The following is a 144,179-nucleotide window of genomic DNA, read 5'->3' as shown; positions in this document are numbered from 1 at the left end:
GTCCCTATCTCTATAGAGGGCATCGTGCAGCTGATGTACAGGTCTTCATTGGTGGAACCAGTACGCTCCATCAGAGTGATGCAGTTAGAGCTGCCCACATTCTGCGCAGCATCCTTTGGATCAAGAAGGAGGAAAAAAGAAAAGACTCAAAAAAGTGTTCAGCTAAGGATTACAAACTAAAGAAAAGCTGATTTGGTGTAAAACAACCTTACCTGACCACAGGCAATGTAGATAGCTGTAACAATGTTTGCAGCATGCGCATTGTAGCCACCTATGCTACCAGCCATAGCAGAACCCACCAGATTTTTGTTTATATTCACTTCAACAATATCTTCCGTAGTTGTCTTCAGTACCTAGAGGAAGTGATACACCACTCCTTCAGCTGGAGTAGAAATACCCTGTTTCATGTTAATGAAAGAAGTTTCCTCCCCTAACCCGCTGTTTGCTCCCAAATAGAATTTGACTCTACCGTAGATACCTGCTTTGTTCAAAACAAGCCCTTCCAAACGCGGAGCATATTATTCAATTAATAATGGAGAAGTCAGTTTGGACTTGCATACTTCTCTAAGAAAAGTTCATCAGCTACCTTCTCTTGTTCTCAGTTCTCATTGGAACAAGCCAATTTTGGAGCATTATCCCATTAATTTACCCTAACATTATAGCAACTTTTCTTCCAAGTTGTTCCAGTTAGTAAACCCACTCCATGTTTGCTCTGCATAAGAATATAGAACTCAACTGAAGAGTTTAAACAAAAAAAATACTGATACACTGGACAATAAACACGGTATGCAGTAATAATGGACCTGTATACCACATTCGTTTGAAAGATTCAGATAAAACATTTGCAACAGTTCCATATTGAAGTGATCAAAGAAGGCAAACAAAATTATACTGCAAACAAATTTAGAGTATACCCAGCATAAAAGGAATAGCAACTGATGACAAATATGCCAAAAGTGTATAACATTGATGAAAATACAAAGCAAAATGAAAAGATAAAAGTAGACAACACATATTTGAATGCTTTGTCCAACTCTGTTCCCATCATAAAAATAAATCATCAAAAAAAGGAGGCAGTTTTTCACGGGAAGTGTAGCTGCAGTGGGGAGTTCCACTGGTGTATCTGTGCTAGAAGTTTTATGTAAATTCACAAGAGGGACTGAACAACTTACTGAGCAAAATCAAAATGGAAAACAAAACAAAAATGCCCCACACAATACATAATTCAAATCCTTAACAAGTTGGCAAAAGACTATTCTGAGTAAGACATAAGCTGCTCCCTGGATACTGACATTAACCCATGCTGGAAACAGGGTAACAGGCAATGGATTTGGTTTCACACAGAGTCCATTGGCCTTCTAGGCCACCTGGGCACACTGCTAGCTGATATGCAGCTAATTTTCCATCAGTACACCAAGGTCCCTTTCCATCAGGCAGCTTTCCAGCCACTTCTCCCCACGGCTGGGGTTGTTGTGACCAAAATGCAGGACCTGACACTTGGTCCTACTGAATCTCATACAGTTAACCTGGCCCATTGATGCAGTCTATCCAGGTCCCTCTGTATTGTCCTCCCCTCAGGAGGATCAACACTCCCTCCCAGCTTGGTGTCATCTGCAAACTTACTGAGGGTGCACTCCTTCCCTTTACCAAGATCATTAATAAAGGTTTCAAATAGAAGCAGCCCCAGTATTGAGCCCTGGGGAACAACCTTGTGACTGGCCGCCAACTGGATTTAACTCCACTGACCACAACTCTCTGGGCGCACCCAGCCAGTGTTTCACCCCATGGAGCATACGCCCATACAAACCATGGGCAGCCAGCTTCTCCATGAGGATGCAGAACAGAAGGTGATCTTAAGACAGATCTCATGATTTAGTTTATGTTTGCCAGCTAGGACTGGCACTATTTATAAAGGTTACCCTTCATCAGCTAGGCAAATTCCAAAGCTAAGGCAGCTTTGGAATTAAGTGAAACCTCCTAATTATCAGTTTTCCCTGTAGCAAGGGGCATCTAGACTTTGAAGAGAAAGCCAAATTTGTGCAAGAGACAATAAATAAATGAAAATGATCAAAATTACTGATTTCACTCTGAAAGCTATCAAGTTTTGGCATAATCTTTCAAAGGAAAAAAGTAAAAAAAGTAAAAATGTCTTCAAGTAAACATTCCTCATTAAATATATAGCATATTATCTTAGAAAAGAATAATACATATACTGGAAAAGTGGTAAATGGTACAGCAGTAGCATGAAAATATTTGTAGGAATCATTACTACCTGGAGCAAAGCTAACAGTATTTATGATTTAACTATGTAAAACACATACATTTTCATGAACAAATTACAATAATTTGTATACAATAATAAAGCAGACACTTACTTCTTTAACAACCTTGGCTGGAATGACTGCTTCACAGACAACAGACTTCCCTCTTCCCTCTATCCAATTTATAGCAGCAGGCTTTTTGTCTGTACAGTAGTTACCACTGATAGCTATAACCTGGAGATCAGGAAACTCCTCATTCAACCTTGCCAGTGCTTTTTCAGTACCCTGTTAAAACAAAAGCAGATACAATTAACGGCTGATGTATTAGTTATGGTTGCCAAACAAGCTAATAAAGGACAGCACAACAGTAAGATTGGATTAAGCCTCATCAGGTCACTAATTACAGCTGAAGAAACAAAATTCCCAGGAAGAATCTTACGCAGGCACAAATGATAGCATGATCACTATCCGTTCTGCAGCATACTAGGAACTATATGGAAATACTTAATAAACAGCACTGAGTCCTGCCAGTGCATACGAATTCTCTGGATTGATTCCAGAGAACATTTACTATACTAAAGATTCAACATAAACTAAATCATATAATCAAATGAAGTGACAGATGTGCAGGGAATTCATTTTGGATGCAGGAAGAAAGTGTTTCTCTACATTAGGAAATCAGAGTTAACGTCTGCTACACTTAGTACTAAGTCTGGAAAGAGCACTTGATACAGCAACAGCAGTCAATATCGAAACCTATCTAAAAGAACACAAGACATCTTATGTGTAATGTCCTTGTTTCAGGTGGACAGAGTTGATTTTCTTCACAGTGTCTGATGTGACACTTTGTTTTGGCTTTAGGGAAAAAAAAGTTGGTAACACACTGATTTTTTTGTTATTGCTGAGCAGTGCTGCACAGAGCTAAGGTTGTTTCAGTTTTACAGCTTCTTGCACTGTCCTGCCAGTGACAAGCTTGGGAGCACAGGAGCTCAGAGGGGACAGAATCAGGACAGCTGACATACACTGGCCAAAAGGATATTCCATAACATATGATGTCATGTGAAAAAACTACAAAACAGAAGGGAGTTGGACAGAGGGGTGGGAAGACAGTTTTGCTGCTCAGGGCCTGACATAAATCAGCTGTTATGGTGAGCCACTGTGCTGTACATCACTTGTTTTGCAAATATGCATACATTTTCATAATCACTATTATTTCTCCCTTTTCTGTCTTAGTAAATTAGTTTCTGTCTCTATCTGTGAGTTCTTTTTGCTCCCAATTCTCTCCTCCTTCCATGGGGAGGAGGGGAGTGAGCAAATGGCTGTGTGGTGTTTATCTGCCTGCTGAATTAAACCACAAAGCATGTCCACAGATCTCCTACACTCACATGTGAAAAACAGCAAAATTAAAAAATTATGCTGCCCTTCTGCTACACACCAGATTCATCATCCTTTATTTACAAATACGATAAACATAGTAACACATCATTACTGGATGAAATCTTTGGTCCAACACAACAGAGAAAGCAGCTTAAATTCTGTATTATCTAGAATACCTTACTAAAAGAGAAAATAAAAACTGAAGTTACTCTAATTTTTTTTCTTTCATCGTTCTCACTCTCTTCTTGCTCAGGTTCACTGAGTTCAATCAGTGCTCTTATTTTGTAGCACTGCCAACAGCGCAGCATCTTGTCTTTCTCTGTTGCCACATGTCAGCTAGTTACATATTACTAAAATATAATTTTTGTTATTATTTTTTAAAAGAAATACATATTTACTAAGAAGATTTATAGGGACTGAGCCTTACTTTTGAAATCATATTCATTCCCATTGCATCCCCTGTTTTGGACTGGAAACGAATGTAAAGGTTCCGACCAGCCAAGCTGATGAGAAGTTTTTGTAGGCGGGCAAATCTGCAAAATAATATAATGACCACTTAAAAACAGTTTAATCCTTGAGGATTTTTATCAGCAAAATGATAGTAAATCATAGCACAGTGCAGTTAACAGCACTATCTGCAATCTGTACTCCTACTCCACTGGTGCAGTAAAGTGCCTTCCGCTACCATGCATACAGTACTCTCAAATACTTTGAAGTGTTCTGCTCCTGAAGTGTTTACTGTCTTTTTATGTTATTTACTCCTCAACTTAACCAAGTAAAATTAGAGAGTACAAACATCTGACTGTCAAGTACAAACTGACAGCACAGCCTCTGGAAACGTTTAAGACAGTTTTTGCAGGAAGACAAAACATCTTCCTTTCCGACAGTGATGCAAGCTTCACAAATCAGAACTCTATTCACACAGCGTAAGGACCAGAAAATCTGGGAAACATGGCACTTAAAGAGCAGCACGAGCTGATTCTCACCAATATAAGCATATCCTTGTGGACAACTGTAAGATCAGTAAGAAACAAAATCTAAATCCTCCTAAAATAAGCAAGTAATCATTAGTCTTTGAAGAAACTCCTGGGCATGAAATAAACTTAATATAGTTTCATATTTTTAAACACTTGTTTTCCAGCTTTAGTTTATGCTGTATTCTCTGGAATCTGTATATTAACAAGAGTCCCAAACAGGCCAGATTCCAAATTTTAAACTACTTATACTACAGTGCTGCTAAGAATACAAGTGAGCTTTAATGTTTACTTTAAAATGCTTAAACAAGAATAACTAATGCATTAAGTAACAGGTTATGATACATAGATACTTGCTGCTATTATTCAATTGTTTACTGCTTATCACTGTAAAACGTATGTCACTAGCCTTGCCTTATAGCCACTTCTTTTCTTACATTCATTCATGGGACAGCCAAAATGAAAATGCAATTTCTTGCACTGCAGCATGCAGATATTAGGAGCTGTCCACTGAAGTCTTATATTAGGAAACAAGGCCACAAACCCATTGTACTAACCTACTTGTGCTGTCAAAAGCTTCTTTCACTATTTTAAAGCCTTCAGGGCTTTCAAGCCAAGCTTTCACTTCTGCAGCCCGACAAGCAGAGGGCAGCCTTACAACAGGTCCTCGAGTCATCCCATCTGCCAGAATGCGGCTCCTTGCACCTCCACCAAGCTAAAAATGAAAGCAGAAAGGAAACAAAGTAAGATTGCTGAAAATGAATTTTAATTTTTAGCAAGTCAAAAATATGCCTCGTATCGTCCCCCAACACATTTTATGTTATAGTAAGTCTTCAAGCTTGTCATGCAGTACTTACACATATTGCTCTACATCCTCTATTTGTGCTTGCCACAAGACATCCTTCCGTTGTTGCCATTGGAACCTGAAACTCTTTGTTATCCAGATATAGTGGTCCTGCTACGCCTACAGGAATAGGCATATATCCAATCACATTTTCACAGCAAGCTCCTAAAACCTTGCAAAAATAATACACAGGGACGTAAATAATTTTCCATGTAGAGTGGCATGGCAGCATTGTGTGTGATTACAACACGGTGTCTTAGCTAACAAGCTACAACCCTACCAATAAAGTAAATAATAAAGTAAATAAGTAAATAAAGTAAACACAGATAGCTATATAGCTACAGATATCAGTGGCTGAATCAAGTATTTCAAAGATCTATCTTACCAGGACTTAAATGCTGCTACAATTTTAAATGCTGTTAAATTAATTTAAAATGAACTTCCACTGTAGCTTAAGTTCCAGGTAGTATTTCACTCAGCTGAACTCATGCTCAGTGTTGCTATAGTTATGCATTTTTGAAATAAAGCAACTGCATTTCTTGGAAATATTTTTAGGGTAAGCTACAAAACTAACATACCTCTCTGGACTGAAAAACCAAGGAAAAACCAAGGAAACATTTGCACATACATGTATTTTTAAAACATTTGTTTTGACCGAGCTCACTGCTGTCTCACATACATCACTTTGAGCATATGTTTCATAGATTTTGAAAATGGTTTTACAGCAAGTTTTTGTTTCTCTGCCTTTTACTCACCAAAGAATAATTGTAATTCCTGTAAGGAAGATATTGCAAAGATGAGGGTTCAGGGAGTTTCTGAGATAACATTTGTCTGCGAATGGACACTCCTCGCTCCTGAGTTTCCATCAGGGTTTCCAGTTTGTATGCAGGAATGTGCTTTGCATTAACTAAGCTGATCACTTCAGCGTCTGTAAGGAATTTTGCTCCCTTCTGTGAATGTAGAAAGATAGGAAAATATAGTTTCTGCTAGCGAAAATACTTTTAAATGCCTCCGAATGAAAGAGGGTAACTTTACTTCGACAACATCATATCCCATCTAAAGGAACAAACTGTATATCCTAGCCTAATGTAAAGGTTTTTACTCAGGCAACAAGGCACCAAGTTAAGCAAAGGAAGAAGCTTAAAGCACTCAATATATAATGAATAACAAAGCTGCCTCTTCCCTCCTAGTTCCATCTTAGGGATAGAGAGAATCATAATAGAAAACTTCTTGTTTACAGCTTCAAAACATGTACACATATCTGGTTTTCTCATCTCCATTAAGGAAAAAAAAAGGAATGGAAATTGCAGCAGAAGTGACTTCTGAAAGGGTTTTGGTTTTTTCCTTCCCCCTGCTAGTTATTAACGCCATAGAATTAGTTGACATTATAATAATCATTAGGATTATTTAAAAGCTAGAAAATAAACTCAATCTTAAATCAGATTATGTCACAAATGCTAAAAAACAACAACAACAACAAACAGAAAAGAAAGGAAAACTAACTTATTTTTCCATACCTCCGTACTCCCAAGTATCTGAACACATTCCTCAATAGAACGTGGTTCTTTAGGTAACTCAATTTCCTCCTCTTTTTTACTAAGAGCTGACGTAGTTTCTGCAGGGTTACAGCTGCCAACTACAAATGTAGCTTTGGCTGAGGACTCTGCTAACACAGGCTTTATGACTTCAGCTGCATAAAGACAAGTGAAATGAACTCTGGTTTACAAAAATCTTAAGATTAATTTTCTAATACAGATTTCACTATTTGTTGCAAACGTTCAGCAACAGATTTGAGACTAAGATGCTAAAATTTACCATTTCCATCTTTAGCAACAAAAGCTTCTTCTACTGTATTAGTCTTCTGACTGTTTTTCAAAAGTCCAGACTGCTTCCTGCAGCAATTCTCAGAGACCTTTTTCTGAACCATCACAGGAGATGTTATGGGATTCTTCAATGAAAGTGTCGATTCGGTCTCTGCTTGTTCAAAGAAAATATATTTCACAGCAAGCAGAAGGGCTAAGCCAAGAGTGATTACTTGTTCAATATCCATACTGGCCATTCTAAAAAAGACAGAAATCAAGAAGTAAATGTAAAGATGTGATATATGTAATTTGTGTGTTAATAACTTCTGATATCTGTTTCCTTAAGAAAGTGTAGTAGTATAATCACCATTTGTATACTTCATCAAACACCAGTCAAAACACATTTTCTAACAAGGTACAAGTATGCCAGTTTAGAGTAGAGGTTACTCATTAATTCTTTGTATTACTTATACTGTAAGCACTTCCAGATTTCATTCGCTGTTTACTATATCTTAAATAGTTTAAAATATGTTAAATGCCTGTAAAGTTAGTCACTATTCAACTGCTACTTCAAATTCATTTAACACCTACCTCCTTATGGTAAGGTAGGAAGAGTCAAACAATTATCATCCTTTGTAAACAATAAAAACTATGATGGAAGTCTGGGAGGCAAAAATCTCTTGTATGATACAGTTCTAAGCTCTCACAATACAGAACCACAGCTGCTCAGTCTTCAGATGAACTGAAGAAAAAGTAGTAGCAATTTGGATCTCTATTTGCACTTGGGTGTGAATAGTCAGAAGCTCTGCCTAAATATAATTATTCCAGTGCAGCCAGAAAACACACTTCCCAGAGTTCTCTGAAAAGTTAGTGGAAAGAAATGGTGTTAGGATGCATCCAGTACAGCTGGAATGAGATTGGAGGAATAGTGTAATATTAAAGTATTTCTTGAAGTGTCATCTCCAGTTCCATGAAATTCTTCTATGGATTGCACTCTAAGAACCGACACCTTGACAGCACTGGTGAATACAACCTATTCAGCGAAATACACATCTTTTCTGTGAAGTGACCTACCGAGAAAGGTAGAACTGCCACAGTGAAACATTAGGTTCAATTCTCTTCGGTGCATTCTCATCCAATCCCACTGCATTTTCTACTGTACCATTTTGAGAAGCTGGTTCCGCTATCCAGCGACTGTGTGCATGAACAAGAACCAAGCCCAGTGACTGCATTACAAACACACAGCAAAAAAAAAAAATTATTTCTTTCAAATGTAATTTGTCATCTAATCTGCTAAGATTAAGCATTTTGTTTTCTCAACAGTCTAAAGGCAAAGGAGTTTCCCGATCCCTCATCTGTATCATTTACTGGCCTATCATTATACTCAGAGTTTTGAGCCTGCCCTGCACATCCTTCCTCTTGCTCAAGTAATAAGAAGAGAAAGCTGAACAAACATACACATGAAAAAGCTGTTTTATACAGAAATGGCACATGCAGAGACAGGGTAAACAAGGGATGCTATTAAAAATGACCAAAGTAAGATAGAGTAGTGCCGATACAACGCAAAAGTTTCATTCATTCAACAAGGATATCTTACTGATTGCATAATGACAGATTAAAAACAAAATAAAAAAGCTACAAACCATAATCATTTTCACCCTCTGTGTTACAGGGTTTGGTTTATTTTCTTCTTCTTCCAGAACACGAGCAAAATGACTCAGCTGCCATATAGGACGTCCTTCACGACTCTCTCGAGAAAGCTGCAGAAATTAATTTTAAATAAATAAATAAGCAAGCTCCCAATTAGTAAACACTTGAAAAATCAAGTATTCATGCGGTATTTTCATTTGATTTTTTAAAAAAAAATAAATAAATAAAGGAAAGTAATTAATACCGGAAAGTCTAAGCAGTTGACCAAAAGTAAAGTGCACAGTGGGGAGAAACCCCAGACATACATTAATTTAAACAACTTTCTTTTGTTTTGCAGTGCTTTAGAACTCAAACTGTTGAGCTCGATTCATTTACAGTGGCAATAACAAGATACTGTCCGCCAACTGAGCTACAGCAACTTTTTCTATTCCCTTTTATTCACTTCAAAAGGAAGACAAACATGCTGGCATATACCTGAGTGAAGAAACAGCCTACAAGAAGTGTAAGGTCTGAACACCTAGTTTGATGTTGTCTTTCAGTGGGTCTTACCTCTAATACCAAGGACACACAAGCTGGAAAGAAGGTCATGAAGACAAAGTAGTTGGCAAGAACAGACATGCAACCAAAGCAGCACATAATTTCAAGTTGTCGCACTCCTACATTAAAAAAAAAAAATTAACATTTGAATATGCAGTAGGCTTTAACACTTGAGGAAGTGTTGCAGAAGTATGAAGGAAATATTTACCATAGATTACAGAAATAGATGAATGAAAAAAAAGCCCTATCATTTTGTACCAGCTTATTCTAAGCACACTATGTAGTTAAGGTATTTATACAAAATTTTTTAAGTGTAAACCTAAGTAACTACAGTTTACTAAGCTTTTGAAACTATACAACAAAAGTTTGAAACTCCTCCCTTTATCTTAGCAAAGCTACTATTATGTATTGAAATCCCTTGTAAAAGGTGACCAATTAAGGGTTCAGGAAATATATGCCGCACCTGCACTTTCACAGCCATGCTATGCAGAAAAAGCCAATTATGTTACGTCACAAATGCATTACAGAACTCCCTTAGTACAGATAAATAAGCTAGCAGTATAAATCATTCAAAAGTGGAAAAAAAAAAGCAAAAAAAAAAAGCAGAACCACAAGCTACAACAAAATGAGTTTTTTTCCCCTCTATGTAAACAGAAAAATAATTTATTAACACACTTCTCTCTCCTTCCCCAAAATGTCCAAATAAATGGATGAAGTTATTCCACTTCCAACACCAATTATTTGAAACACTTAATATCTCATCAGCTTTCAATTTTTTTTTTTTTTTTAAACTGCTAAGGTTTAGATCTTTAGATTTCACTGCTCACCTGACATAGTACCAACACCAATCACAAGACATTCCACAAGTGCATCTAGGGTAAATGTGGGACCTAAAATAGCCATTCCACGTGAAATATTTTCTCTCACTTCATCCTAAAAGGAAAAAGATTCTGAATGTTACAACAAAGACAAAAACTGAAGAAGGGGAATATACATAATATGATTAGTAAATCAAGTATTATAGTGATAAGGCTTTATAAAGCAGGCATTAAGCAATTCAAGAATGTGTTCAAATATATTTTTCTTCATCTCACATATACTGTTATGCTTTGACAGTCTTTACACAGCAGAAATACTTTATTTCTAAATACTCCGTACGTGGTTTATTGCTGTTCCTACAACTCTGGTGGGCAGTCTTTAAGAAGCTGTGCTAAAAACATTTTTATGAAGAACTTTCTTGAAAATTAATGAAGGTTATACTTGCAATTACATAACAATCTGCAAACACTATAATATTGCATATATATGATGTAAAACATATTATATTATTATACTATATTACTTAATATACTATATTGCATAATATGGTATATTACCTGTATTTTGTATGTGCATATATAAGGCATAGTGATACAGTTTATTATACTATATTGCATAATACATGTGTTACATACATAATGTATGTATTGTGCAAGATAGTATAATAAATTGTATTACTATGCTTTATACCCACACACAAAATATGCCATAATTATTACATTCAATTACTATGCACAGTATTTTGTTCACTTAAAATAGCTTTTGGTGAAATTTATTTGTTTTAGAACATTAAGAAGTAGCCATTTCAATACACACTGGGCAAAACACTTTGTTAATTCTCCGTGGTGTGAATAGCAGATATTGCATGGGACATCTTGAGGTCATCTGGTCCAACTCCCCTGGCTCAAGACACTTGGTACAGGTCACCCAGAACCATGTCTGGGCAGCTTTTGAGAATCTCCCTGGAGATATTTAAAGCTATACCAAAAACATACCCATGCCACATTTGCTCTAATAAGATTTTGCTTTTTTCTGCATTAGCATTTTAACCTTAGGCATCTGTTTATACACTATCCCTGAGCCATACAAACTACTTTTCTTTTTCTTTAAATCAATAATTGTTCTGTGGAAGACATTGGTCCAGGACCTCTAGCCTCAAATTTAAGTAATGCTGTTAAAGTTCTGGTCCCATATTCAAGCATAAAATTAACTTAGCTCAAATGATTGTCACACATTAATTGTACAGCATTATTATTCACTTGTAATACCACAGGATATAGAATCTGGACTGCATCTGATCCTTTTTCCGTATCACTAATATTACGTTCACCTGTATGTCTCTCCATGAGGACTGTTCATCTATGAACATTAAATTCAAAAGCTCAATTGCAATAATAATAATACTGACCTGTGAATTGGAACTTAGCGCAAATTTGGCTAGCGCACTTGCTCTTGAAAGATCAATCAGAAGGAGAAAGAACGGCAAAGCTTCACTGGGGAAAAAACAAACAAATGGAAGCACATTGAAGATAAAGTGCAAGATTTGTTGTATATGAAAAAAATAAAAATAAAAAAAAATATCAAGCAACAAATCATATTTGCTACTTACTTTAAACCTGTCAGTTCTTTATCCAAGAAGTGAATCACGACTGTACTAAAAACAAAACTTGAGAAGATTGTGAAGAGACCAGCAATACCTTTAAAAAGAAAAAAAAAGGGGATATATATATTTTATATATACGTTGAGAGTGATGAGAACGAAACCAAAATGAACAAAAAAAGCCCTATACCTCTAGATTAATCTTCATGCAAATAATGGACTGCATTAATAGCAGCTGAGGTACAGACTGATGTGGATGCTGTTTCTATAAAAATAGTGAAATCTAAAATTTCTACAGTGCTCAAAGCAAGGCTTTAAGAAATAAATGATAAACCTTCTCTTTTATTATCTTAAAAAAAAAAAAAAAACCCCACACCACTAAAACCAGCACTAACTTTCAGTTTCACATAAAACATTTATTTCAAGAACTACAATCCCAATATTTATATAATCTGACACAAACCTTCCTAAAAATTACACTAGTAGACAGCAGAATAAATATTCTGCTGATCCAAGTGACCCTATTCTGTATGTAAATCCATTCTTACAGACTTAGTATGTAAATGCTAACATTCTAACATCAATTACCAATTTATAGAAACAACAATAACAACACACTAAAATGCATACATAACATGCAAAACCAGATACAGTACCTAAAATGTATTTTGACCCGAGTTGCCTTAGGTTCTGAAACTGGAAATATATATAAAGGATTGCTATGCAGCGTGTGATTGTCAGGATTATGATGTCGCTGCTCAGAACATCCTGTATGGAACACAAAGGGGTTTATTTAGATTTTACACATGGAGACTTGACATTAAGTTTTAATAACGAGGACAAAAAACAAAAAGTCTATTTTGAATCTCCAAGGAGACCCCACAGCCTCTGGGCAGCCAGTGCCCGTGCTCTATCATCCGCACAGCATAGAAGTACTGTCTGGGGTTCAGAGGGAACCTCCTGTGTTCCAGTTTGTGACCAGCTTGGCACTGAGCACCACTGAGCAGAGCCTTGGCTTCATCCTCTCTTCACCCTCCGCTCAGATATTTATACACACTGATGAGATCCCCCAGTGCCTTTTTTTCTCCAGGCTGAACAGACCCAGCTTCCTCAACCTTGCTAGGAAAAGTGCTCAATATTTAATGAAAACATTTGGTAGCACACCACTGCATACACTTGCTTACAGCTTCCCTATAGAGCATGGGAAAGAAGGCAATAAAGAAGTTTCTGCATATTTATTTTCCCTCTAACATTATAACCTGACCTTATTCTACTGACTACTCCGAATTTACTGATTAACAATAAATACTAGCATGAATTTAAATCCTTACTTCTTCAAGTTTTGGGCACTCATAATTCCAGCCACAGATCTTATCATTCCCAGTGAACATCTTCATTGACATCATACAGATGGTAAGGGTCACTGTTCCCACAATGACTTCCCATGGATGAGAAGCCACGAAGAGGCCATGCATTCGAAAGAGCCTGGACAACATGTTCAGGACTGTTTTTCTACAGTTAGCAAATCTGCAACAAAAGAATATTTCACATGAGCAGGTTAGAAGTTCAGGAAAAAAGCATAAAGCTGTACAAATTCCACAAAACAAAGTCCATTCTGTTTCAAGCAAAAAAAGCAAAGTAACAGATGAATACAGAAACTCATCTTCACCCTCCAATTTTCCATTTAAAGACATTTATTTCTAGTTTTCTGAAAATTCATACGATCTGCTCCTGCCTTGTCAATCTGCTTTTTTTTTCCCCCTTTAATAAAACACACATCTCGCTTCTCTCCTCCAACCATCTTACTACAACCCTCCCAATCTCTAAGTTAACGATGACATCTCAGAATCTTCTGCTGTTGTGCAATTTTGACACTGCTCTGTCTCCAGCTTCCTGCCTTCATCATCACATGCAAGCACTCAGTGAATCCTGTTACTTCTTTCTATTCATTGTTCCTACAAAAACATTGATTTTAACTGCATAAATCAGCAGCAAACCATTGCTGGTAATTCTCAATCTCAAGAGCAGATATTTCAACATTATCTCCCTCTGATTTTATGTTCTCCACTTTCTTCAGTGATTTAATTCCATTTGAAACAGTTCTTTCTTCACCTCAAACACACAAATCCTTTTTGATTACAGTACTCTGCAGTTCTCTGTACCCATAAGCAATTCCCAGGTTGAACTGAAACATTTCATCATCCCCTTTGCTTTGAATGAATAACAAACATTGCTCACAGCTCCCTTTCACATAATGAGAACACGGATGCTCCATCAGTTAGAAAATCTGCATCTTTGTTTGCTCTGCGCTGTTCCTTTAGACCCTGAATCCATCAGGGATGTTTACTCATGTTTTATAGCACAGAAACAAAATGCCACAAAATGGTCTCTTAAATACATTAATATGTTGCTTTTTTCCTTGCATAAAATCAATGGCTTCTAAAACCTTATGAAGAATGTTAACTATGTAACTATATCCAGAGTCCCAAAGATACTTAAATGGTAGTTTGACTTGTGTTTCAAAATACTGATCTATGGAAAGTCTGTACAAACCTAGAACAGTGGATATTTCCATAGAAGATTGAGAGCTCTACACATTATCACACTGAAATGGATAAAAATCCCTTTATGTTGCCTCAAAAATGACAATTTATGCAGCAGACTTCCAGCAAGGCAGTATTTCTCCCCACTGCTTCGTTTGAATGGACGCCATAAAGATAGCTGCCATTCAAGACAGAAAATAAAAAAAACGGACAAATCTATCTGCTCAGTGCTCCTGAAGATGCCAGAATCATCCCGCCTGTCAGACTGCTTTCCTGCCTGCACAGTCATGTAATCATCAACGGCACTACTGTTGATTTTCTTCACCCTTCCATGCCAAAGGTGTGGCAGGATTTTTCTGACTGATGGAGCCAACTGGGGAATTTCATTAAGAGGACTGATTTTCTTACAAACATATTATTTCATTTCCTTTGAAAGGAAGGAGAAAAGGTGAAGACGAACCCTGAAATAAAGAAAGGTTAATTTTTTTGTAATTCAGTCAACATCACCCATTTTTGTTCCTTGTCAAATATCATGTACATCATTTTATAAATTTATGTTCTTGCAAAACCATTCTATAGTGGTACTATGATTTCTTAGCAGCAGGACGGAAAGCATCTTTTAGTTGGAAAAAAATGGAATAAGACAGTCATAGCAATATCTTACTTCCAAAGACTGGAACAAAACCAAAACCAGAAGAGCCTCAGCAATATCCTACTGAAATACTAGTCTGTTTGAATTCCACAGGAAAATAAAAGATATTACTTATCACACAACTACAGAGTACTTCAAACCTTAAAATAATAAATACAACTCCTAATGATTTCAATATCAGAATTTACAAAAACAAGTAGCAAATTGTTAACAGGCCTAGGAAAACCCCAAAGAAAAACAAATATATATGTATTTCTTCAAATGTTATTTATCATTCTTGAAAGCAGAACTAGTAGGACTCCTGCCCCAGTAAGCACAAAATGGCCTCATAAAAATCAAGCAGGGGAAGACATATTTACAATTAGCCAGAACATTTCTTTTAATCAGCTAATGTTTCACAACTAATGAATTACTGCTGAGAAATACAGGATGCCACCCTGCTGGTCCTGGGCTTTATTGAGTGGCAGCAGCTCCTCACCTGAAGGCTCCTTACAGCCTGCATGAATACTTTACCAATGCCAATTACATTTTTTTTCTTTTCTTTTTTTCCCTTTTGCTGACATTTCTACACTGATTCTGCATTACTGACTGCTGTAAAAAATCGTCAGCGCATACGATCAGATCGTGTTCTTCCGCCTGGCTGAAACATTTTTATTCCCATGCTTTCAGTTGAAATGAGAAAGACATAAATCTGTATTCAAAGCTGAAGTTTGTCATTACTGTTATTTTGTTAGATTTCGAATGGATGGCTCAAAGGGACATCATGTAAATACTATTATCTATGCCTTCTGTTGTCCAATCAGAGGATGCAGAGAGACCATTCCGGAAATCGAAACGAAACGTGGGGGGGAAAAAAAAAAAAGGAAGGAAAGGAAGGAAAGGAAGGAAAGGAAGGAAAGGAAGGAAAGGAAGGAAAGGAAGGAAAGGAAGGAAAGGAAGGAAAGGAAGGAAAGGAATGAAAGGAAGGAAAGGAAGGAAAGGAAGGAAAGGAAGGAAAGGAAGGAAAGGAAGGAAAGGAAGGAAAGGAAGGAAAGGAAGGAAAGGAAGGAAAGGAAGGAAAGGAAGGAAAGGAAGGAAAGGAAGGAAAGGAAGGAAAGGAAGGAAAGGAAGGAAAGGAAGGAAAGGAAGGAAAGGAAGGAAAGGAAGGAAAGGAAGGAAAGGAAGGAAAGGAAGGAAAGGAAGGAAAGGAAGGAAAGGAAGGAAAAAGCCAACCACCTCCCGAAATCGATCAGCTGCGGCCCCGTAAAGCCTCAGCCACAGCTTAACAGCATCCCGGAGCGCCGCTCCCAGCACCACCCCGCGGAAGCCGTGTGCCGGCCGAGGCAGCCGCCCGCTCCGCAACACTCCCGCACTACAGCGCGGCGCCGCTCCCTGCTCCAGGCTGACTCAGCACCGCCGGGCGCTACGCAGCCGCGGGCGGCCCGACTCCGGGCAGGGCCTGCTCTGCCTCCCAGGCCACGGTTCCCACGCGGGGCCCTCGGCCAGGCTGTCAGCGGCCGCCGCCCGCCGGTCAGCTCGCGCCTCCCGGCCGCTACGGGCCCCTCGCCATCCGAACGTCGGGCTGCCCGCACCGTACCGTGCCGCACCGCACTCCGCGGCCCGCCCGCCCTGCCCCGCTCACCGCCCGGCCGCGAGAGAGCTCCTTCCTGCTTCCCTCCCGCCGCGCTGCGAACTGAAGCGGCCGCTCCTCCCCGGGCAAGGACACCCGGGGCACGACGCGCCGGCCACCGCCATCGCCCGATCGCGCAGCCAATGACGGCGCGCCGGCACGCCCGGCCCGCGGCGCGTCACCCTCTGCATCGCCAGGGCAACCGCCCTGCGAACGCCGTACAGCGCGGAGCTCGATCAGGAGCGGGGAACACGCCATCTCGCCATGGGCCGCCCGCCAATAGGACAGCGTGCTGTCCTCTTCGCGTCCTCTGATTGGACAGCGGGATGAGACCTATTTACATACGCCGATCGAGCGAGTGGTCCGCCCCGCCCCCGCAGGGCCCTGAGGCCGGAACCGGGCGCCGCTTCGTCGTTCTCACGGCGGGCACAGCTGCCACAGCTGCCGCGGGCCCTCGGGTCTGCAGCGCTCACCGCTTACCGGTCCCGCGCAGCTGCGGCCCAGCCCCTGGGACCAGCGCGTTAGAAACAGCGCGGTGATCCGCTGCGCTCCCGTCTGTGGAGAACGGCAATGCCCCTCAGTGTTCGGAACGTGGGGCGCGCGTTTGTGCCTGCCCCTGCTGCCATTAGCTATGGGGGCTCAGTTTGTCAGACCTATGGGTCCCGTTTGCCACCTCGCTCCCATCGTCCTGGCTCTGCTCCCGCGTGGCCAGGCCTGAGCGATTCTAGCTCTATGTGTAAGGGCAGGTCGTGGACTGCAAGGTTTTGCTGCAGACAAGTCTCGCACTAGATTTCCCGAAGCTTGCATGCAGCATTCTGTTTAGAAATAGCTTTGTGTGGTACTCTGCTATAAAAGCATTACTGTAATCCCGAAAAAGAATGCGCTGACGAAGGGTTGCTTGAGGACTACACCCAAAGCAGGTGTTATCAGCGAGGAAATCATTGTTGCCAGCTCAGTCCTCTAACATGTAAATACACCGTTTGTTGCCATCCTCCCTTTGATGTACGTAAATCCCGGTGACTGCTGTGTAACCGCTCCCCCGCTGGCTTTCCTCAGAACGCACGGTTTCCTCAGTATCTCACCTTTGTTACCTGGAAAGTAAAACATTGCCACAGTGCTTCCTGCAGTAATTTGGCAATGTGAGCTGCAATTGCAATAATTGCGAGTGGATATGACTAAGTCAAAACAAAGCAGCAATTTGTACCTACTTCAAATAATTATATATAATTGATGCCTAATTTAAGATGACCATTAAATCTGCCTCTGTTTCCTACACTTTTTCTGGAGTAGTGCTAGTTGGTTGTTGGTTTTTCATGTGTGTCTGTTTGTTTTTACTACTCTGTGACTCTAATATATCACAACATTTCAAAATTAACCAAAATGCTAATTTTATTATCAAGCCCACTGGGAGTAGGAGTCCAGTACTCTAGTTTGGAAATCACAGTCTCTGTGCACAGGTAGCACAGGGCTTCCTGCCGTGAGCTCTCTCTGACCAGCCTCGCACTGGCAGCACTATGGATCAGCCACATCCCCATTCCTGCACAGGTGGGTGTCATGCTGAATGTAGTTTGACTTTGCCTGCCTCTCACAAGGGCTTCCCCTGGATGGATTCACAAACATTTAAAAAGAATAGATGAGTTACTGTAGTGATAGATGTAACAGGCTCCAGGCTGTCATGAATAAATTCACAAGCTGCAGTAGCGCTAATGCACGATGGTAGCTGTAGCAAGATGCAGACGCCTGAGCGTTCTTCACCCAGCGGGTGGCACAGTGCTTACCAAAGAGGTGTCCTTGTCTTGGTGGAGGAGGAACACAGCTTCACATCTCTTACCTTCCTGTTCTCCTTCAGGCTATTTTTCTTTCTCTTCCCCACTTCGCTCCTCCACTGCCTTACACCTTAAGCCCTATGTTTTCCTCCCTGGGGTGAGGTTTAACTTCATTTGAGCGTAGAGTCAAATACTACAGTCACGTATCCTTAGCACGTTCTCCTTAGAGCTCATGAGCATATTGAAGGGTGTTAAATTTAATTTCAATTTCATGGCTAAAGAAGTAAAACATCTCAGTCTGAGGCCTTTAAGACTCAGTTCTGACATGATGCTTGTTCGCACAACCTTTAGCCTATACATGTCCATGTGGCCCAGCCCCGCCTATCCTGCAGCTGCTCCCAGTCCTTGCAGAGCCCGACACCACCATGGCAGCAGCTCTGCCCCATAAGCAGCCTGGCCTCTTAATGCTCACTCAATGCTCACAGTGTGATCAGCACTGTCTCACTGAAATTGGGACACAGGGAGAGCTCAGTGCAGTGCTAACTCAAGTTGTGGCAAAAAAAAATAATAGTAATAAAAAAATTGCATGCGTTGTGGTACCTTGGCTAAACACCGTCCTTCAAATAGGGAAAAATATGCAGCCATGCTTTCCATTTTGATAAAGATTTATCAATTTATGCTTACAATTCCATTTTCAGTTTATATGAATACATTACCTGAGAGTTTTTAAATGGAATGTATAGAGTTGCAGTCAGATATTCAACCTCCCAAAAATTGATCACATCTCTTTACCAGCCTTTTATAAGCACTCCCTTGGCAAATTGAGAAATATTCCTTCACAATCATGTCACATTCGTGGCATTGCTTTTTTTTTTTTTTTTTTTGGCAGCACTTACATTTGTGAACAACTGATTTTAAGGATGAAGCATAGGAAAAATAAAATTTCATCAGAAGTCTCTGATGAGCACCTTGAAAACTCATGGAGAACTGCAGTGACTTGCCATTAAACCAGCCTGATACATCAGTATCACAGGAACAAGGTTTAACATCCCACTAGTTCTCTGTTTTAGTTGCTCTCTCTCTCTCTCTCTCTCTCTTTTTTTTTTTTTTTTTTTTTTTGTTTCAATAAAAGATATTAAAAATTAAAATAAGCTCTGTTGCTTATAACACAATGACAACATCATATATTTCAAAATGCCTGCTTCAGAAGTAATGCCTCCTGTTTCATGATGTTGGTGGTACGGCAGCAGAGGTTGAACCTTCCTGCCAATATTCCGTTACATGTTGTTGTGTGACAGCTGGCAGCAGAGGAGCAGTCTGACAAAACGATATCTGACATGGAAGTGCGCATGAAGCAGTGGTATAGAATTGAATTCCTCCATGCAGAAAAATTGGCACCTTGTGATATTCACTAATGCTTGCTGAACCAAACAGTAGTTGTGAGCACACCGAGGCAGTGAGTGGTTGCGTTTTGGCAGTGGCAACAGCAACTTCCGCTGGTTCTGATTTTTATGAGCATGACATGCATATTCTTGTTCATTGCTGATGAACATGAATCATTAATGGTGGTGACTGTAGAAAAAGAACGTTCTGTAGTTGAGAATTTGATCTATCGAACAGTGTTCTTTGTATCTATTCAAGTTTCCGTGGAAATAAATAGAAGGCATTACTTTTGGAGTGACCTACATAATTCAATTTGTATGTATTCTGTGCTACCCTGGCAAACCAAAGGGTTGGACACCCATGCCTTAGCTCAAACAGAACCATCCTGTGCCACAAGGCTTCCTTGTTCAGCTGCTTTTCATGCTGACCTCACAAGGTTTACAGAAGAAGTAACCAGGCACCAGTGTTTTTAATACCTAATGTAAAAAAAACATGTTGTCCAACTCATGACTACAGTCACTCAATTCAAGATCCAAGTTGTGTTTGCATGAAGTCACACATGGACCTATCTGAACAATGCCTGCTGGTAGCAGTATACCCTTGTGAACTAAATCCATGAGACAGGAAGATCCCCAAATGATCACACTCTGTCATCTCATTTTTCTACTGTTTCACTGGCCGTAGTAGGGACAGCGAACCATGTTCCAGATCTAAATATCTTGTTTCAGAGCCACTGAAAGATTAGGAGCCAAACTACAGCAGCCTTTTTGTTCCTCAGACTCCTCTTAGCCAGTCACTACATTGGAAGCCACATTTCCCTGAGATCCCAGTCTACATAAATAGGGTCAGACTGCTGTACCTGGCCTGGCTGTTGGAATGGCCTCAGTTCTGTTATTAATAATTTGTTAGCTTCAGCTGGGACAGAGTTTTTTTTTCTCCTCAACAGCTGGTATGATACTGTGTTTTGGTTTTACAAGAAAGACAACGTGGATAAATACACCAATGTTTCTAGTTGTTGCTGAGAAGAGTTGTGAAGAGCCTGTTGCTCTGTTGCTAAGCAGAGTTGTACAAAGCCAAGGCAGTTTCAGTTTCTCAGCTCCTATCAGCAAAGGGCTGGGGGAAGAGAGGAGGGGCAAGAAGCTGGGAGGGGCAGAATCAGGACAGCTGACTTAATCTGGCCAAAGGGATATTCCATACCATACGACAAAATGTAGAAGGACTTTTGAAAGGAATTGGAATTCTTTCTCTCCCTTTTCCACTTCTTAGGGGCTAACTGGGCATCATTCGATAGGTGGTGAGCAATTGCTTGTGCATTACTTGTTATATACATTCACACATATGTATTTGTCATAATTACTATACTTCTCCTTTTCTCTGTCTTAGTTTTATCTCAACTCATAAGTTCTACTTGGTGTACTTTGTGCCTGTTTTTTTTTTTTTTCTACACCAGTGTGAAGGGGGAAGAGTGAGCAAACAACTACATGGTGCTTAGCCACCTGCCAGGTGAAACCACAATATAATTCTAACACATTCTCATGCTATTCATTCCATTCACACCATTTTCCTTTCTTATGTGAATTATTTAAGAGGTGAGCAGTATCAGAAAAATTAGTTATGTGTGTACATCAATAACCTAGAGCTCCAATCAGCTGTTGGAATTCATTTTTGATAGGTGGTTTCTGTGCATGTTCTGTTCCTTCTGGGGTATCTGAAGCAATTTCTAGTCTTGAGGTTATTAATTTTTCTTATACACCATCCATAATATGTTTGACTTCTGCTGAATTGTTTCCTTCTATCAGTATATCATTGATGCATGCATAGATGGTAACTTGTGGTGGCTACAGGTTTCTGCTAAAATCTTCACCAAGGCATCAGTGGGAAATGGTATAGAAATTTGTATACCTCTAGGCAGCCTGTTGAAAATGTACAGTATTCCTTTCAAAGTAAAGGCAAGTTTGGCTGTGTGGTGTTCCCAAAGTGGAAACACAAAAAGCACATCCTTTTCATTCACTGGAACAGGCTGCCCAGGGAGGTGGTGGAGTCTCCTTCTCTGGAGATGTTCAAGACCTGCCTGGATGCCTGCCTGTGCGACCTGCTGTAGGGAACCTGTTTTGGCAGAGGGGTTGGACTCGATGATCTCTGGAGGTCCCTTCCAACCCCTACAATTCTGTGATTCTGTGATTCTGTGATTCATTAAGGGATGTCATCCATGTGTGAGATGTTTCCCAAATTTGAGTTTTTAATTCTGCAGTATTTTGCACACTTAGGGCATTAGATTGCTTATAATCAAACATAAGCCACCACCGTCTGTTCAGCTTTTTCACCAGACAGTTGAGTTATGCAGGGAAAACGAGTGATAATGTTTCCTTTTCCCAAGTCCCTGTAGATATCTGTAAACGTGGCCACTGGCAAGGGGCTCTGAATCACAACAGCAATTTTTGATGGAGCAGGGGCACAGACATATCTAACATCTATAGCATTAGGCTCATTCTCTCCCCCATGAACAGCAAAACTCCAGACTGAATCAAGAGTTTCCCCGTTCTGACACACTACAGGGCAAATCCTAAAACATTAGGTCAGTGCAATCTTCCCAGGAGCCACAGAGTGATTTTTGCTGTGAGGCATTCCTTTATGACCAGACCAATCCTTGTAAATCTGACTTTACAGAGACAAGGCCTCATGTTCAAGAAAATTTGTAAAAATTCTTCTTGGTCCTCTTGGTATAGAAATAATAGGTTCAATTTTGATAAACAGTTATACATGTATGAGTCACGGGGTAAGATCAAAATCCAAATTTTCCACTGTTTCATGGATGTTATCACCAGATGTTCCCATTGTGTATTGGAGTTGGCAGAATGCGTTAATCTGTGGAACTGTTTAGCCAAGACTGAGAATGCAGTCTGGCTTAGTAAAATATTTAATTTTTCCTTCTTTCAGCTGACACTAACAGCATTTTAAGTTCCCTAAGTTCTGTTTTTAGACTCACAGATTCATAGAATGGCTTGGGTTGCCATAAGGTTAAGGGATTAGGCCATGGGCAGGGTTGTCAGCCATCACATCAAGCTGATGTGGGCTCCATCCAACATGGCCTTGAAAACTTCTGGGGGGGGGGGACCCACAATTTCTCTGGGCAAGCTGTTCCAGCGCCCTCTGAGAGAAAAGTTTCCTCCAAACATCTAACCTAAATCTCCCGTCTTATAGTTTAAAACTGTTCCCCCATTTCCTATCACTATTAGACCATGTAAAACGTCAGTCCTCATGCTTGTAAGCTCCCTTCAATACTGGGAGGCTGCGATGTGGTCGCCAAAGAGCCTTTTCTTCTCCAAGCTGAGCAATCCCAACTCCCTCAACCTCTCTTCATAGAAGCCCTGCTCCAACAGCTTCACATCCTTCCTGTGCTGGAGGCTCAAGACTTGGAACAGTTCTCCAGGTAGAGCCTCACGAATCAGAGTAGAAGACAATCACTTCCCTCTCCCTGCCAGCCATCCCTCTTTTTAGGTTCTGGTTTTCAATCATGAGAGTATCTAATTGTGTCTCCAGTTTCTCTCAGTTTCCCTCTTTCAACAATTAATAGTGTTGTATGAAAACACCACACTGAGAGGCAATCCTGAGGCAGTGTTGAGATATTCTTCTGATGCTACTAAAGGTGGTCAGAGGGCTACGTATGATAGTGCACCTACAAATTCTGTGTAAATATATTCAACATTGAGACTGTCAGGAATTTTTTTTTTCTCAAGAAGGCTCGCCCAGTTATTTTTATAGCAAAAAGAGACATAGGAGGGTCTTTAGCTTTCTTTGTTCAAATAAATAATCTACTAGGGGCACTTCCCCACTGGGTCTTTCAACCTACCAGAGGTATTTCCCAGCCATATTGTCCCTTCTCCTTTCCTCTGACTAAAGTGCCTGGAGATTACAGTCTTTCCAGTCCACCTAATACATGTTCCCCCATGTATGTGAGCTACCCTCTGTATTACACATCATATGTATAATTAGCTCTAACTATATGCTGCCCAAGGTGGAGAACTTAATATTAATTAGCCTATTAACCCCATGCAGTAAGTCCAGAGTTCACATGCTCAAGTTGTCAGTTGACCTTTGTAAGTGAAGCCTTATTTGGTGAGTTTACAGCCATCGTACAGAGAGGAATTTGCAAGCCTCTGCTCAACTTGTCTGCGAGGACTCATTGTTTGCAAGCTTCTTCTGTCTCAAGACTGGTAATATTATTTTGTGTTTCAAACACACTCCTAGTCTTGATGCCATAAGCAAATCATCATGCTCAGGAAAGAAGGTTCAGTTAGCTCCTTATAGGCAGCCACAGAAGCAGAGAAATGAGGGCAAAGAATTTTGGGCGGACACACAGCTGAGGGCGCTAGAGAAGAGTGCATGTGGCAGAAGCCCGATGCCCGCCACGGCAGGTAGGCCAATGCTAGTCTTACTGAAAGACCATGGGGAGCAAAAGCGCTTTACGAAGGGCGAGCCGCTCCTCCTGCGCCTCTTCAACCGGACTAACGGCTTCTGTCTTAACGTTCCCGCTCATTTCTCCTCCTCAGCGCACACAAAATGGCCACCGCCGCTGTGGAGGAACGGATCACGGCGGGGCTTTGGCGGGAAAGCACGGGAAAGGGAGAAGGACGCGAGCGGGAAGGAGAGAAGGGGCAGGACAAGTGAGGAGCAGGGGAGGGGCAGGACCAGTGAGGATTGAGGGGCGGGGGCAGTAGAGGAGACGAAAGGAGAGGAGGGGAAGTGGGACGGTAGCGTAATGTCGGATCGGTGTGGTTTTGTTGTCTGCGATGAGAGCGGCGCGTGGGGCTCCGCGGCGAGAAGCGATGCGGAGGAGAAGGAGCTCAGCAGCTTGAGGTGGTAACGCGCGAGCGGTGCGCTCCGTGCCGCGCTGAGGCGAGGCCGCAGGTCCGGGTCAAGGCAGCGGGCACCCGGCAGCCCAGCGCAGAAGCGGCATGACTTGAACTTTATTTGGTGGCTGTGTGGTGCCGGGGAGTTTTTCCGTCCTCTTCTTGGGCCGCTTTTTTACACTGGGACTAGGTGGTTCCTCGCCCTACAGTTGCACCCTTCGGTCTTACCTACATAGGTAACATGTGAGTCAGTGGAGGTGTGAGAATCCTGCTCAAAAGGAAACAAAAAAAACCCCAGCAAATACTATCGCTGCTGTTACTTCTCTGCTGCTTTTAATGGCGTTTTCACGGTGCTTTCTTTCGTATTCTTTAAGGTATTGCAATTGGAACTGCCCTGTTCCAAATTGCTGTTCCAAACTGTCCTGTTTGCGTTTACCTTGAGTGCGGCTGTTGTCAGGTGTACCGTCAGTGCTGTGCCCTGCGTGAGGCTTGCATTGAGAAGGGGCGGCGGGACGGACGTTTCTGGGTTTCTTTGAGGGACGCTGTGCAGCTCTTTCAGACTGGCTTTCATGCTGGCCGGAGGCTGTCGGCACCCAAACAAAGGCAGCTGACAGGATTAGCGTCCTCGAGTTTATATGAGTGAAGAGTATTTTATGCAGTGGTTTGACTTTTTTTTTTTTTTTTTAAGGCTATCTCTCGTTAACACCAGCATGACTTTAACCACTGAAATAGGAGGTAAGACAGATTCTTTTCTCAGTCTTTTTTCTTAGTTGTTCTTCTCAGCAAACCATTTCTGTGGATGTTGCCAGAGTTCATAACACCAACAATTAAATATTAGAATCATAGCATCATTAGGATTGGAACACCTCTAGGATCATGTACTCTAACCATTCACCTACCACTAATACTGTCTACTAAACCATGTCCCTAGGTACTGCATCTGCTCTTTGCTTAAGCACCTCCAGGGATGGTGACTCCACTGCCTCCCTGACAGTGTGTTCCAGTACCTTACCACTCTATCTGAGAAGAAATTCTTCTCATTATCGAACCTGAACTTCTCCTGGCACAACTTGAGGCTTTTCCCAATTGTTCAATCACTGTTGGAAGAGTCTGCCCCCCAGTGCACCACAAACTCATTCCAGGACATTGTAGGGTGGTAAGGAGCCTCCTTCTGACTGAATAATTCCAATTCCCTCAACCATTCCTTGTGGACTTATGCTCCAGACCCTTCACAGCTTTGCTGTCCTTCTCTGGACATGCTCTAAGGCCTCAAAGTCCTTTTTGAGAGGGGTCCAAAACTAACACAGTATTCAAAGTGTGGCCTCACCAGAGCTCAGTACTGAGAGATGATGCCCTCCCTGCTCTTTCTGGCTTCTAGGATGCCATTTGCTTTCTTGGCTGCCTGGGCACACTGCTGGCTCATGTTTGAGTATCAACCAACACCTCTATCCACTTTCATGAACTGCAAGTGCTCTCATGAAATCTGTGTTTTTAGTTAGTAGTTTAGAGGAAAAAATGGGCACACTTCCAGTGTTTTAAAAATTGTTTTGCACTTAATTTCTGTTTTTTCTAAGTGAGGATGTCTTGCTTAAGGACTATATGAAATGTTATTTTCATTCTGATACACAGTACTTGAACTGAAAGATATAGATGAAATATACATCCGTGTAATAGACATGTAGTCATATGTAACTACAGTAGCATATATTATTATTGAATAAATCTTTAAGATTGTTAAATATATCTGTTCTCTTCAGATACTTAACTCCATTATTATTTTAAATATAAATACGTGTGCTTTCATTTAAAATTTTAAAATATTCCTTAATTCCCTTGAAAGAGATTGCATGAAGGAGAGGATAGTAGTTAATAATAAACAATAATTTTATTGTAACCTCCTTGGCTCCTTTGCAGACTTCATTTAATTTCCTTCTGTTTTATTCTAACAGTCTAACAGCTCCAAGTGACACAAATTGTTCTTAGTTTTCTTTAGGTTTCTTCTTGTTTATCTTTTTGCCAATTTAAAGACCTGAATGTATTCAAAAGCATCGTTTTTTAAAATCAGCTCACTCAATTAGTATACTTTTTATCTGCAATCCGTTGAAATTTGAGGAAATTTTTCCTATTGCTGTCATCTCCTGAAGCAGAACCTTTCATAGTTATGAAGAACTTGGCATCATTCAGTAAAGATCATTTAAGATGTGCTTATTTGACTCATTCTTCAGTTTGTGGGAGTGAGGATGTCTCTGTTTTGCCAACGGACTAGGTCAGCATGAAGGACACAGGCACCAAGTTGAAGAAGTATTTATCTTTACTTGCATTTAAAGCAATGAAATATTAAGTGAAATGAGGCAGAATAAAGCAAAACAAAGTAATGCACCTGATCATTACTATGGAATGTCATCTATAGTGATTAGGAAAAAGCCACATCAATTGCCCTTAATACTTTACCATCATCCAGATCTGCAATTGCTGGGTAGCACAGACTACACTGGAGATGTGGAGAAGCTTTCCTGGCAGCTTGGAGGTACTATATGATGTGTCCATCCATAGGTGGTGAGGTTGCCAAAGTTACTACAAGAGGATCCAGCTTTTGTATTATTGAATAAACAAAATTGATTTTGGTGGTTTTTTTTTTTTTTTTGAGTTGCGTGTCTGATTGCGACTCTATACATTCCGTTTGAAAATTCTCAGGTAATGTATATATGTTGACTGAAAATGAAGTTGCAAACATAAATTGAAAGCTGCAGGATGAGATAAACTGAGCCACATGCAGCCTGTGGGTTAGGCATGCCTGCCAAAGACATTAATTTTGGGTACTTCTCAATGTATTGTAGTTTTATAGCCTAAGGTCCAAACTTGAAAGTTTCTTTTTTTTTTTCCCCAAGTGTTTTCTTTCTGTTTATTTTTTTAAGAAGTACAAATAATTTTGGTCAAATTGTTTTATTTCTGATTTTTTCAGTGTTGTAGTTTCAAGACTTAGTCAGGGAGATAAACCACTTATATTTATTCAGCATCAAATAATTTGATACATGTAGAAATGTGTGGAACAATAGGACAGAAAATCACCTTTAATTACTTGCTGTACTTTTTTTTCCCCTAGGAGTTTTTTCTCCACAAATCAACTGTATAGCTCCTAATCCTTCATATGAAAACCAGGTATATCAGTTTTCTACAGAAATTATACATTTCCTGTTGTAAATACATAGCTATTAATTATTAATGAAATAATTGAACCTTCCATTCTTTTTTTTGTGTGTGAAAGAGCCCAGTGGCTTGCGAAAGAAGTGAATACTATGGGAAAATAATGTTCTGTGTAGCACATTCTCTCTGGTAATGTATCAAAGTCTGGTCCCTGATATTTCATGATGATACAACCTTTCAAATTTTAGAAACAAGTGTAATGACAAGATGAAGATGTTGCCCAGCCCAAAGGTTTTATACATTCTTTTCAGGTTCTGAAATACAAAAATCTGGGTTAACCATGTTTGAATACTCATAAGATTAGCTGTGATCCAGTGTTGGGATAATCCTTTCTTTATAAAGAAGGAGATAATAAACTGAAATGCATAACAATGTCTGTTTGCACAATGATGGGGTAGTCTAATCTATGTGTAATTCTGTGTTCCACGATCTGCTAATTAGCTTAGTTTTTAATAAATTTGGCATGGATGGTAGTCAGCTTATTAAATGTTGTTCTATTAAGCAATCAGTTTTTCACCTGTGTATGACATCCTTAATATAGCTTTAGGAGGATCAGCTCCATCATCTTCCCAGTCACAGATGTGAAGTTCAGTGGCCTGTAGTTTTCCAGGTCTTTCTCCATTTTTTGAAACCAATTAGCCAATGTTAATTTCAGTGAGGGATTCTTCCAAGTCTGAAAAGGACAAACTTGCTTTCCCTATCAGGAGTATCAGAAAAGCAAATAACCCCTAAGTACTCTAGCAAATAGTTTTTGTAATTCTTCCAAGTTTTTAATACTTCTTTTTGTGAGATGTATTTAACATTCCATTGGCAGCTTGGCTATCCACAGCATGGTATCAGTATCAAATTTAAATCTTTTCTGAGGGCTTGGAAGAATGATGTTTAGCTGTCATTCTTCATCATTGTTGGTACTTGCGTGTGTAGAACCAGTCTTTTTGTTATGTGTCTTTTCTAATCCCAGTGCTGCTTGTGAGTATTAGAGTTTGCTGTTGACAGGTAAAGGAGAAAATGACTTTTGAGAAAACTTTTCTCTGATTTGTCAGATTTTAAATGGGAATGATTCTGTTCCATGTAAGCCTGTCTAATTGAGTATTACAAGGTGCTGCATGTTTTCCATGTCATCTGTTTTTACTGCTTCCTGTTCCAGCATTAGTGCTTGTTTGACCACTGTTCTAAATAACAGTAGGAACAACAGTAGCTGTTAGGTGTTGTTCATCAATTTTTTTCAAGTTGGTTTAGCCAGATTATACTTTCAAAGCAGCTCCACAGAAGATATGATAGTGCCAATACAGCATGAGAAAGTGTGGAAATAATGCCTATAATCTCAGCCTTATATCTGCTGGCAGCGATGTAAGACTAATTTAGATAAACTGAATACAACCTGAATGTTATGAATGTAACTCAAAAGTAATACTAATTATTTTAGTCATTACCTTTTGGCAAACAGTTTTTTTTTTGTCCTTAAAATAAAGTAAACTTTGGAGGGAAGGAGGAGTTATCCCCACCCCCACATCTTTTGGAACCTGTAGCCAAAATTTCAATAATGTATTATGTGAAACATGGGAGTATTCTGAGCACGGGTTCTTTGTAACCACTTATATCAACATGCGGTGGTCAAACATTCCCTCCATTCCTCCTTTATCCTTTTTTCTTCCAGCACATTCCTGTCATGGCTTTTGTGGTCACAGAGGTTTGAGCAATCGTGTTCCTGAGCTTATTTATCTCTGTCTGACAGAGGGAGAGCAAGCATGAAGAGGTTCTTAGAGCATTTGCCACTGTATCATGTCTTTATGCTGCTGTCTGCAGCCTCTCCATGGTTGTCTCCTACTACTGGCCTTTTGAGGCAGAAGGCTATCTTTGTGCTTTTTGATTTTATTTCAGATCATCCCTGAGCAAGTCATTACTTTCAGGTCCATAGATACTTGACAAGGAGACTCCAATTGAAATCAGATGTATTGCTGTGTCTGTAGTAAAAAGAAAAAATAGCTGGTGTCAGCAGTTCCTTTTACTGTGTCATGGGCCATTATAAGAATGTCTGCAGGTCTGAAGACGTTATCTGGAAGGTCTCAGAGAAATTAAGATCTTAGTGGTAAATGGAATCCTTGCTGTCATCTGCAGGCTCTTTAGAAAATGTCTGTTAACTTGCAATAAAATCCCAGTTTCAGTATTTCTTTCTGAAACCTATACAACTAACCAATATCCAACTACAGTAGTGGGGGTTAGCAAATGAAACACTCCCATTTTGCAGGGCTGAACAAAAAATGCCTGTGCCTCTGGAGAATAGCCAGGTGAAGTACACTGAGAAGATTTCCAGAGGCTATTTTGGTAGCCTGTAGTAGGAAGACCAGAATTGGTTACTATGAACTGTACTTTTTCCTTACTGACTGATGTTGGCACTGTCAAGGTACAGATAGAAAAGATCTTGCGATGAAACTTAGGACCACCACAAGCTTCTATTGTTTTGAAAAAAGGGTGGGATAGATACCTTGACAATCAGCAGTGACTGGGAACACTAATTTTTGTTCATCTGCTTCTGAAAATACACAAGAAGCTCATTAATTAACGCAATCTCAACCATTCTGTGATTCTCTTTTTGCATCTCTTACGTCCCACTATACTGCAATAACTTTCAGCTCAGCGTTCTCCCAGAAGCCAGGAGTGTTGATACTTCTGAAGCCTTAACTCTTTTGTGCTGATTCTCTGGTGCGTACTGAAAGACTGAACTTTGCAGGAGAACTTATTTCCAAAACATTCATTGATTGCTCTTCAGTATTATTCAGTCCACTTCCATTCTTTGCAACATTTGCAAGATACAATATCAGTAACTTTTTAATTGTTTTCAAACATGTTTTAAAAAAAAGTCCTTATATTAAGATTCACGAAGATATGAATGTACTGCCATCTGCTGGAAGTGATGTGCCTCTTTCCAGCTTACACAGTGGGTAGGGAGAGTTAAATTGTAAAAGCTTGGCTAAGCCTTATTTTGAGGCTTAGCTATTTGGTGCAGTGAGTTTATTAACCCACAGTTTCTATAACCATGGTCAAATAAGGTTCTTAGATGAGACCTCTACTTGACATCAGTTTCCTGTTTCTTCCTGTGTGAGTTTCTGATTTGGAGCATGGCCGTGCTCAACTGTTAACCAGTGTATGTTTCCTGGGTGAGACTGGGGCAATGAGGTTCTGATTTGTTGCTAGAAGGTAAGCAGTTTTTGAGTCTAGATTAAAGAGCACCTTGATTTGGAATGGTACCAGATATAATGGAGAATATGAAGACCCTAAGGTAATGGGATTTGAACCAAGGCTTTCATTTCTTTTTTTTTTTTTTTTTTTTTTTTTAACCATGCTTCTGCTTAGTGGAAGAGATTTGCAGATACCATGATGGATGGTATTCAAACTTTATTAAAAAAGTAATAAACTAATGCCAATGAGATACTTTTTCTCATTGTTATTCTTATGTAGTATTTCTTTGTGAAATGAATTGCATGAAGCATAGCTCTTCTGGAAGAGGAAGAGCTGAAACTGCGTCAACCATAATGGTGTTATTTTGCTGTTGATCTACTGACAGAGGAGGAATCCTGCTCTTCCCTTGACTGAAAATACTGTCACTTTAGACTGTGTTCACCAGACTGGGTGCACAAAAAAGAATGCTCTTATGTAAGAATCCTGCCAGTGCTTCAGTCCATTGCCAGCTCTCTCAGCCCTATTCATTCACCATCTTTTCTGTCTATTTCAACAGACAGTTGTAGACATAGGAACTGTAGGCATTGGGCTTTGAGACAAGTGACAGGAGAGGGAAGATGCTAAAGTTATGTTTGGCAGATTTAAATTGTTTGTAGTCCTACAGGATTTTGCTACCAGGTAGGCACTTGTGTTTAGAATGGAGGGAGGTGTAGAACACTAGTCATATATAAGTGATGGATTTCAGTTGGTGTTTGAGTGTTCAGGATCTTAACATATTAGATGCTTGTGCCTGACTGATCTTTCTCCAATAATATAGATGTCACTTATACCTACCTTTCAGCTGGTGCATCAAACCTTGTTTGTAGAAATTTACTCATGTACATACCTGCCACTGACTCTACAATTCTTCAAGCACAGAAAGTTGTACATAAAGTGTTTCTCTTTTCCTCAATTGCTTCAAGTTTGCAAAAAAATGAGAGTAATCTAAAACTAAATGGTTAAATAGAATGTAGTAAATACTTAAAAAGGAAAAATTACTGCATGAGTACAGTATAGGAAACAGCAGACTGAGGAAAAAAGCTTAAATCATCACACATCTGTAATACCTTACAAACTGAATATGAGTCAATTTTCTGCCCTTTCTATTTTATTATGTGAACATTCTCCAAATTCCATTACCAGCTATGTTAAAGTATGCTAGCAGTACACAGTATTGCCACTTGCTGGCAGTAATAGTCTAAAAATGTACTGAAGTAAATTACCTTAAGCTTCAGTATTTATTAAGCAACATCACTTTTTTAGACAGGTAGAAAAGATATGTTTTAGGACTGCAGAAGCAGTTATTAATTGGGAGGGTTAGGGGGGAATACTTATGAACTGGTATAAAAATGAAAGCAACTATAAGTAGAGAATAAACAACAGTATTTATTTTCTGAAAATAGTTTTGGTTTTGTGGTTTTGTATTCAGCATGAAGACTCCAACCTGCAGTCTCCAGTGATACTTCTAAGACTTTGACCTGATGATTGTGAAGCACAAATGCTCCATAGTTTGGGATCCACATAAATAGATAATCAAAACTCATAGTATACAGTGTTCTAATAGGCATTTTTATATTGTATGTTTGTTTTTGTTTTTTCTCTGACAAAAACTTGTAATGTCTTTCTTCTGAAGACTTCTAACACTACCAGGTCATTCACAAAAGCGTAAGATCTTTGATTTTATAGCAATTTTAGTCTCCATTATTCTGGATTTTCACTGCTAAGGAAGTCAACAGGTGGTCTTTTGAAACTGAGGCTTCTATCTAAATCTAAATAAACTTTTAAGGTAGGCTTACAGGTCTTAGAATTTATGCAAAAACTGTGAACAAAACATGTATACCATTAACTTGTACAGTGGGTGTTAATTATGTGCTTTTTAGAAAGAGTGGTTACATTCCTTTTTGTAAACATTTTTTTAATGTGTAAATTTTACAGAAATTAAGTTGTGAAGATCTCTCTCCAGAGGCAATCCTGTGTCCAGATACCTTTCTGGAGGAGATAATAACACCACAAGATGTATTTCAGCATGTTTTAGAAGATTGCCTGAGGCCCACCGTGGCTGTGATTGACACAGATAACGGCACAGAGGAACAACCCTCCAACAATGATAACAGTCTTTCGTTGTCAGCATTTGGAAAGATTTTCATGGAATCATTGTCACTCACTGAACAGAGCTTAGGGACTGGTGAACTTGAAATCAGTGATTGGTTGAGAGTTCTTAGTGATTCTGGGAGTCCTACAGTGATATTAGAGTATCCTGATCATGTCTTTTCCAGTGACGCACCAGCAGATAAGAACAGTGATGCTCTGCTAGAAAAGCTTGTGGCAGATCTGAATTCTATGTCCGGATCTGTAGTACAGCCAGACACACCTGTAGTGCCAAGCAAGAGACAGCTTAACACCAAAGACGAGCAGGCAAATTCAGAACACGATATTGCCAGGCAAGTGGCAGATGACTGTACACAGATAACAAGCGTGCTCGAGCCTCAGCTTCCTGTGATTCAGGTGGACAAATCAAAAACTTTAACAGAATTTAGCTTGCAGAGGACAACTTATGAGCAGGTACATATATAGTTTAATCAGTATTTGATAGGTTATGCTTATCCGAAAATATTTTCTGCAATAGTCAAATTACTTGGATATAAAAATCTTAATAGGAAAAAAACCTGGCATAGGTAATTTAAATGCTTAATATATCTTCAGTGTTTTTGTTTTACAAGTTTAGAGGTGTTTTAATATGTTCATATTACAAAAATAACCAACCTTGGTATGAGAAATCCTAGTGGAATTAAATCAGTGACTCACGTGGAAATCTGGAGTCAGCACAGGAGTTTCAAAAACTCTTTGTACTTTTGCATGCCTTATTTGTATGGTATTGTTTACAAAGCTCTGAACCACTCTTCTGTCACTCCACTGTTCTGTTATTCCACAAAAAGCATTAAAAAAAAAAAAATAACACCAAAAAAACAATACCAATTGGATACTACACCAGCCAATTGGTATTGTTTATTCTTTTTTGTTTGTTTGTTTGTTCTCCCATATTATAGTATGCTGAGTTCTGCTTTCAGAATTCCTGCCACAATAGCAGCAAGTATTACAAAAAGAAATTACAGCTGTGTCTCCCAGAGACTAGTGGGACTGCTTTTGAGAATCTTTAGCAAATGTGTGAAGAATTGCATTTCTGTTGTTTATTTATGCCTCTTCAAGAATGTCTGAAAAAAAACTGAAACATAGTTTGGTGTTCATGTCCTCCCCTGAAGATGTGGTGCATGTGGATACAGATTTGGTCTTTTTTTTTTCCCCTCGAACCCTGTGCTTAGAGAGGGTTGTAAAGGGAAAGAAACATTATTATTGCTTAATATTTAAGGGAACATAGAAGTAAATTTATGCTATGGAGTGTAGCAGCCATCCTTTGTAAATCTGAAATCAAGTTATTTGCATTGTCTTTGAATAATCTGGAACTGAAATATAGAATCACAATACAATAACTAGGTACTTTACTTGGTTTTATAGTCTGCTTCCCTAGGATGATACAAAGCATCCAAAAGCTAACAACTGATTAGGTCTTTGTTGGTAATATTGAGTAAAACAGCATATAATCAAATGTGCTGCAAAGGTAGCTAACGTAAATGTGCTGAAGGATGTCTAGGCTACATGTCCTAGAATAACAACTTACAAAAGCTTTCAGTTAGGATTATGAAACTGGGTCCTTTCAAGATGTAATCTATAATCTCTTGTCAATTAATAATTATTTTTAGAGTGTTTTTTTTCTTGTTGTTTTCATCTGCTGTGTTTAAGGGCAGAAAGGAAGCACAACTATTAGGAAAAATAGATACTTGTTTTAGTATATTGCCTTCTAACAGTGTATTTGTTCCCTTTTCTTCTTGTCCTTGTTTTTTCAGAGGATTTTTGTTGTTCAACAAGGACTCAAAAGTGGAGAACCTGTACTGTTGTGTAGATGTAATCAAGATAGCCCATTTTTTGTCCCAGTGAAGTACTAACAAGTTCTCCCACATCACTTTGAAGGAATTTACATGCGTGTGTGCTGAGGGTGTGCCCCAAGACCTTCGGTGTTAGTCAAGTGTGTAATAACCTAATGAATACCAGCTGTTTAGCAACTTGACTGACAGCAGCATATCACACACACTTGATAAAACAGAATAACCTCAACAAACTCAAATTCATATGATGACATATAGCTAGGATGGGATTTGGCTCACTTGTTAGCGATACGCCTCTGCTGTAATGCAGTAATTTAGGTTCCACTTAGCACCGTTTGGAATGAAATGAATCACTCAGCAAGTATCTGGTCTTCTTCATCACTGTTAGGGGAGCCAAGATGTCTAATGCCATCTAGATACCTGGCTTTTAGAAGACTGTAGGTAAATTGATTTCCTTTTGTAGTGGCTGTAGATGAGGATTAGTATATCTTCAGGATCAACAACTCAGCTGGTAGTTACTGAACCTCAATCTGGTGAAGCATGCTTCAAGATCTTGCACACTTTTTTAGGCTAGATCAAGAGTGGGATAAGATGATTTATCTTAGGATGTCATATGTATTATATTGTCTTTTCAGGACAGGAGTTTATGTTCATAGGAAACTGAAACTAATCTATTAAGTCATTTCACACATCTGGCTAAAGAACTTTTAGATAATAGCAACTTTTATTCACTGTCATCCAGGTTAGATATATTGCTTAAGTTGAGATACAAAGTATAGTATTTCGCTTGGTACAACATGATGTGGCATACTGCTTTAGGAATGCCTCTCCTATGAAAACTTCTGTCTCTGCAATCTGTAGAATTCTAGTTATTAAGTAACTTCTCTGTTATCTTTGAGCACGTAAATAATTCATAGCATGATGTTCTTTAAGTTCTTATATCTATAGTGCTTATTTTAACTGCATGCTTACCATTTACTTGTAATACTTATTTTTTGTCACAGCTTGTGAGTGATGATCAGAAAGGGAAAGAAGTAATTTCCAATTTTTGGAGTGCCACCTGTAAAGAAAAACGAACTAGGCAGGGAAGTTCACGTTTAGTAGAGGCTGTTTTATGTGCAGAAACCACTAAAACAACGTCGGGGAGAACAATGGAGCTAAGAGAGACTTCCTCAGTAAGGTACAGAGATAGGGTGTCCAGTCATGAACAGATGCCAGAAGGACTGCAAAAACTGCCTCACAATCTCTCTACAAGAAGCAAAGCTAAATATTTTAGGTATGACAAAGGCATGTGTAATATTCCTAAATTCTTATTTTTATTAATGTACAACACATACCGAGTACATATTTTTCATGTTAATGACTTCAGATGATCCAGAAGTAAGGTTTTTCCTTCTTTTTTTAAAGATATGAAAGTCAGTTTCCCTCCTGATTTTTCCGTTTATTCAGTACTAAGTTGGCATGTATCCTTCCACACTGTTGGAAACTTCATTTTACAGTCAAATATGTTAATCATCTTAGATCTTCTGAAAACACAGCTTCTTACAGAGAATGTTTTCGTTGATTCAAACAAATGTCTTGACAGTGAAATTCAGAAATCTTCTAAAAACAAGCAAGATCCGGAAATCAACAGGTCCCAAGAAGCATCTAAAAATGAGGATAGAAAAGTTGACGAGAGAAGGAGGAGCAAAAGAATCAGAGATAAAATGAGTAAGATAGCTGTCTGATAAGTATCAGATGCTTTTTCATTTAAACGTGTATACTGAAGCAAATGTAATTCAGAGTCTTTCCACTATCTTGTCATGAATTTCTTTTAGAAAGATAATAGGAACATTTATTTTAATAATTAAAATCATCAGTAACTTACTTTGCTTAAGTCTGCCTATTACCATCTAGCAGTTTGTTTGTGCACACAAACTCAGTAAGAATAATGAGAGTTTTTTCATTGTGCATTTTTTTATTATACAACAATATATGAAGCGTTTATGGTATATTCTGTGAAAGAGAAGAAAATTGCTTTCTTACAGAGTTAAAAGTAGATCCTAATTCTATAATCTAGTATTTGCTGTGCAACATCACTGAGAGCAGTGCAATCCTTAAGAATTCACCTATACAAAGCATTTTATTCTATTTTAAAGGCTTTCTTTTGTTATTCTATTCAGGTGTAAAGTAAGGTTATTGACCTTCCCTCTTACTGTCACTGAGTGCCCTTTCAAGTATTCTTCCTTGCCTTAGCCTTTGTCACAGAGGAATATTGCTGTTTTTCATAGTCTGAAGATGCAAACAAACTCTTATGACTCACAGAGTGGTAGGAGAATACAGAATTTCCATACTTAAATGCTGACTTTAGAGCTAACCTTTAAGACTGAGATCTTAAAAGTTTGTTCTTGTTAAAACCCCTTCAGTCTGAATTCATCATTCAAATAGGTTACAAAGTTTGTAAGTATTAAGACAGTAACATCTACATTGTAGATCTTAGAAAATATCGACAATTCTACTACCAATTATCAACTCTTATCACAGGGTTTTCATTATTCCCCTTAGGAGTACAATTTTTGTGAGCTTCAAACTAATCTACTTAGTGACTTAGTTTCTACTTAAAGAATAAGCTGTTGTTTTTAGCACAGTTGTTGCTGAAGGAATTGCATTGCTTATAGAGGTATTTTCATGTTACTGTAATCTAACAAATGCTTCCCTTTTGCATCGGATTTACTAATCAGGACTCTGAGACATCTTAGCTTGGTAATTCACTGAAAAAAAGGCTTCACTAAAGTTATGGTTTGGATCATTAGGCATCAGTTGGTCTGACACTAGGAAGGTGGTAGGGAAGGTAGGGTAGAAGTAATAGGACTTCTTGAAGTAACAGTGTCTAGTTAAATTCTGTTAAGTATAACATGAAATTGCACCTTGTTTTATGTTTGTCTGTGTAGTGTAATCCCTTCTAAATTTCTTGGCTGATTTAAATAATCTTTGAATGCTGTTATAATGTATTGTGAATGATCGTCTTGCAAGACTGAACACATAGGATGGAAATACTATCCTAGTATTCACCTGTCAGAAGGTGCTGGGTGAGTCCATTCCTACTGGATTCTAAAAATACATGCAGATCTGAGCACTTAAGAAGGTTGGGAACAACTGAAGTCTGAGCTCACAGTATACCACAATTCACTGAATAGTAGACACGTTAGGTATTGTGAGTTACAGCCTTTAGAGAACTACGGCTTGCTTAAAATTTCTATTCCTAATGCCTTTGGCACAGTGAACAGCATCTAGTTCAGACTGTGAAGAAGAGCAGTGGAGATGTGGTCCCAAAAACCATGTTTTTTTTTCACTAGTAGATGAACTAATGGCCCAAACCACTAGAATGTAGTTTACTGCAGCCCATCCTCCTGTATTTTCCTTCTTTCTCTCCTCCCTCCCTGTTTTTCAGGGATGCAGCAGCCAGAATGCTCATCTCCACTGTGCGATATCTGCTGCTGGTAAAATGCCACACAGCTCATCTGTGTATTGGAAATGATTTCATCCAATCTGAAATACAGTACAGTGAAAACACAGTGGAAGACAGCATTTCTTTTGTAAAATAAGGAACTAGAAATTAATAATTGTATCTTTTAGTTTTTTACATTTACGTGTCTGACTTTCAAGCAGAGAGAATTTTTGTTGGGTAGCTAATGATTTTGGTCCAACAGTTTTCTTCACTGCACTGTTGACTGAGCTGTTTGTAAAATAATTGAGAAACTTGAGGAAGCTAATTTGTTCTCTATACTTCTGTAAATATTCCTTGATTGTGAAGTAGAAGTTTTAACATGCAAGTAGTTACGAAGAAAGTACTGATAAATTTGACTGTTAATGGATGTTACTGAGTTATTGACTAGCTTCCGAAGTCTGTTCATCTGTAATGAGTTATAAAGTAGCTTTATCAACTGTTAGGAAAGAATGTCCTTTGCAAAAATGTCATTAAAAAAACAAGAAGCCTAAACTAAACACTTTTATTAAAGTCACATTCCTGCATGTTGAACTTAATTTGGAGTTTTGTTATGGTATTCGCTGTGGCATCTTTTTTGAATGGAGCTATAATTTAATCTTTTTTTTTTTTTTTTTTTAGGACAAGAATTCTATTGTAGGAGTTTAACAGATCCTCAATACCGTGCTATGCTTTCCAGAATAAATAAGAGGAATGTGTATGGTGAGACCTTACTACACAGAGCTGTTGTTGCTGAAGATCTAAACCATGTACATAACCTAATAAAAGCTGGTGCAAACATAGATGATAAGGATTATGCTGGTAAGTTGCTGCTGTATTAATGTACCATTTTCAAAATATGTATAGATATAGTAATGGAAGTACATAATATGAGTTTGAGCAGTAAAAGACTAGATCTGTGACTGGTCAGTAGATCTTTGTGATTTTATGGTTTAGTTTGCTAATTCTTCATGAAAAGACAAATAGACCTATGTATAAAAGTGTATTAAAAAAAAAAAAGGAAATTTTTAAATTTTAGTCCATTAATTATGTAATCAGTATAATGTGTTTCACAGATATTTTATTCACTCCTGGAATGTGTCCATTTTGTGTGATGGCTGAGATTTCACAGCTTTCCTGTGAGAACAAAAAATGATTGTCCTGTGGCTAAAGGTGATTATCTTTTGGATAGAAGCACAACCGCATAAAACATCATTTAGGAAAATTCCTCAAAGAGATGGGAAGCTCGCCTGGCCCAGCTGATTTATTTTGTAGCAAGGAAAACATAATGAGAAAGCACTGACAGATCCGTGACATTTTGAAAGGCTTTCATCTTACTCTCTTTGAATAATCATTGTTCTGATTACTGTACTCCAGCCCTATGCCTTGTCTATTCCCTTAAAAGTGTCTACCAATCGTTATCCATATGTTACCTAACCTTTTTCATTCCTCCTCCACTTCGTTACTGTGCTTCAGAGCCTTACTGAATACTTGAAGTTGATTTTCATTTTTCCTTTTTATTTTCTGGATATTATGTGTGAAGAATATGGAGAACTATGGGGAAAATACTGTCTGTGGTCTCAGTTTGGATCATTATTTGAAGTCCTTTAGGGGACTTACAAAGTAATTGCAGTGGCACTTTGTCGTCTTTGTGGTTTTTGGAGAATGGTGTTGCTCAGCTCTAGCACTGTAACTCATGTTCCAGGTACAGTTTTTCAGGATATTATTACTATATTAAAAAGAAGATACTTCTAAGGTAGGAAAAAATAGATTTTTTCACTTAAGTGAAACTTTCATCTCTTCTCCTTGAACGATTTCAAGCTTTTGCTCCAGGATATGGAGTTACTAGAATTTCTTCATTTAAAAAATGGTAATGGGGAGGATGGTTGGACTAGATGATCTTGCAGGTCATTTCCAACCTTATGATTCTATGATTAGGTGCTCTATAAAATGCACGGGACTGGAAGATCTTTTTTTCTTTTTCTCTTAGTTTTGTCACTCTACAAAAAAAAAAAAAAAAAAAAAAAAACAAAAAAAACCAAAACAAACAAAAACTTTGCTGTAATGGATGTTTAAATAACTGATTCAAGGCTATGTTAAAACCAGTTCAAAAGCTTGCTTTCTATCCTTTATTTCTCCTTAGCACTTGGGATGTAATTGTTCTGTGGGTCATGAAACTGACCCATGTGAAGCTGCCATCTTGGCTTATTCCATATAGCTGAGAACAGATAATATACTGCTTTCTTTAGAAATTTGAAAAGCATTAAAATGTTTTTGGAGATGCTGCCTTATATTTTTACTTAGCAAATAGATGTTGCTAAGACATGGCTATTTTTTTTATTTATTTATTTTTGTCTCTTCTTTCTTTCTTACTTACCTTCTTTATCATGGTGATAAAGAGAAAAGATCATAATGAAAATACACCTTGTTCTTAAAATAGCATACGTGTTGCATTCAGGAAGAAATTATTAAGGTGTAGGAGGAATAATTTCTTTATTTTTTTTTTCAAAAGAAGTTTTAAAAGTGCTGTCAGTAGCAAACTAACATTACTGTATACCCTGTTTCTTCAGTGAGAGCAAGTTTTGACAAAAAACTGAAAGCTCCCAACACCTGAGATTTTTAGTAAGCATTTCTTTATACAATTCACTGTAAAACACAATCATTTCTTACCTTTTCATTATCTCCCTCTGAAATATTTATCAAATAGAATGTCTAAAACGGATACATTTTCTATAAAATATTTCACTCAAATATGAATATTTTCAGTTTTTAAGTTTTCTTTTCTTTAGGCTGGACTGCGCTACATGAAGCAAGTTTAGAGGGCCATTACTGGATAGCAAAGGAGCTTTTGAAAGCAGGAGCTGATGTCAATGCTAGAGGAGATAAACAAATAACACCATTGCATGATGCAGTTAAAGAAGGCCATTATAAGGTATACTCCAATTTGGACATAAATTATGATTTAAGAACTTAAATTTTTTTGTTAGTCCAAAAAGTCACATAGTCTTGTTGCATGTGGGCCTGTCCTTTCAGATTATGGCTTAATTCAGGAGTAAATAACTCTTTTCTGCTTAACTCCTATTTCAACCATTACCATGCTTTACTTTTTTTTCCTTCTATTTGGGACTGTGGCCAAAGTACTGATAAACAGATTCCTACTATTTTTTCACATCTTTGTGTAACTTACTTTATAATCACTGCAGAAACACTTTATGACCTAAGCAGTCCACTGCAGTATTAATGATTTTTGTTTTCATGCATGTTTTTCAGTAAACGTGGGTATGTGGTGTGCATCTGCAAGCACACACAGATATTTTTTATGTAAAAAATAATCTTGTGGAGAGTTATGAATATATGGTTTTGTATTTTGTTTATATTATTATAAGCAGAAAGCCAAGTGAATAATCAGTATAAATTAACTATAACTAACACTGCCAAATGTTATGGTTTCATAACCTATGTCTGAATTCTGGATCCTCTTTCAGTCTGGTAGTTTTTGCCTCCAACTGCCTGTGCATGATCATAGGGTGGTCCAGATTTCTGTCATAGTTCTGTGCATCACTTTCACCTGCTGACTGTTTATTTTTCTAGAAATGCGCATTTGCTGCCTATATTTATTCATTTACAGTATTTTTTTCCCCTAGGCACATCTGTGGGATGCAGTAAGTTTTGTCCATAAACATTTGCTCTCTTTCAATTTTACAACCAAGATGGTACTTAATTTGTTTACCCTTCAGTCTCCCTAGAGCAAAGAGGAAGGGTTAATGATTTCCCTGAGACTTGAAGCCCCAAGCTTTGTTTGCAGCTTGTGGATTCCTGACTCCTTGGAAGCTTATTAAGTACTTCTGAGATTTGTGAAAGTATCGAAGAAAGTATTAAAGTTCATGGTTAGACACCAAGGACTCTGCATCTCTACAAGTGATATTTTAAGAGTCAGTAACTGTTAACAGTATTGGAAAAACACTGATCTCAGCTAGGTCACTTGGAGCATATCAACACCATTCTACTTAGAGCTGTGTTAATTGTTATGTGGTCTGATACATTCATGTGAAATGGTACTTGCACACTGGGGCTCTGTTTGCTCAGGAGCATTACATTTGTATCGCTGCAGTGACTGGCACACTTGACTTTTGGTGTAGCTGTTTCTTTCAAAGTTACTTTCTCTAGATAGTATTGTAAATTGGAAATGTGGCTTTATCCCTTTTGCTACTTATAATATAGGAAAATGAATTTCTTGTTTCACACACACACACACACACACACACACACACACACACACAAAAAAAAAAAAAAGCACGTGGAAAACTATGATACTTTCTTGTTAAGTGTGAGAGTATGCAAATGTGATATGCAGTCCTTAATATTCCTTGCTTGAAAGACTCCATAGATTTGGGACAACTAGTGAAAATGAAGAGGGTTTTTGCAATGAACTGGGTGCTGCTTTATTTGCTGTGCTGTCAGGAGAATGTAAGAATTGAGAAAACTTTGTTAGAAATTCTGTCAGTAACAGTCTTGTTAGAGGTAATGAGGTATAGATGTAGGCTAACAGATCAAAATAGATGCTGACCAGAGAAAGGCAGAGGTATAGCCATTCTAGTGTTGGAATAAGACTGCAGTCAGTGATAGAAAAGATGATCAGATTGTAAAATTTCAATGTCTTTAAAAAGTATTCTGCAAAACCAGATGGAACATTTTGCTCAAGTGCTGATTTTTTTTTTTTAATAACAGCGGTATGAGGCTTTACAATTTGTACAGAATCTGAAATATTGGTAAGACCATTTGAGTGGGTTTTGTTTGACTGAATGTATGTTGTTCCTCTGAAATAGCTGACAATTTACTTTGCAGACACAGGAGTCACAATAAAGTACACACCTACAGTGAAAATTATATTCTCTTAAGCTATATAATTTAGATGAGTGAGCAGACTCGTATCCTAAAATTGCTTGTTATTTTCCAATAATTATGAACTTAGGGAGTGATGAATCCTATCTTGCTTTAAGAGACCTTGGCTTAGAGGCATCTGGTGAGTAACATGAAAGAACTCTTAAAAGTAAAAATAGTAAGACTTTAAGATAATGGTGTATCTAGAGGAATGCTTGGGATGTGGTAACTAATATAGGAAGTACTTATTTATTATAGACTTTATTTTTTTTTTTTTTGTTGCTCATATTCTTAAGTAAAGGAGAAGCCTGTATAAGGAAGAACTGTGGGAAATGCTGATGGAAGGGAAACAATCTGAAAAACTTGTTTTTTTAGGTAGCAGCATTGTTACTCCATTATGGAGCTGATCCCTTATTAAAAAATGAGATGGGAAGGAGTGCATTAGATGAAGCTTCTGACCTGTGCATGAAGAGACTGTTAAAACGCCATCTAGCAAGATATGAAAGAGATTCAGTATCAGGTAGGAGAGAATAATTATTAAATGGAGGATCACCAAATAGCTGTTGCACACTATTTCCTTAAGTATAGCGAGTAATTCCATGGATTTTGCTGACTGATATTCTAGTGAGCACTTCTTACCCACACATACAGCACGATTGCTGTATGTTTGCAAGTATTACAAGAAGTTATATTCTTCTTTTTCTTGGACTAGAGCTATTTTTATATTTAAAATAAAGATGACAAGAGGTGTTAATGAGTGAAACAAGAGATGAAAAGAGTGTCTTAATGTAAGAGAGTTAATTGCTTATCCTTGCTGCTCATGTTAGGGTAGAAACTAGGGTAACATTACTATTTTGGGACAGTATTGCTGTAGCTGAACTAAGGTGAAGACTGAGCCTGTGAGGTGTTGGTAGGAGAATGTTTAGATTAAGGTGAGAGTTCTTGTATGTAAGGTCTTAAGAGATCTTGTATGATCTTTGGAGCTGGGAGGAATGTTCAGACAGGGTTGTTTGGATGGGGAGAGGTATAAGGAAGTGCCACAAGATAAGCCCTGATTATAGTTAGAATTAGGATTGCTGGACACTGATAAGTTAGTTGGGTTGTGGCATGTCTGAAGTAGTATCATAAAACGGCTTAAGTTGGAAGAGACCTTATTGATCTTCTATTTCCAACACTCTTGTCATGGGCAACATTGTCACCCACCAGCGCAGATTGCCCAGGATTCCATCTAACCTGGCCTTAAATTCCTCCAGGAATAGGTCTACAACTTCTCTGGGGTAACCTGTTCCAGTTCCTCAGCACCCTCCTGAATAAAAAATTTCTTCCAAATTTCTAACCTTAATCTCTCCTCTTTTAGCTTAAAGCCATTCCTCCCTGTCCTATCTTTATCAGATTGTGTAAAAAGTTGGTCTCCCCCCTGCTTTTAAGCTCACTTCAAATACTGGAACATTGCAATAAGGTTTTCCAGGAACCTTCTTTTCTCCAGGCTAAACAAGCCCGGTTTCCTCAACCTTTCTTCATAGAAGAGGTGCTCCAGACCTTTGTGGCCCTCCTCTGAACCTGCTCCAATTGCTTTGCATCCTTCCTGTATGGGGAGCTCCAAGTTTGAACACAGTATACTACATGGGGCTTTACAGAGGCAAATAAGCTTATAGAATAAGCTTAGAGTCAGGGTTATAAGAAGTACACAGAAGCTATTGGCTTGAAATATAAGGTAAATAAAAATTAAAGCTGCTGGCAGGAATTTCTATGCTTGGAAGGTCTATGGTTAGAGTTTCAGACTCTAGCCATCAAAGGTCTTGTGGATATTCTGAGCCTTATTAAGATTGGTGGGACTGAATTACATTTGAAATGAAGATTTGGGTTAGAACTTGTCCTCATCAGTGTTCAATAGCTGCACCATTGTGCTTGATTTGGGACCAAGACTGGAAGGGCTGGAAGTGGATCACTGAAGGTGGTGCTAAGGATTAAGGGTTGACATCCGGTAGGTGGGATTTCCAAAAGTGTTGGAGAAGGAGTTGACATGCTGTGAAATGCCTGTTTAATTTAGCTGGTTCCAGCATGGGTTGCTGGGCAAACCTTAGAGCTGGGAGTAGCATACATATTGTAGTAAAAATGGCAAAGTGCAATGAACTGGGTTCAGTGTTTTGTGACCAGCATACTTTCAAGAATGCTTTGCATGGGTATATAAAGTATATTAATACTAGGGTCAGAACTTGGTAGCTGCTGTACTACTTATATATCAATTTATCAGCACAAAAAGTAGCTGGAAAGCTAAAACATGCCATCAAGGTACTAAATTGGTACTGGGAAATATCCCTCTTTATTCTTCCACTGAAGTCTTAACTTTAGCTATTCTGTATCTTTCTCTGCCCAGGTTATGCAAGGAGAGGCATAATTATTCCACTGTTACTGGCTTCAGAAGTCTCTTGGGACCAGAGAAGCCTACTATAAGTTAGGGAAATGCAGCAGCTCCTCTAATTTTCAAAAATAATTGCTCAAGTCATTAATCTTCAGAAAAATTGGAAAACATAGTTCCGTACTTTACTACACTCTCTCATGGTTTGTACGAAATCCCTTCTACAATGAAAATCAGACCCCAAAATTTTAGTATATGTATATTTATATATAAATGTTTGAGATCCTTGTAGAATGCCTGTAGCTTGGTGACTTTTCTAACAGTACCCATCACATTAGGTTACAGACACAAGATGCTATGTATAGAAAGCAAAGAATTATAGTCCCTTTTCATTAATGCTTTCCTTCTATCTTAATTTCCTTCCAGGTGGAGGTGATACAGAGAATACATTAAGTACAGAGGATAGAAATCTGCACCAGGTAGATCTTTACAGTCTCCTTGTTGATTTGATGCTGAACTGTTATGGACTTCTAGCAGTCTTCAGTAAAATTCAGACAACTGCTTAAGAAATGTGTTTCAAAAGCAGCACATAATGTACTAGATGTTACATATCCAGCAGAGGCTGAAGCAGGATGACATTCAATGGCAATTATGGCAAACAGTTTGATAAATAGTTGCTGATCCCTGATGATAACTATGGTAATCTGCAGTTTTGTGAACATGCATGACAGAGGCAGTCAGCTTTCTCTCTTGCACAGTGGTTCTTACTGAGTTTTTGCAAGTGCTACAGAGGTAGTTTACAACAAAAATGGTATGTTAGTGCCTTTCTGTACTTTCAGAAACCTGGCTAAAACAGCAAAAAGTTGCCAGTTGCATAGTACTTGTTGCCTGGCTGGTAACACTTGGATAGCTTGCATCTGTGCAATAAGTTTTTATTAGGTTCAAATAGGAAAAAGTTAGGAAACATCTGCCTTGGACTGGATTGCAGATAGCACAGTTCAGCATTAAAAAACTAAAGCACCAAAGGAAATAATTGCTAAACATGAACAAAGCAGAAGAATGAATTTGGGGAAATGTACCAAAAGATCTCTCTGCCCAGAGAAGTTGTGGAGTCTCCTTCTTTGGAGACATCTGCCTGGATGCCTACCTGTGCAACCAGATCTAGGGAGCCTGCTGTGGCCAGGGGAGTTGGACTTGATGATCTCTAGAGGTCCTTTCCAGTCCCTACGATTCTGTTATGGTGTGATATAGTTCTTCAGGGTTTTGAGGACAGAAAACTGAATGGGGGGAAAAAAAAAACCCAAAAAATAAGCATTAAAAAAAATATAAATACCTGTTATTGATATTGCAGAGGCTAGAGTCAAGGCTAAAACTACTCAGAAGTAATTTTAATCAGAGAGAATAAACACAACAAGTATTTATTTTCTTTTTGTCCGTCTGTATACCAAGGAACGAATACAGGGAAAACTTAATTCCCTGGTGTTGGTCCTAACAATGGACATCACTGTTACTGTTTCTAATTGTAATTGTTGCATTCCAGTTAAAGTTGTATGAAAACTGAGTGTACTAAATCAGGCAGAATTTCAACAGAAGAAAACTGCAGGACAGAAATGACAGAAGCTTAGCAAATTCTGTTGTAACAGAGGAGATGATCACTAGTCTGTTGTTCTGCATCATTGGTTTCTGAATAAAAAATGTCTGTACAGCTTTCTGAGGCTACTGATTTAACAGAACATGATTCTCATTTGACGCTTGCTTTGACTTCCTCTCAAAAGGGTTGATCACTACGTAATGGTGGTAATGTGATAGACGGGAATCTAAATACTGATATGAGAATATTTTCAGAACAAATGATTTCTTTGCAAAACTTGCCAAATCAAGTTAAATCTACTGTTGATGGAAACAAAATTAATAGAGCAACTCTGATTTTGTATCTTTCTTTTGCTTTGTTTAAGGGTTCCTTACAAGTAAATGAGTCAGAACTAGCCTGCGCAAATCTTCCTGATTCAGGCAGGGCAGACATAATGCAACAGACTATTCAAAATGAGGTGCAAAACACTTACACTAATATATTGGATGATGGAATCAGCTGCATGGAATGCACTCTTAAAGTAAATACAGAAACACTCCTAGTGCGTGAGCTTTTAGCAACTGCTAGTGAAGTGAGTTCTTCTGGAAGTCCTTCTAATTCTACTGATGGTGTACTGAACAACAATGAGCAAAAGGCTCTACAACCAGAAACAAGAGTGGGAATCCTGCTCAATGCAGAACAAAGCACTGGAAGATGTCACATGAAGGAAACTAAAGATGCTCATAGTTCAGAGATATTGTTCAGAGCTTTACAACTCCATGACAAGAAAATATGTCAAATTAAACGGAAGAGACAAGATCTTAAGGACACCAACTCAAAGCCAGGTTTGTATTTCAGTATTTATACAGAGAAGTCTCCTTATTCATTTCAGAAGGTGCAAAATACATGGAAAGAAACTATTCAGGAAAAAAGTGCTATATTTTATTTCAAAATAGTCATTTTATCAATTGTCTGTAAGCATTCTATGTACTTCATTTAAAGCAAAAAACAACACCATAACTGTGGATTTCCAGAGTATGTACCATAAATGGCAAAAACATGTGGTATGTTCTGATACAGTTCGCAATGCCACATTCATTATTTGCTCATTTTCGCTTTGTATTTTAGGAGAGCCATTTTAGATCAAAATTCCCATTGAATTTATCAAAATACGACCACTGTTTTTGTTAATTAGAATAAAATTCATAAGCACCTTAATTTTTTTAGCAACATAAATCCATGAAAGTCTTATTATCACAAAAGAATCTTTGAACTGTTTTGGATTTAATCTCATTATGTTAGCATACAGTGGAGAGTGGATAAAGTAATATGTTAGACTATCTATGGATTGTTACTCAGTAAAGAGTTAAGTGAAGTTAAAATCTAACTTACCACCTAGTCCAGGACAAGAGACAATACCTCTGCAGTAACACATTCAATTTTTGAAAATTCTTCAAGTTCTTTTTTTGGACTGACAGATAAAGGAAGATTTGCTGGAATGGGTGGAACAGAAGGCACAGAAAATCATAAAGAAGGAAGTGAAAAGAGCAATGTGCTCTTGCAATTCTCTGAAGGAGAAGTCCAAGTGAAAAGATTAAGGTTAGACCCACAAGAGGCAAGACAAAAGACAGACTTGTGTATTAGTGTAAGGAAAAACAAGCTTTTATCTACTCATTCAAAATTCAATCAACCATCAGCAGAGCAAACAACTAAGAAATCAGGTAAAAAGTTAATTTTTTGTAAAAACAGTGTAGTTTTTATTTCCCAGACATATGGGTAGAAAGTCTCTTGTAATATAGGAGGGAAAGCATGGAGAAGTATGAATAGCATATTCAACAAATAATCTAGTGATTTCCAAATACTTGAAATATTGCCAGAACTTACTCATTTTTACAAAAAAAAGTTGTTCTTGCTCTGTTTCGTCTGTTGCATTTGTCAGTCTTTTCTTTGTTGTGTTAACTGAGAGAACACAGAATCGTAAGTAAGATTTTTAAATAAGACTAAATTGATCCCTAATCAACTAAGTCACTTAACTGAGAGCTGAAGATAATGCTAAGTTGGTCTTCCATGAAGTACTTTATGCATCACAGATCAAATAAAGGTTGGCTTTCTGTAAGTTTGGCACACCTATATGCATTTCTACTTATTATTTCTGTTTCTGTCTATTCTGGCAAGAGCTGCATTTTTTTTTTATGACTTTGCTCTGGTTGCTGACTACTCTTAATATACTAAGGAATAATCTTAATAAACTAAGGAATCACCACCCAATCTCTGAAATGTTTTTTAGCATTCTTCACCTCATGACAGAAGTTAACCAGTAAACCATGCAAAGTTCTTGCTGATCTTTTCTCTTTGATACTCACAAGCTTCTTGTTTTCTTTTCTTTTGAGTTGTACAGAATGCTGTTTCCTCTTTCTCTCTCAGATGGTTACTAATTTTCAATCCTTCTCAAGTTTCAGTTGTCTTGAGTTTCTGGAGCAACATCCTGTATTCCTTTAGAAGTGAAGGAGTAGATGAAAAGAAATAGGTGCTCTTTGATGCTTGCTGTTCTCCAGTATTTGGTGGTGTCAGTACGTAGCTTTGCTATCTCTAGATTGCTTCCTTCTCTTACATGAATGCCTTTTTATATCATTCTTGGACATGGCACATTCGATGCATGTCACCATCTGCATTTAATTATTGCAAAAATAAATAATGAATGTGGAAATAATTCATTTCCCTGTTAATGTCCTTTTCTGCATCAATTATGCTTCTGCTCAATACTTATAGTGGGGTAAATGGGATGTTTTTTCCCTTACATTTCTTTACTTCCTAGGCAAAGGGCTTACATTCTGATCTCCTCTGGAGCATTATTTGACAGATAACTTTCTTCCCCCAAGGGAGATTCTGCAGGCCGTATTTTTTTTTCAGCTAAAATTTAATTATTTCCTTCATAGTAGAGAAGTGTTACTGTCTGAGAGATCATGGAAGAAAGTAAAGCCTTTTTTATAGCTGAAGGCAATAATAGCTTTGGAGACTGGCATTCCAGTTGCAGCAGAAAAAAAAATAAAGATGGGATGATGTTTTATAGCTTGCAAAGTTTTCACATATTTTTGCTTTTAACTGGCTTTTGTATCCTATCTGGTTGTTCAATGTCCCAGTGACTTTCCTTATATTATTCCATTCTTGAGTGAAAATCTCCTGTTCCTAGATGATCACATGCACATTGCTACTTCAGTCTAATCAGTCACCTGTTAGGCTCTTGGCGTTCCTATTCTGCTTACAGAAAATGAGGGCACAAACAGCTTGCTTTTCTTATAGTTTGACCTGTGAAAAGAATTACTCATCGGCCAGTAGTGAAGTATTTAATTGCCTGTTTAAAGAAGTTGTTGAAATATTGCATAATCGAACCTAACTGTTGGCTACTCTAGCCTCTCTGCCTTTTCTTTGCTAATGCAATCACTGGATTACATATCTGCCAGGGTCCTAATCTTTCCTGCTTATGAGTCACCAGTCAATGTACTTAATGGGGGAACTCTGATTTACATACCATTGTTTTATTATGTTATTTCAAATGCTTCCTAGCAAGCAGGAAGAATAGTGTTGTGCATGGCCACTTAACTGGAAAACGTTGCAAGTATTTCTGTTCATTTGCGGCCTTTATAACTAAGTGTTGTTGACTTAGTGGGCTGTTGTGCACCTTTTTTCTCTCCTATTTCTCTTAAAAGAGTTCCTAGGACTTTGAATAAGGGTCTTTGAATAATAGGTCTTTGAATAAGGGAGGGAGGGAAGCAGAAAGGAAGTAGAAAGTAAATTATTACCTTGGGAGTTCATACTCAGAAGCTTGCAGGCAAAACACAACAAGTTATTTTACAGAATAGGTCTCAGGCTACTGGATAAATATTTCAATAATGTGCCCCTTCTGCATGCTCTTTAAACAAAGTTTTCACTTGCAAAAAGTTTTTAGCTCCTTTGGTTGTCCATGCAGTGTGGCCCAAGTACACCCATTGCAAAGTTGGCCTCACAAGTGCTGTCTGACAGGTTATAATAGCCAGTGTAGAACTCTGTGCTGTCATGGTCTGTCTGCAGCAGAACTTGCACAAATTTAAAGTTAGTGTGGATACATCCTCGCTACATGTCTGTCTTTTATATTGTGGCAGTATGTCTTTCCTGTGCTTTCAAACAGTCCTGGATGACAGGCTCAGTAGTTTACCTTAAATGAAACTTGGAAAAATAGTTTTTCTGGAAGACAGGAAGAACCAAAAGCAAGGCAGCTGTCAAATCATGGAAGATATTTGATAGTAATGAATACTGATAGCTAAAAATACTTGAGAAGACAGCCTGTCTGATGAGAAGAGGAAACATTTGGGATGCAGGAACTAATTGTTCATATGAATAATTGAAAAAAAAAACATGGCTGAGTTGAAAAATACTTTTTACTTTCCTTTTTTTTAATAAATTCCATATTTTTAAGAAATAAGGAAAAGAAATGATGATGATTATTATTTTTAAATGGCATAGTATTAAAGCATTGAGAACAAGAGAAAAAAAGGTTAAAATGCATGGTAGAGCTTTTGAAATTTGACATGCTGTGACACAGACATGCATGTCTGTTTTGTTGCAGTTTGCTGGAGAAGGTCATCGTTACTTCGTATACAGAATTTATACTTTTTAGATCTGTTCCTTTTTCTTTATATTTCTCCCAGTCCTGTGTCTGTTACTTGAAGCCTGGGAATTAGGATTATTTCATGACCATATAACACTTCTTAAAGTAGATAATGTTTGTTTTGTGAACCAGTAAGAGAAGGATTAAACAAAATTTATTTACAATCGTCAGTCAAGTGCTTTACAAGTTGAATTAAAAGGTAGTTAAGCTATGCTACTTGACATTAGTCAAAGATTTGTAATCAATTTACAGGACTTTGTCACAGCACAGCTGTAAAAATACCTGCCATAGAAATCTGTGTCCTCTCTGGTACAGAATCCAGAATGGAAAAGTGGTAATGGTTGTCTTCACTTTTAAATGCATTCTTAAATACCCTTTTCTGTGTATTTTATATATTTGGCAGGCAGACATGGTAAATTATAAGAAATTTGTGGAGAAATTTGACATACTTCCTACCTCTGTGTAGTATAAAACTCTTCAACCTTGTTACCTTTCCTGTTCATCCATAATCATCAAATCATAGAATGGCTTGGATTGCAGGGGACTGTGAAGACCATCCACTTTCCAGTCCTCTTGACATGAGCAGGGTTGTCAACCACTAGATTGGGCTGCCCAGGGGCCCATCCAGCCTGGCCTTGAACATCTCTAAGGGCAGACTGGCATCATAGCTTCTCTCAGCAACCTGCTCCTGTGCCTCACTACCCTCTGACTGAAGAATTTCTGCTTAACATTTGACTTAAGTCTCCCCTCTTTTAGTTTAAAATCATTCCTCCTTGTCCTATCAGTAATCCATGATATTCTTAAGTCTTCTAGATCTGAACTGTAAATGTTTTGGCACTTAGTTTATCCACACCACTTTGATGTTATTTTCTAAACTTTTGATATGGTCGATATTACTGAATAATTAAGGCCATGTTATTGCACAAGTTTACAATAATTCTAATTAGTTATGAAGCTTGATTCCTTGTTTAAAAGAAAGCATTTTTTTGTTGCTAATGGGCGTTCAGTATGTGTTGTAGAATATTTCTTATGTACTAGAAAGGAAGGTATAGTTTTACATGTACATAATGTAGAGTAATATATGGAATGTAAAATAAAAGACTTTATGTTACTTGTATTACAACAGTTGAGACAAAGAAGAGAAAGAAGAAAAGTGCAAAAGGAGAAACTGAGCTGCATATTGCTGCTAGGAGGGGAAATTTATCTTTGGTGAAAACTCTGATATCGTCTGGAATTCCTGTAAATGAACAGGACAGTGCAGGTTTGAGGACTGCTTTCTTATGGATTTGTTTTAGATGTAATTTAACATCATTTACGGTCTGCATGGTCTTACATAGTTTGTGTAATTTTAATACAGTTTTGGAATCTCGATTTATTTTTGTGACTCTTGAAGCTGTTCAACCATAATGCTATAGAAAATAGCTTCTCTTTGTCATTGTTACTTATTAAATAAATATAGTTGATTTGTGTTTTTAATTTTTTTCTTATATTTTGTTCAAATATTTCTATAACAATTTTAAATATCATAGGAATTATTAGAAATACATGATGGTGTTTAGTACAGCAAGAATGCTTTTTTATCTGTATATGTGCTTATAAAGGCAAACATAAGCACACATTCCTTATTTAAGCATTTATACAAAACCGTTTTAGTGATGGGGTGTATGATAAACTGTGGAACAGAGTAATACACTCTTTTGTCTTTAGGCAGCTTGAAATTTTTTTATCTCCTGCTGTGTGAGGCTATTGTAAGAAATAGCGTGTATCAATCTAGGATTTGATTCCAAAATTCTTAGTTGGGAAAAGAGGAGGAAGTCATTTAATTAGTACAAGCAGTGTATGAACCTCTGGATTTGTGTCTCAGCGTGGAGCAATGCAACCTTTCCCTCAGCAGGGACAATAATCAAGTCATTTTCCTCTACTGATGAGTAAATCACCAGACAGTGTATGTAAGTTGTGATGTTTGAGATCTTACAGCCATTATTAAATTTTGTTGAATGACCAGTGCCCATGAAAGGTCAGGGGCAGCTGATGGATATGTACATGAATATATACCTTTGCATGAAACACAGTCACATATATCTTATTTCCTTGGGAGCAGGTCTAAAAAATCATTTGCTTAAATTCTTTCTATTCTATTTTTAATTACTTTTTTGTTTGTTTCTTGTATTATTTTTAGTAGTTTGATAAAAAAATAAAATATCTTCCTGGTTGATATTGGATATATTTTTCTCTGAAGTAAGCTGAATTCATGGGACGTGACTTACCTTAGTAATTCAAGATGATTCTGTTTAGGATTAGTCTTAAAGATAGATATCCAGTGTTTATTTTACAGAAAATTTTACACCAAAATGTGTAGTTGCTAATTATGGTTTTTGTGGATGTTTCGAAATCAGATGCATGCTGTACATGTCATCCTACTTTGTTTAGGTTGGACAGCTATTCATGAAGCTTCTGCTGGTGGATTTACGGAAGTGATCTCAGAATTACTGAAAGCTGGTGGTGATGTTAACAGCAGAGGTCTGGATGGTATTTTGCCAATACACAATGCTGTTTATATCAATTCTTTGGAGGTATGTTTTTCTTGTAAATTACATTACCTGAGTCTAATTTCCAGTATTGGGCCAACAAAGTTAAATAGTGGTTAAAATATGAAAAATCTAAAGTTCCTAGTACAGTGTTAGTGTATACTTGAATTCAGGAAGTAAGTCAATGTTCTTTGAGTCAATGAAAATTAGAAGAGTTATTTTTTCAGAAGTGACAGTTGAGACTGTACAGTGAATTGACATTTTCAGTCTGTTGTACAAATCAGAAAGGTTCAGTGGCAATCATGTTTCTCTCTCATATATTGGACTTTTTAAAAGTAACAGTGAAACACCTAGCATTCTGAATTTGCCAGTAAACCAATAAAACTGATGTTTGGTTAATATTCCTATAAAGTAAATTAAAGCGAACAAGTTTAAAACTCAAAATGACTTTTAAAAGCAAATTATTATATTTAAAGACAAAGAATTGATTTTTTTTTTTTTCAAAATTTTCAGAATGTTTCCCTGATGTGGCAAAAAATCAGTGATTAATTCTGGTACACATGCATTCTGGTTTTTTTTTTTTTGTTTTTAATGAAGAGACTATTAATCAGAAGCTTTCATGAATGCACCTCCCATTGAAATCTATCAGAGTTAAACAGATGTATAAGAAGACAAAATACTGTCTAAGAAAACAAGTTTTGTGGATAAATAAAAGAGGAAAATCTTTTCCAGTTAATGAAAAATGGTTGATTACTGAACAATATACTTAGTTCTTTTCTCTTGTGGTGATTTTTTTTTTTTTCCATTTACAGTGTCTAAAATGAGTAAAAGAAGTATCAGGTTTAGCAGTTAAAAATATCTTGTCATATTTTTTCCCTTTTGTGATTTTTTTCTTACCCGTAAATATTTTCTTCATTCCCATTTAAAACTATTTCCATTTACTGTTAATAAAATCCAACTTAACTTAAACTTCAAGAGTGTAGGAGAGAAGGTGAGCTCTTTTCAGTTAAAAAAGGGAATGATACATCTGTAAGACTGCTTAACATTGCTTGTCTCTAACAATAGTCACCAGCTAGTCTTTAGTGTGGAGCTCTTCAGTGATTATGCGTAAAACTAGTTTAGGAAGTTGAACAAGTGGAGAAGCAGTCCTCTAAAAACAAGGCTTTCTTTAGGAGAGCCCACTGAACCTGTTTAAGAACTGTACCAGTATAAGGGAAGGAGTAGACCAGGGTGCTCATCAATGTACTTGGGGCTCAATGCAACTCCAGCATGGACTGGGATAGGTAGCTGAGGAAATGGGAACATTTAGATTTCCCCACAGTGGAAAGTCCTAAATGACTGGAAATTCCTGGGAAATACCATAGACTAGGTGTTACGTGCATGGAAGAGAAATTTAGTTGAGGAATGTGCTTTGGATCCATGCAGAATTGGTGAAATAAACACACTCCTCAAGGAGACAGCCAAATGTCTGCCTTTTATTTGAGTGAACAAATAAGTAAAATGTTTTGGCACAGTGAGTCCCAAGGAACTGAGCATAAGCAGATAATGCCAGGTTGACTCTAACTCTATTCCTATCAAAAGAGCTGATTTTCCATCTCATTTATCTGTGAGGCATGCCATTTATCTTTTCTGTGGGGCAAGATAAAATGGAAGAGGTGATTTCACTGTGTTAGTACCTTACTCTCAATAGGACTCTTGTAAACATGCAAAAAGCTGTTTAGTATTTGTTGGGGAAACCACTAGAGAAGGTTCTGTCACTATTCTAGAAACAACAAAGCAGATTTTGAACTTCCATATTCTTTCTAATATTCAACAATAAGAAAATTAGAAATGGTAAATATGAAAAATCATACATGTGGAAATTCTTTATCATTGAGCTCTATCTCCCTGATGCTTTCTTACGATCTGAACTTTAAAGGGTGTGTAATTCCATCAATGCCACGAATCTCTTTTCCACATTTTAAAATTAAGTATACATACAAGTGATTTGGACTTTGGAAAAGAAAAAAAAATGTTAGTGCATATAATTGAAGAATAAAACCACTATTAAATATCTAGACGAAACAACCCATTTCTTTTCTGTGCTTCATCCATAGTCCACCTTTTTTTTTTTTTTTTTCAATTTAGGTCTGTGATATTTTGTAACTGTTGTATGTAACACTACCATAGGCAAGACAAGTTTAACAAAAAGTTGTAAATTATATGTGTATTCTAAGGAAAGATTAGAAATAGAAGAGCCAATCGCACTTACTTGTTTAATAGACACTGCAAGTGTGACAGCTCTATTCGTACTTTTGTTATTCATGATTTATGATAAATAATATTTATATTTATAAGTTGTATTATACGTCCACATCAAGAATAACCACAGTACAAATAACATTATGTAATATGTAATAGGCAGCCAGGATTCTACTGCAGCATGGGGCAAATCCATGTGAGAGGAATGATTCTGGGAAAAGTGCTTTGGTTGAAGCTTGTGATGATGAAATGAAAGAACTGCTGATGTCTTATTGTTCTGTTGAATATGTACTTCCTGTTGAAACTAGTGACGTCACAGGTATGTTGGCTTTATAATATAAACCGTAAGATTGCGCTGTAATCTCAGTGCAAAACTATACGTTAGAATGCAATATACAGAGCTGCACATTGCCTGGCACAGATATTTTTAAGTTTATTATCAATGGATTGTTATTTATATGTTTTAGAGAATAGGATACATAAGGGTGTTTTTTCCCTGAAAATGTGAGGAATAACATGACATAACATGGTTCATCTTATAATCTCTAATTGTAGCTTTAAAAAGTATTTCCTCATACTGCTTAAATTTGAGCTCATTTGCATTGCAAGATGTTTTTATTGTAGTCTGGTCTACCATTTTATTTCTGTAACCTGTATTAACTTGTCTAACACACTGTGATCCTGCAATTTCATTTAAAATTGTATTTATTATTTTTATTTTTCTTAGTCGCAAAGTGTGCTACAGGTCAAGAAGACAAAATGTATTACACATCAAGAAGACAAAAAACTGTTTGTTTTAAGTGTTATGAAGATGGTGATACATCCTTGGAGCCACAAAGTGAGAAATACAGTGTGGTGAGTACAGATAATAGAAGAGTTGTACTGCTTCACAGTGTGCTACTGTATAGTGTCGTTTACTGTCTGAATGGCATAGAACTATCATTAAAATAATTGACCCTCCAGAGTATACGTAAAGAACAGTATTGTGATCAGTAAACTGTGGATTACAGCATATGAAAAGATTGTGGATTATCACTTTCCTCTGTTCATGACTCCCGCGCATTTATACATCTTGTGCAAATAATAGGCAACATGTTCATATTTTTTATTGCTTATATGAATATAAAAAGGTCAGGAATCCTAGGCTTTCCATCAAGAAAGTGTGATGTTTTTTCTTCACAATGAAGACATTTAGAAATCATTTAATCTGAGTTTAAAAGACCCACAAAGATTTTTGCATGATTCGTATGTTAGGAAAGCTCTTGCTGATAATTAGAGGTAACGTTTAAGTTGTCCAGGTGTTACTGTCATGCTGAGATTCACTGTCTGATCGCTGTGGTGAGCTCGAAGGTGGACTCTATAATGGACTAGTTTGAATGACTTAGCAAACCCAGGGTATGATATCCCTTTACAGAGCGCAGCCTCCATAGTATTTATATCATATCAGTGCCCCATGGCTTGCACATAGTAGCTGCTCCCTCTATGGAATGATTCGAGTCCAGCAATACTTATCTTGCAGACCATGCATCATGATCAGTGTGTTATGCAGTGGATTTGACTCTACTTATTGCTATAATGTTTTTGTTAATAGAATACTGTTGCTGCCTTACAAGATGTTGAAAAGAAGCAGAAAGAGCTGTTGCTACTTGAACTGAGAACTTCTGAAGATGCAGGTAGATGTAAATTCAGGTTTTTTTCAGTTATCTTTTTCTAAATATCGAATATCATCATTTTAAGAAGTATTGCAAATAACCTGATTGGATAACTCCTCTAGAAATTACAACTTGAAAGTAAGATTTTAATTCCAGTTCCCAGCAGCTGTTCTTCCTAGAGTGCTTCTAGTTTACTTAAGAATGAAAAACTGAAAGCATGCCGCTTGGCAGCACAGAAATATTTTGTTTCAAATCAAACTAAAAGTATAAAAAAAAATCATCAAATAAAAAACACACTGTTGGCAGCATTCTTCAGTGATAAGTACATGGGATTCTTCTAGAGCCCCCCCATGAGCATGAACACTTGTTTGTATGTAAAAGTACTGGTTATATCATTTTTGTTCTATTGCAGCTGCTTTTTCAGCAGCCTAAAATAATTAATGAGGGGGAAAAGAGAAATCTTACAGTAGGTGTTGTTGATAATGGGCAGTTTCAGAAATGCTGATGCCTGATTGTGTTATTTGAGTTGGCCTACCGAATCTCAATTCAGATTAATCTCAAGAGACTATTAAGTGACACTGACTTCCTAGATCATGAGGCCATGACTGTTCGAGTGGCAGAGGTTGCTGCAAGAAGGCTTTTGATCAGTGTTTCTCTCCCAGACTGCCTCTGCAATCTGGGCAGCACTGTGTGTATTTTTGAGCAGCTCATGCCCATGAGAGTGTTTTGCTGGAGAACAGCAAGGAAAGTTATTTTTTTCTTTTCTTTCCCTGAAAATAGCGTGAAGCTTTCAAATTATATTTAAAGTTTATCCCTTCAAAAATAAATGCGAAATAGGGAATTATACAGACTTACAGCTTCAAATTTACAAAGTTTGAACTGCTAATTAAAATTTTATTTGCTTAAAAAGTATTTGTTAAATAGACATGCTAGGCAGAATCCTCTATGCATGATAAAGCTTCATGCATAATAAGGTGAAACAGATGTACAATTTCATGAATGAGGAAAATAAGAAGTATCAGACTTCCTGTTTAGGGATACAAGTGAGATGGACATGGTGATTTGTTACCACTTCTGACTAAAGTATTAATCATCTATCTACTTGTTAAATTAAATCATAATTACTACTTGTGAAGAAGCACAAGACTGAGCAACAATATGTCAGTATTTTGACAAACTAGCAGTAGAGAATGAGATGTGTTTATGCAATACAAACTACTCTAAGGTACTCTGTTAAATTACCTTAAAGCCACTCAGGGTGGTGAGGTACTGGCACAGGCAGTGCCAGAGCAAATGTGGATGTCCCATCTGTGGGGGCATTTAATGCCAGGTTGGACAGGCAGCAATCCAACAACCTCAGTGGCAACCCTGCCATTGGGGTTGGAATAAGACTGTCTTTAAAGTCTCTTCCAACAGAAACCATTTTGTGACTCTATGATAAAACAGAGCAGTATTTTAATATCTTTCTAATTTAATAAATACTGGTAGGTACTATGAAATAGGCTATTTGAAATGTAAATACATTTTTTAGTTGTATAATTACCGATTTTCCATAATGAAATCTCATCTTTCCTGTTTTATATGTTCAGGGATTGTATGTCTCACGTATTATTCCAGTGGTGTCTGCTGACCATGACTAATGAACTCTCTCTTATGATATATATCTAAGAAAAGAGAGAAAAAATTTTAACTGCCTCTCCTACTACAGAAAAACATAGCAAATAAGAATTTATGGTTTCTATTCATATTCTATAATACATATTTGAAGATATGTAAGAATAAGGCACGTATGCTTTTTGCATATTTTTAGCTAGAAGCAGCTCCAATTATCAAATTATTTTATACTTCAAATATAAAGGTTTTTGGGGTCGTCTCAAGCTTGTGTAATTTCTGCAGATTGCTTCACATAGTGGGGGGGCTTGAAACTAGATGACCCAAGCCATTCTATGATTCTATGATATAATTGATAAAATGATATATTATAATATATAATTATATATAATATAGCATATATAATGATATAATTATATTATATATATGTTATGCAGCTCCTTGTAACATGAAGAACTTCAAAAAGGTTTCATTGCTTCTCAGCCATGGGACAGTTCTTTTAATGTGCTTTGTTCTCTTTATAACTTCCTAGTCTGGGCACTGATACTTCAAACTTTTCTGATACTTGGATTATTTAATTTTAAATTAAACCTGTACTTAGTTCTTCCTGAGAATAATTTCTCTGGAAGTACTCTGTTTGTAACTAGCTTTTAACATGAATGGCCATGTAAAGCTGTAACAGTGTTTTTATACTTGGGCAGTGGTTTTTGCTATATTAAATATGTTATTGCTATAATTGTTTTCTACTAACCATCACCCTCATCCTTCTGTTTGCATCAAAATAATGAACAGATATGTTTACCCAAGGCCTGTCTCAGATTGAAGGTACTTTGAATAAAGTGTTTGCAGAACAGAAAGCAGACAGGGCTGCCCTTGATAAAAAATACAGGTATGTAGAATACAAGGTTTGTATTTATAGGATTTTTTTAAAGCAGTACTGACAAAGGTGATTAGAAGACTAGTAACAGTGCTTTGAAAGCAGAACAAAATCTTTCAGCCTTTGCTGCAGATCCATATTATCTTCTGTTACCTCCAGTAGGAGGAGAATTACATGAATTACATGAATTACTAGAAAACAAGAAGGTTTATGACGAGAGAATTTAGGCTTCCAAACTATTATTGTTAACAAGGTGTGAGTGAATTAAAAACAGAGACAAAACAATCTATATTTTCACAAACTTAATCTGCCTTCTAATATTGAGGAAAAAAGGTGTTCTGGAGAAAACTGATACATATTTCTGGGTATTGCAGATACCCTATGCCTAATGCATCAGCTGTCCATCAACTGTAGTGAACTAAATTCCAAATCGTATTGTATTTCCTTTTAATGATTTGTATGATGTAAAGTTTGTTTTTAATGAAGTAACTTAAAATCTTCTGCCACACAAGACATGAATGTACAGAAGATAAGGAAGCATCACCATGTTTTTTTATCTTTCTGTTTCTCGCTTTGTTGGCACAGGAAGATACATTACTTCTCAATTTCTGTATATTTCTTTGAAGATCTTAAAATGTTTTCTCACCTAAGAAAAATGAAGAGAAAAAAACCGTTGTATTTGTACATTGCTTTGCCCTTGTCATTCCAGTCATACATTTTTGCCTCATATTTTCTCTTTAGTTTCAGCTGCTTCTGTGTTTACACAGCAATAAAGCAACAACATTTCACTAAAGAAAAATTACTGGAGTGTCACAGTATTCTCCAGCATTCTGTAGTTGTGAAGGCTCAGTAATTAGTGATTGATAATAAGCTGATTATGTTGATCATATCATGGATTTAATCATATCACAGTATTGGGCATTAATACAGTCACACTGTAATTTAGTTGTCCTTGTTCTATACCAAATAGTCTTACTGTACCTCTGTCTTGAACCCCTCTACACTCTCTCTCTTGCAATCGTGGAGTAATGTTACTTGCATGGTATCTGTGCTATGGGTGAAGTTTAAAGCAAATCTTGCTGCTGTTCCTTTTCTCACACCTTGTGGTACTCCTCTATCTTTCCAGTAAGATGTCAGAGCAGTGGTGCAATCAATTGCCCCATGAGGTGGGATTAGGAAAAAAAGGAGTATGGGGTCATACTGTTGGTTTTCATGCCAAAGTGGTGAAAATAAAGAATTCCCATTTCAGAAGGGGATGAAGTCTCTGGAAAGAAGAGTTTGTCTCTTAAAAGGAGACAAACTCAACCAAGAAGCTGGGCCTGAAGAAAAGGAAGAGATTCCCAGGCTAGCATATAACATTCTAAACTGCTCAGTCCCTTGTCTGAATGGTTATGGTAGTATTATTACAGTTTTGATTTTCACTAAGCATTTTGTGGTGAAAGACCATTAAAAAAAAAAAGTGATAATAACTTCAAGAATTTATTCTGAGCTCACTGTAAAAAAGACTCCGAATTTGAGCAGCAGTGGCACTGAATTCAATGGACTATTGGGATTTGCAGTGATAAAAGGCTGACTAGTGATAATACAAACCTGATGAGTTAGAAGTGATATAAAGTTTTTTCTGCATTTTTGATGGTTTGCATCTCACTTTTAGACAGGATTTAGATATGATAAAAAAAAAAAAAGCTTTGTTCATATTTTAGAGGTTGATAAAATCCTTTAAAATATATCTCTGTTTTCAGTGAGTTAAGCTGTTCCTGTTTTGTGTTCACAGTAACTCCGGAGTTTTTTTTTGTTACTTTTAAATTTTCTGTAGGGTTTCAGCAGAATCTTTTAAGCACAGATTGAACAAGTAGCTAACCTCTCTTCCAGGCAAAAGAATCTGTTGACTGTTGTCCAAAACCAGAAGGAATTACTGCAGAAAATAGAAAATTATAGAAAAACAAAGCAAGTGTTCAGAGCATCAGATTCAGAGAAGCAAATCCTGAATCCCAATGTAGTTACAGATGCTATGGGGCTTGGTGCCAGTATGCCTAATGAAAACAGAGTGAAAGCACATCTCTCTTCAGAAAATAGATCTTCAGCTCAGGAATGCAGCCAGTGTCCAAACAACTGCTTGGCTGAGACAGAAACTAACAAAGAAGCAGTAAGAGGCAAAGTGGTTTCTGATAGTACTTCAGAATCTGAAAACTGGGTAAGAAAATATTATTTCTATGACATGTCAGGGTTGACAAATGCTATAGAGTTAGTGTCATTGCCTTCAAAACCTGCAGCTTCCACTGCTGAAACTAACTGTTCACAGCAAAAAGACATTGATCTCATAGCAGTTGGAGAGCAAGGAAACAAGTCATTAGATCCCACTTCAGTGACCAACACATTCAGTATTTCAGAAGCCCAAACCGCTGCTGCCAGTAACAGTGTTTGTCAGCCAGGTGGTGACTGTCAGCAGGTTCTTGCAGATGAGGATGTACACAGATATGTAAATAAGAAAAAAGCTTTCCAGCAGCACCAGCAAGTAATAACATCAGCATCCACAGATAACTTTCCTAATCTGAATCAAATGTTCCTTCGGAGTCGTGGGAACTCATTTAATGCAGAATCGATGGCTGCAAATTTTGCATCAGATGCAGATTATCCAGTAAACCTTAGTGAGAAATCTTTCCAGAACTGTGGTTACAAGGAATGTGAACGAAAACAAAGGAAGTATGTGAGAAAAAACACAAAAAAGCTTCAGCTGATAGATCTTCTTGAATTGGGAAGGATTAAGCCAGGAGAAAATGTTTTGGAATTCACACTGAAGGTAATTGTTGAGTATAATAATAGTATAATAATAACTAGTGAATAATTGTGGGGGTAAAAAAAGCAACATTAAAATGGGGAAAAAACAGTCTGTATCATCAGCATTTAGTAGTGAAAAATTTTATGTGTTAATTACATGTGATCTTTTATGAGTCGTAAAGGAAAATGTTATGGATAATGTCCTCTGCTTAGTCTGTGATTTTAACACACAGAATACTGCTTAAGTAGTGTTCAATTTTGCATTATCAGTTTCTTCATGTTTCCCTTTGCTAAAGTCGGAGTAGAATTATTGGCTGTGCATTGCTAGTTTTTCACATTTAAAAGAGGAAAATGTTAAGGTTTTCATGACTTAGTGTTTTGAAGCTGCTATTAAGGATTTCCTCTGTGTCTTGGTAGACGTGAATGTATGCCAGATTTCTCACTAGCTGGTTCTGGGGCCTGATACAAACCATGTCTGCAAAAAAAAAAAAAGAAGAAAAATCAACCTCTATTTAATATGAAAACGTACCCCCATGTTTCCAAATATAAAGCAGACTTTTAAGACAGCTGCTGAGGACCTGACTTAGTATTCAGTAAATGGTGGAACTATTGACTGAATTCCCATCTGTGAGCTAGTTAATTTCCAGGGCAACATATTAATTAGAATGTGAAAGGTTGTTTTCAGCTAACCAGATATAGCTAGTTAATGCAGAAAAGACCTCCTTTTCTACACCTCCACTCTGCTCAGGAATGCTTTTCTTCTGAGAGCATCTGGTTTGTTGCTATACTTTGTACCATAAACCAGTGTTAGCAAGTTACAAACCTCTACACTGGGTTATGTCGTGGATCTGTACACACTGTTCTTTTTATTGGAGGACGTGTAATTTTCCTACAAACCCTAAGATGATTAAATTGAAGGATAGAGAATTTAACATGCTCTTTTCTCTGATGACTGTTATCTGTCAGTGCTACTTATTACATTCCGGTCCTAAGGAATCATGACCCTATATTGAAATGTTGATGTTGTGGCTTTAGAGAAGTCAGTGATATTAGTAGAATGAAAATGGCACTCATTCGTGTCTTAGAAAATCATAAGTGCTGTAGAGATTGAAATTTAGAGGCTAGTATCTGTTGCATTGCAAAGAATTGATTCACAAAGTTTCTTTACAGTTATATATACTTAGAAAAAGCATATAGCTAGTGCATAATACTTACTTAAATTAGCTTTGAGCAGGCAGCATGTTGTTTTTTAACACTATGGACCCATGCTATATAAATGCGAATTAGATTTACTGTTCATCAAGGTATTTGAGTTAAACATCTTAGTTTACATTCTTACAGAGTCAAACCATTTGTTATGGTGGAAGGTAGCTGAATATTTTTTGATGGATCATTCTTTTATTCTGATTGTTTAACTTTGTACGTACTAAACAGCATTGCCCAGTATTGCGTATAACAAAATTTAACTTAGTGTAAAAAATTGCAAGCCATAAGAATTTTTATTTCCTTATTGTGGAAAAAAAAAATTGGCTACAACTCTTCAGGTATATAGTCCAACATTTTTTCCATGTTTTAGGGATTTAAATTCAGTTTTTTTATTTTATGAGCTGAAAACTATTTCTTTATTTTTCTTTTTTTAGGAATTCACTTGCAAAGCCACACTCTTAACAGATGGCAAGATCAAAACAAGTAAAAATAAAATATTTCAGAATCCAGTTCGATGGGTTGAAGACCTACTAGGAAGTGGTATTTATGTGACATGGAAGTATGCATGGAACAAGGTATGCTTGATTTTTACTCTCAGAAATAATATCGATAAATGCAAATAACATATTTAATGAATCTGTAAATTATAAGGTGAAATGCAGTCAGGAAATATTTTCACTATTTTTGGTCTCCATTTTTAGTTACAAAAGCAGGGTACAAGCCTAAATTTTAAAGTCTTCCTGCTACTAATGAAGTGCTGTGAACAGAAATATGTAACTCCAGAAAAGGGTTAGCTATACAGTGCTAGATACAGGTGTTCAGAGATTGTGGGAAAGCCTAGTCAATAAGCTGTCAGTGTTTTGAAAACACGGTTTTGAAATGATTCAGAAGTTGACTGAAAAGGCTGAAAGGTAGAATCACAGAATTGTAGGGGTTGGAAAGGACCTTTAGAGATCATCAAGTCCAACGCCCTGCCAAAGCAGGCTCCGTACAGCTAGCTGCATGAGTAGGTGTCCACATGGGTCTTGAATATCTCCAAAGAAGAAAACTCCACATCCTCTCTAGGTAGCCTGTTCTGGTGCTCTGTTACCATCACCATGAGAAAAGAGAATAAAGAGAATAAAAAGAAGCAGTCAGCAGTTTGAGATGTCAAAATGTCGGGGATAAATGTTGCAGAAATAGTATTATTCTTCATTTTAGAGATCTTAGTAGGTAAACAACATTTTTTCAGTAAGAATTTTAATCAGCAGAATTTCTGTTTAATATTGCCTGCTGCAGACTATTAAATACCTAAACTGAATTTTAAAAGAAAAGTGAAAGTTTTTCACGTATCAGGAAAAATAACAACAAAACCACAAAAGAATTAAAATAAACAGTTATCCATTTAGATCTTGTTTATAGGTTGCTTATTGTGGGAAACAGTTGTCAAAGCTTGTTGTTGAAGATGCTCCTGTTTCTATTGACCTGGAAATACCATCACAGCGGAGAGAGCTTGCAGGTATGTACCACTTAAAATCTAATGTTCACCATGACTGAAGCATCAGAAAGTAATTTTTCATGAGCTTAAATTCCAAAATTCATCCATTGCTTTCTGATTTATTTTGGACTACATTCATATATCAGATCCCTGTACTGAAACATAGATAGAGACATAAATGACAAGTGGTCTTCAAATAAGTACTTTTTATTCAGAAAGTAGTTGCATGAAGGAGATAATTGCAAATGTCTTGATTGCTATATAAAAATATGTACGCAATATTTTGTTTTAAAATATTTAATATAGAAAGAGTGAAGTTTTTAATAAGTCAATCTCATACTTTGTTTACTCTTTTGGAAACTCAGTTATGTGCACAGCTTTTAATTGCATGTAAATATTAAGATCACAAATAATGTGTGTTGGTGGAAATCCAAATATGTTGAAGCAGCAGTACTAATTGTGGACTTCATTGTTGTCATAAACAGAAACTGTGAAATCATTTCCATGCACTGATGGAGAAGCAGCTGAAAGTCTCCCCACTGCCAGAGAATTAAAGAGTAAGATTTCTGTTTTTAACTGGTGAAAAGAAACCAAAAAAACAAAAAAACAACCCTAACAGTGGAGGCAGGAGATGTAGAGCAGATGCACAAAGGAAAAATGAAAGTAGGGGAGCAGAACTGATTTGGATGAGCAAAGATAAGCATAGTGGGGAAAAATGATGGCTCCTCCAATGGATTGGATTGATCTGAAAGAGATACTCAAGTTTTCCAGAGCTCTGTATCTTCTACTTACTCTCTTGAATCCAAATTAGGAACATCTTGTTATTTTCATATAGTTAACAAAATACCTCAGTGTCATTTGAAGTGTTCAGTTACATGTCTCCACTGAGTAAGGACCAAGACAAACGCTTCCTGCATTTAGGAAGAGAAATATGATACAGCAGCATTGTGGAATAATGTAATATAGTCTTAAGTTAGAGGAATGGAAATGTTACTGAAGATGCTGAGATCTTTGGGGAGTTCACTGAGCTCTTAAATTTGTGTTTTCGGTATTACACTTTTATATTAGTTGCGCATTAAGCCCTGTTGGCCGTATTAGCAGTACTCAGCAGTGCTTACTGCATTTCAGGTAGCATTTCTGCCTGTACTGCCTTTGATTATACCACAGAGACATGACCAAGAGTCCAACTGCAGTGCAAAGGCAGAGTGGTCATCTCAAACCCTGAATGGCCAGTGTCACTTTGCACTGCAGTCGTTTAGGTCTGCTGTGGGGAACAGTAACAAGCATATGGGAGGTGAAGGGTCTAAATTTGTGTCAGACACTATGAATTGAAGTTGCATTCACATTGTAAAGCTGTTGTTTAAGCATCTGCAAGGCCTTCAGCTGCAGGGCAAAAGATGCAGTAAACCCTGGAGCTTAGAGTCTTCTGCAAAAAATACTTTGTTAGCTTACTTTTTTTGTAATTTTGTGTATGGATGTTAGCAGTGAGCAGTTAAACTGAATGTCTTAACTGCCATGTTTAAAATCACACACTCAACAAAAGAAAAAAAATGCAAACAAACTAAAAGCACTCAATAAAACAAACTCCCTCACGGACTGAACTCCCTGTGATTTTAACTGAGAAGTTACTTGTTACAGCTCATAGGAGTTGTATATCTCTACTGAACAACTGACCATCTTGCCGCTTTCATGTTCTCTCAACTTCTTCTAGTTCTACTTACCAGCTAACTTAACTGTAATGTAGCCTGTGTGGTTGTTGTCAGCCTGTTATTTGATTGCCCTGTCCTGTCTGGTAACTTAAAGCAAAAGGCTCAATTTGTAGACGAAGATAACCTCTGACATACAGGTAGAGATTATGCAAAATAAGAATTAGTAATACAGTAAAATAAATAAGCTCAAAATTCATGGAAATATTGTTTCAAATATAGATTTCTTTGTATCTAATACAGTTATTCTTGTCAGTAAAGGAAGAACTGCTTAGTGTGCACAGGATACCCTTTAAAAAATTTGACCAATGGTTTCCACATTTCTAGCTTATAGAACCCAAACCTTTTTGTATTTGCTTTTTGTATTCACTTGAAGAGAAACTTCAGATTTCTGACCAAAAATATTTCTGAAAGCAAACTATGGAAAAATAACTCTCACTTAGGAAGGAAAATCCTTCAAAAACTTGTCTCGTGTTTAATTGGATCTCTTAAATGAAGCTTTGGAAGCACCTTCAGAGCCCACGTAGCCCAGGAATGAATTTGTTGTATTGTTTGTCCCTTGAGTGGTTCTTAAGAAACAAATGCAGATACACAATGCTATTGCTCCTTTGCTTCATGCTGAATAAATTCTAAATACAAAGTTCAATTGATTTGACTTTCAACCAGTATTTGTTTTTTCTTCACTAGTCCTGGGAAATGATAAAAGAATAATTCTAGCAGTTTTCTTACTAGCTGATCTTGTTTTGTTATTCTTGTGCAGTACAGAGTTCTGGTACAGAGGTTGCTGATGGGGCAGGAGAATATTTAAATCCAAATGAAGTGCTCCATAGAATGAGACCAAAACTATTAAGTGTTTCTATACCATGTAGATATAACATTGAAGTACAAGTAAATAATGCATGTGCATATTAGCAAGAATTTTCCTTTAGACCTTAAACTGTGAACTCCTCAGAGTTCAAATTCAGAGCTCCAGATTCTGCCCAGGCTTAAACAATTGTGTCAGAAACTATTTTCACAGGTAAGATTTGACATTATTCTATTACTATTTTTGGAAGAAAGGTGGAAAAGATGATGAATATTAATTAGTAATTCAAAAATCAGGATGAGAACTGGGCACTCAAAGTTTAGGGTTTTTTTTAAACAAATGTCACGACTTAAAGGAGCTTGACTCTGCATATCTGACTTTTGGATTGGGTGTTATTGGCATATCACCATTAATAACAGTTATAAGGAATAAAAGAACTTGGGAATGTAGAAATATATGTAAATACATAGATACTATAGTAAAATATTCATTAACTAGATAGTGTCCTTATTCACATTCCTGTAAACTACATACTGTGTATTCTTTGTATCTTATATTTTAGAAGCAGTGAGATTGTAAACAAATTCTTCTATCCAGAATAATTTTCCATCTCAGAGTTATTTTATGGCGAGGCTATTATTTGAGTTCTGGCTTCAAAAAATGTATTATGTTTGAATGCATTCTGTGTTCTCTCCTTTGTACCTTATAGACAAAATGTTTAAAAATATTTCCCAGTACTTTCAAGGTCTAGAGATTTGCTTTGGGAAATTGCATTCTTTACAAAGAAGCAAATAGTTATGTCAGCAAAACTTACAAAGCTGCATTTTCCAGTAACTTTTTGTGCCCTGACTAAAGCATAGGCTTGCTTCATCTACACACTCTTCATTTCCAAAATCCTCTTCCTGCTCTTATGTGACTCTCAGCAAGGTAAAAGGTTGTGTGACTGCATACTGAGTTGAGTGGATAATGAGAATGGAACAAAATTCACTTTGGAGGATACCAGGAATGAAAGAAAAGAAAATAATTCTAAAGAATGTAATGTCATAGAAGCCAGTTCTAAGAATTCAGTGCTTGTGATTTCTTACCTCTTAGTTTTTTTTTTCCCTGAAACTGGCATATTACTTCAAAGGTAAATAGATGACTCAGTACCGTAGGTTAATGTAGGTCAGATAGAATTTCTGAAGGTCTCCAGTCCAGCCTCTTGGTCTAAGTAGGACTAATTTACAAGTTAGATAATGTTGCTTCAGCCCTTGTCCAGTCAGTTTCTGAGTATTTTCACGGATGTACATTGCACAGCATCTTTTTACAAGCTGTTCCACCATTTGACCATGTGGTCACCGATGGCGACTTGTTTTTCCTGTGTACAGGAATCTTACTAATTTCCTTAAGAAACCTCACTAAAAGTAAACTGACTCCAAAGAGCTTTAAACAGTGGCTGTGTGGCCTTTTTACTTTAAAGTTGTAAAAGAAATGCTTTGATATCTGGCTTTTCATCTGCTTTGTTGGTCATGTAGAGACTGAAGAAAGCAGAGCTGTTGTAGATAACCTTCTTAGTATGTACCTGTCTTTTCCTGTCTTACTTAGAAAAGTGATAAAAGAAAGGCAGTGTAATTAACAGCAAGAGGAAGGCTTGCTGTGTTGTTTTTGAACAGACTTTTTGACTCCACAGTCTGATAGTGTCAAATTAAAGCACTTAGGAGACTACCTAAATACCTTAACTTGATAAGCATTCTGATCGTATCACTTTTTTTTTCCCCAACACTGAATTTTAACAAAGTTGGAGCAAATCTCCTACAGAAGAAAAGTTCAGTGTTTAAATCACCACACAAAAAAATTATTAATGAGTTTAGGGGAAGCCTCTAAATATTGTCCTGAGACTGCACTTAAAAATCCACTGAGCAAATCACAACTCCTGGATTTTGCTAGTGAATTAAAGCTATAGGTTTTCTACTAAATGACAGTTTTGACCTGAGCTGTAAATAGATTCATACTTTGTCTTCTGTTTCTCCTAATCTGCATCAATGGGCTGTAAGTTGTGAGAATTTTGAAGTGCTACTTTTTAATTACCCAAGATTGGCCCTGGGGCTGGTTCTTAACTTGTTATATAATACTCAGGTTTTATAGAAAGCTTAAAATAATTTAAAGTAATTATGTATTTATCCTGCAAAAGATTGCACAAGGGAATTATTGGCTGATCAAGTGTAAAGTAATAAATCAAAATAATAAATTGGAAAAGAGACAAACAGGTGGTGGGAACCTGCAAAGTGTTTTATAGGATAAGAAGTAGTTTCCTCCAAATCCTTTTTCGAGTAATCATACTCTTAATGAAGGATGCAAATGTATGCATTTGTTGTTGGAGATCTCACTAATTTGATATTTTAAAGGAATCATTGATTCAACCTAGGAATTGAAAGTCCATCGGGCAGCTATGTAAAAAATATTTGTTAGAAAAAAGGAATTGGGCATGTTTTAAAATACTGCATTTATTTCCTTTTTCATTTATTTTTTTTTTTCCTTTTTTTTAATAATAAATTCAATCTTGAAGATATTCTCTTATGGGAAGTTGTATACATTTTAAGATTGATATTAGCACGTATGTTAATCATACCTCAACTTTTGGGGAAAAACTAAATTACAGCTGCTGTAAAGTCAGTAAAATCTGCTGTTACTTAGGTTGTTCTCCCTTTATCCTCATAGGTAACGTTGCATTTCTATATTGCATTTCTATATTTTAACATTCTATTTCTGTAATAGATTTGAGGGTTTGAGTTCCTCATGGTAAATAAAAAAATGTAGAATATCTGAATAAACTGGTACAAGGACACTGATGAGAAGCAATTCATACGGTACCATATAATGTAGAATATTTGTTCCTGGCTAACATGCATGTACCTAATGTATGTAGTAGAGAGGAAAAAAAGTTGCTGTATAAGGTGATGACCTGGGCAAAAGTTTTAGTGGATAATGACATACTGTCTTTATGCCACTTAAGTAGGCGGTGCTGGCAGGAGAGCTGTGAAGTGTTATTAATACATTTTTTGAACATTTGGAAACAGATTTTATGGTAACTGTATCTCTCCAGAAAATATAAGGTCTCCCAGTCTGTGTTGTAAGAACAATACTTCCATGTATTTGAAATACATTCAAAGGAAAGTGAATCTAGATACCTGTTGTGTGTTTTTCTTTGTTTTTCTTTTTGTTTGTTTTTGTGGGTTTTTTTCCTGCTTTATGACATTGCTTTTGTCAGTCTTGCTGGAGGACAAAAAGAAAGAATGAGGTTATGAGAAAAGCTATTATTTATTAAGTAGAGGAAGAAACATTGCTTTCTTAAATCTAACTTTTTTTTTTCTAGCAGCAACATAATAGAATAATGATTTGTGAAGCATTAATTAAATTCCAACTTATTGCCGTGCAAATTCTGGTGCAATTTTAGTGGTACAACCAAGTAACTTGTCATTATAGTTTACTAAGTAACTTCCAAACTGAAGTGATTTATTTTAGAAGATGTGATAAATAGTCTTCAAATTTTTCTGAAGGATGTTAACAAAAATACAACATCTGATAAGTTAGCTGTTGAAGAAAAAGATGGGTCTGGACACAAAGTGTCACAAAGTTGCCAAACTCCATGCTGGCCTGTATCTTCTGGGATTTCCTTACCTTCAGATATATGACTTAAATGACATGTCTCATTGCTAGAAAGGGATCACTCCTTACTCATTTGTTTGCAAAAGCCTTGGACTTCAGCATACAGAGAAGGAAAAAAATCTGTCAGAATGAAGATACCATGAAATGTATGTCAAATGAATCAAGAAATGTAGAGACCTGGAAAAAAGTAAAAGCTTTCTGAGGAGGGAAAAACAGAACAAAACCGAAAACAGTGATCAGGTAACCATAGAGAGAAAGATCTAGTCCAGCTATGACTGTCTCCACAGACATCTGTTTTTCTAAGATACTGGACCTTAATCAACTATAAATAAGTCATTTCCAAAATTACCACTATCTTGGGAAGAATTTGTATACCTCCATTCAGTCTCAGCATTTTGAGAGTGACAGGATCTAAAAATGTTGTTTGTGTGAGGTGCTGGCTGTCGTTTCCAAGTCCTTACTCTTAGTGTGAAGGACCAATGCCTATTGGGATTCCTGGTTTACAACTGCTGTGCTCTGTTTTTGAGTTCTTGAGTGGAACGCAGATGAGGCCCAAGAAACTTGAAATCTCTTAAAATTGTTTTTGTTTCACATATTCAGAGTGGAATTCTAGATTAAATGCTGTCATCTTTAAGTGTGTTGTCCTTAGATGTTCTCTTTTCTAATGCTCCTGTAGGCCACATCTAAACTAACTGCACCTAACAGATCCACTTGAGCCAGATGGATAACATCTTCTATGACTTCACTGTCGATATCACAAATCGGTTGGGCTTTCTCTCAGTTGTAGTAATAATCTTCACCTGTGTTACGGAAATATTGACTATTGACTGACTATTGCCTATAAGTTGACTCAGATATGCTCGTGGTTGAAGTGCAAGAACATTTAAATTCCTTCCATAGATAATTTCAAACAGTGTAATAGTTAAAAAGTGATTTACAGTATCTGTGTGATTCCAGCAGTATCTTATTGGGAAAAATGTTGGGATAGACATTTTTAGAACCGGCTCTTTTTTAATGATCAGAATGTGATGACTGCACAGAAGTAGCAATCTTTTGTGACTAACCTTTATGCAGCTGGAAATTCTGGCCTGACATTTATGATTTCACAGCACTAATGGGAATTTTCCTTAAATAGCATTTCCAGGTTCTTACTTACCACAGAAGCAATGTCTTGTAAAGCTGTAAGAAAACGAAGATAAAAGTTCAAACCGTTTCAGAATAGTTTCAAAGCTATAAGGCTGAAATGGATGCCAACACAGATGTAAAAGCCATTGGCAAGCAGGATGGAAAGAGCACGTAGGCTTACAGAGAGAGAGAAAAGGCTCATTCTGATGTTGATTCTGACTGACATTTTATCTTCCAGCTTACAAAGATGGAAGAAAACCAAGAGCACCTGACAAGACAACAAAGATAGTAAAACAAAGAAGATCCTCCCTACGTGCAAATCATTCACCTAGATTTTTTTTTCTGCACCTAAGGTATACAGATGATGACTTTTGGATAGCAATATGGAAGTACTCCTGTACTACTAAAAGCATCTAAGCTGCCAGTCACTTACAAAGACAACTTTCAAAAGGGGAAGGGAGTTAACAAAAAAAGGGAGAATGGAAACTTCAAAGTGTATATTAAAATGTTTAATTATAAGCAAAGAGAGAAAAGGGAAGAAGAATTGAGAAAGAAAAATGGGAACAGGAAGAATGTTAGTTGCCTGTTTCAGAATATGGATTAAGGAACACAAGGAATAAACATTAAAAAAACTGATCAATTCCTACTGGAGAAAAAGATATTGTATGTGGATATGAGAACTCTGTTACTGAAGACCAAAGTCAGTACCAAGGAGAACAAGATTGAGGTGTATATGTTACTGTGATTTTGCAATTGAGCGTTACCTAAAATTAATGAAAATTAGAGATTCAGGAGTTTTTCAGGTTTTAATTATGCACTCCAGTAAGTTGTACTTGTAATATAATACTTGTATTTCATCTACAAAATCTTAATCCAATGGAGAAGACATAGTTTTACCCAAAGGAATCTGCAAAGAAAACCATCAACTGCAAGGGAAAAAAAAAGCAAACAAACCAACAAATCAATAGATTCACATGGTCATAACTTTGACACTTTCAGATACTATTTTAGAATTTTTTTTTTTTTTTTTTTTTTTTTTTTTTGTGACATAGAATGTTGCAGCAAGAGCACTAGAAGGACTGTTTCCAAGAGTAAAAAATGAATGTCTCTTCTCCAATTACGTTCTCTCAAAAAAGGATTTTAAAATAACTTCAGACATTGCTAAGAATTTTTCTGTAGTTAGCCTGCAATCTGTGGGCATTTCAGGATGAAAAGGTTTCTTTTCCACAAAGCAAAACAGGTTAAAGTCATGCCTGTCATGTCATTCTAGTACTGCTATTTTTTGAGCTCAGTTTCTGCCAGTTTATTTTATCAAAATATTCCCAGGCTTGCTTTTAAGATTTTTTTTTTCCTGAGAGCGTTACCCTTAGAACTGTATTGTGACTTCCCATTCAAGTATTGCTATTTATACTCTTTGAAATACTGTTTCCAGTTAAGTATGTAAGAGGCCTCTTCTGGTGTAACTGACTAGTCTTTCATAAGAGATAATGGGTTTGTGCATGGAACATTGTAATGCAACCTCTCAGAGATGTCATGTATTCAGCCTGCATGTCTTCACTTGCTGTAGTCTAGGATACTTAAATATACGTTGGACATCTCTGTTGCTGTCATATGTTGGAAGGCTCTGTTGTGCTTTTTTTGTTCCATTTTCTATTGTGTTATGCTGGCTCTAGTATGCAGACGAAATACTGAGAATGTAAAACATGGAATGATGTCCTGTTCTCACTGAAGTCAGGAGTGTAACTGTGAATGTCATAGGAGTGGAACAACACATGTCGTCAAGAGCAAGATGGTTTATTTGCAATTCTGAACTTAGAGCTCTTACTTTTAATAGTAATGTGCTATTTCTCTGCTTTGCTTGGTGAGCTCCCTGAAATCAGGACATTGCAGACAAATCCTCACTGAGTGGGAGAAAGAGAGTTGAAATGTCTAATACTTACAAGATACATTGATTTTTCACCAGTAGGACCTACTAATGTTGTCAGCTCGGTGAATATATCATGCATTTGGTGACTGATGTAAGTGGCACAGCTGGAAAACCGTGGTAACAGAGAAAGGTAAATTTTGGTATGGCATAACATAGCCCAGGAATAAGTGTAAGGTAAACAACCAACTGCTGTTGCTTGAGATAAGTGCTCTCTGCATTTTAAGAGATATTTATTTTGGCTGATCTAATCATCTTGGAATACCTATCTTCTTGAAATATCGAATACTGTCTGAGCACTATTTAAATAGAGGCCATCACCACTCTCATGAAAATCCTTCTCTTACTAACGTCTAATGCATGTGCCATTTCTGGTACTGAATGGAAAATTGTGGATGGGAGATGAACAAAGTCAGGTAGCTTCAAAAGCAACAGCCGCAAAAGCCAGTCTGATGTGTGCTCCTACAGGAAAAGTAATTGTAATGTTTACTGGTGCAGGATATTTATTCTGCTGCTTAGTTACTGATTTTATCAGTGAAAATTACAGGTTCAGATGCTCAGTCAGTGACATACATGCCTTAAGTTCATGCACTGCAATAGTTGCTTCAGTCTGGCAGATATTTAACTACTGCAAATGAACTCTTGTTCAGTGCTGCTTTTTTTCTTTTTTTTTAAATACAGCTTTATTTTTATATAATCTGTTCCAGACTACAGGAAGGGTATGGTAAGAGAGATTCTGTAATTTTGGGGAGGTATACTGAACTCGTCTGTTTATGCTCAGAATACATGACATTCAAGTAATGCTGAAGAACAACTGTGTTTTCCATACCAGTTCTCAGTGAGAGCTATTGTATCATTGGAAATGACTGCTCAGGGTTGGATTCTCACACTGAGCCCCGAAGCACATAGCACTGGCTGGTCTTGCATCACTGAAATCTTGGTGCAAATACTGTGCCGGCATCACAAATAAGGTAGCTGAGATCTTAGCATATAAGCATCTAGGGCACTGGAGTCTGTTGTGCCTTCATAGTTCCAACAAGATACTGACACCTGTGTAGATAATACCAGTGAATAGCCAGTGGATGTTTTCACTTGTGTCAGTATGCACTGTATAATCATCCACATTCTTTTTCAACAGGTTTCTCTGTCCAGTTCAACTCAGTAGAAAGTACAACATGTTTCCTTCAGTTCACTGAGTTACTCATCATATGTACAGAGGAGTTTCTACCATGGCCTGTAATGGAAAAGCACTGGAATTTCTACAGGGCATGTGAAGATTTTGGATTCTGAAGTCTTCTTAAGTGCTAACACTTTTTTCTTCCATCATCATTTAGTTCTAAATGTACAAATGTTTGCTTCTAAGTGCTTTGTTACTGCTGTTCTGATAAATACTGTGATAAATACTTTGATAAATACCCTGTGCTTGTAATGGGCTGAAAGATTGTTTGGTTTAACTGCAGAGTACTTTGTAGCAGGTGAGGATAACTCATGATTTAATTTTGTGCCTTAATGTTCTGAAGTGGACAGGAGTTGTTATACACCGGTCCACAAATTGTATTCTATGTTACCAGCTTTGTATGAAACTCCAGTGATTTCTGTGGCTTTTTATCCTCCCATGCTGGACAGTGCCAGTCAGATATCAAATCCACAGCCACTTGCCACATCTCAGTTTTGAACCAGTCTGCCCAAGCATGTGCTGTCAGAATTGGCTGCAAGAGTTTGTGTAAAGCATAAGCTATTAAGCAAAAATCAAGATGGGCGGCTTTGAACGATCACCAGCAACTTTGCTTTGTGAGGCTTAGTTATATACAAACAACTGAGAATGGGATGTATGCTGGAAGAAGTTATAAGAGGGCTCTTAGCCTTTGAAAATGCTCATAGAAATTCACTTGTTGATTCAACCAAATCCATTTGACAGTCAAAAAAATGTGCCAGCACAAGCCTGGAAGTACAGTGAGACCGATTCTGGTAAATGAGTTTTTCAGTCTAGTAACATCCAGGATTTTCAGCCTGATCAATGGAGTATTTCTGTTTGTTTTGATTTTGCACAGTATGAATCTGCCTCAGTAGCACGTTTATAAAACATTTGACTGTTAGGAGAATTATCCATATGCAAGTGGTGTTGTAGCTCTTTCATTCCCTGAGTTGTAAGAAGGCTTGAGATAATAACACCTACTACTCCTAACTCAAGTGAATGGGCTGAGAAATACCTCCTGTCAATACATGACATACTCAGCTTGCTATTCGGAATGCGAAGAGCTGTTCTGCAGGGATTTGATTAGTGTCTTAAACAGGAGGAGGTTTAGGGGAGAGTGAGGCTTTTGATGGTTAGAGAGTTAATACTGTGCCTGCAGATGCATGAGCAATCATTGCCTGTTAGGCTGTAAGGATTAAAAGGAAAAAACAAAACCAAAACCAAAACAAAAACCAAGTGCATTGAAGCCAGAGAAAGTTAAAGGCTACTGAGTGATGGGTATTTAGTAAAGGTCAGTTTGCAAGTAGGAAGTAAACAGAACATTCCCACAGCTGCTGCAGCAAAACAGACCTGAAGGAATATTGGTCTAAGGGAGCTGTTCAGTCAGATACTGCTGCTTGGAGCACCCTTGGAGAAGAGAAGTAGTTTTTCATCAAAAGTGAAAGATTTTTGACTGTAAAAGTTACTGTTAAAGCCACTAACATGTTGTTTGACATCTTCTCTGTTATAAATTGTTTAATAAAATTATAGTGAAAAACTGGGAGGAGCTGACAAATACTTCTATCCTGTAACACCAACTTGACTCCATGCCCTAAGGCAACAAAGATACAGTAACAGAAGCCTGATTGATTCCAGTTGGGCTAAGAGTGAAAATGCAGTTACATGGAAATAGCTCTCATTGACATCTTATGTAAAAGTTACCACACTTTTCAATATTTATGCTGTATATAAGCATCTTAGTTTGACAACATAATCTGTTTTAATATGAGTAACAAATGTAGAGTTCTGCTTCCTAAGTCTTACAATCATGAATTTTTCATATTCTGCATACTGGAATCTTTTTCTTCATGATCCACTCAGAGATGACGAAAGTCATACCACTTTGAACAGGATGTTTTCTTAATTAATCTTTTTTTCCTAAGTGTACAATTGCATAAAAACACAAGCTTTTACTACAGGTCAAAGATGGGCAGCTATTTGTGATCCTGACTGCGGCTAAATAAAAGTGCATCTGCTCACAAGCGGCAAACAGTGGTTGGTCCACATGTCCCTTCCTGCTTCTTCTGTGATTCAGTTCTTGGTAAACCACTTCTCTACTGTTGGGCTGTGAATTAGTGCATATTTTGTGCAGTGCAGAACAGAGGACAAGAAATATGAAAAAATACAAAACCCTTGGTTTTGTCTGCTGTTAGAAGAAGAAAAGGAAGAGATGATGTAGTGAACAAAAGCCACAACTTCAGATTTGTATTCCCACCAATTTACTCACGTTTTGCCAAGATGGAGTAAAACAGAATCAGTGGTAAGATTAATATCAGTAGGTAAAAGAAGAATAGAAGGTGTAAAACAAAAGCATAAGAGTGAGGAGGAGATAAGCACCTGGGAGGCAAACAATACAGCTGGGATTTGTCGATGTCAAGGCCTGAAGAGACCAATGTGAAAATCCAGTCTCCTGTGTAGCATAGGCTGTAGGTTATAACACGGCAAAAGCTAAAGAGGCAAGGGGAAATGAGGCAGGAAACAAAGATGTGGATAGAAGTGTACTTGGTGGAGGATCAGCACAATGCTCCTTCTTTCCAGGCAAAGCTGAACTGTAACCAGTAAGGACACGTAAGGTGAAAGAAATGCAAGAATGAAGGCTGACTGTGGAAAGTGATTACGGGTCCTGTATGGTGCAAATACTTAGTGGTGTGTCTGCAAAATATGCTGGAGGGGTGGCGCTGCAGGCAAAACATAGACCAAAATACTCTTGCCATAGGAATTTGAGTGATTTCTTGGAGCAGCTGGAGTTTGTGAGTGTTTTGTGATTATGGCACAGCGGCAAAGACTTCTTTTATTCCAGCAACTTCATATGTGAGATTTAGGCACTTTTTCTGTTCATCAGCAGTGAAATGACCAATTCGGTCAGAAATTATCATACAGGTGATCTGGAATTTATGTTTTTGGCCATATCAAGAAAAGAATAAGAAGCTTAACTGTGATGCAGCAAGAGAGTGTAACAGTTTGGAGATGAAGTTTCAAAGGGCCTTCAATTTGTGTATAGATGTATCATAGAATCACAGAATGGCCTGGGTTGAAAAGGACCTCAATGATCATCGAGTTTCAACTCCCCTGCTGTGTGCAGGGTCGCCAACCACCAGACCAGGCTGCCCAGAGCCACATCCAGCCTGGCCTTGAATGCCTCCAGGGAGGGGGCATCCACAGCCTCCTTGGGCAACCTGTGCATCACCACCCTCTGTGTGAAAAGCTTCCTTTTAATATCTAACCGAAACCTGCCCTGTCTCAGCTTAAAACCATTCCCCCTTGTCCTAGCACTATCCACCCTCGCAGTCATTCTCCCCCCGTTTATATGTATATATATTTTTTCTAAGACGCAGTCTTTGCTCTGAAAGAAAGTTTTCCTGCTGGTATCGTTGCAGCATCATCATCGGCATTTGAATCGTCCGACAGACGCGTCCGGATTCTGCTTGTTACCGTGGAAGGTGCTCAGACACACGGTTACGCGCAATTCAGTTGCGGCGCGTCCAGCGGTCCCAGCCGCCCGCGGGTGTACTGAGCGCAGGTCCGGAGCTGCGGCCCCACCGGGAGCAAAGCTGGCAGATCCGTTCGGCAGCACGGCGCAGGGCCGTGCCTGCAGGCATCTGCAGGACCGCGATGTCCTGCTGTCGGGGTGGCTTATTCCGCAGTTTGCCCAACAGAGAGCGTTCGCAGAGGGCAGCGGGCTCTCGCCCACATGCACACTCACACAATCCCACGCACCCTGAGGTGCCGCGGCGAGGGCTCTGCGGGCGGCCACGGCCCGGCCCCAACTTTCCATGGAAAGCAGAGCGGAGAGGAGCGGAGCACGGCGGCGGCCGTGGAGTTTGGGGAAGAGGCGGGAGGAGGAGAAAGAGGAGGAGGAAAGGAGGAGGAGGAGGAGGAGGAGGAAGGGGCGCGGCACGGCGTGGGCGCGCGGGGCAGAGCGCGGCGAAGGGAGGTCGGTGCGGTGCGGTGCTGCCAGCAGGCGTGCTGAGGAGCTCCGGTAAGATCGCTCCGTGTGCCCGAAAAGTTAACGGCGGGGTAGAAGTGGAGGCTCTGAAGGCAGACGAAGGGCAGGTGTACGCCAGGAGCCGAGCGCAGCCCTGAGCCGCGCGAGCTGCGCCCGAGCAGAGCGGTGACAGCTTCAGGCAGGTCTGTAGCGGGGAGCGAATCTGTGGCGGTGCTGGCTGAAGTCTCCGCTGTTGTGCCACCGCTCCGTAAATGGCTATAAGCGCGTGTCCGTGCCGCTCTTAATCGGCCAAGTGCGCTCACTTCGTTTCCTTTAGCGCGGTTCTCGTTACTTGTAGGGAAACAGAAGTAACAGAACAGCGAGGATCTGTCAGAAAGGAACGGGTTTGCAGTTTTCTTGTTGCTGATTTTTCTCTTTGAGAAGAGACGGAGACAACTTTTCTTTTCGAGGGCTTAGATTTCTCGATGCTCGAAGAGGGCTCCGAAGGGACACTCGCAAGGGACATCCCCTTGAGGCTCTGCGTATCGCGACTTTGGGGTTAAGCAGCTCGATGCGTCACACCTGCTCTGCTGCACACCTCCTAAATTGTTCCATCCGGCAGCGTTACTGCTGTGATTCCTTCATTTGCTGGGCTTTTTTTCTTCGCGCTTGACAGTTTGGGGAAGGAACAGTAGAGAGGACAAAGCACTTAAACTCGTGGCTGAAGTGAAGGCAGTGAATGGGGAAAAGACTACTCGCTGTCCTCCAAAAACAGAACTGCAACAGTCCAGTGGAGGTGGGAAGTGAAAGTCTGAAAGCAAGTATAAGAGTCCGTGTTTTTTTCACATAGTGCTGGGATCAGCTGTACAGTAATCTCTGATACACAGTCTCCTACATATCAGAAAATTTGCATCAAAAGCAAATGGGTAAATTCATGGCAGAAAATCACAGGATGTTGGCAGTGTGGAATAGAAAGCTGCAGCCCCCAGCTTTGTAAACTTCTGAGCTGTGAATAGTTGCGATGTGTATGTGGAAAAGAGCTTGAGGGGGCTCTTGTTATCTTTCTGTGCTTTTTACTCTTTCCAAGAACCTGCTTTTATGTACACAGCATCCTGGGCTGGGGTGAGAGGTGAAATGATGTGCCTGCTCTAACATGACAGCACAGGAAGGAGCATGGGCTGCTGCTGTCTTTGCACATCTTTCGTTGTTGGTCACATATCGGCTACTTGCTTCGGTCTGGTTTCTCTGCATTTCTGTGTATGCTACCCACTTGTAGAGTCATTCAAAATCACAGACAACACTGGCTAGCACTTTGTGTTGCACAATCCAAATAAGCAAGCAGTTCTGAAGGGCTACAGCTTGTTGGAAAGTGGTAATGGGGTATGGAAAACTTGGCTGTGCTTTAGATTGCTTGTGTTGGATTGCAGTGGGAATGCAGAAGAGAGGCACCAGACACTGAAACCCACTCATGTGACAGATCTCTAGGCTTTGTGGATGGTTATCTGTGCTGTTTGTGCTATTTCCTGGCATAATGTGTGCAAATTATGCTGGTCAGTCCACAGATTGTGAGCGATCACCTTAAAAATAGCTCTTTGGCTGAGACCAGATGTCTGGAATTCTTCAGAAGTGGTCCAGGCGAATTAACCAAAGGTAAAATTCAGAAAGTACAAAGGGTCAGGCAGCATGCTATCAGCTAAAGTAAAGAAACTGGCAAGCACTGATGTATAGGATTCAGGCAAGCCAAGGAAAAGTTTAAATGTTCATAGAGAACAGGTAAGTCCCAAGAACTTGTCAGTCTGCCAGCTGTTTGTCCTTTCTTCTGAGGACCTCTTTGGATGCCTGAAATGTACAGTCCAATATTAAGAAAAATCCTCAGATCTATGCATCTACCTTGTGAGAGTTTCATGTCAATTAGCAGAACAGAAAGAGAGCATTTCAGACTTCTGCTAAAAGATTTCAGGACACAACGGGCATAACAAAAGGGGCTTCTGGAGATGTGATAGCTCTTGCTCAGCACCAGGATCTGAAAGGTGTTGGTGTACTTTCTGGTGGTTTCTGTGCCCATACACAACAAAAAAAAGCCACTTCAGGCAGGAGTGTAGCTGTGCTGTGTGTGCTGCTGGTGCTGATTGGTGAGGAGGTTGGATCTCACTCACAGGCAGTGCCCAGGGGATTTTGGTAGAGCTTTTGGTATAGCTTTCTGGCTACAGAAAAGGCATCACGAGGCCTATTTGGTTGTAGCCTCTAAAGTTTCCCAGGAAATATCAGTGAAAGAGCTAAGAGATCTGGTTGATGGGTCACAAAATGCTCATTTCTGGAACGTAAACATAGGGTGCCAAATCTGGCAAGGGAGGTAAGCTTTGTACATCTCTGCCAGTGACCCTAGACTTGATAGATCTGACTGAGAAGTACAAGCACGATGAAGAGCTCGCAGGGCAATGTGTTGCTCACGAGTCCCTTCTCTTCCAGCTCAGGATGGACAACTCCAACAACAGGCGAGTTCTCAGGTAGCATCACATCCAGACTTATGTTAAGCAGTCATTTTGCACCCCAGTGGCAGAGCACATGTCAACCCCTGGCTTGTGGGCTGGCACTGGTGGGCAAGGTGGCAGCAAGGAGGGATGGCATGTGGAAGGTGCCAGTGGAAGAAATTTGCATGTGCCATAGGGGTACCAACAGAAAGTGCTGTGGCATTCCTTAATGTTCGTGTAGATAGTACAACACAAGGCTCCTCAAATTTCTTTGTAACTTTCATATGTAGGAACCTCATGTATAATGGCAATAAAGTAGATTTCTTGTCATATGACAGACATCATATGGAAGGTGAGGTACTTACAGGGTCATACATTATTCCAAGTTGGAAGGGACTTCTGAGGATCACTGAGTCCAACTCTTGGCTCCGCACATCACCACCCAAAATTCAGACATAATAGAATGTTTTTATATTGTAGCTGGACTTGCAGTGCAGATCGTTGTGCTTGAAAAAAGTTTCAGAATGTATCATTGGGACCATCAGCACGATACATAGCCCAGATTCCTGCCCTTGGCTTGGCTGTCATGCCCTTATCTAAGGGGAAAGGTGTGGCCCCTGGGACAAGCAGTTGCAGTGGTGGAGGCAGCACCACATGGCCTTGTGTCCTTCTGGAGTTGGCACTTCAACCTGGCTCCCTGGGGAGCAGCCAAGCTAACCTGGGCTTTTCTCAGTTGTCCTGATGGAACCTGGGACCTGAGAGCTGGGGCTGTTCAGCCTGAAGAGGAGACTTCAGGGAGACCTGAGAATGGCCTTTCAGTATCTTAAGGAGGGCCATAAAATGGAAGAGGACAGACTCTTAAGCAGGGTCTCTGGTGAAAGGACAATGGAAAATGGTTCCAAATCAAATGAGAGGAGATTTTAGCTGGCTATAAGGAAGAAGTTTTTTGCAGTAAGGGAGGTGAGGTGCTGGAAGAGGTTGCTTAAAGAGGTGGTGGAAGCCCAGCCCTTGGAAGCATTCAAGGCCAGGTTGGGCAGGGCTCTGAGCAATCTGGTCTAGCTATAGGCATCCTTGTTCTTTGCAGGGGAGTTGGACTATACAGCCTCGAAGGGCTCCCTCCAACTCATACAATTCTGTGATCAGCTCTTCTTTATGCTTATTTTCCCTATCCTCTCTGTGCTTAAAAAAACTGCTTGTGAGCAAACACAAACAGTTGTTTATTGTGTAGGCAATGTCTCCTCTCCTATGGCTTATTGAACAAGCCTGCATTCACTATTTGCCAGCTAAATTTGCAGACTTAAAAAAAAAATCCTTGCAGTCAGTGAAGTTACCCTTGTGCATTTGTACACCGACATGGCACTCACCTGCTGCATGGATAGACATGGAGTTGGGAGAGCAGCCGATGGCAGGGCTTTGACTGCTGCCCACACAGCTCTGCCTGCACAGAGTGTCCCACACTGCTTCCAGGGCACAGATACCAGGAGGTGGCCTGCAGCACAGGGTGAGTGATGTGACTGATGTGACAGCTGTGACGGGCAGGGAAGGCTTTGACTCAGTAGGAATTGACATGAAGGGTGTGACTTACAGTGAGGTCTGCAGACAGAGGCTGAGGAGAAAGGTGAAGGCATCTCCACACATTTGCAGAAGCAGAGGAATGTGCCTAGATGCTGCCTGCAGCCTGTTGCAGCTCAGTGAGGTTTCTCCTGCCTTCGTCTCCAACAGGAAGCTTCAAGCCTGTCGTGCCAGAGCTGCTGCCAATGTACACAAGCTCTGGCCCCTTTGGGCCTGATTTTTATGCTGTACAGTAGTTTGGGGGTAAAGGTTAACTCTCACTCCACCATAGGGTATTATTATTTTAAACTTTTATATGAGTCAGAGAGAAGTTAACTCCAGCTCACCCCACAACAGAAGTAAATTTACTTATTCTTTGTAGTTTTCCTCTGACTCCTGCCTTTATGGTGCAGTAAGTACTTGAAAAAAAGGGATACTCCCACCTCTTAAAGTTTAAATGTGCAGCTCTATGCCTTTGCCGGGCTACAAACCTACCAGCCAGCAGGGCAGAGTTGTCTGGGGTGTACCAAGGGGTTTGCTGAGAGACTGCTTTTATTGGACACTCAGTAGAGCAGCTTGCAGCAGAATTTGCTCTGAAGCACCCCAGGGTAGCAGGGGATGCAGAGCAGCCAGGAACTGATCCCCTGGGATGTCTTCCTGCACTGCAAACGATGAAATCACCTGCCCCATGCACTGACTAGAGAGCAGGGACGTGGCTTCCCTGGCCTTGGTGTGTTTCAGGAATGCAGGAAATGATGCTAGATATTCTACTGTGAATATGGGGATCACATCTGTGTGTGTGTAGGTTGGAAAATACCTCTGAGATCATCTAGTCCAACCTTCAGTCCATCCCCACCATGCCCCTCAGTGCCACATCTACACGTTTCTTGAACATCTTCAGGGACAGTGACTCAGTCACCCCCTGGGGCAGCCAATTCCAATGCATCCCCACACTTTCAGAGAATAAACTCTTCTTAGTGCCTAATCTTAACCTTTCCTGACACAACTTGAAGACATTCCCTCTCATCCTATCACTGCTATGCAGCAGAAGATGCTGACATCCACCACGCCATAACCTCTTTTCAAGTAGTTATAGAGAGTTGTGAGGTGTCTCCTGAGCCTCCTGTTCTCCAGGCTGAACAATCCCAGCTCCCTCAGCTGCTCCTCGTAAGACTTGTACTCCAGACTCCTCACAGCTTCATTGCTCTTTCTCTGGACACACATCAGGACCTCCTTGTAGTGAAGGGCTTAAAACTGGGGGCAGTGAGATTGTTAGAATCACATACTGCCAGGGCAGTACATTTTGCATAGAAACACACATCTACATACCCCATGGATAAAGCGTCCTAATCTTTAGTGCTGGGATGACAATGTTGTTGTGAGATGACAAAGTCAAATGTGATATCCATAACTGCTAAATCTTTGTAGAATTGGTGTTTCTCAGGTGTCTGCTCAGAAGCTGTCTGTCCTCCTCCAGAAGCACAGACAAATCAGACTGTGAAGAACTGTAGATTTTATTACTGTTGTTGTTGTTCTTTGGACTCCATGTTATTTCAGATCTTCAGAATCTTAAAAGTGACAGGCTTACTGTTTGAATAGGTCTAAAATTAATGGGGTGTTTTTCCACTTCATAAGCTCCACTAATAGAGGTCTGTAAAACAGCACAGAAATAATAGGGAAAAACGTGAGTTTCTTAGTTCTCCAGTGGTCCATCCCTCAAAGGAGATCTGTATTACATCAGGCAGGTCAAAATAAGGGGGAGGCACTGGGTACTGCTGCAGGTGGAGGGCAGCCCATTGCACTGGGCTCCACTGCAAGGAAGCAGCTCAAGGAACCAGGTAGAAAAACAGGCAAAGCTGATACAGCCGACTGATCTAGATCTGGTGCCAGTTTAAAGTACTCCTCCAGGAGCTCTGAGATCCCTATCGTAGATAAATTTGCCATGAAAATTATTAGCTAGCACCAGTAAACACCAGTAAGTGAATAAATTATTTTTTCCAGCCAACAGCATTGAATAATCAAGTAGAGAATATCTGACTTAGCCAGATAGTTTGATAAAAGAAGGAAATCACTTAGCAGAGCACATCTCTTCCCTTGTCTTCCTCACCTCCAAGGAACAATGGTCTGCTCTGCATTTCAACAGCTACTTTTGTACAGAGCAGAGAGAGAACCAAAGGAAGGAACTGTGCCCGCCTGCACAGATAGTGATGGAAACATCTCAGCCAGGTCTGCACAGCTGTGGGAGTGGGTCTGCATAAAGTAGACAGAGTTCTTCAGTGAGGGAGAGGAGAGAGATCATTTCCCAGAGTGTTTTTGCCCAGAGGAGGGAGAATTGTTCCCATTGCTCCTGCTGCTGCGTGGCTGTGCTGCTGATTGCATGCTGGTCTGCTTTGCAAGGGATGGTGCGGACTGGTTCTGGCTCAGGTGCCTTTGAGGATGGAAAAGCAGCATATCGGATGGCACACCTGTCTGGCTGCTGTCTGCTTTTATTTTTTTCCTTAATGCCACTTATACAGGAGCACCTATTTTCATTGTCTCCTCTCTTCATTCTCCTCTTCCATCATTTTCCCACTAATTTTCTGCTGCTCATACTTTACTCATGCCTAAGTTGTAGTATTTTTGTGTTTGTTTTTCTTTCTTCACCTGAGTGATGGGGGAGGAGCCACATTCAGCTCAGAAGATCTTCTGCATGGGTGCCAGAACAGCACAGAGTGGCAGGAGAACTCCTGCTCTCCTGCATCTCCATTTCCTCTCCTCTCACAGATTCATCTTCGGAGTTTATGTTTTTCCTTAGCTCTTGATCTGTTCAGGCACAAAATCAGGATGCCCCACGATGGTATCTATTTATTATGAATACTATAAATTCCAGATACACTGGGGGTGTGCTGCCTATATTCAACTTGAACTTTGCAGAAATCCCTCTTTTGGTGGCAGCCAACACACTTTGCCATGCCAACAGGTGGTGGTGGTTCCCAGCTGGCCCTCTGGCATGACACACACTAAAGTAGAAAAGAAGCAGGATATGTTAGGGGGAGAGGTGTGATAAGGGAGGCCACAGCTGTTGTTCTTCTGCATATCCAGATAGCTGCTGGCTGAGCTTGGAATTCTGTTTGCTTACCAAACAGGTCCTTCAGGATGGGCTGGCAGAGGGTACTGCAGGAGGGCTGCTGTGTGCTGACAGGACTGCTGCAGGCAGGCCCACTGCAAACTTTCTCAAACAGCTCTGCTGACTCACCTCAATCCCACTCCCTGGAGCTCCTTCCCCTTCCCCTGCTGGGCAGCAAGAATCTCCGAACAGCAAATATAAGGAGAGGACCAAACTGAGTGCTGAGGAATTGCGAAGTTCCTTGCAGTTGCAAATAATCTGGCTAATATGCTCTTGGCAAGTCAGCACGATCTGCAATCAAAGTGTTAGTCTTTTCTCTCAGGTAATAGCCTGAGAGGTAGTGGCGTCTCAGAAGAGGTGATGGCCAGACAGAAGATTTGTGGAGATCCCATAAGGAAGAGTTTGAAGGAGAGGAGAGAGTGCAATCACTCATCTGCAGCAATCTCTTATGAGATCTCTGGCAACACAGCACCAATTTTCCTACGTGAGCATTATAATTCCATGCTACCTCCCCTTAAAAACCATTGGGTTACACACAAGAACAGGTCCAATAGTGCTGCCCAGCACCCAAAAATAAGCAGAACAACGAGCTGAAAAGGTTTTTTCCTCTCTCTTGCATACACACTTGCACAATGATAAGACGAGAAGGAATGTTTTCAAGTTGTGCCAGGGGAGGTGCAGGTTGGGTATTGGGAAACAATTATTCTCAGAAGGAGTGGTGAGGCAGTGGCACAGGTTGCTCAGGGAGGTGCTGGAGTCACCGTCACTGGGGGTGTTCAAGAGCTACATGGATGAGGCCAATAATGTGGTTGCCCTTTTGAATGGATTAAAGCAAACTCTTAAGAGGGTACATCTGGGCATGGTTCTTCAGGGGAGCAAGCAAGACAGCAGGCATTGGTACTTTCTGGTGTGTACTGCCAATACAAGGGCAATAGGGGTGGCCAGCTGGGCTGCAAACAGAGTTGCTACACGGGACAGATTCTCTTCTGGTCTTCATTGGAAACAAATCCTAACACTCTAAGTGCTTAAACTATGGTGAGTTTTTCTCCCTGTCACAAAATACTCGGGGACATTGTGGGGCAATATTAAGAAGTAATGTATGATGGCACAGTAGTATGGTTTCCCATATGGTGCCTTAAACTTGTTTTTGCTCTGAAGGAATGGGTACGTACCCTGTACCAGATGTGGTTTGCAATAAACTAACTTTCATGCTCCTTGTTTCATGAGGCTCTTTAGAGATTTACCACTGGACCACAACGTTCTGTGTAATGCTGTGTCTCAGCAGTTTAATTTTTGAGTTTTCTGCTCCTCCTCAAACAGTAACCTCCTGATTTTCTCTCCAGGGCCATTTGTCACACAGAGGTGGATATTCTCCTGCTCCTCTTCCCTTGCGCATGATCCTGAGGGAGGAGATGCTGGGCTGGGTGAGGTGTCCTATGCTACCCCAGATTTGTAGTTCACTATCTTAATAATGATGGTTTGTTTGCCCTCATAGCACTGAGAAGACACAATAGCTTAAAAGGCCTAGTTTTGCAAAGATGTAATTAAAACAGCCAAACTTCACATAGGCACTCTCTAAATCAGGTTTGCACTGATTGGTGTTGTTTTCACAGCACTGTAAATTGTTCGATGTTGTACAGCTATAAACAACACAGGGCATGTAATACAGGAGAATTACAAATGCTACTTGGAGCTGCCTGACTGCCTCGGTGGTAGTTCACAGTGGTTTGAACTGTTGTCCTTGGAGGATAATGCAACAAAATTTACACAGTGCTTAGCTGCAAGAGTTCTTCATTGCCAGGCCAATCATTACTTTTCCTTAGACTCTGCCGTAGGGACCAGGGTTACCACCAATACCTTTTACAGTTTCTTTTTACACAGAATGATATAACATTTTCGACTAAAATGATGCAAATGAATAAAAAAATTTTGCTCTGATCCCGTTTAATTTCAGGAGCTGAACTGAAAAACAAGACCAAATGTGATCACCTTGGATTACTTTGCCTTTGTCCATTCGGTCTGAGTGCAAGCAGCAGTGGTAAAGGGAGAGCCACTTTGCAGAGTATGTACCCAGTAGTGCCTAAAATACTATGGGCCTGCTGAGCCGGAATTATAATTGGTTTAACACTTTTCTTTTTTGTCTCTCCCAAAAGAATACTAAAAGTGGGTTTTAATTTACCTTCAATTAGCATTTCCTTGGTTTTCACCCTGTAAGCTGTCTCTCAACAAGCTGCAGTCACTCGGTAGAAATTACACACAGCTAAGTTTTTTTTCTGCTGTACCACAGCAAGCCGTGTTGTAAAAGCTAGGAGAAATAAACACTGGTTCAGTTTGCCTTGCTTGCCATGTTGGTGAACATTACTTCTGCCTCTGTGAAAGTGTTTCAGTACGAGCCCAGTGTTGGCTGTGCGACATGCTGGACCCAAAGGGGTGACTCTGGCTGGTGTACAAGTGCAAATTCTGCTTTCCACATGCATGATGACACTGCAGGGCACATTTCTGGGCACTCTGCAACTGGCCAGTATGCAAGCAGGAGTATTTTTTTTCTCAGGAAAGTAAATTTCTGCACAGTCAGCTGAGTGCAGCAAGCAGTGACCATGGCAGTAACAGTTTTTCTGTGGTCGTTTTCATACTTCACTTCCCCAAATCTTTGCTGGTTACCCAAAATACACATAATATTTAAACACACATGTTATTAACTCTTTTCTTGGTTCCATGCTCCCCTGGCAGAACAAACTTGCCCAATACCAAGTGTGCATTTTCTAATGTACTTCTGCCTTCAAAAGGACCCTCCTCCCCATGCTTCCCTCAGCTGGCCAAGCTCCACTTATAACTTTTAACAAGTTCAGTGCTCTCTGTGAGATCATGAGGCTCAGGAACAATTCTTACTAAAGAAGCCTCTCTTACAGCTTTGCCACCACTTTAATTCCAGCAACACTGAGTTATGCTGCCATGAGATGAGTCAAAATGCTGTTTGCTTGGATAGTATTCAGTGACAGAGAGAAGGAAAAAGCCTATATTCTGATTGTGTGGGCTTCACAGGCTTTGACGAGTGATTCACAAGGCATAGGAGAGCTGCAGAAATTTTCTGCAGGCTCCCAAAAGCTGAAACATGCACACTGGATTGAAGCCCATAGGTGAGAGCAGAGCTCTGCTGCCCAAATGTGGAGTGCCATGCATTTTTGGGCCCTTCTAGTCTAGAGGAAATGAGGAGGCAGTTTCTCTTCCAGCTCAGGCTTCTCTTAGTCCCACCCAGGAGGGCTAGTTCTGCTGACAAAAGGTGTTCTTCCTCAAGAACATCCTGCATCTTTCTCTGCACCAAAGTCTTGATGCATGGCTGAAGTCCATCGGGGGTGTGAAACTCTCCCTTTGTTTGTCTTTTGGTGTAACTGCACAGCTTTCACAGTAGCACAAAGCAAATGGCCATAAGAGTCTGAAGGTGTAAAGCTGCTCAGAATGGCTTCTTGCAGTGTGGAAAATACAGAAAATCCAGCTATTTCCTGGGTGGAAGGAAATAGTGCTATAATGAATCTAACGATCTGTCCCTATTCTGGTCCAAAAAGGAAATAAAAGCAAGTTCAGAGAACAGAGCAATAGACACAGTAAGCATTTTTATTGGTAAAAATTTCCAGTTAGGGCTCTTGGCAGCTGCTAATTGCCTGAAGTCTCGGTGCCAGAGAATTGAGATTTCATCCATATTTATATATTGGCTAACGTAACTCTAGAAACTCCCAACAACTCCCAACAGCCAGCTGATTGCCTAATTCTTTCTTGAATCCTGCTGAGCTCGTGGTCTTTAGGATGCCTTCTGACAGACTGTAACCACATGTATAAACACACATAGAAACTATAAACACATGCATGTGTTCTTACACAATGTGCATGTGTTTCCCTTGTATTTGTTGCATGTCTGTTTTCTTTGAACATCCCTTGTTCTTGGATTACAGATGCAAGGGATAAATAAAACCCCAACTTGTCTCCTCTGAGTCATTTAATACTTCGCATCCCTCCCAGTGAATGCTTGGACCTGGTTCTGTGCGTGTGTATACTGTAGCTGTGCAGTGTGTGTTGGTTATGAGATGTGGCCATTGTTCATTAATTCCTTTGGTAGTGTTCTCACATGTGGGAGGGACAGATGATGTGGAACATATTACTTTAGAATTGTTTCAGAACAGCATTTAGCTTAATCATGAACTAGGCAAGGGGGTGTAGAACCAACAAAGGCAAAACAGATGCTACAGGGAGGGATGTTGGGGGGGGCAAGCTATGGAATGCAGCCTTATCTCATGCCATTCCAGACAGTCGTCCTCACTTATTGGTTCAAACTCTGCCACTACAGCAAGGAATAAAATCTGCATGTCAGCAGTTGGAGTGGAGAATATTATAATAACTTCTTGGAACCAGTTGTAACATCCCTTCCTATTCTAATTGTAATATCAGAGTAATCTACACCTAGTTTCTTGGAATTGTAATATCTCCTTCTATTCTTATTGTAAAATCAGAATAATCTATGTTCAGTTTCTTAGAATCAATTGTAATATCCCCTCCTATTCTTACACGGGTATAACTTGTCTCTACAAATGCGCTTAAACTGTCCCTTTATGGTGTGCAGGTTAGGAGAGGCTACTCCTTCTGCACCCAGAATGTGTGCGCAGCACTGTAATTAAAAATATACCTGCTTTATAACCACTTCGTGGTTATGGAGTCAAGTCAGTATTGGTTGCAAGATACAAAAACATCAGTGCTATCCAGGTGATTTCTTTCTTAACCTGACCTGTCTCCACACCACACCAGAATCTGGTGGTCTGGAATGGTAGTTTTAAGCAGGTAACTGTCACCTTGGCTTTTTTGTTGGTTCACCTAGAAACAGAATGTTTGATGCTGGGTGGAGCTGAACAGAACTAATGTACATCTAGGATTTTTGGAGCGCTGGAGAGCATGTTTGCTCGTTTTGCTTTGTTTTTCTTTTTCCAGCTTCTCAGTTGCACCTGTGAAAGAAGTAGCTTCGTTCAGCCAAGTGTGGTATCAGAAGTCTTTGGTGGGTAGGGAAATGACCGGGCAGAGTGACAAGGTGGGCTGCTAGAGATATCACACTCTAAATTCCTGCTTCCTGCAAAGGAAGAGCTGAAGAGAGAAGGAAGAAACTACAGAAAGAGGTTGAAGGGAAATCTGGATTATACATTAAGACATTGATTACCTATTGGTTTGAAGAAGGCCTGAAGGTGAGGAAGTGCTGGCTAAGGGAGAAAGTAGTATATTGGTTTTGTGATAATGGAGCGTTGGAGGGTCAGACCCGTTTTTTCTCATCATTTGTTGTATGCTTAATGGCTGTTTGTACAACCTACAGAGAGCTGCCAAGCTCTGGCTTTTACAAACTGGGTATACCTGTGCAGTCCCTTCCCCAGTCCTTTCCCAGCATCCCCAGGTGAAGCACAGAGCATGCCGAGGGATCAAGCAGGCCTGGTGAACCTGAGTGGACACTTGCATGAATAGCTTGCATCAAGGCTGCATGCATCAAGGTGACATTTCCTTCTCCTTCTCTGGGTTGATCCCAGAGAAGAAATAACAGGCAAAAAACACAGGGAGAGAGACTAATGAGACTGCAAAGTCAGAGTTTGCAAGACCTGGCCGTGATGGGTACATTAAAGATATATCCATTAGTCTCTTAGTAAGATTTTACTTGGAATCTGCAGGCATTTGAGTCACTTCTGGTAATCACATTGTCTTATTCTTGCTTGTAACCATGCTTGAAAACTGTGAAGAGGTGCAGAGAAGCTCCAGCACTTGGTCTGAAGGATTGATGTTGGTGTTCCGTGTGGAAGCATAGCTCCTGTTGAGGTTGGTACAGCTGAAGAGAAGACACAACACTATAAGTGTTTGCCTTATGTTTGTCATAGGGAACGAAGGAAAAGGGTTGTAGGAGAAGCCTATCCATCCATGTGGATAATGCTGAAACTAACTCAGGCTGTTTTGCTGTGGCACCATCATCTGTTACACTTCTTCAGGAACCAGAGAGCACAAAGTGCCTTGTCTGTGTCCTGTGTCCTCTGTCTTTTATCCAACAAGGAGGAAGCAGAGTGAGATGATGTGAGAGACCTAGAGGCAAGCTGCCCTCTGTGCAGGCAATCTCCCAGAATGAGACTGTGTACAACACCCCCAAATCATCTCTTTGGTTTGCAAAAAACCATGTTGTTCCTGTCCTGAACTGAAGCCTCTCTGTCATTGCAACAGCATTGCGTAAGATTTACAGTAGGTTACACGCATTCTTCTGTTGACTGTGCACATACAAAGTTTCAAAGCCAGTAACAGGTCTGAACATAGCTGGCAAAGTGGGTGGGCACAATGAAGCGTTCTGATCCAGTTTCTTGCCCCCAAAAATGCAGGAAGTTGTTCTGCAGGAAGAGTGCAATGTAGCAACGAAATGGAGCTTAAGCTAATGCTTCACTTGGATGTGGCCTCTAGTCTAACTAGTTCAGGAACAAAAAGTAATTATCCTTGCACTCAGCAGGTAGGGCAAGAATATGTGGAAACAGGAACACTGTATTGAGCATTCAGTGCTGTATTACCTCAGTTGCTAAACTGCTTCACAGAAATGGTGCTATATATCCTGTTTCATAAAAAAAAAGGGCCTTGCCTCTGCTTTGCAGTCACAGCCGAAGGTATCTCATACAGCAAGATTAGGCACTGTTTCTCACTGCTGCCCCACTTGCCTTCAAAGGTTATGTTATATACTACCTGCAATGGATGGAAGTGCTGTGTCTTCATCTGTCTCTTTCTTTCAGGGCAGATTAGCAGTACCTTCAAGAAAGAAATCTGGACTTCGGACATGTCAGACCCTGCTGGGAAGGGACAGGAAGGAAATTCGTTTCTCTTTGGACTTCATTGTGCAGTCCCAGTGTTAAAGACAGTGAGGATGCTCTGACTGAATTCCAAAGCTTTCAAGTATATCTTTTCTCTCTCTCTCTCTCTCTCTTTTTTTTTTTTTTTTCTCTCTCCTAATGCCTACTGTTAAACATGACTTTGCAGATTCATGAGAGAGTTTCTCGGTCCTCCTGTTGAATTCTCTGGAACTGCTTCAGAAAATGAAGTCTCCATTCTACTCTCTTAAAAGGATAGGCATGTTTCTGCCAATGCAAAGGTTGCTATACTCTTGTTTGTGCCACAAAAATAGAAGAAAAAAAGTGCTCTGGAAAATATACAGCAGGAGTCCTATTCTAACACTCTTATTATTTAGCTGGGTGTTGTTTGAAAACAGGGATATTTCATTGCCTTCAGTCAGACGATGGGGGTAATGAAATCTTTGCCTATTATTGTGGCAAAATCTGCCTTTGAATTAACATGATGATTGAGAAGAAAGGTGGTGTCTATGTTGTAATGATGTAATTGCCACTAGAGCATCGTTCCTCTTGTAAAATATCAATGTATCTGTTTCCTTACAGAATGAAGAGGCATAAGTTTCCTTACAGGTGTCCCACAAGAAAGAAGATTCTGATCCTGTGTTTTACAGGGTGGGTGATTGCACTCCTGAAGCTCCTCCATGTTGAAAGACACTTTTTTCCACCTAAGAGTATTTATCTGGTTGAGCACTTCTTGAGCACTTCTTCATATGTCAGAAACAGATATTCCTATCTTAGAAACCACTTCCAGTATGAAATTAACTGTTCTTCTATCTATGAGCAAGATCCTCAGGAAATCGGCAAGAGTTTAGAGATAAGAAGGAAAGATATAATTGATTTAGATGATGAAGATATCATTGCAATGACAAATGATTGTGACAGGTATCGTACCCTGAGGAAATACCACCTGATACCTGTTTCTCCAGAGGAAGAGAGTTTTCCAATAGCCTATTCTTTTGTTGTCCACAAAGATGCAGTGATGGTTGAAAGGCTCATACATTCACTGTACAGTCATCAAAATATTTACTGCATTCACTATGACCGAAAAGCAGCAAAAAGTTTTAAATCTGCTATGAACAATCTAGCTAAATGTTTTCCCAACATTTTCATTGCGTCAAAACTGGAGATGGTGAACTATGCACATATTTCAAGACTGCAAGCAGATTTAAATTGTTTGTCTGATCTGATGAACTCTGCGGTCCCCTGGAAGTATGTTATTAACTTGTGCGGACAAGATTTCCCTTTGAGATCAAATTTCCAGTTGGTTGCTGAACTGAAGAAACTCGGTGGGGGAAACATGCTGGAAACTATAAAGCCCAGTAGTAGCAAAAGAGAACGATTTACTTATCATTATGAACTTATGAAAGTGCCTTATGAATACATGCAGATGCCTGTGAAAACCAACATTTCCAAGAACCCACCACCTCATAATATTGAGGTATTTGTTGGCAGTGCCTATTTTGTTTTAAGTCGAGCTTTCATTCAGTACATCCTTAGCAGCTCTCTTGTAAAAGACTTTTTTGATTGGTCAAGGGATACTTACTCTCCAGATGAACATTTCTGGGCCACTCTCGTGCGTGTTCCTGGCGTGCCTGGGGAAATTTCGAGGTCTGCCCAAGACATCACAGACTTGCAGAGCAAAACTCGTTTGGTGAAATGGAATTATCTTGAAGACCATTTGTATCCTCCATGCACTGGTACCCATCTTCGTAGCGTCTGCATCTATGGGGCCGCAGAATTAAGATGGCTTATGAATTATGGGCACTGGTTTGCCAATAAGCTTGACTCCAAAGTAGATCCTGTCCTGGTAAAATGCTTGGCAGAAAAACTGGCAGAACAACAAAAAGAGTGGGTTTATTTGTCTTCTGACAAACATTTTCTGCGTATCAATCCTGCAAATGCCTCTCTATAGCAATGCTGTTTTTCCAGCTGCTGGTACTGTGTACTGCTATAGCTTGGTGCCTGGGATTCTCCAGCCCTGACCTGCTGCAGAGGAGTTCCTTCTGCATTAAGTTCAGGACTTTGAAGAGAGAGGTATCTGGAAACAATCTGTGAAATTAACAACACTCTGGTTGACTGTTCTTTAACTTGCCACAACAATCCCATAACTATTCTTCAAGGTGATTCTGGAAGCGCAAGGCTTGCTTTTGGAAGCCCTGGTACTATTTACTCTAATGGAATACTTCAGAAACCTGTTTTACATTGTGTGTTTGTGTCTTTCCTGAGAAACCCCACGACGCTTGTTCGCCTGTCCCCTTTTCCTGCACTTTTTCAATAAGGTATGAAACAAAGACCTCTGCATCTGCTACCTCAGGAAAATTGGAAGTGTCCAGCTTGCAGACACAATTAAGAGAGCAGTGTGACTGCTGCAGCCTGGAGTGCCCCTCTTTCCACCTGCAGGTGCTGACAGGGCTGCAATGTGAACTCTTCTGGATGCCACAAGGGAAGAAGTTACCCTTGGATGCCACAATAGCATTGTGTCCTTCTCCCAGCTTGGCTGTGCATGGTTTGTCTTTCTGTGTTTGGAAGTGTGCTGTGCCTGTGGAATGGGTGGTGGTGGATTGAAGCAATCTGTGTGAACACATGTGAATAATGCTCTACTGTTCTTCAAGGGCAGTACAGGTAACCATGCCAAACGATGTCTGCCTTCGTTTCTATCCCTGCCAGTAGAAATATCCTCCTGTGAAATCCCAGTTCTTCTGAGACAGTGTTTTTACATGTAATGAGTAACAAGTGCTATTTATAATCAGTATTCAGCTTGGTGGTGCTATGCTGAAATGCAAAACACACAATGTCCAGCAGCAATCGTACGAACAGTCACACTGCAGATAGGAAGGCCTTGCATATGCATCCATGGTCCCAGGCTGATCTGTGCCCAGAGAAGTTCTGCTTCAAAGCACGTTAGCATTGAAGTAGCTGTGCCCCAAGGCAGCCCATGCTGCCCATGGTCCCCACCGTAGGAAGGGGCTGAGCAGCCTCCTCTCAGCTGGGCCGTCATGTAGTATGAGCGAAGTGTTGGTCAGCGCAGAAACTTTGTGACTAAGAAATGCCCTTTAGCATTTCTGGGGATTCTCCACAATTTTGCTATGCCACCAGCTCAGTTTTGGTGGTTCCAGTGGGTGTTGTGGTCGTGCTTGCTCTGTGCTACTGTGCCATTTCTGGATATCTAGCGCTTTACAAGGTATCCTGTGTTACTGATCCTCAGATTGCCACAACAATGCCATGTGGCCACAAGAAAGCTTAGTTTCTTTTTTGAGTTTTAGGAAAACCAACTCATTCCTTTGTCTCTGTTTTTTGAAAAATTAGTTTTTTAAAATTTAGTCATGGTCAACGTGCTTGTGGCTTGAGATTGGGCTTGAATGAAGAGTCCATACTTTTCCCCATTTGTGACACTGATTTCCTTTGAGCCTTCAGACAAGTCATCTGACTTCTGTTCCAGCTGTAAAACGGGAACAACAATGCTCTGCTACCTTGTAAAGCATTTAGAAACCTATGGATGTTTGTTGTGGGCTGGTTGCACAGTACTATTTGTTCATCAAAGCTATTTATGATTAAGTCTGTGTGTGCACAAGTTGAATATTTCTCTTATTTACTGTTTCTCAAATAAATGGGGATTATTTTTTATGTGTATGCTGCTTACTTTGGTGACTTGCTGCATCTCACAGCTGACTTGATGCAATTTATAGATATTTTGCAGAATAGGGAACATTGACAGTATTTACAGATTCACACATCAGTACTAATATACAAAAAAACAGACTTTTCACATGGAAAGAGGTTAATAGCAGAAGATATTGGGATGCCAGAGGACCAAGCCTCAGCCAAGTCAAGCAAGCCTCAGTGCAGGTAAACTGATGTATAATTGGTTAGCTGATGACTTTTTACTTATAAGTACATACTCACATTCTCATTTGTGTTTGAGTTATTTGCTCTATCATAAGCTTATAAGCAAAACCCATCAGCATAACGAACTTAACTGAATTAAATAATTTTGATCAATGTGCAACTCTGTGCTACTTCAACTGAATTGGGTTGAACAATGTCTTTGATTTAAGTAGTCTGAAATAAGGCAGTGCTTGCTTCCTAGGTAACAAAGAAGTGAATGCAAAGATGACGTAAAGTGAGGCACCATCACCTGCTACAATGCTAGGTCTGCTAGCTGGAAAAGTACAAGTTGTATATGGTTTCTTCTTTATGAAATGCAAATTTTCTAATGAATTATAAATATATCTATTTTTGAAGGTAGTTTTAAAGGCTAATAAAAACTGTAGAAGGTAGTTCTCAAAACCATTAATGCTCATTCAGGCTAAAGATAATCTAAATCACTCTTTTGAGGCAACACATCCCAATTTTCCTGGGTTCAAAATTTGCTAAAAATATAAGTTCTTTAATGTTTGAATAACATTATGTTTGAATTCTGTTTTGTTTTGTTTTTTTCTTTGCTGTTAGCAGCGTAGATGCAAAGTTGATGTCTGTATCATAGTTCAGATCATGTAAGTGATTACGTAGTGCTGTTGGGGAACAACTTAATTATTTGCCTTTGACTTCACCACCTTTGTTCTTTACACAGGTAGGTCTTTCTTTGCTAAGTCATGATCCGTAAATACCTTTCTCTCAGTGAGAAGAGCAACTGAACATAGCTTATGGGAGAAAAAAAGTTATCTGATTTGGGCCGCAACTTTGATTATAGGCAATGATCTGTTGCTCTCTGATCTTTCTTTGCCTTAGTAAAGTCCAGATTTGCCTTTCTCCTTTCCTCCTCTCACTCTTCTTGTTAGTAATTTCATAAACTTGAAATGCACATATGTTTGCCATGTCAGATAGTTCACTCTGTTTTGCTCAAGATGCCACACTGCCCTTTTTCCACCCATCCAGTCCCTTGCTAGCTGCACAGTGGATTATCAGTTCACTTGATCTTCCTATGCAGGAAGGATGTGAAAGCAGGGCATTAATGTTGTTCCTGCTGTCAGTACAGGTACAGCCTGCTGCTTTGTTAGTGGCTGGAAACAGCTGCTGGATGTGTCCTAACATGAAAAGTAAAGGGAAGTGAGAAACAATGTGCTTTAAAGTAAGAACTGTGGGACATTTGTGCAACTTGACTCACTAATGAATTTCTTAGACTGAACACGGAGTTGAGGGGGGGCAATACAGAAGAACTAATATTTCACTGTGTATTTTCCTTGATGTTAGAATAAAAGACTGTGAAAGGAAATACTACAATTTAGACACCTAATCTATAATTGTAATTAGAAAACACTCGATCAGTTGAGCATTTCTGCAGATACTACATCACTGCTGCGACATGCAAGGCAGAATGTACGACCATGAGAAAAGCAGTTTTGTGACAGCAAATAAAGATCTTAAGGGTCATCTGTGTATTTATGGTGTGATCTCAGATTTTAGTCCAGGTACAGTGTCTGTCTGTGATGTGATATGGTGATAGTTCCCCATTTCACTGAAAGGCAAGTGCAGAACAGTGTTATCCATTAATGACACAGTAAACCTTCTCTGGAAATACCCCAGCACTCTTTGGTCTCTCAAGCCAATAGCTGTATGCTATTCTTCTCCCCTTCTTTCCAAGACTACCAGGCTTTTTGAGTTTCCCATGACTAAACTACACTAATCCTTAGAGCAGCAATCCTTTTTAGAGTGGAGGGAAAGTAAATACCATGCAGCTTTGGACTGGAAATTTTCTCAAATGAGATAGAAAGGAGCTAGAAGGCATTTTGGGAAGGAAGATGGAGAAAATATGTTTCCTTACTACAGAACTGCCACATATGTGTCTTAGAAAAGAATGGCTTAAGTGAAAGGTACCTACAGCATGGTTGCTGCTGCCATCTCTGATAACGATAAGCAAGACTTGCATTAAGTGTATTTTGAAAATGAAAATCATTGAAGAGAAAATGCTCAGAGCTTCTTTCAGCTTCTGTTCCTGTAAGAAATGTGTACTTAGAAAAATACTGAAAATGTACTGCAGCTTGACTAGTTAGTAACTCAGTACTGTGATATTTGCAACAGGAAGGGTAGAAAAAAAAGAGTCTGTGAATTCTTTGCTCAAGGCAGGTCAATGGTTTTTAATGATATTTTCAGTGTTATTTCTAGAAACCAATTTAAACATGTGCTAATGTGAAAAATATGTGACTGACTTCTGCCTTGCATCTCAAGTGTTAGCTGTAACACATTCAAGTTTATTTTAGAAAGTCTCTTCTCTGGGCTACAATTAAGAGACTTTGTTGTGATTTAATTAAAATTCCTATTGCTGAGCACTTTTTTACTGCTTGAATTTGTTCTCTGAGACTGAAAGGATGGCAAGTCTAAGCTTTACCCAGGGTGATGAGAAAGAGAATAGAGAGTACGCTGAGATTCTGCAGGTGACATTACTACCACCACAGCATAGCAGCTGGGAAATCAGAACTTCATCATTGACAATAAGGATAAAGGCACCATTTCTTCACAAAGCTAGCAGGGACTGGAAATCATACAGTTGGAATGACTACTCGCATATATTTTAGCACTAAAATGTTGATGACTGTGGGAAACAAGGCTTTCCTGTACAAGAAAGACCTAGTCATGCAGAAAGAGTGGAAGTCTATCAAGATGATGATGGGACAGGAGCATCTTCCCTAGGAGGAAAGGCTGAGAGATGTGTAACTGCTCAGCTTGCAGAAGAGGAGGCTCAGGGGAATCTTATAAAAAATACGTAAAGGGAGAGTGTAGATAAAACACTGCCCAGTGCCAGGACAACACAAACTGGAACACGGGAGCGTGAACACCGGGCAGCACTTCTATGCTACGCGAGTTTTGGAGCACTGGCAAAGGCTGCTCAGAGGCTGTGGATTCTTTTCCTTGGAGATTTTCAGATGCTTCCTAGTCATGAGCCAGAGCACCCAGATCTGGGTGTTTCTGCTTGAGCAGTGGTTGGACCAGATGGACCCATAGGTTCCTTCCAACATGAACCTTCTGTGATTCTCTGATTCTATGAATAACATAGGCGGATCTACATCTTTCTCTGACAGACTGAAATATTAGCTGTAGACAAAGAATTACAAGATTTTGCAAGACATTTAGCAGAAAAGTAGAAGTACTATTCCTGCAAGAAGTCCAAAATGGCAGAATTGATGGCATCCTGTTTTTATTTTCTCTAAGAGTTATAATAGTCCCATGTTTCCTGTGGTTTGTTCTTATCTGTTAATAATGCAGTCCCAGGTCCTTTGTGTCCTCAAGATACCTATACCAACTAAATTTTGCCTCTCAATTCTTCTGAGCTGCTCTGGAGTGCTTTTCTTCCAACAACAGCTGTAAGGGCTCCTAATACAATCAATGTGTATAATGGCTGAATTTCCGTTGAATGGGCATTGGTGGGACATGTGCATTTGCTCAGCTACTCTGGGCCTGAGCTGGTACAAAACTTAGGAGCTTCCGTCTGCTTGTCTTTCAAAGAAAAGTAATCCTTTGTTCCTATGCCTTCCAAGCAACCTCTTTTTCTTTCCCCATATTCTGCTTGGTAGAGGCAGAGATATGTATTAAAAGCCCGTATCAAGAGGATGCACCCAAAGAAGCACAATCATGTACATCATTAGAGAATGGGAAGAAATGTTTAGAAAATTCAGGAAATTGAATAAATTGATGTTCTGGGGACAGAATAGAAATAAAATGCACACAGCTATTATCTTATGCAGCCAGTTGGAGAGTTACTTCTCTGACCTGACTGCTGCATTTGTTTAAAAATATATATATATATCAAGTTCTTATTTTCAAGCTTTTGCTTAACTAGAATGTGAATACCAGCACTTGGTAAAGCTTCATCCCTTTTTTGGCAAAATAGAGATATACTGTGCAAAACCATGAACAGTTTAGATAGTTCATTATTTTGCTAGGCCTCAGTTTCCAGCTTTGAGGTAAGACAGAAAAAAAAATATTAGGGAAATAAACAGAAAAGCATCTCGCTGTCCTTAAAAAAAAAACAACACATCCCCTCAAGGATGGGGCTGCCTCTCAACAAACCAAGCTGGAGCAGGAATCAGCTCACTCAGCCAACAGAGCAAACAACTGCCTCTTTCACTTCCTCAGAGCCTATCAGGATTACAGCTCTCAAAACCAGTCAGCTAATTGTATTATCTATGTTGAACTCGTTGAATTAAGTTTGTAATCTTGAAGTTCTCTCTTGTGGCTTTCTTAAGTGAAGATACATTTAAAATCTCTGCGCACTTTGGGAATAGATGCAGTAGGTCTTGTACTAAATGCCTTGTCCTTACCTGAAATCATGGCAGCCAACTCTGATTCTATAGTCTTAATGCCACAAAGAGCTGAAGATATGAAAAAATGAGTCATCCTAAAATAAAGTAGTTGCAGAATTTTGCTTCTCTCTGGTCATCAGGTGCAAAGCTGTATATCCAGTTTCAGCAACCTTAGGCACATCATAAATCCAAATTGCAAAATGTGAAGTTATTAATATAAACTTACCCAGAGCACTTACCTGGCAAGTTTTGTTTCAGTCTCTGTGAAAGGAGTTACTTTTGGTTGCTGGGCAAATTACACATCACAGAGGTGCCCCCTTCCCCATCTGACACCACTGCACCTTTTCTTCCTCAGGGCTTCAGAGCATGTGCTCTCACTTCTGCTGAGGCACTGCTCATTGTGGCCAATTGGAAGGAAGAGACAGAAGAGTCTGCAGCTCTAGAAATAATGCTTTGGGCAGGACCATTAGCACTTGAAGGCTGTTGTAGCAGATAAATACAACACAGATATTCCCTTCAGAAACAAGAAGACATTCCTGTGCAGAGATGTTCCCTTCAGATGACTAGAGAGAGATGCTGCCTGCAAAAAGTGGATGTCTGGAGTGCATTAAGGAAAGGTGTTGCACTCCACCAGCTACTTTAAAATGCAGCAGGAACTCATCCATCTACCTGATGCCTTCTCCTACAGTGCAGCTTGTGATGAGGCAAGGATGTGACCTGAACCCTCTGCTCCAGGCAGTAGTGCTGTGACTGCTGAGCTGTAAAGGACCTGGCAGAGGATCTCCTTTTGGGAGCAATTAACTGTTGTTGATTGAGCTCACTGGACGAAGCTGCATTTGCTGGCAAGATGGGTGAAATGATCACATCTGCCCAACCAGCTGAGGCATAGTGATGAGGGAGCCTACTCAGTTTGAACAGTTAAGGTTTGACTGGTTTTACATGGAGTCAGAAAGCAATTCAGCTCTGGTCTGTCAAAGGGAAGGATTCACAACAGCTTCTATTGTCTTTAGGGCTGTGAAGGTGTGTTTGAAGGCTGGAATGCCAAAATGGGGGCTAGGGTATTGTGTAGCTTCTGGATCCTGCCCTGGGTGATTACAATTGTTTCACAACAAACTGGTCCTTAAGTCTTTCTAATAGTGGATTTGCCCTCTTTCCCCCTGTTTGCTGGGTAAAAGCTCCTGGAAAATCGTTGTAGATGAGATATTTTCTACTGAATCTGTTGTGATCAACTGTTTGATCGCGTTCTTCATTTTTGTGATTTCTGCAGAAAACGAAGTCATAAATGTTTCCTTGTTGCGGTTGACTGACCTCACTGATGCAGATGAACAATTGTGCTTAATGTTTAATAAAAATTGAGTTATGGATAAGTGACTTGACCAGATAGAAGTAAAACAACACCCACAGGGAAAGGAAGGCAGCCAAAAGAAGTTACATGTCAGTGCTTCTGAGAGACTGAGATATCTGTCTTTTTCTGGCCCAAGGCAAAAAGTAACTTGATCTTAGGCCATAAATGCAGAAAGTGAACAAATCAGCTACTGCAGTATTGCTTCATCTAGAAGGTCTGGTGGCTGGAACGTGATGCCAGGTATTAGCAATAAAATTCAAATTATTACTCTTTCTCAGCAAGGGAATTTGCCTTTGGTAAAAATTACCTAGGATTATGTTTGATCCCGTGTCATTTGAAGATATTGCTAGTTCAGCTATAATTGAAGGCTTGCTGTGGGAATTACTTCAGTTTCTCATGGCCTGTTCTATGCAGGAGGCAGGCTGCATTTGATCAAGTTCTCAGATAAAGTTGTAGAACCAACTGAAGAAAAAACAGCTAAATACAAGTAGGAGTGGAGCTTGCTCATTTTGACCACTGGTCCTTGCATTAATTACCACTAATGATGGTGGTTTACATGTGAAAACAATGCTCTTATTGAAGTAGCTGAAGGCCCTACTAGTAGGAGCAGATACACCTATTTAACTTGGCTTATCCTTATAAATTTTATTCTCTTTGTGAAGAAGAACAGGCAGTGGAGGGGAAGGTACAACACAAATAAAAACAACTGCACCACTAAGGAGCCATCAGCTTAACCAAAGATGCTGGACATCTCAGAACTCTCAGGTTTCTGGACCCATGGTGCAGATCCATCCATCAATTCATCAGACTAATGGTAACTGTGGGCTGTGAGAATTGGAATAGTGGGGCTTAAGTGTAACCAACAATGCTCCCAGCTTGGGTAGAGGGAAATGTCTGCAGCTCTCGCCTCTGATTGCTGGTCTTGCAGTAATAGCATGGTGTTTGTGAGCCTTCATGCTACAGCCTTCTGTAAAATGGCCCTAATTAGGAGCTTTACTGTACAAGTTTAAAAAGAAAGTTCATGGTCAGTGATTCAAAACTCCTTCTGAAAGCCAAGCAGAAGATTTCAGTGGGTTGTGTATTACTGAGAAGTAATGTCTGCAAGTAGAAGTTAAGGGAGAGGTGCCAGTGCTGCGTAGTCACACCCTGAGTATTCCCTGGTGTAAAGTGGCTGCTGCTTCTCCCATCTGAGTCCTGTGTCATATTTCAACCTGTTTCTCTTTGCTGCTCCTGGGCTTGTCTGGAGTCTCACTCTTGCCACCAGCTCACTCTAAAAATTACAAAAAAGAGTTTCCTAAAAGTCTATAAGTTGATCCACAAGTAATATCTCCTATTTATTTCCACAGAAACTACAACAGATACAAAGCTCCCAATAACACTGTTTGATAGAGACAGTTCTCAGCTATGAAGCACTGTTTTTCAACAGTCACCAAGTGTAGCTATGCATTTTTGTGCAGAGAATAACAAGAGCACTAGCGGAAGTGACCCCATTTCACAGTGTTTCATCACCCTCCACCTTACTGTGCCCACACCCACTGACTGGTCAACACAGACATTCAGCAAACATTGATGAATGTCAGTGGGTGCTATTACTTCTGCATGAAGGAATTCAGTGACACACCTTTGCTTCATATGCATTTTCATGCCAAACACCATTTTGTCAGATCGTCCCTCTGCTGCCATCTGTTTACATGGCAACAAAATGTAATAGGATACTGGTGAGAAGGCTCAACCTCTGCTGCTGTATCACCAAAATTTGCCTCTGATGTTGTGAGACAAAATAATAAAATAGGAGGCATTACTTTCAGAGCAAACCTCATGTTTCTGAGGAAATTGCCTTTCCTGTACACCAAAAGAAATGCCTCCTGAGTCCTTGCAGTTCTTGTGACAGGCATATTTTCTACATAAACACTGGGTTCTCCTTGTTTTCCACTGTTGCAAATGGCCTCTGTGGCAAATGAGTGCTCTTGTAAAAAACTTAAACATCCAGTGACTGTTTTGTTGTATGACAGCATCAGTAGTGCTCAACTGGTAGGCCATGATTCTCCAACTACATTGCTCTGGACACTGGACAATACAAAACCTTAAGCTGATGAAATATTTGTTTCCTCGCTAAACTGGTAATAAATAAATAAAGAGGTAAACAAAATGTTTGTGAACAATGCTTTGGGAGCAGAGCTACTTTGTGAAGACAACAGTATCTGCTGGGAATAGTGGCAGGGCTGGACAACTCATTGGGTGCTGTAGGGAGGCCCAAGCAGAGGGAGGTTGGAGAGGGAAAGAGGGGAGGCTGGGGATTGCGACAGACACGTAGGATCACTTGTACTGTGGGGTGAAAAGCAAGGGCAGGGGAGGGGTGATGTGGACTCGCTTGCAAATTACGAATAAAATCTGAACAGCTTTCTTTTTCATCTTCTTTGTTGTTTTTGCTTCTGTCAGTGTTTTTCCATTTTAACTTCTATTGCTTTAAAAAATGCAGATTATCTAAGATGACCTCTAGTTTAAGATTCAGGCTAATGCAATAATAGCGTGCTTGAAGCTTTATCTCCTTTCTAGATACTTCCTAGTAACTAAAGAAATTGTTCTTTAGTAATATACAATTCTGAGGTCCTGAACACAGCCAAAACAATTTTGTATATGTTGAATTCATCATTCTTAAATGAGATACAGTAGAAGCAGTATTGTTTTTATTATTGCCCCCTCCCATAACCATACAAAGATGTAAGTTTATGCTGTTCTCTGCTGTGGATACAGGAAGTAACCAAGTGTGAGACCAAAACATGAGTGGTACTGTCATCTGAAATCCAAGAAGAAGGCTCTCTAACTCCAGTGTGGTATTAGAAAGCTGACATTCTTTTATTCCTCACAGTATGAATTTAAACGTCAAGATGTACATGTGCAATACATTGGCATACATGTTCAGTCTTTTCCAAGGACTCGTGAATATATACCAATGTCCTTCTGGGTATATGTTGTGGGGGCCTCTGGTGGTCCTAGACTGCTTACTTCCTCCTCATTTTTTCATCATCATCTTCACTTTGGAGACTTTGGGCCAACCTTCAGCTGGTTTTTCCCAATTTATCATATTTCCATTGCTTGTTATGGCACAATGAGCAACTTTCTATCTTGATGCACTATAACTCAAAACAATATATGTGAAATCCAAGGAAAAAGTCCTTGCACCTGGGGATGCAAAAATAAAAATACTCCACTGTGACTCCAGTACTCCTGAAAAGCAGGATTGTTGACAAAAATAAGGCTGCTCCACACCAACCAAAACTAAACTGGAAAGTTTTAGAACTAGCACTCACTGATGCCTTGCTAAACTAATATACTGGTCCTTAAACTAGTATACTGATCCCTACTGCTAAATCAGCCTGTATCAGTACCACCAAGAAAAGACAATGGCATCAAAGATGCACATATCCCTGGGGAAAAAAAAAAGTTTAAAAGTATGAGAAAGTGAGTTTTGTGTGGGTTCTGTTATGACAAAGCCATTTAAATAATGTCAGTTGAATGTTAGTTACATTTTGAGTTGAAGAAAAGCTCTGAGCATGGTATTGAATTACTATGAAGATTTGCATGATTTGCCAGTAAACTTGACAGAAAATGTCTGCTGAAACTGCTGTGTTACAGAATACTGTATTTTTGATTGAGTTATTTCCTCTGCAACCATATTGACTTTTCCTTTGGGGAGAGTAGGGGGAAGCTTTAAAACGCTCTCTTTGTTGTTTCTTGAATATGTGAACTTTTGGATGGAACATTTCCTCAGTTTTTAGTGACCTCTAGTCACTGCCATGTGTAGTGAAATATTGGAACTGATCGTTTCATGTTTGCAAAATAATCTGAACAGAAGTGCTAATGAAAGCTATGCAAAGAAGTCTTAAGGCAGAGTCTGACCAAAACTACTGATAATTATTCAAATATTCTCCAAAATCTTATTATATTATTTCTTCTTATATATCCTGCCCATTTTTCCCTTCAGGCTTATCCTGTGTGGCTCTCTTTTCTGCATCTGCATATGAACGAATTACTCAGATATGTACTGCGCTTGGCAGGGGGGAGGAAAACCTGCCTAATGTAGTCTTCAAACCTGTGGTTTAAGATGAGTAAGAAAGCAATATACAAACAGGAGCTGGGAGTTCTGGCTTGGCCACCCACTCAACACTCACAGGACCAGAGTGCTCAGAGTGTGTACTGAAATTCTGAGATTCAGTGCCAACTTTAGTATAAAAAAGATGCAAGACTCTTGCAAAGCAAGCTAGCAACAAATGATAAACCCCTAACAGGAAGTAAGCCGCTGGCAAACACTTTGTAAGTCTGTATGAGTGTTCATGCTTCCTTATTACCTCTCTCTCATGAATAAACATTGGAGGTACTGGCTGGCACATAGCTTTTCAATCGCCTCCTGTGTGGTGCATGATACAGCAGTTACCAAAGTCCTACTTATTTCTGGATGCAGAAAGTTGGTATTGGTTCAATAATTTATGAAAATGAATCATGTTTTTTCCCTTGTCTTTGCAAATGTCTGCAGCATACACCAACCCAGAAAGGTTGCTCTAAGGATTCTTCTCCCACAGTATTAATAGGAAAAAACCTCTTATCAGTGTGTTCTGATGGGTAATATAGGTGGGCATGAGCAGATGGATGTGAGAATCCCTCTGCATGTGCGCATCTCTGTGTGTTTTCACTGTGATCTCACGGATCTGATTAGAGACTTTCCGTCCTTATTTGACCTGTCCATTGTTTATTTTGTACTTCTTTCCTTTCTAGCCTTGACCAAGAAGCCTGCAATCGGTTCATGTGCCTGTGAGCATGGGGCAGTGAGCAGCAGACTTTGATAAGGCTGATCTTGGCTAGAATAAACATTTTATCCTTCAGCATCTGAAGTGCCGCAAAGCTGGGGAACATGAAGTGTATCAGGGAGTGCAGCTAACAAATGCATTAAATCCTGCTACAGATGTTTACAAAGCATAGGCAAACCCCATAGACTGCCTTTCAACATCTAATTAAGTTATAACCAAAATAATTTCCTAATGGAAATTCTCTTATTCTCTTTCTACAATATATTACTTTCAGCTATCTTGTATGCACTTCCTATAAATGCTATATGTGTTTTTATAAGCTAATAGGTACAAGTCCCTATCCTGTCCCAAAGACCTGCTCTCCGTGGAGCTCACTCTGTGCTCTGCAGATGTGGGTTGTAACTACAAAGAGGTTATTGGTCTTCTGCCTGCAGGCCAGCTGAGACTTGTATTCCTTTAGACATTCCATCCCTCAGAGGTGAGTTGTAAGAAAGGCAAGGATTACGTGTGTCCATTACGTTTTGCAGTTGTAAGTGCTTGCAACTGTGAAAACCTTTTCCTGAGGAGAGGAGGGTTATCTTTTGTAGTTCACTGGAATAAAGAGGAACAATTTAGGTGATAATAATTCAGAGAAATAACAACTCTGTGGTTTAGATTTTGTTGGAAAACGAACAAACAAACATGAAAAAGAAGAACATCTGAGGAAACTTCGTGCTATAACTGTAGCACAGAAGAGAGCTTTTATAGAGCAATGGATTTGAAGATGTCCTAATTTGCAATGATGAAGCAGCCTCTTTGGCACAACACTAAGTTTTCATTTCCATGCAGGCTGTGTATCTATTTACTGGTGAAACCAGAACTTCCCGTTTTGGGAATACCATGACTGTGGGTCTCTAGAACAAGAGTAGTTCAGTACATATAAATAAACATTATAGGGAACATAGCTTGGTTTAATGTTGAGCTAATAAATGACAACCAAACAATGTCTGAGTCTGGGCTTTTCACAAGTCCAGAGAGCTGGGGCTGTTCAGCCTGGAGAAGACAAGGCTCTGGAGAGGCCTGAGAATGGCCTGTCAGTAGCTACGGGGAGATATAGGAAAGATGGGGACAGACTTTAGCAGGGTCTGCGGTGATGGGATAAGGAAAATGGTTTCAAACTAAAAGGGGATATTTAGATTGTAAAAAGTCTTTTACAGTGAGGGTCATGAAGCAGTGGAATGGGTTGCCCAGAGAGGTAGTGGATGCCCTGTCACTGGAGACACTCAAGGTCAATTTGGATGGGGCTCTGAGCACTTATCCCAGCTGTAGGTGTCCCTGTTCATCATAGGGGTGTTGGACTAGGTGTTCTTTAAGGGTCCCTGCCCCCTCATGCGATTCTGTCATTCTATGATTCCATGAAGTGGTAGGAAGCAGAAGCTTCTCAGAAAATACAACTTTTGTCTCACTAAGATGCTGTGATTACACACTGTTACATGATAGGAGTAATATATATAATTAATCAAGATAATAAATAACTGTTATGGCTCCATGATTGTATTTCTACACCTATGGACATAAAAGTTCGTGTTTGCACATACACAAACCCTTGCTGAAGAGGAGATAAATTTACTAAAAAACCTGTCCTAAATGTGTATTTTCATAGTGTTTCTTTTTTATAATCTTTGTTCCTTTTTCTTTTTACATCTGTTACTCTTTTCTCCGTTTTTGCAAAACCACTTGCTTATGTTTCCTACCGCTGTAGAGCTGGTTTCTGTGTCAGACCTGTATTGGTGTAGGCTCCTTGAGCCCTTGTGATGATGCAAGTGGTAACAGTATTATTATCTTGCTAGCATTCGTTGACGGAAACCCCTGCCCTGCAATTTGTTGAGATAGCAGACAGAGCTGTTGTCTCTCAACCAAGGAAGACCTGCTGAATCTTTGTACCAATAAAATATGAGGTGCTGTTGGAATCAGTCACTGAATATCTGTGGGTGTTTGTCTTGTTTCCCTTCGTTTTTGCATCCTAAGAGTTTCTTTGTAAGTAGATACTTGCCAGTGTTGAAAATAGAAGCATATTGTTCACAGAATCACAGAATTATAGAATTATGTAGCATACTTCCGAGATACTTGCATAAGTAACACAACTCTGAGAAACTCCTGCATACGTAACATACCTCTCGGAAAACTTCTGCATATGGAGCATAAGTTATGCGTATAAACTGAAGATCTTTCATGTAGCCATGCATGATAGAAGGATTACCCCCATGCATCTAGCACTGCTGTTAAAGAATGTCTGCTTTCTAACACTTCAACTTGAGTCTTAGAGAGTTTCCTGATTGGCCATCTCATTGAATCAGTTATCTTCCAGCTAACATTTGTGGGTACCATCTCGAAAACAGTATGTCTGGAAGTTTTGGAATGGAAGATGGTGAACTCCAGCAACTGAATATAACGTATCTTACTGAATACGCTTTTCTTTTCTTTTTTCTTTTTCTTTCTTTTTTTTTTTCTTAATAAAATGTGCTTTCCGTTTGCCAATGTCTAGTGCTCTCTCATGCAACAAAGTTAGGAGCTGGCTGCTGCAAGCATGCAGAAGTCATCCTAGAATTCAGAGAATGGCATTTGTTGTTGGGTCAAGAAGCAGAACAACCATAGTGAAAATGAATCTTGAAAAAATTACTGTACCGAATGCAAGCAAAGAAATACATAAGAGAAAACAGTAAGAGAATAGAGAAATAAGAGCAATAAGAGAATTGACAAATACCAGAAAGTTTTATTTCCTGAAGACTGCTGACTTGAGTTTTGTGCATAAGGTTATTGTGAGAGTCACATGAGGAGGAAGCTGTTACATATATCCTTTGGGTAGTTTGTCTACCCAGAAGCTACCAGCAGCAGAATTTGCTGTAAAAAATATATAGTTCAGTTAGCGTGCTGTCTTCTGCAGCAGCAGTAGAACAAATGCATCATGGAGCAATTTACTGACATAGCAAACGCAATGCTCCACTTCACTTTTCATCTCAGACAGCCCTGATATGAAAAGCTATTAGGAAAATTCCCTGAAAAACAATGTCTCTTACTTTGTACAAGGAAGGGGTACTTAGCGCACCTTCCTGAAAGGCATAGTAACCAGAGCTGCTGAAAGATTGATTTTGGCTTCACCTTAATGTAGAGAAAAGACAGTGAAGGTCACTTAATATTCTTTGGGCTGTGGTAATGTCTTTATTCTTTGCTGATAGTTTGTGAGAGCTCCAGGATGGGCTTTGGAGCCTCAATTTCATCTAGCAGACTCTTCAGCAGCCGACCTTCAGAGCAGTGAGTCAGCCAGTGACACACAATTCAGAACAAGTGCAGACTTCCTTCTAACAAAATCAAAGCCCTTGCTTTTGTGAGCGACAGCTCTTTATGAAGGGCAAAACCCAACCAACCTGTTGTGGGTCTGGGCACCAGGGGCACCATATTTGCATGGCGAGTGTATGACCTGCAAAACATTCATGTGGTTTGTACAGCAGCTTGGAGGGCAGCTCTGTGGCTGCAGGGTTCATGATAAGAGAAAGAGGTTCAACTTCTTGAGTTTGCAACCACTGGCAGCACACGGTGTTTCCTAGGAGACATTTTGATCAAATACAAGGCTTACAGTCAGGAAAAATGGTTTCGGATGGAAGAGGTTCATACAACCTTTCTCACATTGTGATGCTGGGCATTTTGCATAAACAACGTGCAGCGAACACAGCCCTGGGAGCTGGCAGTGAGATGCAATTGCTGTCACTCATTCGCATTAGCTGTTGTACAAACAAACAAACATTAAGCTCCAGCTTTTAATGTCCATTTGTTTCACGTACAGGCTATTAAGATATTGCTTAGAGCATTTCCGGGACACTATGATTTGCAGGAGGATAGCTACTGGTCTAGTAGAATCTTCTCGTTCTGTGTAATCCATCTCTGAGTAATTAGGTCTTCTGACAAATGAACCTGCTCATAATCCTGCCAGAGCAGAGGTAAGAAAAACATGATTAATTTAATGAAAAATTAAATTAAAAATAGAACAGGGTGCTGCAGCGTGGCCCAGCTAGTCATGAACATTTATAATCACAAAGAAGATTTCTGTGAAATGGCATGAAAATTCCACGTATTTGCAGCAGCTTTCCTCTTTTTGAACACAGAAACCCATTCATTTGTTGAGGAGGAGCAATACTCAGCTTATTTTTTTTCCACAGAGATCATAAGACAGCAATCTGCTGCCATGTTTCCAGTGGTTGGTAGTGACAATAAGCAACAAGTATGATGCAACAAAGAGACAAAAAGGTGTTATTTCTGGTGAGAGTAAAAAAGCACTAAGAAGGAGCACTGCAAATGATGTTAAATAGGGCTGTGCTCAACCCAGATAATCAGATGAATATAAGGAATAGGTTATAGCCAGGAGATGAGCGAGACTCAAGCAAGTCAGTATCTGTAAGAAAGATTATTCAAAGCTCAGGACTGAGTTTATCTAGCAAAGACAAAGCCAAAGGGAGCAAAGTATCAGCAAAATGGATAGCAGTATGGAAAAGCTGGAGAACAGTACTTGCTTTTGGGGTTGGAGCACACTAAAGAATGAAGTAATACCTCCTAGAAATTGAAGAAGCCCGATTTTCATCATGCAGTTGAGTTAGACTGGATTTCTGTAAATAAATTTGTGCTCAGCAACCTATAGTTTTGACTCTTACGAGTTGTATTTATTGTTACCCAGAAACCTGAACTGCAGGTAAGGTTTTCTGTCATTGCAGTGCACATGGTCTTTGTTTCTGGAAAGTGGAGCAAAAGTTTGGATTGAGATCTCATTCACTGTCCCCTGCAAAATTGGCTTGGGCTCTATATGGTGCCAGAGAAAATCAAGAGACCCAAATATTTATGTGTAACTTCAGAAAGAAAAATCCTTTAGTGTGTGGCATCTAAGTGGGCTTCCTGGTAGGTGGCTAAAAGCATCCTATGGAGTAAATAGCAGAATACTTCTGCTGTAAGATTTAATTTTATTTTCTGTTATTCAAAGTGCAACTACTGTCTGGATAGAGCATTGGCTGCAGGAAAAGATTTTTCTGCTCTCTATTTAGTCACGCCATGAACAAAGATACTGTTATGTAAGAGCCACAGTTGGGAATACAGGTGAGGCAGTAGTAATGCTAAAGATGCTGTCCTCTGAAGGGACAGCTTCTATCTGTGGCTCTACAAGCAAGTTCCTTTGTAGTACAAAGGGGCATGGACACTGCAAACCTGTGGTCTGGAGAGGATGCTTCTGCATATTCCCCATGAGACTCTGCTCAGCTCTTTAGAGAGGTTACAGGTGGCTCACGGCTTCAAACACTGCATTTCTGATTGTCCTAGTTGATGAAAGCATTTGAAAGTACTTTAACAGGAGCTACACATACACAGTGTGGCAGGATGCAACCTTCTGTGCTTGGCTGTTTCCAGTGGTGAATATTTGTCCTTTCAGACAACCAACGTTTCCATTTGGAGCTAACAGCAGTAGGCAAGGGACTAAACTCTTTGTGTTTCACAGGATGAAGAGCTCCTTTTGAAGAAAGTAGCACAGACAGGAAAACAAAAAAGACAAGGCACCAGGGGCGGCCTGAACTTGTGGGGTTCATCTGATTGCAAGCTGAGCAGCAAAATCATAGTAAATGAGCCCGTGTTGCCAGAATCACTGTTCCTTCTCAGCCATGCTAAGAGATTCAAGGATGATGTGGGGAGGAGAGCAGATAGGAAGGGTTTGCTTGAATGCCTCATTCAGGAGGGTACATAGGACTGTCAACTCTGTTATGTTTATGTATTTCAGAAAAGAAATCCTACAAACTGTATGTAAATTTTTGTCTTTCCTCTCCTAAAGACCATCTTGTTTTTTTTCTGATCTAAGCAGCAGGTTTCATCACTACAAAGTGGTTTTATTAACTTTGGCTGATTTTTTCCATTTCATTGAGTGACACCTTACTCCTGTATGAGTCTGCATTATGATATCTATTACACAAATTCAACCTTCGGAATCTCCCCTTGCTGTTCCCCAGAATTTTCACTAGCAATTTCGAAAGTTCAAGAGAGGTGTTGTGAATTGTCAGCATTCACACTGTTCCTTTGTTCTTGTACAAAGGTCCTGTACAACACATACGCACAATCTCTTCCCTTCTCTCTTCTCTAGTGTATCAGAACTCCTCTTAAACTTTCTTCACATCTGCTTTTGCTATGTCCCAGATAGCAGAAATCTGCTTCATAGCACATTTCTTGCATAAAGTCCTGATCATCTCTTCAGACAATAAATCTTCCAGAACCTTCAAAAGGTTGTCACTGCCTGGCACAACATCCAAAAGCTCTTGCTGCTGACTGTATCCTCTTTTCCTAGCAAAAGCTTTCCTGCTGCAGTGTTTGCTATTGCCACTCACAAAATAATAGTTTAAAGTATGGTCTCGTGGGTCTTGTGGATGTGAACCGGCTTTACATGGAAGGAGATAAAAACTTGCCCAAAATAAGTTAATTCTGTGGCAAGTGATCACTCATAAGACTGAGGAGCACAAAATGCACCAGCTTGTTTGTAAACTCATTGATGCATAAATATTATATGCATAATTACCTATAAAAGAACTTGGAAAATTCATATAATCTCCTTATAGATATCAGAGGGTAAAACATCATAAGACGTTATTTTCATTTGTGTGGATGTTGTAGAAGAAATGCTAAGAACTAAGTAGAATCAAGAAGGATCTACCTGACTGTAAAATGTAGAGGGGGAAAATCAATACATCAGGTTATCACTTAGGCATCTCTAGCTTGTGTCCTATTAAAAGCCCAGACCATCCATTTGGCAGAACATGAAACTTAAGCCTGTGTATGAATGTGAGCAGTTCTGTCCGTGGAGATGTAACTACAGGTTGCAATCGATCAACTGTGAATAGTGCAGACAAATTGTTTTCCAGACAAACGTTTCACAGTCTTGTCTGAACGCTGCATAGTGAGAAACACCAGCAATGTCAAGGGTTCAGAAGCCCAGTCTCTGTGCACTGTTTTGATGCCAGAGCCTTTGCTGGCTGTTTGCAGGACCCAAGAGAGTGCTGGAACTGGGCGTGGAAATACAAAATGAAGATATAGAAATTCCCAACCTACAGAACTTGCATATCTGCCTGTTTTATAGCATAAGCATATACTTCTGAAATACATTCTACACCTTATCAGGAAAAAAGTTCATTATCATACTCAGTCTCAGACAATTGTCAATGGGGAAAATACTAATTACTTACAATGCCTGAATATAACAAGCTTTTTATTGAGGGCAGTTTTTGTTACGGCAGTGAACTCCATGCTCAGAGGAGCTCTGCATTTAGCTACCTCCCTGAGGTCCTGTCTGACTTCTCTGGAAGCTGTCATACTAACATTATTTGAACAAAGGAACAGGTACAACAAAATCCTCCTTGCTCTGCAGCTGCATTCAGTTGGAGGCCGTTAAAATAAGCACAATGCATCTGCTGGATTCCGCCCTTTGCTGGCAGGCCTTTCTGGGTAGTACCAACCTGATCTGTATGCATCATAAGTTTGAAAAAGGACGGAAGGAAGGAAGGAAGGAAGGAAGGAAGGAAGGAAGGAAGGAAGGAATCTCTGTTGTACTCAAGCAGCAGAATAATTTTTAGACCACTCCCCAAGAAGACTGTGTCCCTGTTGGTCAGATAAGGCATACGGAAAAGTCTTCATGATTTCTCAGCTATTGTGTTAGTCAGGAAAGCTGAATCCACCTATTATTATGAATAATCTGTATTGCTAAAGTACACTGGACAACAACTTCTGTGACCCAACTCTAGCCTTGTTAAGACTGTAAACATTAAGCAGTAATGAAGCCAAGATCACTGCAATCAGGAAAATGGGTCTGTTTGCTTTTGAGCTGTTCTCTTCTATTCCACTGCACAGCAGAACAGAGTGATCAGTTCTGGGTCAATCCTGTATTCCTTTTTTCTACTGCAACTCACAAACAAAAACTCATCCTTAAAGTCAGGACCTGTCTGGCTCAGTGGCCAAATGAGACAAAGTATTTGTCAATACTCAGCCCTATTGACATGGCCAGTCTTGGCAGGCTGGTTCTTCTCTGTAGCTTGTTGACCTTCCTCTAGGGAACAGAGGTGTTCAACTTCGGAAGACACTTTCCCATAAACCTAGGATTTAGGTATAATTATCAGGTCTCAGTCAAGCAGACTAAAGCCTACCTTGTGATCCAGAAGAAAGATGCTTTCTACAGGTCACTGATCAGATTAAACCCAACTGTTTGATGGAGCTCCTGTATACAATTATTATAGAGGGTTTTTAGAGGAACAATCAGGAACAGAAGGCTTTGAGGATGAACAGCACTTCTGGAATATAGAGCTTATTACTTTAAATAAAAATGTCCTGGATGCTAATCAGATTTCTTCTCAAGTCATTCACAAATATCCTTCTTTTATCTGTCCTTAGGTGAAAGTTGCAAGCTCTTCAACACACTGTGGACTGATACCATCATAACTTGGTTTGTGATCTAGAAATACCTGTGATCCTGTCTCATCAGATAACATGTCAATTTTATTATGTCTAACTCTGATACTCAAAAGGGTTTCAACGCCTCTCATGTTCCACTGTCTTTCATTGTTGCTTTTCCTGCAGTAATGCAAGATACAGAAATGGCAGACTTGATCTCATTCTCAATATTTTCTGCACTGATATCAGCATATCCTGAGCTCTTCACTGATGCCATTGTGTTGTGGTCTGATGAGTGATCCGTATCTTCAGTGAACAGGGCAACACCCATTAGTGCTGTTATTGAGTGTTAACACAGACTCTGGTGAGAAGTATGCTAGGGTGGTATTTCACAGGATCTTTTTGTTTGTTTTATGAATTTCCTGTTCACAGCTAATTTAAGTGGTAACATATGTTTTTAACCAATTGTGGGCAAGTTTATCCAGAAGAGGTGGGGACTGAAGGCAGTTGAAACATGTGCAGGGCACAAATTGTAGCTGTTTTTCACAGTAATGAGAAAGGCAGATTTCTATGACTCTAGCTAAAGGAGTCACAAAGTCAAGTTACATTAGAAGGTTTCACAAAATGTGTGTGCAACACTGAATCACGTCTGAAGGGAGCTCCATTGACTGACCAGAGAGCCTACTTCTCTTTACTTAGACAGCAGCATTTATTTGCCAAAAATCAAATCATGTGGCTGTTCTGCTGGCTTCTACCTCAGCCAAATAGGAAATATTTACATGTGCTGTAAGTGGCACAGTGACAGCAAGCAGAAAAACTAGTAATTCCTTACAATCCATCTGGTTCTCCTGTTGCTTCCACCAGTTCTTGCCATCCTGCTGCAAATGATTATTTCTTGATAAATGCATTGACAAAAGCAGAAGACACAAGTTCTTGATCTGATACAGAAGCTCATTCTTCTCAGTTCTCTGCTATTAATAACTGATTAAATCATCTCTGATGATCCACTTAATAGTAATAGAGGAGACACCTTAGCAAACCTAACTGTAGGGCATCATTCACCTGGGCTTCTGAAAGCCTTTGATGGTGATGGGGTGACCGAAGATTTGTGCTCTCAAGTCCCAAGTGCAAGACTCTACAGAGACTAACAGGAAGAGGTGGAGTCAAAAAGTACACAGTGACCACCTCTGCAGGAAAAAGAATGCAAAGTGTGCCACTTCCTGTGCACAGCGCTAGGCCAAACTGGTCTCCAGGGCCAACTGCTAGTGCTAGAGATGTGAAAGGATCCTCAGGACTGGTGTGGCATCTGTGCTTGCACACAATACCTGTTTTCTTGCATACCTTTCAATATAGATGGCAGGAAAGGAAAGTGAGGAGGTCCAGCAGGGCTCCTCCCAGCAAAACCTGTTGGAGACTTCACAGTTTTCCTAGGCACCACATCAGCTGTCTGGCAACATGATGGTTAAAACCTAAAAGCACCCTACAGATTTCTTACCTCACTGCTGAGACTGTGAGCGAATATGAGCATTAGACGACACATAACGTGATTAGGGAATATGATTCACCAGACAAGTTTCATGTTTCTGCAGCAACGTGGACAAAATGAAGCCAGAGCAAACCACCCCCACATTCACCCTCACTTTGGCCCTTGTGAAGAAAGCCGGATGTGAATCTCTCCCTGAGGTAGCATTGTAAAAAGGAAGGAATTTTCATTATTCAACAGGTTTCCTCTCTTCAGAATTTGGTTTCTGATTTTTTGTCTCTCCCTAGGTCCTTCTTAGCCCTGGAGGGGAGATTACCATGCAAGCTTATGGATTTTATGCTGCGTGTTTTAGGATAGATCAGAAAAGGTTATTAACCCAAGCAGCTCAACAGAAAAGATCAAAGTGCAGAATTCTCCTGCGTGGGCATCTTTGGCTCTGTAGGGCTTCTTTTCTCCTGAGGTGGAATAAAACTCCTGCATCCCTGTTGGTGTCCTTTTCCATTTGCCTGGCTTCTCTCAGCTGCCCTCTGAAACTTGACAAGGTTTTACTGGCTGAAATGTAACAGGAGGTCTTGCTGGGAGGGAAGAGCAGCCTTGGTATCTCTTCAGTGACCCTTTGCATACCACCATGCTCCTTGGGACGAGAAGGGTGCTGGGAGATCTCCCCAAGGCCAGTCCCTGTGGCACTGGGACAGCAGCATCTGGTTTGTGTAGCCACCAACCCAAGCTTATCCCTATGGGAGGACTCGTAGCACACATCAGGCACACAGCTCCTGAAGTTGCTTAGGGTAACAGCAGACTACTGGGGCAGCTGACATGAAGCCTGTATGGGGATTTTGTCTCCTATTGTCTTGATCCACCAGGTCTGACAATCTGATCAGACAATCATTTTCATTTAGTCATGCTAAAAGAATAAACAAAAGTCAAGCTTAATTTCGTGAGCTATCACTGGAACTTGTTAAGCAGCTCATTTGGTACATGAAAGTTTCTCCAGCAGTGCTTTCTTTTCCAAGGGGGAAAATACTCAAAGATGTTCACACGTAATTGATCTTCACTTCCAAACAGACAGCAGGACTGTATTTTTTCAGCTATCTTCTTTTTCTCTCTGGTATCTGTGTTCCTCATCACCATCAGGAGATGGGCACAGTATTTTCCCAGTGCTGAATACTTCTGCAAAACCCGCTTTTCATCTCACATCTCTGCATAGGGATCTGGGGACCAGATCTTGAGCTTTGATTATTATTGCTTTATGAATGTTACTTGATCTCTGTATGCCTCTAGTCTGTCTCTATAGCTAAATGGAAAAAACACACAGTTCTCATAAAGCACAGCTCCCCACTTGCTTTTCTAGCTACATTCCTGTCTGCAGAAAAGCACAGCTGTGAGAGGAGATCAGCTTGAAAAGGCCGACACTTATCACGTGCGCTCAAGAGGGAAGCTGTCTTGTGAGTTGTGAGTAGCTGTGAGTTCTGAGTAGCAGAGTGCTACAGCCACTGTGATCAGGCAAGACAGGGATGAAAATCAAATACAAAGCCAGAATACAACACTTTCTGATCGGAACATTTGGTGGTGTTTGGGAATGTTGTAAAGTGGACCTGTTGAGCTTAGTGATGAGGGTTTCATTGAACTCAATGAAAGCGAATATTAAATTACTGTGACAGTTCAGCACTGGTCAGTAGCCAGGCACCACCGTGCAGCTCTCTCATTGTTTCTTCAGCAAGATGAGAAAGAAATTACGCTCTGCAGGCAGAGTCCTCTGTGTCTTCTATCTCTACTCCCACAGCAACCATCACTCTCCACCTACTTGTATCCCTAACCACTTTGGCTGGCAGAGAGGAAGGATGCAACGCAAATGTGACCGATTTCACAACTGACACAGTTCATCAGCATCTTGAAAAGGTAGCAATAGCCTGTGATGGCAAAAATGACCAAAGTAAATACACAGTATGTTGTGAACAGTATGTTGTGAACGAGGGGAAACGGCCTCAAGTTGCACCAGGGCAGGTTTAGGTTGGATATCAGGAAACACTTCTTTACAGAAAGTGTTAAACACTGGAATAGGCTCCCCCAAGGAGGTGGTTAAATCACCATCCCTGGATGTGTTTAAAAGCCATTTGGATGTGGTGCTCAGGGCCATGATAGTATGGTTAGGCTGTGGTTGGACCTGATGATCTTTAAGGTCTTTTCCAACCTGAGGAATTCTATGATTCTATGATTCTATGAACAACCTTAAAGGTCAATTCACACCATCAAGGTGGATGCATGCTGATGTTATCTAAAATCCACCACACTGCTCTCTCACTGTACATTTTTGGCCTGATATCCATCTTTTTCTCAATCTGTTGAAATGCTGATTTTCTTCTTATACAAACCCTGTGTCTTCTTAACTCACTCTATGTTTCACTGAAGTGAATTAAAATGTCACAGCTTGAAAAACCACTCCTGCTGCTGGTAATGAAGCAAGTCCATTCAGAAGAAGCTTACAGTGAGTCACTGTTTTATGCCCTGTGCCTCTTACATTATATGTTCCTACTTCCTGCCCCAAAGCAAACTTGGGATGTTTTTCTGTGCTATTAAAACTTGCTATATTCTACCTTAGAGGTGGCTCTCTGTGAGAACTGATGTTTAAACTGATGTTTGAAATGATTCTGCACTAAGTTCTCTACTTTCCTGGGGAGCTCTCATATTGTCTGTTGAAGGTTTTACCTTTCTTCTCTTTTTCGTAGTGTTTTGGTGTTTTTCTTTTTTTTTTTTAACATAATATGACTAGCTTTAGTCATATGAGGCTATTTCATTTTCACTCTACACTGAAGATTATGTGACATTATTCAGATGTCTTTTTTTTGTCACTTTCTTTCTCCTGTGTCATGCATTTGACATGACTAAAAGCAGAAGAGATTGAATTACTTTGCAATTCCATAGCCTATAGTGAAAAAAAAAAAAAGTATATAGAATCATAGAGTGGTTTTAGTTGGAAATCTTAACGACTAACTAGAAATCTTAAAGACTAACTAGTTCAACTCCCCTGCAATGAACATAGACACCTACAGCTCAATCAGGTTGCTCAAAGCTCCATCCAGCCTGACCTTGAGTGTGTTCAGGGATGGGGCATCCACCACCTCTCTGGGCAACATGTTCTATGTCTCACTACCCTTATTGTTCCTCTTCAGGGGTTTACTCCCTTATGTAACACTACTATGTACTATAAGTATATAGATACTTCTGACTTTATTAACTTACTGTTGTGTTCAGCCAAATCCTATCCTCCTTTAGTATCAAATGGTAAACTGCTTGAATTTCCAATACTGTACTGAATATTTCCAGTACTGAATATTTCAGCTACCTTGTCATGTTGTTGCTGTTTGCCTTTCACTGAGCTCAGCAGAATATATCTGGTCCAGATTTACAGCAATTTAATATTAAAGCATCTCTGTGTCAACACTGTGACTTTCTGATGGTATCAATTATTTAAGCATCTGGGTGCAGGAATAAACATCAGAGACTGCTTGTCAGGCCCTTGGCATCAGCAAAACTATGACAAGAAAATCAGGGAGTTTTCGGGTTCCTTGAAGAACACGGTTTGCTGGGGAACCCAGATATAAGCATTGTCCAAACTGCAGTGAGCAAAAACCCAGAAGAGTGTAGAGATAAGGGGTGTGGAATCAATGTAAGGTTTCTAGATTTGTGTACCAGAACTTGCAGATTGCTTGAGAAGTCCAAGAAACCCTTAGGAGGGAAAACTGCTGTGTATGTTAATATATGTGGTAACACTACATCCAGGCCCCAGGGCCCCATGGTGATAGTATTGCCAGAGCCTGTTGCCATATTTTGCCATGCCAGGGCTGTGCACAAAGCATGTCAGTCACTATCTGTAGGGCAGGCAGGACTAAAGGGATCCAAGATCCCCACGATCCTGGAGAGATGCAAGTATGCTCCCAAAACACAGAAGCATTCAAAGCAAGTAAGAAGACACAGGATAGTCCAGAGAAGGGAATGCAATTGGCAGCTGAGAGTGTCTCCAGCACTTCTTGAGGTGGTATAAGGTCTGTTATTTAAAATACTGTTGGCTGCAGATGTTTGTGGAAGAGCAAGCTGTCTCCCTCATCCCACTAAGAGTAAGTCCTCTCAACAGAACACAGCTGTTCTGGGGCAGATTTGGGTTTAAATTGGCTCAGGCCAGGTGTCAACCTCCCGCTGGCCTGACAGCATTTCTGCTTTTGCAGTGACTCTCCAGCTGATTTTCAGCCAGTGAAAATACAGTGATTTTCTGTGCCAGCTGTTATAAATGCCAAAATGGACCCAGCAGTAGATCTTCAACTGGGCTATAGCCAGATCTTCCCATGATTTGAAACTGCTTTGTCTAGTAAGGTTCATGAAGAGAATTACAGGCATCTAAACAGAAATTGTTACATGTCCTAAGAACGAGATTCTTGGTGGAAAATATTGAACATTCTATTTTCTGTTTTATATTTTGAAATATGATCCCATCAGTTTACTGAATGAATGTCACATGAGATATTTAATTTAAATATTAAAATTTTGACTTCATCTAGATTAACTATTTCTATATTTAGTATCTATTCCTGGGCACATAACCCAGGAGTTGTAGATGTGATATGCAGACTGAATTTCCATCTTGTTCTCTTACAACTGGACTACATTTTTGAATGATGCATGTAGTCAAAAAATAAATTAGTACAATGGGGAGGGAATAGATTTTCCCTTTTACATTTAAAAAATAATGAAGCTAGATGAGATTTTAATAGAAGAGGCTGAGTACCAAGAGGCCTGGAAAAGGAATATGAAGGGAAGAACGTGCCTGCTCACTGCAGAGTTATGATAAAGGAAGAGGGAATACAAGTGAGAGATAATGTGCAGTCAGACCAAAAAAGGGAAAGCCAGACAACTGCAGGAAGAATATTTTTATGCTTTGGGGAGAAACATACCCGTTTAGGTGCTGGCCAGCGAGTTACGGAAATCCCCCTGCAATGTGGCAGGCTTGCAGTCTTGAGCTATTTCACAGTAAGACTATTTTAGTACATCCTTTTTAACTGCCAATTTCCTCAAGAGTGAGACTGGAAGGAACCTCACTACTCTGGTGTTCAAACAACAATGTCTACCTGTTCTCTGTGAGGAAGACAACTACTGGCTCAGCAAGGGCAATTGCAGTAACATTGAGAAGAGCACTAAATGGCAAGGTTTCTGTTCTCAACTTTGTGACTTTAACTAAAATACGTTGAAGTCAGCACCTCTGACCTCATTAGGAAAATGAATGAAAGCTTGATCAGCCTCTCCTTTATGCCTGGGAAGATGATCGGATAACCGATCCTGGCAAAAACTGCCAGGTGTATAGATTCAGTAAGGGAGGATTCACAAGCTGCAAAACAGTAGGTTTCATCTGAACAGATGGAAGCATTTAATTACCTTGAGGATGACCAAGCACAGGTTGCCCATAGAGGTTGTGGATTCTTCCATCTTGAAGCTGTTCAAAAGCTATATTATCTGAAGATGGTTCATTGGCAAGGTGTTCTGAGTGTCCTAACTCAAGATGGAGTTGGACCATACGGGCCCTGAGGTCCCTGCCAACCTCAACCACTCTGATTCTTTGAGAATTCTGAGAATTCTGAGAACTGTGGTGTGACCTGGCACAGCCAAAATACTAAGACTCAGTATCTCAATGCATTTATTTTCAAAACAAAGGAATTGTCCACCATGCAGAAGAACTATGTTGATTTCTTGCACACAAGTGAAGTGCTTGGAGGCTAGGAGTATAGAGCTGCTAATAATCATTTCTGAGCAGTGTTGTTAGAGAGATTTAGAGCTTTATTACAAAGATTAAATAAGATCTCAGTGAGAGACAAAACAGCCAACTCTGACTCCTCTCAGTGTAAGTTCCTTCAAGTTTTAAGAGTGTCAGGCTGTGTTTGAGACTTTCTGAGAATGGGTACAGTGACTGTCTGATGGACATAGTCTTTCCGCATTATATGTCTTATAAATTTGCTTCATCTCATGAAGGACTGGTTTGATGGCCCTGACAGTCTTTTCCTATCTTCCTCCCTGAGAAGAGGTGCCTTTGCACCCTTCCCTGCTAATGCTTTCATATTCCAGATCAGTGTCCTTTGTTGATGGAAATTATGTACCCCTGCTGGGACATACATCCATAAAGAGACACCTAGATAGAATGAAATAAGGGACACACATTTAGAAACCAGTATTTCAATACTTTCTCATAAAATACAAGGAACTATAGATAGGCAGCATTCCGAGATAATCCAGAGACAAAGAGCTAGGTATCAGGAACTGGGAACTACATACCTAAATCTGTATGAAACTTCAGTGATTTTTTATCTTTTTTTTTTTTTTTTTTGTTATTTCTGATAGAACTATTCTGGACTAAGTGCACTGGTTCAATACTTCAAGCATTGAGAAAATGTGTGTTGGGAGACTCAGAAGCATCTGGAGGATTTATGACCAGAACATAAGGTCTTCTGGAAGTCAATAGGGCTTTTGTCCCTAAATCGTTCGTGTAGCTTTTAAACTCACTCCTGTAAACTCTAAATGGACAGAGTGGAAGGAAGGAGCTTCTTGGCAGTTGTGTTAGGAAGTAAGCAACGATGCCACTGAGAGAAGCTACATTGATCTTTTGCATGCAGAAACCTCCGAATACTTTGCAGCTGTGTTATTGCAGATTGCATATCAGAAATTCTTTCAGTGGTGACCCTCTGACCCTATTAATTATTCAAGAAGTTACATGACTGACAAGGACCATATTTCTTTGATTGCTTGTGGATTCCCCAAAGTCAGTCTCTCCTGAGACAGAAACCAAAAACTTTGTTGTATCTTCTTTGTGAGTATCTGTGCAATGGTCATGCCAATGCACATTGCAAATAAGACTGTGGATAGCTGTTTCACGCTGTTTCAAGGAGAAAGTCAACTTCTGGGTCTAACATTCATCTGCAGCAGCACAGTTCCTAGCAATCTCAGATGTCTATCTAAAAGATGACTAATTGCAGGTGAGACAGTCACACAGAACTGCTGGTGATTCTTGTGTCATAATGGCCAGTGCAAAATTATTGTCTGATGTAATGAAGACAGAAATTTCCCTAACCAAACTAAGTAAGTTTAAAGCTGCACGTTTCTTTCATTTGATTTTGAGTTACCTTTTCCTCTCTTTCCAATCGTCCCCATCCATGACCATCAGATTGTCCCCAACCATGGCCACCAAGTTGTCCCCATCCATGACCATCAAACTGTCCCCAACCTCCACCGCCACGTTGTCCCCAATGTTTTTACTAATCTAATTTCTCTTCATCAAACATATGTTCAGAAGTGATTCTTGAGCGCAGACAGTAACTATCTGAGCCTGAATAAACCTGAATTGTGATCATGATGATCTGTGTAATTCAATTGAATAAGAACAAGCTGCCTAATGAAGTAAGCCATAAGAAGACTTCAGGTTAGTTTGAAATAGAGTTACTGCGCAACCACTACAGGCTGTTTAACAGTCCTTCCTTGCTTGATTCTTAGAAATGTGCTATTTCCACTGTTTCACAAGAACTAATATTTAGACACTGGGACAGGCTGACCTCTGTGGAGAATGATTCGCATTTTCAGGATATTAAAAAAAAAAATAAAAAAATCAGTTCTGAAACAGTAAAAAGGCAGAAGACAAGTTTCAAGCCTTTAGAGATCCTATCCTATTAACAACAATTCTGTCTGTTTTGTAATTAAAAAGCTGCAGTAAAACCTTGTACAAATCATGTGGCAGTAAATCAAATTCTCTAACAATTAGATTGTTAGATCAGGGTAGGGATTATACAGATAATTCATAATAACAGCTGAAAGTGGGGATTGAGGAAATTCTAAGTGTGGAAGAAGAAGAAAGGACTGCCTGCTTTCTCTTACCACTCTGAACAATTAAGAGTTTCATCAGCTTTATGTAATCTTTTCCTCATTTGTGGACTTCAGACTGAGATGCAAAATATTCTGAGAAAATATTTCATAGCTGAGTTTACTAACTACTTGTGTATTCTTCCTCTTGTGTTATATAACATATAATGGGAACTATGGTTGAATCTATGAATTTGCCTACAGTTTCTGATAAGATTTTATAAAATGAGACACTAAAATCAGCCTGCTTTATCTTGGATATTGCACAAAATTTCCTCTGGTGCTCATGACAAAAATTTAAAGATGAAGACAAATTTGTTTAGAGAATTGATCTGTTGGAAGTTTGGATGACTTGCAGACATTAGAAGAGAAGACAAGAAATTTGGAAATAGGTCTTGGAGGAAAATGCAGAAGAAAATACATGAGGAGTTAGAAATGAACAAACCATTGCTGTATGGGTGACTGTATTATGTAGGTTGTGCCACAATACACTGGAGAGATTTTCTGTTCACTTCCATTTGTGTAAGCCAAATTGAAACCAGACAGAAAGCATACCTGGGATTTACACTTTCTTTAATGCTAAAATTTCTTAATGCATTCTTCTTAATAATTTAATTTTTTTTTTTTTTTTTTTTTTTTTTTTTTTTTTTTCTAGTACTATATTTCCTACAAAGAAATAAGAATAATAAGTGATAAGGGAAATAGGCAACTCCAATGTTAATTTGAAAGTTGAGACTAAGGTAGGTAGAAATTCTTTACTCAGGAGATTGTGAGTCACTGGAATATGTTGCCCAGGGAAAGTGAGAGTGCCCCATCCATGGAGGTGTCCAAGGCCAGGCTGGATGGGCCATGGGCAGCCTGATCTACTCCAATGGCAAGGGGTTGGAACTGGGTACATTTTAAAGTCCCATTCCCAAGGCATTCTACAACTGCATGATTGTATGATCAAAAACATAGTGAATTTTATTTGTTCAAACACTGTACTGAAGATATATTTAGGATTCAAATGAATGCTATTTGTTAAGAAATGAATGTTATTTGTTAATAGGCCTCGTGTTAGACTCACAGCATATATAATAAAGCATTAAGCTCTTTAAAAAAAGAATGATACCTCATTGCTCAAACAAGACAGGTTGCCAGGAGCTCCTCAGAGTGGAGTCTAGGTGCAACTAATCCCTGTCTTAGTTCCAAACTTGGTCAGTGATTTGATAAGATACACAGCCACTTCCCAAAGCCAATGCTTGTTTGTCAGAGCCCTTTCAAGGACTTTCACTGTAACAGCTTCATAAACATCTGCCTATCAGAGGCCTCTGGGATATTCACTGAAACAGGTTAGTGAAGCTGAGAACAGAAGGTTTACTGAGACGACAGATAACAGATTAGGAATTACTGCTGATAAATTCACTAGTTGCATTAGCATTAACTATCTTAAAGATAGTTGGTAATTAATTAACAATTACAGGAAAAGGGGTTAGAGCCAGACCCACAAATTCACTTAGTCAGTAAAGTGACACCATTCACTGAAGTGCTGGCAGAGCAGGTTGGATTCACAGTCAGTGAGGTGGGACTGAGCCGTCTGTGCTGACAGGCATCTTGGCTTCTTGGACTGTTAATTAAGGGACAGGAGGTGAAACCAATGTTTGGTACAGAGGTCTGGTTGCTCTTCTGGCTCTGGAATCATAGAATCATTAAGGTTGGAAAAGAACTATAAGATCATCTATCTCCACACTTAGCCCCCCAGCACTAAGCCCACTTAACTATTACCCGCAGTGCTACATCCACGTGTTTCTTGAACACCTCCAGGAATGTCCACCACCATCCTGGGCAGCCTGTGCCAATACCTCACCACTCTTTCTGAGAAGAAAGTTTTCCTAATATCCAACCTAAAAATGACATCTGAAGCAACACCTATGCTGAAACAGCAGCAAGCTGTAAGATCTCTGCTACAACCCAGTCATCACTCAGGCTACCTGGCAAGGTGCAAAACTGCACATGTCCAGTCTGTTCAGCCATATTAGCAAGTTGCTCAAATACCACATTCGTTCAAGCCCAGAGCAAGATAAGCATAATGATTAAAAACAGATTCTTGCTTTAATGACAATTCTTTGCTAATTTACAGTCGTTCTGTATTTTCACAGAATCACAGAATTCCAGCAGGGTTGGAAGGGACTTCTGGAGGTCATCTAGTCCAACCCCCTGATAAAACAGATTTCCCACAGCAGGCTACACGTAGGGAAGCATTCAGATGGGTTTTGAATATCTCCAGAGGAGACTTCATAACCTTTCCAGGCAGCCTATTCCAGTGCTCTGTCACCCTCAAAGTAAGGACATTTTTCCTCACATTCAGATGGAGCTTCCCATGCCTTAGTTTGTGACCCCTTCTTCTGTTGCTGCATATCACTGAAAAGTGCAGTCCCACCCACCTGACACAGGTTCATTAGATATTTATAAGCACTGATAAGATTTCCCAGTGTTCTCCAGATGAATCTCTCAGTCTCTCCTTATGAGAGATTCTCCGGGCCCCAGTCATCTCAGCTGGACTCTCTCCTGTAGTTCCCTGTCTTTCTTAAAGAGTCTAGAACTGGACATAGGACTACAGATGTGGCTTCACCAGGGCAGTATAGAGTGGGAGGATCACCAGTCTTGCTGGCCACATTCTTTTTAATGCACCCCAGGATACCACTGATCTTCTTGGTCACCAGGGCATACTGCTGTCTCATGGCCAACCTGTTGTCCACAAGGACACCCAGGTCCTTCTCTGCAGAGTTCCCTTCCATCAAGTCATCACCCAACATGCACTGATGCCTGAGGTCACTCCTTCCCAGGTGTAGGACTCTACACTTGCTCCTGTTGAACTTCATGAGGTTCCTCTCTGCCCAACGCTCTTTTGGCATGGCCAGGCCTGGTAATTTCCTATACCTGCACATGAAAATGCCCACTGTCTTTTCCAAATACAGTGAAATAGATCTGCCTAATTATTTCAGATTTAGGTGATCTTCTTCCCATGTTCATTTCCTGGAGAATATTGCTGTACATTGTAGTAGCTTTATAGAAATACTGGGAGGACATGCAGAAAGTACGAAAACAACAAACATTGTTCATTTCCACAAGTTGGCATCTTTTTGGCGTAAGAAAATATTGATTTCTGTGATCTTTGTAGGGGTGAAATAATAATAACTTAAAACAGCACAGATGTTACATTCATAAAATTAAATTTAATGTATTTATGTCTCCAGAAGTTGAAATGTCACTGAAAATCACAAGAAGTTAATTAGCATGTCTGATAGATGGCCTAACAACTCTTGAAATAATCATATTTATAAAAAATGATTCAGAGAGCAGTGCAATTAGTGAAGACTGGTTCCTGCAGATTTCTGTCCCTTCCTTCTCCAGTTCTCCTAATGTACCCCCAATGCAGTGTTAGGTCCTTTCCATGCTCCTAGACCTTCTCACCTGCTGCAGCACCTCCAGTTCCTCTGAGGGCAACCTCAGCTGTGATGCAGCTGAGCAGGGACTCTCCTGCATCCCGCATCACATTGTAACTCCTCCATTATCTTCTCAGGTCTATTTCTGATTTGCCAATTTCTGATTTGCAAACCACTGCATAAATAGGCAGTACTTATGAACATGAGTGACTGGCCTCTGCTTTTTGAGAAAAAAAATTCTGCTAATTCTGGGAGAAATAGACCTATGTCTGCGTGTTAAACCTTGGATGATGTTGGCATAAGACTGAAATAGAAGAGGAAATAAAGGGAGGCTAAGGCAAACGGGTTCTCAGAAATGATGAGAGGCTTTTAAAAAAACAAGGGAATTCAGGAATTCAGGAGGATTGTCTTCTTGTGGGGAGCTATACATACAAACTCAGAAATTTGCAGAAATGTTGATTAGGGGAGTCAGTTTCCTTTAATTTTACTGTAGTAAACCCAATAGATGCTGCAGTAAATTCATAGATACTCTTGAGGTCTGGTGAATATAATTTCAGGATGAAATTATTATTCCTAAATATAAATTCTGAATGGCTGGAAACAAAACTGACTCAGGCAGTCTTTCATACATTGCCATACAACATTTCTGCAGTAGGAATATGTCTGTGCCGGGAAACCAGTTTTGGCATGTGACTGTGCTCCTAGGTGTTGTCAGTATTTCTAGAACATGTCTAGAACATTCCCTGTCTCTGTTTCTGGTATCATCTCAGGCCTTGTTGTCAAAGATCAATTTCCGTGGCATCTAAGTTTCATTTTTAAGATGTGGTTTAATCCAGCAGACTGCTCAGTACCACACATTTATTTGCTCACACCCCTTCTCCCAGTAGGATGGCAGAGAGAACTGGGGGGAAAAAAAGGAAAAAAAAAAAGTAGAACTTGTAGGTTGAGATTAAAACTATTTTCTAAGACAGAAAAGGAAGAGAGAAACAAAAGTAGTTATAATATATGTATTTACAAAACAAGTGATGCACAATACAATTGCTCATCACCCACTGATTGATGCCTAAATGGACCCCGAGCTGAGGCTGCTCAACCCCAGCCAGTAAATCATACCCCCAGCCTCTCACTGGCAGGACAGTATGAGAAGCTGAAAACTTAAATGTCCTTGGCTTTGTGCAGCACTGCTGAGCAACAACTAAAACATCAGTATGTTATCAACATTCTTTTTTCTCTTAAAGCCAAAGAGCATCATATCAGACACTATGAAGAAAATCAACTCTGTCCCCAGCTGAAAACAGGATGTAAGATCAAATATTTCACTAAGATAAGATGGGCATCACAAAAAATAATGACTTTTCAGAGACAGCAGCTCTTGGATGGGTATACAGGATTTACAGAGAACAAATTGCTGAAGATCTGCTGTGACTGGAGGAAAGAAAGAGGCCAGCAAAATATCTGGCAACATTTCTTGCACCTGCCAGTTTCTTGCTTTCAAAAACACTCTCAATGTCACAGTGTTGAATGGTGATTCCAGGAGAGTCCCTGCTCATTAGCATCTATCTCAAGATTGTAAACACATATTATGTAAGGACAGTTATAAGAAAAAGTCTTACATGTTTCTTTTTTTTGAAATACGTTACCACAGATTTTAAGATTTCCTTTAGATTACATATGTGGATGCACTCTGCACAGAAAGGCATGCTGTAATTTTCTAAGAATTTTTGCTGTGTCATTAGTCTACGCTTAAACTGACACCAAAGCCAGCATCCGTTGCTCTCCTCAAAGCCCTGGTGTAGCTGCTGCAAGAAGCCTTACCACTTGTGGAGGAGGACTTGAGAAACCAAAGCCCTGCAGAGCAGGAAGCAGGCAGAAATACCCCTTTTTTGTTGTTTTATGTCACAATATTTTATGCCATTCTTGAGAGGAGGAGGGTACAGATAAACTTTTTGTCTTGGATTGGCTGGTGGGCACTAGTGTTTGGATTTGCTCACTCTGCCTTACTGACATATTTGAACTGGGTTTTCACAAGGTGACATTCCTAACTCTCCAGCCAGAACGATCAGTTAATTTTCCTTGACACAGAATACGCTGTGGAGATCAGATCTTTCCTGCTCCTTCGTTTAGCAGAGTACCCCTTTCCTGCAGACTAAATAAATGGCTAGCAATCTAATGGGAAACCATAAATGCTATTAGGTTGCAAGCCAATATCTGATAACAGGAGTACCAATAGATTATTTATTGTCTGATGGTTTCAGACTACGTTTGTGGTAGCGTCTTGGCACTGATCTTAGCGTGCAGTTGCAAAATACATTAGAAAGTCCACATTGTTTAAACATCCATTAATGGCCAATGAAACATTTGTCAAATAATGTGAACAAAGTATGACTTTGGAAAGAGTCCTGAACAAACATGGTTCAGTGCCTTCCCAGAGTATGAGGTCCATGCAGCATAGGGTGGGCAGGCTCCTGGCCGCTGGGAGTGAGAGCTTGGGATGTAACACTGTCTTCTGACAGTGCTTGTGCCACGTCTCTGTGAGCTATGCTCAGCAGCATGCTGACCTTTTCAGGTTTTCTGCCTCGGTGGAGAAAAATACATCTCTATTCTGAGCAAAGAATCAGCTGAACTGGTCAGAAATGTTTCTCAGGAAATTACTATTTGCTGTGTATTCCACTAAACAACAGCATGAAGCAATTAAATATATTTTTTTTCTAGAAATCATTCTCCTAGAAGCCCTTTTTTATCCACAAATATTTTCAGTCTATTTTTTTTAAAGTTACTAAAAAATTCCATCTCTATCACTGCTTTTATTTTCAGAAATCTAACTCCATCACCTCAGCCAGAGATTTACACATTAGATCAATTTATCTCTGACTGTTAATTTGAAGGCAAACATTTTTTAGCTAACAGAATTAAACACTGTGAATTATTCTTTTTAGGATTTCATTACTACATTTTTATTGCAATATTTTAAACAATTCTTATTGTTACACTATCCAACTAACTAAATGTGATAGGCTGCTCCCCTTGAAAACTGATAGATGTTTCAGTCCAGGCAGATACCACAGTGCATTTGGTTTTGACGTCTATTAGTGGCATTATAGCTGAACATTATATATTACGTGTCACCATGTTAGGATTCTTGCTGTCCCCTAGTGGCTAGTTCATTTTCTGAGTTCTGTGCATCCATTACAATTTCTGTCATCCTATCATGAATTATGAACTGGCTAGCAGTTTTATTTACAACATAAACCAAACACAATCTTAAAGAACACCATCAAATATATTTTCCAACATAAAAAACGACTACATGATAAAAGTCTTAGGAAATAATCAGCAATTGCATCTGCATAGCTTTCACTACTAAGGAATATTCCAGGGATTGTGTAGTGCCCTTTCACAACAGCTCAGGGTGAAAAACAGTAACAGTGAAACGTGTTTTTATTGAAATAGTTAGTGATGTTTTGACATTGTGCTGAATTTGCTTAATTTGCTGATACGCTGAAATACACCAGACAGTGGTTTGAGAGGACAGGAGTGGCACAGAGCAACTCCCACTCCTCTGTATCCTGATGTCAAACTCAGCTCTTGCATCCAGAACCTGTTATCCACTGTTTTAGAAACATCTGCACCAGCACAGATGAACAGATGGCAGCACTGCCCTACATGCAGATGTAGGCTATGATAATATCATGAAATGAGATTAGAAGGAGCTTTCTGTGTAAGCCTCATGTCACATTACATGTCCCAAAAGACAGGACCAATTCTCCTACCATAGCAGTGAGAGCAAGTCTCTGCCCAACTTCAGCAGAAGCAGACTAAAACTGGGGATAATGTGAAATCTGGGAAGCGGCTGCAGAGCAGAAACAGCTATTGAAATGTAGTTAGTGCATTAAAACTCATTTAAAACATTTGTGTAGAATGATAGTCTTTCTATAAGACTTTGTGAACACAGAAGAACCATAGGGCAGCTCTCTTGTCTTCTCCATCAGTTAACTGTAAACAGAAGGAATAGTCCAGCAGTGAAATTTTCTCTTGTTACCTCTACCTTGTACAAGTTTGTTTTGAAGCTCCTCAGAAGTGGTAGGACTTCTGTCTTCCTCAGAACATCCATAATGCTCTGCTACACTCACTCTGGATAGGGGAATGTTACAGGACTTAAAATGGGCAGTGTTGCTGAACGGACATGAGAACCTGCTAGGGCAGCTTTTCCTGTTAAGCTTACGGAGTAGAGTGTGGAGCCAGCAGTAAGGGTCTCTCATGAATACCAGCACTGGAATCAGTCAGTGCTGCCAATACTCAACGTTTCAAAGCAAGCCTGACAATATGTGGTGTTCTTCATGAAATTCTCACTTGCTGGCATCACACTGCACTTTACTGTTGTTCATTACAGGAGAGCGCTGCAATCCATAACCAACGGATAGGGAAACTCAGGGGTAGTGGATGGCCCAGTGTTGGTGAGAGTAAACTGTGCCAAGGGGGGATTGACTGGGCTTTTCAGTTCCTTGGGAGTGCACCTGCTGGTCATGAAAGGGACTCAGATCTGGACTCACACTTGTTTCACATGGCTCATAATGGTTATACATCAGACATGTTCACCTGCATTCAAAATTTGGAACTCAGGGAGGAGGATCTGATTATTTTTCTTCAATTACTTTGAATAGATTAAGCTGTGCATTGGAGAATGATAGTGAGGAGACAGAGTGGAAAAAGAGTGTTTGGGTAAGAGAAGTCTGCAGTTGAGGAGGAATAACCTCACGCATCAGAGAAGGGTAGGCAGTGACCTACTGGAGAGGAGCTCTGCAGAGAAGGACCTGGGTGTCTTGGTGGATAACAGGTAGGCCATGAGCCAGCCATGAGCCTTTGTGGCCAAGGAGATGGGATGCATTGAAAAGAATATGCCTGGCAGGTCAAGGGAGGTGATCCTTCCTCTCTACTCTGCTCTCTGGTGAGGCCACATTTAGACTACTGTGTCCAGTTCTGGACTTCCCAATTCAAAAAAGGGTCTGCTAGAAGGAGACCTAGTGGAGGGAAACAGAAATTATTCAGGGCTTGGAGAATCTCCCACATGAGGAAATACTGAGTAACCTGGGTCTGTTAGAATATTGAGAGAGGATCTGATAAATGTTTATAAATATCTAAAGGCAGGTTAGAGGCAAATGGATGAGGTCAGGCTCTTCCTGGTGGTGCACTGCAATAGGACAAAGAGTATTGGCCTAAAACTTGAACACGGGAAGTTCCATAAAAACATGCAGAAGAACTTCTTTACAGTCAGGTTGATGGAGCTGTGGAACAGGCTGCCCAGAGAGGCTGTGGAGTCTCCTATGGAGATATTCAAGACCTGTCTGGATTCCTACCTGTGCAACCAACTGTAGGGTACTTGCTTTAGCAGGGGGGTGTACTTGAAGTCTTGAAGTCCCTTCCAACCCCTGCAATTCTGTGATTCTGTGAAGCTGTGTGAAGAGCGTGGCCAGCAGCACAAAAGAACAAAGTGGGAAAATGGAATCTATTTGCTTGAGTCTGGAGCACATGGCATATGAGATGGGGCTGAGACATTTAGATTTCTCTAGATTCAGAAAGAGCAGGCTAAGAGGACGCCCTCTTCTTGTTTTCAGATGCCTCAACCACAGAGCACAGCAGGTGAAGCTAAACTTGTCCTGAAGGTACATAGTGACAGGGCAAGAGGTGGCACAAGTTAGATATGGGCGTTTCTGATAAGATTAATGAAAAATGTTCACCAGCAGGATGGTCAAACACTGGAATAGACTGCCAAAAGAGGATGTACAGTCTTCATCCTTGCAGATAATCAAAACTTAGCAAGGCTTTGTATTTCATGATCTAACCCAACATTTCTTCAACAGAAGTTAGACTAGACCTCAGCAGTTTCTTCTGAAGTTATTTTTTCCATTTCTATTTATTCCTGTTACGTAGCTAGTAAATATTTCTGTGGTTTTGAGTATTTTGAGTCTTATGTGTAGGAGATAATAAACAGGAGGCTGTCAGGATATAATATGATCAAACCTTAAAATACAGAAAGTTTTTAAAGGGCTTATCTGGCCCTGTTTTCATTCAAACACACAAATATTCAGATTACAGTAGTTTTAGGGCAGTAGGGATGATAGAAGAACAACCGGATTTTCTGAACTGAGATTTTTTTTGCCTAGCTTGCAAATAGGTGTGTCATATACATGTTACATTTTTTCACATGTAAATTTGAATTTCTCAGGCAACACATGATTAGTGGAAAGCCTTAGGCAGTATTTTATGAAGAATCTGAACGATATTAAATTTCAGTGGAAGTTGTACCCAAATATTTATGAAGCTTTTCTGAAAACATGGACAGTTTTGCACAGAGGTTCTAACCTAAATGATAGTACTGGACTTCCTACATTAATGGAAGTCCTGTTAATTTTAATGAAAGTGCTATTTACTTACTAGAGCAATATTTATATATCTGTTGGTGAAAATTAGTACAGTATGCCCAGTCTGGAGGGGTGGGAGCCATAATTTGAGCAGACACCTTGTTGTACCAGTATTTCCACACTGGCAGAGCAGAGGGTTATGACCAGTTTGTGTAGGTGCTCTTGTTCCCATTAGTGCTACACACTGCAATACTTGAGCTGTAGTGCTTGCACATGAAAGTGTTAAGGATAATAGTTAATTCTATTTTAATTCTATTTTAATAACAACTATTCTAGTTGTTATTTGATTTTTGTTTTTTTGGGTTTTTTTGTTTGTTTTTTTGTTTGATTTTTGATTTTTGGCAGGCTGGTTATTAACTGTTCCATCTGCTAGCTACACCAACAATAATGAGCATGCTCATTCATTCTTTAATTTTCCCATAACAGCAAAGAAGAATAAAATAAAGAAAAAAAAACCACCAAAACCTTACCACACTTCTCCACTGTTACGTTGTTGATACAGATCCAAACGTAGACCTTATTTTTTAAGTCAGTGGAAGTACTGTATGGTTGAATTTAAGCATATTGAACAAATCACACATAACTGCCTCTATTTTATTTGTACATTCACAGATGGTGTAAGGAGCAATAGAATGGAATAACAGATGCTTCTGTGCTCTTTTTTCAGTAAGTCTTCAACCAAGCAGTGAAACTATTTTTTACAGCACTAAAATCCAATGCAACTAATATACTCATAATGGATTTTTATGATCCACTCTTGTATCCCCAATGGCTCATTTGCAGAGCTTAATGCAATTTTGTGAAAGCTGAAAAATGTAATTCAGAGCAGCTTCCTGGTCTAAAATCACATTGATTCACTAATTCACTGTTTACAGCTTCTTGTTGCAGACAAGGGAATTTCTTCCAGACAAGGCCTTTCTAAGTAAGTAAAATATAAACCAGCCAGAGACCTCAGTTCTTTAGCTGAAATAATCAGGAAAGTGTTTAACCACAACTGCAACAAGCCTCAAGCACAATATAAACTTAAGCATATGCTTAAATATTCTTTCTGAGCAAAAAGACTTTTCAAATTAGTGCCAAAGAAAGCTGAGAGGAGCTTGTCTAATGAGACGCTGAAGGAGGCAAACTACCCAAACCAAAGTGTGTTTAATTCTTCAGTGAAATTTTCGCTTGATAGTAAAATAAAGTTTTCTTTGGATTAAGTTTTCCTGAGTGTCCCCAGGCAAATGTGTGCCAAGTCTCTGGTAATGATCTTTCTTACAAGTCCTGTTAGCTAAGAGGGAACGAAGCACATAAGTTGTGAGAAAAGCAGCCAAGCGTCTAATACACACACAAAATGAGGAGCAATAAAAATACAACACAAGTAGCATAAAGCGACCACAAGAACAACAGACCATCTGTTTATCTCATCCAAAAATGCTCTGTCAAGGGACACTAAACATCCGTGAGACACAGATGTTTATTGCAAAAACTTCTAATGCTCAGCTCTGGTAAAATCTCACTGGACAAAAATGAGGATTTTAGCTGTTTTAACAGGTGTGAACCAAAAATTTCAGACTTTTTGTAAAAAAAATATCCACGAAATGTTGGTATTCAATAATCATAGATGTAAATTTTTAGTTTTCTTTAAACAAAACTAAAGCCTGTGACTTTTCATGTTTAGCTGACACTGCATACAGTCCTTCCTTCAAAGCCTGAATACTGCTGACAGAAAAACGTGAGGCTCTGCTTCCCTCAAGGCCTAGGTTCTAGATCCAGTCCTGTCACCGCATTTACTGAAGCAGTTCAGGGACCTCAGTAGGATTGGTAAATCATTCATGCATGTCTTGCAGCAGCCTCAGATAAACATTCCTTTTTTACAGATAAAAACCCCACATTTTAGGGGAATCAGGAGGCTTCAGCAGCAACATCCAAAATCTAGCAAACCCTCTGTTTGCTGTCTGAGCCTGTCAGTACTGACACTTTGACAATCAAGTTACACTGATGCCTGAAAGATTTCTCCCAGGCATGTCCAGAAGCACTTGGTTCCTGCTACTGCATGGATCAGCTTGCACATCAAGACTAAACCTGTCAGCATTCACATAACTTCTGCTTCCTCCCCTAGCCTTTTTAAAGAACATTTCTCATGTGAGCACAGAGACACTGGCTGCATTATTTTCCAAGTAAAATACAGTTTCTTCCTTCTGGAGTAAGCTGAGTGTTGTAGTTTAGCACAGCAGGTAGTTCAGCTCCACACAGCTGTGGGCTCACTTCCCCTCAGTGGGATGCAGAGAACTGGAAAGAGGTAGAACAGAGAGTTCAGATATAGGATGGAAAATAAAGTAAAAACAATAACACTGATAAAGAACCTCCAAAATAAGTGATATACAAAGCAGTCGCTCACCACACACTGTCTGATGCCCAGCCAGCCTCTGAGAAGCAACACCTGCTTCCTCTTTGCCCCTGGTGAACTGCCCCTACTTTTAAGGGTCAACATGTTGACACATGGTATGGAATACTCCTGTCGTCAGCTTGGGTCAGCTGTCTTGATTCTATCGACCGAGCTCTGTATAAGCCCAGCTCATCAACAACTAGTGGTAGTTATCAATTGGTGTGTCATCTACATTATTCTCACACTAAACCCAAAATACAACCCCACACTAGCTGGTAGAAAAATAATTAACTCTATCCCAGCTGAAACCAAGACATATGGAAAAACATCTTTTTCTTCCTCATGGCTTGACATGGGAGATTTTGTCTCAGTTCTCTCACTTTCCCAGCTACTTTGCTCTAGTCATCAAGCAAGAGGCTCTTTGATGTGAAGTACATTTTGAGGAAAATGCCCTAGCTCTCCACATGAAGTCTTGCCAAGGGCAAAAAATAAATAAGGTAAAGGTTTGATGTGGGCTGACAGCAGTTGCATAGCTTGGAATCATCCTCTGGAATGGCAATCCAAGACTCAAATCCTGATTCTGCATTTTTAATAAGCTACTTCCAGCTAACTAATCTAACCTATTTTAGAGTAGTTTTTGTCAGAGTTGTTGTTTGAGTGAAAATAAATAAAAATATTTCATTAGAACTTCTTTACTGTCAGTGCAACAAAGCTTTGGAACAAGCTGCTCAGAAAGGCTGTGGAGTCTCCTTCTCTGGAGATATTCAAGACTTGCCTGGACACCTACCACCCTGTACTGATGCATGTGGTTATTCCTCCCCAGGTGTAAGACTACACTTGCCCTAGCTGAACCTCCCAAGGTCATTTATTGACAACTGAAAAAAACAGCAGGGAAGTGAGAACTGAAAAAAATAAGAAAAAAAATAAATCACTTCTGCCAGCTCCCTCAGAACTTATGTGTACATCCCATAGGTGTCCACAGACGTATATGCACCAAGTTTGCCTAGATGATTTCTAACCAGATCCTCCCCAGACAAGGGGAAGGCATCATTTCACCAGATTCTCTTACCTCCAGGATCTGGGATTCCTGAGGGCCAGTCTTAGCAATATAGACTGAAGCAAAGAAGACATTCAGTAACTCTACTTTCTCAGGGTTTTCTGTTAGCAGGGCATCTCAGTCAGCCGCAGGCTCACATTTTCCCTTATCTTCCTTTTGCTATTGATATACTTATTCTTGATTTCCTTAGCCAATTTTAATTCCAGGTGGGCTATAGCCTTCTTCATTCCATCACTGTATGCCTTGACAATGATCCTACATTCCTCCCATGTGGCCAGACTTTTCCCATGAAATCAGCCTCTGTCCTGAAAAACAGCCCATAGTATGTATCTTGGACATTTTTGGGGGATATGTGTGTTTTAGTAACCTCAGGCAAAAGAGAGAACTGGAGCCAAGTTTTCTTCAGCCTGTGTATTGGCTATTTGGTGTTGGAGGAGAGGGCATCTCAAAGCTGTGTTGGAGGCACAGAAGTGATCAAGGTCACAGTATAGGCTGTGAAGGTTCAGTGTGTGCAAAGTTTCATCTCTTCATATGACATCAGCATCCAGGTTGCTTTTTGCACCTCTCTACCCAACATGCTGCCTGTTGGTCTTTCCAGTCAGAAGCATGTAATTCCTACAGCATTTAAGTCCCACTGAAGAATTTCTACAGAAGTGATTAATTGCAGCTTTGGTGCAGTGACATTTGGTTGCCCCTCACCCTCATTAAAGACCTTGGATTGCATTTCTTGTTCAAAATAAGGCACAACGATTTGACTCTAGGGAAGAGAAGCAAAAAAAAAGTTCTGGAGTGTTGAGTCTTGTGATTACCTTCATGTAGGTTCATGAAGTCTCCTGCTTGAGCAGACATGATATCTCTTCAGAGGAGCTAGGGGGTGTGGGCTCTTCAACATGCAGACGTAATTCAGAAAAAAGTTTGGACGGGTTATTTTAACGATACATGATGCAAGCATGGATGTTTCCCAGACAAGCTGCAAAAGGCTTGTGAACAGCGCCATCTCCTGGAAATGACTCTTTATCAGACCTGGGAGAACATTGCTTTGCTTTGATTTTATAGGTTTCTTAAATGCAATTATTTTTTCATAAAACTACTGTCATTCATTTTGATGGTAAACAAAAGTCTTGTGCTTTAGTTATGGTATTCCCATGCTTCAACCATTTTGCACATCACACACATCTGTTTCCAGTACATGCCATGTAATCATGAACCAAATGTGACCCATGCACAGTGCAGATATATCAGCATAAAAACTGAGAACATACCTTCTATTCTGACACCTTCTATGTCCTGTCCTTCTATGACTCCAAGATGGGAGGGAGCGTTGATCTGTCTGAGGGGAGAATGGCACTATAGAGGGACCTGGATTGACTGGACTGATGGACAAAGGTAAACTGTATGAGTTTCCATAGGGCCAAGTGTCTAGTCCTGCATTTGGTCACAACAACCCCAGGAAATCCGACAGGCTTGGGGAGGAGTGGTTGGAAAGCTGCCTGATGGAAAGGAACCTTGGTGTACTGATGGACTGACAGTTGAATATGAGCCAGCAGTGTGCCCAGGTGTCCAATAAGGCCAATGGCATCCTGGCTTGTATCAGGAATGGTGTGGTGAGCAGGACTAGGAAGTAATCCTGCCCCTGTACTCGGCACTGGTGACACCTCAAGTACTGTGTTCAGTTTTGGGCACCTCAGTATAGAAAGCATGCTGAAGTGTTGGAGCAGGTCCAAGGAAAGGCAATAAGGCTTTGAGGGGCTTGGAGAATACGTCCTATGAGGAGAGACTGAAGGAACTGGGGCTGTTCAGTCTGGGGAAAAGGAGGCTGAGGGGAAACCTTATTGCTCTCTTCCAATGTCTGAAAGGTGCACCAGGGTAAGTATGGGCTGGATATCAGAAAATACTTCTTTACATAAAGGGTTGTTAAGCACTGGAATAGGCTCCCCAGGGAGGTGGTTGAGTCACCATCCCTGGCATTTAAAAACCGTTTGGATGTGGTGCTCAGGGACATGATTTAATGGAGGGTTGTTAGATTTAGGGTAGTATGGTTAGGTCATGGTTGGACTCAATAATCTTTAAGGTCTTTTCCGACCTGAGTGATTCTATGATTCCTCCTGAGAGGCTATTTGCCTCAGAAGGCTAGCTGAAACCATTTTGGGCTAGTAATTTGCTCTTGAATACTAGCTTCACATGGTAAGTTTTTGGCACTGGGGGACTCCAGGAGCAGTCTTTGTCAAGCAGAGCCCAGCACTGCCCATATCATATGATCAAAAAATCGTATCAGACCAGAGCGAGCTCCAGCTGCTCCAGCAGGGACCAGTTGCTACCAGTGCTGAGCTGCAAGTGACATTGGGTGTGCTCTGGGAGTGTGGTTAAGAAAGGGGAAATCTGTTGTGCAGCAGCAAGTGGGAGAGAGGAGTAAGAAATATGAGAGTAGCCTGCAGACCCCAAGGTCAGGGCAGGAGAAGAGCAGGAGGTGCTCCATGTGCAAAGCAACAGCTCCCTGCAGCCCTACAGAGGCCCATGGAGAGCTGGCTGTCCTCTTGCAGCTGATGAGCACCACGCAGAGCAGATCTCCCCGTGCAGCCACAGAGGAGCACACAGTGCAGCAGTGGCTGTGGCCTAGAGGAGTCCGAAGATCATGGAAGGTCCCATCAGGAGCAGACCTGGGCTGGGGGAGGATGAAGGAGAGGCAGAGACGAAGTGTTATGAGCTGACTGTTGCCCATGTTGCTCATTCCTGAGCCACTTGAGGGGAGGTAGAAGAATTGAGGTTGAATTTCAGCCTGGGAAGAGGCAGAGAAAGCAAAGTGTTTTTATCTTACTTTATATAGTTCGTAGGACTCTTGGCAGAAGGTAAGTAGGAAATCGTACATTTTTCCTGTTTGGAACAATTTAGAATACTGTTAAAGTATTTCTTACCATAAATAAAAAGTCAAAATTTATATTTTCTTTTTCTTCTCAAGCAGCTGCATGAAATGTGCCTGTTTGTATCCTTGCAAGAGATTTTATTAAGGAACTATTTATCAGGACTATTTCACTAGAAAACAAAAATGGAAATAAACAACATGATCTGAATAACTATGTTTTTTAGATGAAGCTTCCGGCAAACTTTATCACAGCAGTGCTCTATCATGCAAACCTTATCATATTGAGACATACAGACATCTTCAAATTTGACTAATAGCCAGTTAATTATTAAATCTGTGGGGACAGTTTGAATAATACTGTTGGAAGTGTTATACTTGGCAATTTGGAGGATTTTACTATTGAAATCTAGACTGCTTGCATTGTCCTTGTTGGCTGTTTTATTATGCCTTTCATGGTTTTGTGACTTCTGTTGAACTGTATTTGAACACACACTCAGCTGTCTACTAAGAAGTAATTTAACTAGTGGTAAAATGAAGTGCTACTGCCTTTTCTTTTGCAGATACCCTAGTATTTTTACTTAACATCTTCACTTATAGTTGGAGATGATTCCTTACTCCACCAGCAACACTCAGTGCTTGAGAATTTACTGAACCTTGTTATCAACAGACAAAATAAAGATTCAAGATGGAGCAGCTAGCTGCTGAGACAGGGCAAGATGCTCTGCTTTGTTAGTTTTAATGCTTCAACCAGGCTATGTTTCAAGTCACATAGGCCTGCATGTGGGCACGTTAGGGGTCTCAGAGGTATTTTTGTGACCCTTGGAGAAAAAAGAAAATCCATCTGTGTCTTAAGTTTTATCATTAAGACACTGTTAACAATTTTGCTTCTTCTCAAAGAGGTGGGAGTAGAGTGTGTAGTTTCCAAAGTAACATTTTGTCATGAATCACTACCACTGAGCGGGTATCAGTTCATTTGGGATCTCAGCTCATACCCCAGTACTGCCTTATTTCTGTTTCTTGTTCTTCTTATTCTGTGAATCTCAGGTTGACCCTTTCCCAGGACACTTCCATCTCTGCTGTATTCTCTTATATGTCTCTCACAAAATGTTACATTACTGAGGTCAAATAAAGGACTTTCAAGAAA

General features: G+C 39.5%; 3 protein-coding genes across 10 annotated transcripts in view; 2 read left to right on the top strand and 1 right to left on the bottom strand.

Annotated features, from left to right (window-relative positions):
• Positions 1 to 16,787, bottom strand: part of HMGCR (3-hydroxy-3-methylglutaryl-CoA reductase) — a 19,311-nt gene extending 2,524 nt beyond the window's left edge. Inside the window, exons 1-18 of the mRNA XM_042825805.1 lie at positions 16,681 to 16,787; positions 13,196 to 13,391; positions 12,521 to 12,632; positions 11,874 to 11,961; positions 11,673 to 11,757; positions 10,273 to 10,378; positions 9,458 to 9,564; positions 8,902 to 9,018; positions 8,333 to 8,484; positions 7,272 to 7,516; positions 6,974 to 7,146; positions 6,212 to 6,406; positions 5,470 to 5,628; positions 5,170 to 5,327; positions 4,066 to 4,171; positions 2,376 to 2,546; positions 213 to 353; positions 1 to 113 (exon numbers count right to left, since the gene is read on the bottom strand). The exon at positions 1 to 113 is cut by the window's left edge and continues 46 nt beyond it. Of these exons, the coding sequence (XP_042681739.1) occupies positions 1 to 113; positions 213 to 353; positions 2,376 to 2,546; positions 4,066 to 4,171; positions 5,170 to 5,327; positions 5,470 to 5,628; positions 6,212 to 6,406; positions 6,974 to 7,146; positions 7,272 to 7,516; positions 8,333 to 8,484; positions 8,902 to 9,018; positions 9,458 to 9,564; positions 10,273 to 10,378; positions 11,673 to 11,757; positions 11,874 to 11,961; positions 12,521 to 12,632; positions 13,196 to 13,360 (2,393 nt within the window). The 5' untranslated portion in view covers positions 13,361 to 13,391; positions 16,681 to 16,787. The remainder of the gene's footprint in view (positions 114 to 212; positions 354 to 2,375; positions 2,547 to 4,065; positions 4,172 to 5,169; positions 5,328 to 5,469; positions 5,629 to 6,211; positions 6,407 to 6,973; positions 7,147 to 7,271; positions 7,517 to 8,332; positions 8,485 to 8,901; positions 9,019 to 9,457; positions 9,565 to 10,272; positions 10,379 to 11,672; positions 11,758 to 11,873; positions 11,962 to 12,520; positions 12,633 to 13,195; positions 13,392 to 16,680) is intronic.
• A 7,774-nt stretch (positions 16,788 to 24,561) lies between these two features.
• Positions 24,562 to 78,739, top strand: ANKRD31 (ankyrin repeat domain 31). The gene is made up of 24 exons (XM_042825795.1): positions 24,562 to 24,674; positions 25,356 to 25,402; positions 27,771 to 27,834; position 28,852; positions 33,026 to 33,652; positions 36,036 to 36,307; positions 36,617 to 36,741; positions 39,137 to 39,316; positions 41,284 to 41,426; positions 43,751 to 43,895; positions 46,161 to 46,213; positions 47,690 to 48,149; positions 48,783 to 49,025; positions 53,076 to 53,210; positions 54,380 to 54,522; positions 56,878 to 57,037; positions 57,446 to 57,573; positions 58,310 to 58,391; positions 60,774 to 60,870; positions 62,731 to 63,658; positions 65,277 to 65,417; positions 66,244 to 66,340; positions 66,805 to 66,876; positions 76,663 to 78,739. Exons 1-24 carry the CDS (start codon positions 24,577 to 24,579, stop codon positions 76,812 to 76,814), a joined length of 4,593 nt encoding a protein of 1,530 aa, XP_042681729.1. The 5' UTR covers positions 24,562 to 24,576; the 3' UTR covers positions 76,815 to 78,739.
• Positions 78,740 to 80,683: 1,944 nt separating this feature from the next.
• Positions 80,684 to 98,331, top strand: GCNT4 (glucosaminyl (N-acetyl) transferase 4). Of its 8 annotated transcripts, none has more exons than XM_042825851.1 (4): positions 80,695 to 80,737; positions 89,155 to 89,873; positions 92,786 to 93,649; positions 94,594 to 98,331. In XM_042825851.1, exon 4 carries the CDS (start codon positions 95,231 to 95,233, stop codon positions 96,617 to 96,619), a length of 1,389 nt encoding a protein of 462 aa, XP_042681785.1. In that variant the 5' UTR covers positions 80,695 to 80,737; positions 89,155 to 89,873; positions 92,786 to 93,649; positions 94,594 to 95,230; the 3' UTR covers positions 96,620 to 98,331. The 8 variants fall into 8 exon arrangements, with proteins under 8 accessions (XP_042681789.1, XP_042681785.1, XP_042681788.1 ...); XM_042825852.1 differs by lacking the exon at positions 80,695 to 80,737 and having other exon boundaries at positions 88,531 to 89,235; positions 89,766 to 89,873; XM_042825854.1 differs by lacking the exon at positions 89,155 to 89,873 and having other exon boundaries at positions 80,699 to 80,737; positions 93,574 to 93,649.
• The last annotated feature ends 45,848 nt before the right edge of the window (positions 98,332 to 144,179 follow it).

This window comes from Centrocercus urophasianus, unplaced genomic scaffold (assembly GCF_019232065.1).
Source record: "Centrocercus urophasianus isolate 14NV4802_14NV808 unplaced genomic scaffold, USGS_Curo_1.0 seq_25, whole genome shotgun sequence".
Classification (NCBI taxonomy): domain Eukaryota; kingdom Metazoa; phylum Chordata; class Aves; order Galliformes; family Phasianidae; genus Centrocercus; species Centrocercus urophasianus.
Note: the sequence above shows the minus strand (reverse complement) of the source record. Positions and strands in the feature narration are given on the sequence as shown.

Bases quoted from the DNA above. Each gene is read 5' to 3' on its own strand.
- ANKRD31 (XM_042825795.1), top strand. From the start codon at position 24,577: ATGTCGGATCGGTGTGGTTTTGTTGTCTGCGATGAGAGCGGCGCGTGG. The intron at 48,150-48,782 runs GTTTGTATTTCA...TTGGACTGACAG, and splicing joins GGACACCAACTCAAAGCCAG to ATAAAGGAAGATTTGCTGGA. The intron at 57,038-57,445 runs GTATGTTGGCTT...TATTTTTCTTAG, and splicing joins TGAAACTAGTGACGTCACAG to TCGCAAAGTGTGCTACAGGT.
- GCNT4 (XM_042825855.1), top strand. From the start codon at position 95,231: ATGTATCTGTTTCCTTACAGAATGAAGAGGCATAAGTTTCCTTACAGG.